Source organism: Mesocricetus auratus, unplaced genomic scaffold, assembly GCF_017639785.1.
Source record: "Mesocricetus auratus isolate SY011 unplaced genomic scaffold, BCM_Maur_2.0 Super-Scaffold_100008, whole genome shotgun sequence".
NCBI lineage: Eukaryota > Metazoa > Chordata > Mammalia > Rodentia > Cricetidae > Mesocricetus > Mesocricetus auratus.
The window spans coordinates 19,717,767-19,861,945 of NW_024429192.1; the positions used below are offsets into that span (position 1 = coordinate 19,717,767).

General features: G+C 37.9%; 2 protein-coding genes across 2 annotated transcripts; one reads left to right on the plus strand and one right to left on the minus strand.

Moving 5' to 3' along the window:
• Positions 1–706: 706 nt before the first annotated feature.
• On the minus strand, positions 707–9,667 carry Rbm11 (RNA binding motif protein 11). The gene is made up of 5 exons (XM_013111936.3): positions 9,517–9,667; positions 6,087–6,249; positions 4,442–4,514; positions 3,825–3,921; positions 707–2,058 (listed from the first exon to the last, which is right to left on the minus strand). The coding sequence occupies exons 1-5, from the start codon at positions 9,610–9,612 to the stop codon at positions 1,771–1,773; spliced, it is 717 nt and encodes a 238-aa protein (XP_012967390.1). The 5' UTR covers positions 9,613–9,667; the 3' UTR covers positions 707–1,770.
• Positions 9,668–14,309: 4,642 nt separating this feature from the next.
• Lipi (lipase I) lies at positions 14,310–68,509 on the plus strand. The gene is made up of 11 exons (XM_040750363.1): positions 14,310–14,355; positions 22,783–22,830; positions 23,991–24,376; positions 26,416–26,524; positions 27,998–28,099; positions 39,184–39,273; positions 40,240–40,407; positions 41,921–42,025; positions 43,958–44,069; positions 52,519–52,695; positions 68,422–68,509. Exons 1-11 carry the CDS (start codon positions 14,310–14,312, stop codon positions 68,507–68,509), a joined length of 1,431 nt encoding a protein of 476 aa, XP_040606297.1.
• Positions 68,510–144,179: the final 75,670 nt, after the last annotated feature.

The following is a 144,179-nucleotide window of genomic DNA, read 5'->3' on the forward strand; positions in this document are numbered from 1 at the left end:
CCATTTGAAGTAGATTTTGAGGTTGGAGTATTAAAATTGAAAAAGAAAGCCCCGTGAAACCAATTATACTAACAATTCTTCATCCACATACATAGCATTTGGAAAATTGACAACTTAAAATTTGGGGGCTTTAGCAAATATTAGCACTTTAAGGGAAGTTTTATAATGTTTAACAAAGAAAAACACCACAGTGAAAGTAACTTCCCTAGAATTCTGATCAGCTGAATGGCTGACTAGCTGAGAATTGACACTGAGTTAATTTTCTGTGTCTGATGGCAGAGTTATGGGGATATGTCCCAGTCAAACTGACTCTCTTACACATGTCAGTCTTAGTTGCTAAGACTTATGCACATCTCTGCTAACATGCCAATCATGCTGACCTAATTTACCTCCATGGTAAATAACACATCTAGAGGAAAATTGAAGACAATATTAATGTGTTTAAAGATGTTACTATCTAATTATAAAGGAATAAATTTTATCTTGGCCATGATTCCAAATTGCCAAATTAGGAATTTAAAAGAAAATAATGCTTTCACATATATATTTAAGAATGTCACATTTATATTTAAGAATGTAAGTACCGGTTAAAGTTCCATGCAGCAGAATTTAGATTTTCATATCGATCAAATGGAAATAGGCTTGAATTTGTTGTAACTGCCTCTATCTTGTATACTAATCACCAAGAGTGAAACTCCGCTATTTGTCTGGTTATAACCGTGTATCTTTATTCTTTTAAATAAATAACACTTATTAAAACATTAACAACATGAGAAAGTAACATCCATGTGTGGTTTTTCCTATTGAACTGAGCAGATAAATCCAACTGGCTTTGCACGATTCTTTCAGTTAGCTTTTACAAATATACGGTTTTCATAATTTTGGTTTATGCTGCGCTATAAAATTGTCATACACCATGAATTTTGCTTATAGTCCATTTATCTTCTACAATAAGTAAATTAAAAATATAGATTTGGAATAGGCATTAAATATATGATGATACAACATCATTCTGTATACTTGCTCATCATGGCAAATCACACATTTGCTACATATGTTCCACCCTTGGTGGCTGAATAGACGGTGGATGCTAACACCATCAACTGACTTTTATCATCATAAACAATAAACGAGATGTCAAGAGATAGTTGTGTCAAACACAATCATAAAAAAGGGGATAATCACACAGGGTTTCCACTGGCCAAATGGTACTGAGCACATGACATTTTTCTTTCCTTTGATAGCACAGTCCTGGTCACGTGACATCAACCTTGCTCATGATGTTCAGAGGTACCATATTTAGACATAAAAACTAAAGTGTTAGTTATACAAGGAACGGAAGCCTCCTCACTGCATGCTTGTTAGAACTCACTGTCTTTAAATATTCCCATCAGTTCTCCCAGGAACCTGCAGATGAACCCCTGAGGCCAGCCCACTTGTGCTTGAAAGACTCCTGTGAGACTCTCAGGAGAGCAGGGTGCTGAACCCTCAAGGGTTTAGTGAGTTTGGTGAGACTTCGTCCTCAACTCTAAAAATAAGATGATGTAAAGTGTATTCTCTTGACAATGGGCCAAAAATAACCTTGCCAATACAAAAGGAGTACATTATAGTATGGTTTAAAGGCTATTATCATTCAGGGTAAAAACTGTAGAGCAGATCACAGAGTCACATTTCATATTTTTTTTAAAAGACAAGGTGGTTAAGAAATGGGTGATTTGGTACAACAGGTCTTTTTAGAGAGAGAATTGAGAGCAGTGCAGATAAGCGTCATTAGAATTTCTTCTTCCTTTTACATTTCTGGCATTTTTGGCTACCTTCATTTCCTCTCTTGTCCTCTGAGCTACTGTCACTGTCACTGGCCTGTCTTTGCCTCTTTCTTTTATTCCTGTGATAAAGGTCAGGGTCACTTGGTTGCTGATGAGTCCATTCATAGGAGCTGGATCCAGCCTCGAGGTCTGGAGCATGGTTTAAGGAGCAAGACCCAGATGCACTGTTGGGAAGTGAAGCTGTCATGTCATAGAATGGAGGCTGCAGCATTGGACTGTACGTGTGCCAGTGCTGTGAAGAGAAGAGACTATGAGTGAACACACACTCAAACTGCAAAAAGAACGTTAACAACTCGCAGGCACTTGCAGACAGTCATAGGTGAGCCAGCCGACCTGGGCATACCACAGTGACTGTGTTGGACAAGGGGTTATGGGCATTGCTTCATCTGGGTAACATGAGGCACAAAGATTGCCAGCGTCACATAATTTATTATCACATTGTTTAGCAGTACTTAGCAGAAAAATTATGCAAAAAACACATAGGTAGTCCATAAACACAATATAAAAGGAAAAACAAACCGATAAAATAGTGTATTTATTTATCCCAACACACATCTAGACTAGTCACTTATCACCTGTTTCCATTTAAGAGAATTTTTTTCAGAGCTGGAATACTGAGCCCAGGACCTTGTTCTTGCAATGCAGGCACTATATCCCCAAGATACATCCCCAGGGAGATAATTTGATTGTATTTTCAGTGGGAATCTTCTCCAATACTCACAGTTTATCCTACTTGGAAGCTAAGTCATCATTGAAGTTATTTGATTTTATGGAGAGTTACATAAAATTTATAAAAGAAAAATTTATAACTACTACCTTCCATTTGCTTGAAGTATATACAGAAACTTCCCTATATTTGATGTGATTCAGGTACTGATTTTAAATGTTAATGAAAACGAAAAGCTTCCCAGGCCCTAATGAAGCTGAGAGCTCCCACCTTCTGAAAAGACACGGTTGTTACTTTTTTAGATAGAGAAACACTTGTTGGGTTTTTTGAAGTTATTTGATTTTGTGGAGAGTTACATAAACTTTATAAAAGAAAAATTTATAACTACCATCTTCCATTTGCTTGAAAAATATACAGAAACTTCCCTATATGTGATGTGATTCAGGTACTGACTTTAAATGTTAATGAAAACGAAAAGCTTGCCAGGCCCAAATGAAGCTGAGAGCTCCCACCTTGTGAAAAGACACGGTTGTTACTTTTTTAGATAGAGAAACACCTGTTGGGTTTTAACAAGTTAGCTGAAATTTCTGGCTGTTCTAATCAGAGGACAGGGTAGCGTGAAACACTTTTCCACTAGAGACCAGCTAGACCAAATACAGAGAAAAGACCCTGGGGGACTTTAGTGTCAGGGGAGGCTTCCTTGCTGATATAGATGTAGCTATAATTTAGTAAAGTTTTCTCTAGAAGTGAAAGCATCATTTTCCTCTGGTGGTGGGAGGGGGAACAACAAAGTTAGTCCTATACCTATTGTCAACAAGCCTATAGTTTTGGATTTGCTAAGTAATTCCTGGGACTCACATTATGTCACTTAGAAAACAAAGAGTTGTGAGGGAAATATTCTAAATCAAATGCCATGATTAGGCTACAGCCAAGCTTAACATGGGAGTTCCTTCTAGTAACTGAGAACTTTCAAGTGGCTTTTTAGAACAAAAATGCTTAAATGTGATTGATGACCACACATACGAAAATTACATACTGAGAGAAAATTGTCCCTGCTAAGAATATCTCTAACAATGGTCACTTTCTAGGGAATGAGGTATTCAATGGTTACCTGGTGACTTCTGTCACCACTATTACCTGCCTGTTGCCACTGAGCACAGGGGAGTCACTGAGGTCTTACACAGAGAATTCCTCAGGACCCTGTCTGAGCATGAACCGTGGCATAGTCTGCATCGATGCCGGGTTCAGATTTCAACGCCACATGTCAAGAAGGGTGTTTTGGTTCTTATGTTTGTAAACAGTATACTAAAACAAATGTATTTCACACGTACCATTTTCTGAAAGAAAAAATATTCTTGAGGTAAAGTAGTATTCGTAACTGGGAAAAATTGCATGGGAAACGAAGATCTGCCCACCATCTCGTCATTCCTTTGCAAAAGAAGAGAAGAAAGGACACCTTAAAGTTCCAAGGAGCAAATGCCATTTTCTCATGAAAAAAATAATGACAACCTTATGTAAGTAGAAGACAAGGGTTCCATGGTAGCTTTTAACATTAAATGCTTTGAACACACACAAATAACATGTCATTTCATTGACTATGTGATGGCATGATATTACATTAATTACTTAGTTATGAAATATGGAAACTGCAATGTGGAGAAACAAATTTGTCTTTCTAGAAGAAACACTTTAGATCATGTTTTATTTTAAAAACAGAAATAACTCTGATATGAGCATAACAAAGCAAACACCTTGCAGTCACTAAGAATACATCACTTTTCTATACATAGAAAAGCAATATGGAATTTGTATCACTTCAGTTTTAAAGATACCTATACAACTTAGCTAGAACTTTACATGCATAGACTGCTGTTTTGATATACTTGCTGATGTCTGACAAGTTAAGATAAGAATGTCCATATTTATTCAAGAGCATGCATTTGATTACCTGAAGCTGTGTGAATTTATCTTCACACAGCTCTCAAAACTGTGGCTAGCTGGTTCAGAAGAGCGGGAACTACCTTTAAAGAGACAGAATTAAAGAGAATAAAACAGAACAGAAACATTATTTCATGACATAATCACTTGGAGTTTGAGCATTATAACATTAAGTGATAAATTTATCCCAAACCACAAATCTGGTAGTTCTGGCCTATAGTTCATCATTTCAGAGACTGAGGCAGGCAGATCTAGAGTTTCAGGTTAGCCTGGGATGTATATAATGAGACCCCATTTAATAAAAACCAAACAAACATAAATATAATACCTTGCCTTTTTTTGCACTAGTTAAGACATACACACATATAACATATCCAGAGTCACATTTACACATTTTTATATAGCATTACAAATGACTGGGTGAAAACTGACCTGTGTCCAAAAGCCATGAATAGCTATGAAGACTGCACAGGCATGGGACTATGTGAGATATACAATGTTATTTCATTGCACACTACTGTAAACTATTCGGTATCATTTGCTTCTAGAATATAAGACATGAACTCCCTAAACATTATGGACAAAAGCCAATTCAACTTTACACAGAATGTGTTGGAACATAACACACCCAGGCTTATTTCATCAATTGGCAGGAAGGGGGTGGGGGCAGAAAGAATGGCAGAGACAACTTTTCCTTTTCAAGAAGATATGATTTTTGTTACTGTTGACCTTAGTAGATCAATAATATTAATACATCAATTACTGAGCACCGACCTGGGGAGGCCCCATGGTACTCAGACGCCTCTATCAGTCCTTTCTCAGCCTGCAAACATTCTCTGTGCTTCTCCTTTATAGATGACTAGTTCATGATGTGTGTAACACATGTCTTGTAAGTTTTAAATTCAGGCCCTCTCAATGTTCATAGAATGGTTTCCCTGGAAAGTCTAATAGAGAAGGACTTTCTTCGAGATAGTAGGTACTTGAGCAATGTCAAAAGGTAAACATAATTGCTATATAAAGTTTAGACTTATTTGTTTTTGATTCATGTAGATTTTCAAGTTGCTAGTAACCTTTATAAGCATTTTCTGGCTGGTTCAGAAATAGAATTTTAAAAGTTTTAATATAAAACATAAAAGTTTGGCTTGGTAATATTGTAGGCAATATCAATTAATTATTTATTCAACATTAGATATGTAAGTCCCCCAAAACAACAACAGTGATGGCAGAGACATTTTCTTGTCCTATACTATAAAGAAAACAAAAGCCCCTGAGAACAGGACCAACAAGAGAGCACATTTTGAAGACTGATGGGTGACAGAACTTACCAGATACTGAAAAAATTAATAGTGATGACAAAACACTTCTTATTGCCCTACATCAGTGATTCTCAACCTGTGGGTCAAGACCCATTGGGAGGTCACCTATCAGATATTCCCACTACAATTCATAGCAGTATCAGAATTATAGTTATGAAGTAGTAATGAAATAATTTTATGCTTGGGGGTCACCACAGCATAAGAAACTGTATTCAAAATTCACAGCATTAGGAAGTTTGAGAACCACTATCTTACACTATATAGAAAACAAAATGCATAAGCCCCTGAGCGCAGGACCAACAAAGCACACTTTGAAGACTGACCAGTGAGAGAACTTACCAAACCGATACTGCACATTAATTGGTCTTCCATACAAACGAATTCCATTCAGCAAAGCTATGGCATAAGACACAGATTCAGGATGCTTGAAACAGACAAAGCCAAAGGACTTCGGCTTTCCATCTCTGTCTTTGCAAAGAGTCACTTTGGTTAGTGGTCCGGCCTGTAAGAAGCTAAAATTATTTTCTCATAAATCCAAAGATTTTGTTTTTACATTGAGATAAATGAAATAGATTCCAGTTAACTAAAATAAAGAACAGTCATAAATAGCTCCACAAATAATGCATCTTCCCAATAAACAATGTAGCTACTCAACCTTTCCAGCTTATCAAGAACATTTATGGAGAAGGAACTTATAGGAAGAAAGATTATCTTTACTTTAGGCTCTAAAAATCAACTTGGAGAATATTTGAATCTCAGATTAAAAATAGTACTACCTCTCAGTACATGTTAGCAGTATTTAACAGAAAAGTAAATTGTAATGAGGAAAATCATGTTGGTTGAGTTGGTTGCTGTCAAACCAACAGCTGCTAAGAAACTGTGAAAGGTCTAGGGAGATGGCTCAGGGTGTGTGTGTGTGTGTGTGTGTGTGTGTGTGTGTGTGTGTGTGTGTAAATGTGCTGCCACATAAGTGTCAGGACTTGAGTTTGAATCAGCAGAATGAAAACTGCCAGAAGCTAGAAGGTACACACAGAAAAGAATGCCTTAAACAAGGGAAAATCAAGGACTAATGTATAAGCGTTCTCTTGCCTCCATAGGTATGCGTTGGTCCTCACTATACACATTCATGAACATGAATGCATGTACACACACACACACACACACACACACACACATGCACAAATGCCTATGTATACTACACAGTGTTTCTAAGAGAAACTAAATCTATTATGCATTTTGATCTAGTAACACTGCTTCATAAATATTCTCAAAGGAAATTTATTTTAATATTTTTAAGATCTGGTAGAATATGTAAACTATTCATAAGAGTGAACAATTTAAAAAGTAATAACTAGAAATATTATTCTGTGGTGAATTATTCAAACAGCATAAAGTACCACGAACTGTAAGTTTCAGACTATGTGACTAGAAAAACCTGTAATGGTAAAACAAAGCAAAGAAACAAAGTCATATAGTAGAGAACACTGTCAATCACATCCGAGGAAAAAAAATTACACCAATTAACTACTTTCATGATTGTGACTGCAGGATATATTCACAAAGACTGGAACTAACTTAGAGCTGTATATTTTAATGATTTTTTTTCTCTGCAGAATTGGATAAGCACATACATATTTGCTTTTCATCCATAGGAAAGTACTGCCATTCTTACAATGGTGCTACACCTTGGATGTCTGTCTTTCTTCTCAGAATATTTTGCCCAGGGACTAGCTTATGTTCCCTTTCTTTGAATAGGAGGAAGTTAGCAAAACCATTTCCCCATTGCTGCCTCTTCTGTGAAAACAGCTTCCTGAGATGCTGTGTTGTGGAACTTCTCACTCAATACATTTGAAACCACAATCACTTTTTTCCCCCTACTCTGAATTTCTACTCTAATATTTCTCGACTAAAAGGACAAAAATATATTTGAATTTAAAAAAGGATATTGAGAAATTTGTAATAGATTATAAAAAGTTCATATGGAAATAAAGGCCTTATTCTGTTTTCTAGTTTTTGTTTTCCTCTACTAACATTACAGTACACAGTAGCATACAAAGACAAGATTTACTCATCAACACAAGCCCAAACTTCTTATTTCCTGAGTGCTGGTGATTGAGCCTAGGATCTTATGAATGTGAGGCAAGTGCTGATCACTGAGCTACACTCCCAGTTCTGCTGTAGCATTTAAAGGTAAAATTCAATCGACTTCTGTAATCAACAGCTACATAACTTTTTTTTAAAATTCAGAATGAGAACTTTTCAGGGCAGCTGAAATGGGATTTTGCTTGTGCTGCTGATGTTAAGTCATTCAAATGATCCTTTGCATTAGCAAATTCTCCTTGGGCAAGATGAAAACATAGACTTACTGCTTGCTCCATTCAACGGGATTTAAATTTTAATTAATCAGGAAAAGGAAATCATAAAAGAAATAAGGAGATGCTATATATATGGCCTTTTCTATGCACACAACTGATGCAGACGTAGTAGTTCTTACCATCTACATAGCTCAGGTGTTTGAGGATTTGCAATCCCAGAAACCATCATTCCTCACTGTCCCCCTTGGAGGTCCTAGAGGGAAGCTTTCTGGAGGAGCCAAAATTACTCCTTTTCTGAACAGTCATTTCAATCCATATTGGGTTACTAAATAGATAATGATGTTTTGAGAGGGAAAATATATAATCTTTGAGTAATAAAAATTTTAGTATTTAGGAGGCGAGCCCTTCTATAGGGTAACAAAGGAGGGCTTCACTTAAGTTTAGAGACAAAGTAAGTCCTTTAAATATTATTAAAAAAATAATCCTTTCACTACTGGTACCTAAACTTGACTCTTGAAACGCACCTCTGTAATTGTGGCCCTGAGAATTTCCCCTTATTCTATTGGTAATAATAGGTATCATTACTAATAACAACTGTCCTATTAGCAGCGGCCAACAGCACTGCCTGTAGCTGTTTTATTGAACTATCTCTGGCAATCGTATTACAATTTAGACGCCCATTACTCGCATTTGACATCATAGGAAACCACATACTAAGAAGACTCAACTACCGACTGATTCTGTCACACTGTAGACCTCAGGGCTCCCACAGTCAACTATTTTTTGCAAACTATTTACTCGTCTGTTGGGCAGATTTGCATAAATCTTGGGAAAACAGTTTTGACCTCCCCTTTCAGGGTCTCTTCTCGGCGGCACTTTCGATTTGCTCCATAATTCTGAGTCAATTAACCAACTAGATGAGGAGATGAAGACACCCTTCTCTGGGCAAGTGAGTTTGCCAGTTCCCAGAAAGGTCCGGAAGGTCCTTCATATGAAACACAGTGGCATGGACCAGGGGACCCCATAGTTAGTCACGGTGCACTGACTGCCCAGCGTTTCAGTAATCGCTAGCATGATTCTAGAACACACTGCTTTCCCCACCAAAAGGCTTGACAGAAAGGGTAATGGCCAGGGACAGGTACCATATTCGGGTGGGACACAAGGGTGCTTACTATCCCAGGGAGACAGAGACGGGGTTGTTTTGTGTTCCCGCAGCAGCAGCAGCACAGCCAGGGCCCGCAGAGGCTCCGGGAGCCCTCCCTAGGGGCTGGCAGGCTGGGGGTGAGGGGTAGGAGGTCGCTGCCCACCCGGGGCTGCAGAGGAAGGGACATTCAAGCCACTCGTCCCCGGCCACGCACTTTGCGTGCCCAAGTGAAGGAGGGGAGACCCGAGCTCCGGCGGGGCGGGGTCCCGGGGCTCCAGAGCCGCCGCCCGGCCTCCCCCGCGGACGGTACCTGAAGGAACAGCTCGTAAAGAATCTCTTCCCGTACTCGGGCCTCTAAATTGCCCACAAACACGGTCCTGTCGGCCTCCTCCTGAGCCGGGAACATCCCTGCGGTCCTCAGCCCGGGGATGGAGATGCCGAGGCCCCGCCCCCTCGCTCTGCTTTCCTGCGCGGCCCCGCGAGGGACCGGTGCGCGCTGTGGGCGGGGCGGGGGGACCACGCCCACACACACCCCTCCCCGGAGGGAACGGCTCACTACCCCGCAGCCCCGCCCCCATCTGGCTGAAGATGCTGTACCTGATCCCCAGGGCTTGGCCAGCAGCTTGTTTGGAATAGTGCCTCTGTCTCTGTCTTCCAGGAAGATTATTGATTTTAGGTTCTTTATAATAATATTTGAAATAAAATGACTAGGTGGATGATTTAAGATTGACTAACTTCACTATGCACAAGCTCAGGGTAATGTAAAAAGTTAATTTGTCTTTAAGGAGTAACACGGTAATGCTGTTATTGTAAAATGTAAATAAATGTCTACATGCTTAGATATTGGTAACAGAGAGAACTAAATATTTACTGCTTACATGATCCCAAGACAGATCACTGAAAATAGTCTGTGGTCTCTGAAAGGCCACTGAACTCGAGAAAACACTGAGTATCAAAAGAGTCATTAGAAAATGTCTACTGAGGACCCTAAAATCTTCCTGGAAAGATCATTCAGTTATGAGAACATGACTTGGTCTTTAGTTAGTGGAGTGGTGGGAATTCATTTTGCATTCAGGAGACATGCTTCGGCTTGGTTGATTGATCAGATAATTCTTTTCTAAAGAGAAGGAAATGGTTGAGAAACTCTTACAAGAAACGTTCAGCGTCCTTAGCCACGAGGGAAATGCAAATTAAAACTGCTTGGAGATTTCATCTTACCACAGTAAAAGGGCCAACGTCAATTAGACAAATGACAGAACACACTGGCAGAGATGTAGGTAAAGAGGTACATTTATTCATTGCTCATGGGAGTCCAAACTGGTTCAGCCACTATGGAAATCGGTGTGGCCTTTCCTTGAGAAGGTCTGCCTCCAGATACAGCTGTAGTACACCTCAGAATACACCCAAAGTATGTGACACATTTGTGAAATGGAATACTCTTTAATTGTTAATATGAAAATCAGGAAATTTCCAGCTAAATAGGACTAGAAGCAATCATCCTGAGTGAGGTCACACACACACTCACACACAAATAAAAACAACAAAAATACCCAAAGCAAATACTTTATATTGTGTGTTTTCTTTTATATGTAGATAACTAGCTTTCAAGATATCAATTGTATGCTACAATCTGAATATTCAGAGTCAGATACCTAGTAAGGGGCCAGAGGCAAAGAGAGGATATCCCAAGGAAAGGGAAATAGAATGTAGAGTTCTCAAGCGATAAAGGAGAAGCCAGAATAGGAGTAGGAAATGGGGCAGAGGGAAAGAGCAGAGTGAAGGAAGGAGCATGGGAGAGGCAACCAATGCTGCAGGTCATTTGAAAAATCATTGACCAAAGGGATCTCTACCTATCATCCATACTCTCGGGCTTTTGCCAAGGCTATTGGCTGCTCTCCATAGCCTGGTGGTAAAATCCTATCGCTGAAGACAGCATGTAGGTTATCAGGCACAGAGAAATTGAACTTGTGCCCAGCTAGAAGCTTCACCCATCCTGAATAGCATTCATGGTGCTAGAGTTTACTCTGTAGAATGTCGTAGGAAAAAGGTAATCATAAATATTATCCAACTACAAACCCTGGGACCCATAACAGTGAACTGCCCCCAAGATATCCTGCTACAACAGTGGCACAAATGTTACAGGAGTAACCAATCACTTTTTGATTGATTGAAGGTCAACCTGATAAAATGGGAGTCATGTCTGACATTGCTAACATGGCCAAGGAATTCAAGATTGGATAGATAGCTCATGGACCTAACGGGAAACATACTACTTTTATTTTGCACCCGATTGATTCTGAATGACATATTGTTATCTGCTACAAGCTGAAAGATCACACAGTAATTATACAGCCATCATCTCATGAGATATCTCAGAAGAATTAAGGATTCTCCTGATTGATGAAACCAGTACAAAAGTTGTATTTCATGTTATAACCTTGTGAATGAAGTGGCTGTTTCTTGTTGTAGATTCATCTGTCCCGTATCTTATTCCTTTCTGCAACAAGCGTGGGATTTACTTCTCACAGTTTAAAGCACTATCTGATCACTTACTGGGAACAAATTTCCCCATGCATTTGGAGTTTACTGATTACTATGTGTAAAACCTGTTCTCAATTAACAGGTCACCTTACTATAATCTCCATTATTGATTACATTCCTTACCTATGTGTGAGACCTGTTTCCTACTACCAGGTTTTTGTTCCCCTCTCCATTGCAATTGCAGAGATCTGCCTTCTTGCAATTATCCTTATTGACAGGCATTTGGTCAGTGTTTCGGGCCCAGGCAAAAGCATCCCATCTAAGACATTCCCAGATATCCAAGGACATAGAATTACTACAGGCACAAAGTTGCTGATTCAGAGCTGCCTAGATGGATAGGAAAAATAAGTATGCCCTAGCTTTTCCTCACTGGCAGGAAGAGAAGTGATAACCTAAATCGCCCCGCACTAAAAGATTCTAAGACTTATTGTTTTATTAACTCGAGATTTTAGCTCGGAGATTTACTGCTCCCTCCTATTTCCCCTGAGAAGATAAAGACAAAGGTAATCAGCTCATTTGCTCACCTTCAGAGAAAAACAGACTTTCTTGAAGGCCTGTGCCACCACTGAGACCAGAGCACTAGAAGGTTCCGGGTTTTGTTTCTTGTGCAAATTAAACTTAGAACCTCTCTTTGACCTACAACCCTAAGCAACTGATGGTAAAAGCTTCTCCTAGACGTTTTAGTTTATTGCTCTGTGTGTAAATCTTATCTGCCTTGTTGACCCTCAGAAACTCAAACCTCACATTGTATTGTACAAAGAATACACATGTATCTTCAAGAACTGGGGAGGAGATAAGGAGAATAAGAGGGAAAGAGAAGAATAAAGGAATGCAGAGGAGCGATTGTGTGTGAGTCTATTCCTTTTTCCCCTCAGATTTTAAGTTCCTTCACTTACTTGTAGTTCCTTTATTTGAGCCCTGAATGAAAATTTTAAAAGCAAAGGACTTTTGAAGTTTCTTATAGATCAGTGCTCCACCCAGTCTCCCAGTTAGCATCAATTGCTGTCAAGTCCTTACTCTCTGGACATTGCTCAGTTGAGGGTCTCTGTGTTAATTCCCATCTATTGCAAGAAAAAGTAAGGACTTGACAGCAGTTAGTTAGTGTTAAATGGAATGTCTTCAAAAGCCCCTCCTCTTGAGGCTCAGTGATCCAGGAGGGAGAAGAGGAAGAATTGGACGAGCCAAAAATGGTGGATGACTAAGGCAAACAACGTTATATGTACACCTTAGGACAGGCAAACATAAGAAATCACTCTGACTGTAGTAGCATGCTAAGGACCTGCACAGGTTTAAGCTAGATGGAATCCCAACCTAACCAGGGAAGCTGACACGATCCCACACCTAACCAGGAGGCAATTTGTGATTAATACCTGCTAGCAGACCATTTTTACCGTATTATTGAAGATTTTCCAATACATGTATGAGGTCGTGATCTGTGTATGTAGACCAGCTATTGTTTATTCTTGCCTCCTCAACATTGTTTCTGGGAAAGAAAATAAGGGGAAAACTGGACAAACATGTGAACAGAAAACCAGTAATAATTTTTACACGTTTGTTTGTCATATTCAAAACAAAAATGTTAGTATTCAGGCATCTGTACTGGCCTGTCTTTGCGGTTCTGATAGGGTATGCCCTCAGCTGTAGCCACTAAGAGCACCACCTGTGCACAGTCACTATGTTCCCTTTTAAAAGAGCCCTGTCCACCTCCCATCCTCCTCTCTCTCTTTTTCTCTCCCTTGCTCTGTCTGTTCCTCTCCCTTTGCCTCCTTCCCTCCCTCTCTCCTTTCCTCTCCACTCTGTCCCTCTCTTTCTCTCTCCCCTCCCCCTCTTCCTCTCTCTCCTTCTTCTCTCCCCTCTCCTCACACACACTCTTTTGTCCCCAGAATCCGGTGTCCCTCTTCCCCATTCCACTAATAATAAACCCTTCTGCTTGAACTCACTGTTGCCTGGAGTCTTTTCTCTCATGCTCTCATGAGCTGCTTTTTTTATTATTACAACACAAAATAGTCTTCCTTTTCAAATTCTAGCTCCAAAAGGCAAGCTAGAATCTAACATTTTAAAATAGCCACTTTGTTTTAGATACATAATGACAGACACATAAAAAGCTGGACAGCTTCATGGGTGTGGATTCCATTACTGGTTTTTAGCTCTGTGAAGAATCAAAATGATGATAAAACACAACTTTCCCTGACTCCATTTCTGGCATTTCTAGTAACAATTTTTTTTATACTTTCCAAAAACATATCATTCCATGCCACTTTTGAAATCCTGAGGTTAAGGAGTAAAGACATCTACAATTAGGTTTCCCATTCCCTTAAATCCTACTTGTGTAGCTAAACATTTGTAAGTTATTACAGAGTCTATGGCTTAAAATGATCTCCTAACACAAACCAGCAGGAGACAGCAGACTCACTCACCTTTTCTAGACTGGGGGAGGAGCAAGAGGCATTTTTACAGGAAAGCTCGCCCAGCAGAGACCATCGGATCGAACAAGAACCTTAATGAATTACAGAGTTTACTTTTGGTGAATCCCAGTGTTTCTTTTACAGTTTCCGATTCCAAATGAGAATATACATTTTTCTGTGTCTGATGTGTTGGATAAGATTTGGTAAGATGTTTATTAATCGCTTATCGTTAATTTATTGTAAAATAATTAATATGGTTCGGATTCTGCTATGCCATTCTAATTGGCTGATTATGGTGTTTATACTTAACTAGACTGCTATCAAGAGGGTATGTGTGTGCACTTATACACATGTGCGTGTGTTTGCTAAACTGGAGCTCTGTGCTCTATTGATCACTCAGATTAGCAGCTAGAGAACTCATACTCAAAGAGGAAATAAGTAGGAACATTCAAGATAAAAAGTGATTAAGCAGTAAGGAATTAGTTCAAGGTTTGAAAATCATGACTTACTATATATCTTGCTTTCATTTCATTTCTTTGAAAATCTTATGTTTGAAGAGAATTGTTGACTAGGTAACTTATCAGGCGCAAAGCAAAATTATTAATACATTCGAACTTTTCTTTTTCTTGTTTCACATAACACAAGTCCCAAACTATCTAATGGTTGTAGTCGAGAACTGTAATTCTTCTGCTGGTTGGTAATGGGAGTAAAGCCCACTGAAGTTTGTAATGTAGCTTTCTACTTTATGGGTGAACATCTTGTTCTAGCATGAAGAAGAATGACTAGTTGGTTATGCTTGAACAAGTCATTCTACTTTCTGCAAATAAAAATAGTAGCAAATTCATAAGTTGAAATGAATATTAACCCTCTGGTGGAATTTTGTGAAAGATTATTTTCTTGATGTCTTAAATATCTTCAATAAACTCGTGATTCTTAACTCTAAAAACCATAATATACCAAGTAGAAATTGATATTTGCTTTTATTTTTCAGTTGAATATTTGAACTATTAATAGTATTTGAGAACTAGGCAATAGTACATAGTTTATTTTTTAAATTTTACGAGGTAGGTTATCTTTTCTAAATACATTTTAAGTTTGTGATACATGTTATCATCATCTTGACATGAAAGCTGGAGAAATTTGAAGTCTATGCTGTCAGACTTAGTTATCCTCTAATATTATAATTTATAGTTATATTGATAACATAGTTTGTACACTTTAGTGTCGACTTTCAGAAATTGTTGTTTTGACTAGAACTAGTCAGTTTTCTATGTTTCCAAAAGGAAAAAATAGCTATAATTGTTAAATATATTTTGTTTTTGTCAAAAGTTTAGCTCATTTATGCTGATTACTAAAATAAAATAGCAGGACTTTTAGATATTAACAGCAAACAGGAAATATCAAAATGGAAAGTTTTTATAATTTGAAAGATGTATTTTTAACAGATGTAGACTTGTTTCTTTCCTTAAAAAATCTCTGATCGATAGGAGATTTTGCTGGATTTTTTAAAATTTTAAATAGCTTGTTTTACATGTCAATCCCAGTTCCCTCTCCCTCCCCTCCTCCTGCACCCCCTCACCGTTCCCCCCCAGCCTCCCACCCTATCACCATATCCTTCCACATAGGGGATATCCAGAGTCTGTCATTTCACTCAGGGTAGGGTCCAGGCACTTCCCTAAGAGTCCAGCCTGAGAGAGCATCCCTCTTTGTGTTATGGACACACGAAGGCCGCTTGTATGCCAGAGATAAACACTGATCTACTGCCCAGGGCCCCAAAGGTTGCCCAGGCCTCCTCACTGACTCTCACATTCAGGGGGTCTGGATCAGTCCCATGATGGCCTCCCAGCTGTTGGTCTGGGGCCCAAGAGCTCTCCCCTGTTCACATCAGCTGTCTCTGCTGGTTTTGCCAGCCCATTCTTTGCCAATTTGCTCACCTCTCCTCTCTTCTGTCACTGGGTTCCTTGGGTTCAGTTCAGTGTTTAACTGTGGGTGTTTGCCTCTGCTTCCATCAGTCACTGGATGAAGGCTTCAGGATGGTTATAGACATCAAGTTCATTATCAGGAATGGGCATTCGAGGTGGTCTCTCCACTATTGCTTTGCTTGCCAATAGGTGTCATCCCTCTAGATCACTAGAGGTCACACTGGTGCCTGATCTGTCTTCTAACCTATGATTCCCTCTTCCCCCTGTCTTACCCCCCACTCAAACTTCCTGTTCCCCCATGACCTACTCTCTCTTCCTCTTCTCCCCCTCTCTTCTTCCCAGCTCCCACTCACCCTCACCTCTCGCCGTGTTCCCCATCTGTTCAGAGGATCTTGCCTCATTCCTCTTCTCTTGGGTACCATGCATATCTCTTAGGTTATTTTCCTGTTTCCCAGACTCTGTCAGTGGAAGTGCAGACTGGCACTATCCTGATCCATGTCTAAAAATCCATATATGAGTGAGTACATAACATGTTTGTCTTTTTGTGACTGGGTTACCTCACTCAGGATGGTTTTGGATTTTTAATAGGCTGTTCCTTTTAGTCATCCTTCATTCTGCTTGTGCACAGTTTGCTTTTCTTCACTGGAGATTCTGTTCTATGTTGTGTATAGTTGGTCTCTCTTGTCAATACTGAACATTATTGATGAGGTCTGCACTCTTCAAAAGTAAAAACATCCTAGGAAACTGAAATGAGTACAACATTTAAAAAGTATTTATAACAAGGCAAAGAGGAAGGTAGATAAAGATGTTTATCTACATATGTATTCAGAATATATGTGCTTATATTCTTATTGCAATTGCTAGCTGCTAAATGCACCTTTTTTGTTGTTTTGGCTGTTGTTGTAGTAAGGACAGGAAAATACTTCTGTAAGGGGCTGGATAATAAATACGGGAAGTTTTTGTGGATCATAGAGTCAGTGTTGTGAGTTTCTGCTCTGCTGTCTGGGTTTGAGGGCAGCTTTAGATTCTTGAAAACAGACCAATGCAGGTCTGATAACAAAACTTTATTCAATTTATGAATTAGTTATAACTTTTAAATATCATACTGTTTATCTTTTTCATTCATGTAAAACTATGAACATTGAGGCTAATAAGATGGTTCATTAGTTAAGAGTCGAGGCTGATCTTCCAGGGGACCTGGGTTCAATTCCCAGCACCTACATGGCCGCTCATACCTTTTGCTCCTATTCTAAGGGATCTGATACCACCACACAGACACACATGCAGGCAAAACACCAATGCCCGTGAAATACAAATAAATAAATTATTTTAAAAATATGAAGGTATTCTTAGATTATTGGCCAGATTTGACTTTCATGACATAGTTTGTGAATTCCTATCTTTTAGTCCTGTGGGAGACATATTGAAGATAGGTTTATTCAACTCTCCTTTTCTGTCATAGCTGAGAAAACTGAAACAGAGATTTGGAGACATTTTTTTATAAACTTATAGACCTTGGCCTATACTGTATCGATTAAATAGGAATTTGGTTAAAATGCAAATGGTTTCTGTGAATTTAAATTTTTTAATATTGCATACATACTATACTTAAATAATTTCTCCTTTTATATCCCCCCTTCTATATCTACTGTCTCACTCATTGAGGACTGCCATTCTGCATATGAATAAAGCACCCATAACATTCTTGCACTCCCAAGAGGCACTGTGTACATTACAGTGAGAATAGTATGGCAGAAGCCCAGAGGCCACAATCTTTCCATGATAAATAACTTAATGTTTACAGTGATCCACAGAAATGTTTAATTCTGCACTTTGGGATGAGCAGAAGTGTCTTCACAGATAACTTGAGGAAGTGTTTCCATCTATAATGTGTCCTCTGTCCAAGCACAGTTCCGTTAAGCAGCCAGTCACTAGAAGCATTATAAATCTCCATTCAGTTGTAGTATATTACTACAATGTATGACTAACTGCCACCCAAACATCATGAAATTGGACAATTATTTAACCATCATGAATATGTTTTCATATATACAACACAGATGTATGTATCTAAATATATATACATATATATGCATATGTATGTGTTTATTCTTTCTTTTTGAGATTTTTTTTTTGGTTTTTACGAGACAGGGTTTCTCTGTATTGTTTTCGAGGCTGTCAGTCCAGCCCAGCCTCGAACTCACAGCGATATGCCTGCCTCTGCCTCCCGAGTGCTGGGATTAAAGGCGAGCGCCACCACCACCCGACATCTTTTTGAGATTTTTATAGATGGGTCCTGTAGCTGCATCATGTCCATCTCTCTCTCTCTCTCTCTGCTCCGTTTCCTCACATATTCCCCTTTGTGCGACCTTTAGACATTTGATCTTGTAAAACCTCACTTTCTTCACTTACTGACTGGAGGGCAAATATTAAATAAGAATAAGGCAAAGCTTACACGCAGTGATTGTTAAGCAGTCATGAGTCTGAGCTGATAAAAGATAGTTTTTTTTTTCTTACAGACTATTTGAGTGGAAGTAGAATTTGAGGGGAGGATCAGGGAAAACTCTTGGCTACTTTTATGGATGTGGGTATTGTTCAATGGCTTTCTATTACACAGTGAAGGGCTCCCCGCATTCTCAGCTCATACAACCCTGAAAGCCGCGAGGCAGATGATCCGTTCTCAGCTGCTGCTAAGTGAAAATGAGTTTGAAATTAAAGATTGCAATAGGAGATGAGGGAGCACTTCTGTCTCCTCCTTCTGTTCTCTGGCAAGAAAAACCATCCACTTAGGGTGAAATAAGCAGGAAAAATTTGTCTCAAAGGGGATGAAAAGGGAGGGATGGTTACGAGGCACTGGGAAATAATGGATGATGGTGGAGGGATCTTCCAACAGATACAACAGTACAGCAAGATGGGAAGAATGAACTGTCACATATCAGGTGGATATCACCTAACAAAAATGTACTGTGCAGTGTAAAATAACAAAGGGATCTTGATTGTAATCACCATAAATAAGTGGTAAATGAGGATACAGATAATAATTCCCGATTTGATCTTTATACTCCACTACTTCTTTTTATTCATCTTAAGTGTTCAGTGTCATGGGTTTGACATTATTACATATAACACAAAAATCACATTTATCAGGCCTCATTATCTGCAGTATGGCATTCATTTGTCTTTTGCATAAATTACCCCTCCTCCTTATAGCGCTAAGTCCATAACTTAGAATTGCACTGCACATGAGAGTTTTAGTAGAATTAATCCTGTATACACTTGGACCATGACTTAGCTTCATGCTTAATCAAATCTTCTCTACTCTTACATAAAATACTTTTGCCCTTCAGTATTTATTTTATGGGAGTATATATTTCTATTTCTTCTCTTTTTCCTGGTGTTTTGCTATTTTGTTTCCAGTGGTCTTCTCCTCTTCCTCTAATTCTTCCCCTGTATCCTCCTTTCTTCTATTTTTAAAAGATTCAGTGCATGTTCCTCACCAGCACCCCTTTTCAACTAGCTTAAAATAATTTATGATCTCTCCTTACTTTAAAGTTTTGTATCAAATGCCACTGAGTCCAAGCACTTTAAAAATTTATTGCTAGATGTGTTCCTTTTCACTTGAGCTGCTGAAAGAACAAAGACACTTAGCATAGAACTCACTCCTAACTGTAGCTGCTTGTGTCACCAGTTCTACCATGAGGCCCAATCCTAGGCCTAGACCAACTGGGTGTTGAGTTTGTCCTAGAGCAGATTTAAAGAACCTTCATGAATAGCCAGTCAAAATGAACAACCACCACAACAAAAAAACCCAAAGCAGCAAACAACAAAGTCTCCTTCGCCCCCCTAAAATTTCAAAACCACATTAAAAGAAAAATATTCGTTAGGGTAGGAAAAAAATTCCAGAAGAAAATAAAGGAAATTTGGAAAATATAAATGTAACTATAAAAATATCAATTGAAATTTCCATTTGTCTGCTTCTGCATATTTTAAAAATGATAGTTCATAATTTTTATTACTTATATAATCTTAACCATTCATTTCCTGTACCACTTATTCTAAATAAACTTACTTTTCAGTTTCTATTACCATATTTTAAAGTTAGAGTTAAATGTGATACAATAAAAAGCAATGGCTTGTACTAGTAATGATTGTTAAAAATAATTCACACCATGGCAGCAGATGCCTTTGTACTTTCTTACTTTTAATAGGATAAGCACTGTTAGGATTTTATCACTTTAATAAGCCATACTTCTATCTGAAGTATGTGTGCATATTAATTAATATGTGAACTAATATTTATTAAATTTGAGTAATATTGATTAAAATTATCCTCTCCTTTCTTGTTTTATGGTATGCATTTTTGGGAGGAGCTTGTTTGGCACTTTTGAATTTATGTTGTTGGCTGAGTGTGTAGCTTATGCGTGTGAATGTTTATATTTGATATTTAGAATGACTTGAAGAAATGGAATATACCTGTAATTCCAGAATTTATGAAGTTGAGGTTGTAAGACCCCTGAGAATAGTTCAAGACCATCCTAGGGCTATAACTGAGACTCTGCTTTAAATGAATAAATAAATAAACAAATAAAAGCTTTATTTTTATATACTTGGAAAATTCGATCATTACTATCTATTCTATATCCTTTTAAAATTTACTTTATCAACCGGGTGGTGGTGGCGCACGCCTTTAATCCCAGCACTCGGGAGGCAGAGGCAGGCGGATCTCTGTGAGTTCGAGGCCGGGCTGGACCGATAGCCTCCAAAACAATACAGAGAAACCCTGTCTCGTAAAAACCAAAAAAAAAAAATTTTACTTTATCAAAGTGTAACTTAAATGTAGCAAAATCTACATATTTAACAGAATGCATGGACACATTTTGAAAAATATATGCACCATAACGTACATGATACATAAAAATCATATCAACTGTGATGTAAAATACTTCCTATACCCCAAACTTCCTAAGCTTTTTGCAATCAATTTCCTCCCTACCTTGTTCCACTTGACCCAAACCTCTCTCTTGATACTCCAGAGTAGCCATCCTTCTTCTAGAATTACATGTAAATGATTACTTTTATTTTCTAGCCTTTTATATCATCTTCTTGACATCATATTTTTATGCTTATAAGACTTGTCTTGGTAGTAGTACTAGTATTATTTGTTGCTTGGGAAGTAATAAATTACACAGACTACAACAACTCAACTCTTCATGTGTTTCTTGAGGTTGGAGTAGCATTAGCTTATAAATATAGATATTTAGAGGCAGCTTGTCAATTATGCAAACAACAGTAGTAAGATTCCGTCTAGGACCCAAGTTCTCCTTGCCTGTGGGTTTTTGGCTGTGTTAACATTACAGGTATGGATTCCTTCTTTTGGACTGGGCCTTAAAGTCACCCAGAGAGACATGTCATTTACCATCATAACAGTCCTGTGAGAGTGTGTATTTCCCGGTGGATTGGTATTGTTGTTCAGAGGGTTCACAATGGGATAAAGATTGTTGATGGTTCTTCTCAAGCAGCTGAGCAGAGCTGCCTGCCACTATGTAATTGAGCCTGCAGGGAGGACATTTCCATAACACTAGCTTATTTTCTCTGTATCTTCCAGCCACTGCCTATGGTATCTTTAACAATAAGATCTTATCAACTAGGTCTGCTGGACATCGAAGAGAAATGGCAAAAGACTATGTTATTCTGGGATCCTTGGGACCTCCTTGACCAATAACTAACAAAGAACTATGCAGTAGCTGGCATTGGGATTTTGGGAGCAGCATTACCTAGACTTACATATTAACTCCTTCTCTCTCTCTCTCTCTCTCTCTCTCTCTCTCTCTCTCTCTCTCTCTCTCTCTCTCTCTCTCTTTCTCTCTGTACATCTCTGCATCTCTCAGTGGTTTTAAGATACTTTTTATTTGGGGAATTAAAAATGGACATTTTATGATACCTTCAATTGAGGATTTGTCTAATTTTCTATACTCCTTCTCACCTACATTCTTTTTATTTGTAAAAGTTGGATGTGCAAGAGTACAAGAATGATTTGTGCTGTTAACTCTCTGTGATTTTCAATGTTCAATCAGTATCTGTTTTCACTATCACTCTTAATATTTTAAATGAATTTCTGTGAATTTCATCTTTATGAATCTAACATTTTTATTTAAGAATGACAACATCAGGCTCGGGGGAAATTGCTCTTACTTTGAAATGACCTGAGTTAGAATAATGAGTACCCATGAACGAAGGTGGGTACACCTGTGACTGTCTGTAATGCCAACATTAATGGCCAGAGACAAGTACATCTTTAAAGTTCCCTTGACAGACACTTTAATTACAATGACAAACTTGTGGGTTAGTGAGCTAGCTTGTCCCAAGTTGAGGGTGACAAAGGGAGATACCTGTTGCTTTGCTGTGGTCTTCTCATACATGCATACAGGAGTATGTGTGCATGCACCACACACACACACACATACACACACACACACACACATACACACACACACACACACACACACACACACCATATCAGTAAGTGTAACAATCATCTGTGAGTAGTACCTTTGAGGAAAGGCCCAAGGCTGCTAGTTGCCAACATTTCCATTTAAAGTCTCAGGTGCTACACTTCAGTCTATCTGACGAACTGTTTCAAAAGGAAAGATTGACGTCATCATTACTCTGTTTGTCAACTGAATTTTCTGTCTTGGTATTTTTTTTTAGGGTATTTACATTTTCTACGGAAAACCACTACAGTGCATAAAGATCCTGGTGAGTCTGATTCAGTGATTTTTTTCTCTACATTTCAATGAGCTTCTTGAGTTTGCAAACCATACCCTGCAACTATGACCTTAGTTAATGAAGCAGAACTCCTCTCTTCTTCCACCAAGTGACTCTCCTCAAGGAACAGCAACACATTTTAATTTGCAGAATTTCCATCCACCCTTTATCTTCATTCTCTTCTTAATTTTAACACCTCCTTCTTTCATGTATTCCCATAGAGGGAGATTTCCATGTTCGATATGATTTTATAATTTGAAGGCATATTATGCAATTGTATTTTTTCTTAATTGGAGTTTTGATTGTCCCGTTCTTTATCTGATGCTCTTTTGTAACCTTTAAAATTTGCCTCAATAGCTCCTTTCTCTTGCTCTTAAAACGACATTCTTTTCTTCTGTTCTAAATAAGAGTGCTGTAAATAAATTAGTTATTAATTCTACACCTTGCAATAGATACAGCATTTTTCTGATGACTACTTACATAAAAGGGATTTTGCTGATAAATTGCTCATTATTTCTGCTAGGACCAGACAAAGTCTAGCAGGGCTTGTAGCCAAGCAGCTGTTTGGATTATCTGTTCATATTTCACACATGTCCAAACTTGGTGATACCCATTGTCAGCCTGCGACTATTGTGCAAGTGTTATAGCTCCTAGATTGGCTCCTTTCCTCTAAATTATTGTGGCAATAAAACATCTGTCCTCTTAAAATTAGAATTATCATAAATATTATATCTGATGTGCAATATTAAAATAATATTTTCTTTTCTTTTGTTTTACTGTGATCAGTTTTTTATTTTAATTGCCTAATGACGCTTACTAATGCTTTAAAAGTATTTCACAAGTAATGAAAATTTTATTTACTATATAGAATTACCAAATTAATGTTCTAGAAGTAGTATAAACCTATGCGCTTATAAAAATCTTCTATACTTAGGCTTATTCAATAATTCGCGATTCTGGAAAACTATGAACAGCTATCTATAAAACAGTCATTATTTAACCATCTTACAATAATCACTGGTATTGAACATTTTTAGTTATTTCATTTTATAGCCTTCATCCATCTAGAATGTGTAGATGAGTAGAAAGAAAGATACCAATAAAACTACAATCTTATCCTAATGCTCAGATTAACTTTTTTTTCTTTACAGAGAATAATAAAACATGTCTTGAATTCTCAAAATTAAATGCAATGAATTCTATAAAAGATTTGTTTTTCCCAAAACTAAGGCTAAATCTGATGATGTATTCAAGGGACAATCTAAACTGTGCAGAACCACTCTTTGTGTCTAATAACTCCGTTAATGAACATTTCAACCTGTCAAAGAAAACTGTCTGGATTATCCATGGATACAGACCACTGGGCTCCACACCAAAATGGCTTTCTAAGTTTATCAAGGTAGTTTTGAAACAAGAAGATGTGAATCTCATTGTTGTAGACTGGAACCAGGGTGCCACAACTCTGATTTACACTAGAGCTGTTAAAAACACCAGAATTGTTGCTGAGATGTTGAGTCAATGCATTCAAATTCTTTTGGTAAGTTTGAGAAATTTAAAGCATACATGCTACACCGTATATGATTTGTTGTTTGCCACCATGAAACTAATGCTTTTCCCATAAGCGTTTGGAAGTTCCACTTAGACATAATGATATCTTTAGTTATGTTCTATTCTAAATAATAATTTTAAATGTTTTTAAAATGTGAAAGCCTTTTATTTAAAACTAATAGAAATTTAAAAGTCTTTGAAACCATGAATTTAGGGTGAATTACTGATCTTATGTGGGGAGTGGACATTACTGTAATGTCATTACATTTTTCAACCATCTTTTCTAAGACCTGGCTAATGTGTTTGCGGTTAGTCAAATGGCAATTGGTAAATATATAAGGAAAACATTTTCCTTTGGAAAGCAGTCTACTTCCAATTCTGAATATAGCTCTCAGTTTATGTCAGGTCTGCTGAGTTTGAGATGCATCAAAATTCAAGGCTGGTTAGAGTTCATCTCTTTTTTTGAATTATTTTTGGTTCCTTTGCCAATGTTTATGGTAGTTCATATCTGTCCTCAGAATTGGTAGTGATAGTAAGTTTTTTCAGAGAAAGAAAGGTCATATTTTATATCTTTGGGTGTTCTTGGCTTAGAAGCCTGAACTTGTTGTGAACTTCCAAACCTATGCTAAGTTGAATGAACATAACATAAAGGACTCCATACCTGGAGTTTCTGAAGTATGGGGAATCTAGGCTGGAGTCTGTCACCTATCGTCCATGTGACTTTGAGCAATCATTTCACCTCTCTACCAAATGTCTTTGTTCATACATTCCAAGTAACAAAATTCTATTGTATGCTGTATGAATATTAAGTTAATATAGAAATACATATATATGCCATTGTGTATAGGCTTCATCAAGACAAGGCATTTACTAATCAGTATGTAAAAAATTTCATTATTAGCCTTGAGTCTACAATTTAAAAAATGTTGTTACCCAAGAGAGAGAGGGAGGAAATAATTGGCATGGAGGAAATAATTGACTTTTTCACAAATTATGACTGTCTCTCGCTGATAAACAGGAACTTTGTAATGTGAAAAGTTTGAGTTAAGTAGAGAATTTAAGAAAAAAATCATAGCATTTTGCTTGCAAAGGATTTATAGGCACTGGGAGACAAGTAGCCATAGCTTTGTGGTTTGTCGAAATAACTCCTTCAGCTTTGGGGACATTGCTTTGAGGAATTTGAAGAACAGGATTGTTCTGTGCTGGGAAAGTCCACCCTCTCGTTCTCTAATAGTGGTGAAAATGTAACGTCATTTTATGAGCCTTCAGACATCACTGTGTAGACTGGACCATCAGCAAGTTCTATTAGCTTCCTGGGAGTCTGTGAGTTTTGCCCTGTGGAAGAGCCAAATGAGCTTCTTTAGGGGTCCTTTATCAGGGCATTAGCCCCATTATTGAATGGCCCAATTATGTACTGTCACCACATTCTCTATGTCCCACTCCCTTCACAGACCATAACATTAAGGGTTAGGACTTTAGCGTATTAATTTTCAAAGGCACAAACACTCAGTCTTTATAACACATCTTTATATGGAGCATTGCACATGCCTTTAACATCTGAGACTTTTTCCTTTAGCATTTAACACATGCCAGGCGAAGTTTAAGTAATAGGATAGATATGAATACAACTTCAAACAGGAATATTAACTATAAAAATTACAAAGCATGTGTTGAGGTACTTAGCACAAAATAAGCAGCCAGTCATGCCCATTATTACTATTTGATCATTAAAAGCTTTGATAATTAAATATTATTTTATACATCTCACTCCACATTATGGATCATTAAAACTTATAATTTGCAGGTAAAGTTTAATGATGTTACTGGAAATGAATAGAGAGAAATCAGATGTTTCAGGATGCAAGCTGAAGAAAGAAAGCTGTATCTTTCAAAGTTGCAAAGTCCCCTTACTTATGTTCCAGAAATATATGAAGTCAAAATCAATAATTAATTTCAGAATGTCAATATATTAGGGATAATTTGTGATTATCCCAAATTAAAATCATTGCATTTTATTTTCAATTATAGAACCATGGGGCATCTCTTGACAATTTTCATCTCATAGGCATGAGCTTAGGCGCTCATGTTAGTGGTTTTGTAGGAAAACTATTTCATGGGAAACTTGGAAGAATTACAGGTAAAACTATTTCTTTTCTTTTGCAAAATTATTATTTTAGTACATTTTCCCCATTATATTTTGTTTTATTTAAAACCTGAAGGCACTGCTTACTCAATATTCAAATATTACGATTTACTAAATTGTTAATTCTTCCACAGTGATTATGATGAACATGAAAGCAAGTGTTGAGTTCTGTAGCTTTATCTAAATGTCAAAGACTACAAGGGGAAAATTTGACCCATTCAGTTAAAAAAATCTTCATTAGCTAAAAATATTAGCTATATAGTTCATTTTTACAAGCACCATTGCATTTGAATTCTTTTAAGCATTCACACTGGAGTACTAGACAGATCAGGGGTTGCTATTCAAGTGTGAGACATGCTCATTCTCATATTCACTCAGATTCACACAGTGAACTTAGCTGTAGTTAAAGGCACCAACCAACTGGTGCTCACATAAATCTCTGTCGTTTGTCTATGTCATGTTTATTAAGAATTTATTTATATCCTTATTACTAGGATGCTTATAATTCCAACTATTTATAAAGGCTAACATTGTATTAATAAAATCTCATTAAAGAAAGAAAGGAAAGGGGAAATTAGTCACATTAATGCATGTAGTTACTTACTTACTTACTTATGACTAAGCTACCATACAACTACAAAAGACTAAAGACAAAAAATATAGATTTCTTACATTAGAAAAAATTACAGGAAGAGAGAGGTGGGGTATTATTTCAAGAAGGCTAAAAAATAGGGACAAGAAGAGTGTGAAGTGAACAATAGTTGAAGTAACGTTAATTTATATAGTAATGTGGGATAAAAGGTGGGATAAAAGACAACTTGTGGAAATGAGTTTTTTCCCCCTCCTGTCACTTGGATGTCTCTTCCTTAATGAACCAAATTTTATTCCCCATCCTTTGCTATCAGAAAGTTGTGATCTTAGAATTTTAGTTTAGAACTCATTCTATAAGACAATATTCACATTGTATGGAATTTATAACATTTTTTCTTAAGGAAACACTTGGGAGAGATGAATGCTAAGAAAATAGTAAATTTGTCCCATTCATTAACCTGAATAGGATTGATATCTAAAATGTATTTTAGACCTATAGACAGATACAGGATGAGGCCAGTAAGGCGAATAATTCAAGAGAGGTTCAGATGGTATTCATCAGTCCTTCTCCTCAAACAGACAGGATCTCTGTTACTATTAAATACAATGCTTACTCAATGTACTCCTTAGATAAAAATATCGTGATATTCTGTTGAGATATTTCTCCTACTTCTTGACCACCTTTGAAGGTTGCCAATAATATTTAAATAATGAAGACATTTGTCATTTGTCAAATTTAATAATTTTAGGTATGCTCAGACAGGTTTAAACCAAAATTGCAAATACTTATATTTATAATTGCCAATACTACAAGTGTAAAATATAACAAAAGTAGTAAAACATAATTAGATGCATAGTTACTCTTTTGCACTTCAGGTCTTGATCCAGCTGGACCAAAATTTTCTGGAAAACCATCAGATAGCAGATTAGATTACACTGACGCAAAGTTTGTGGATGTCATTCATACTGATTCCAAAGGTAAAATAATAAGTGTCTATGAGTTTTGTGCTTAAAAACAAAATGTGGACTGTAGATCCCAAAGAGGGAGACCTGTAGATAAAGTGTTTGGGGTTCAATGAGTTTTGTTTTGTTTTTCTTTTTGCATTGGTTTCTAGTATTGTTTGCATTGTGTTTATTTATTTTTTAGGTGTCTTGTCACTGTAAACATTGAAATTTCATTTTGAAATAATCATCTTCATTTTATTGGCAGTCATTGATTTGATAATATTTCTTGCCATGCTCAACGCTGCTATTTAGGTTATTATTCATTTTTCTTTCGTCGTGTATACCAACTGGAGTTGAACACATTAAAGCTACAGATAATGAGTATTTTTGTATAAGGAGAGGACAATTTCTCTATTGATTTTAATTGTCTTTATAATGCTCTCTAATGGAACGTTGGTACCATTGGTTAGAAAATGTTGGATAAATTCATTATAATAATTATTGAGACTGTTCTGAGGCTTTTTAAAAACTGTATAAATGAGTTTAATAAGTTGGAGGGTGGAGGGCACCTGATTTTGATGCCTTTCTGGAACAGAACCTGGTGATACTAACACTGACTAAATTCATACACAGCAGTGAGTCTCTTGAATACTCATCAAAGACAATTCAATGTTATTTTCTGCGTGCATGTTATATATAGGCATATTTATAGTTGCACTACTTAAAATAATAAGGCATTGAAATAATTTATCCAGGAATGGATAAAATTATATGGAAATGTATAGAACAAAGAAAAATGAAATCATTACATTTGCAGGAAAATTGGTGGAAAAAAGGAAGTCATTATATTAATCAAGATAAGCCAATCTTAAACAAATCTTTCTTTTTGTTTACCCTCTCTAGATTTAAAATTATATATTTGGGGCCTGCAGAGATGGCTCTGTGGTTAAGACCACGCTTTGCTCTTGCAGAGAATCAGGGTTTCATTCCCAGCACTGAAAACAGGTTTTTCACAGCTGCCCCAGAGCTGTAGACCCAGGGGGTATCAAACACTTCTGGCCCCCACAGACACCTGAAATCATGCACAAATGCCCCCACACAGACAAACCCACAGTGCCATGTCTGCCTCAAGGACCATTTGTGAGTTCATAATAAATAACTACTGTTTCTCCCCGATGGCTGAGTAGCCCTCTTGTTTTATCCTATTTCACTGGCAGGTGCTTCTTGTCTTTTGTTGTTCATGTTGAAATTCCTCCAAATAACTGACTTTCTTCTAAGGCAGTAGTTTTCAACCTTCCTAATGCTCTTAACCTTCTTCGGTGATAGGTTGTTTAGGTCTCTTTCCTGAAGATAAGAATGCAAAGCTATTTACAGTCATAGAAGCTGGTGACACACACCTTTAATTTCAGGAGTTAAGAGACAGAGGCAGATGACGGATCTCTGTGAGTTCAAGGCCACCCTGGGATACATAAGAGTGCATCAGTTTAAAAGAGAAACCAACTTTATTCCGAGCACTAGAGAGAGTATAAGGAGTTTAGTGCAGTCTCAGGAGCAGTCTGAGATTTGGTGAGGAGCAGTGCAGTCTGGAGATGCAATCTGAGATTCAGTGGATTGCCCTTTCGGTCTGAGCATTGGTAGAGGTAAGAAATCTCAAGAGGCTTTCCATTTTACTTTTCTAATCTTCAACTTGAACCCCAATATCTGTCTCTGGATTTTCATTATTCATGTTGTACCTTCAATACAATTCTTCATGTTGTGGCAACCCCCAGCTGTAAAATTATTTTTGTCGACACTTCATAACTATAACTTTGCTACCTTTGCAAATCGTAATGTAAATATCTGATACGCAGGGAAATATCAGATGATGGGTGACCACCAAATGGATCATGACCCATAGGTCGAAACCACTGTTCTAGGGTCATATTTAGAATACTTGCATTCTTTACTTAAATTCAACAAGTGAGTGAGTAGGTCATGGGCTGAAAGAGGGATTCTCCATTGCTCCACTGCTACAGTGAAGTCACACGTGTTTCTATGGAGTATGAGGATTTCTAGTAGAATAATATAAGATGGCCTCTCTCTTATACATTGAACACCCTTCCATCTGCTTCTGACACTGCATGCTGTGCGGTTTCACAGCTCTGCTATATCATGACATATTACGGGATTCTGTTGTATGTGCTACTAAAATTGAGTTGCTGTTATCTCAAGCCATACTCAGATACTAATATTTATCTGAATAATGCACTAACAGGAAATTGCTTGTACCCTAAGCTAAAGTGTTTCCATATTACTTGGTAGCAAGATTTTGTATATAAGTATAGTCCCAAGTTTTCTGCGATTGAACTCCCCTGGGTTATAGACTGAAATATTGGTGATGAATTCAGAATATGAACTTTCTCCAGTGCTCTGGAAACCTGCAGGTTTAGAGAAGCCTATAAATAATAGCCATATGACCTCATGCTACCCTAGTTCAAATTGTCCCTATGAAGCCAGCAGGCTTTGTAGGTTTTGCCCCTGAGTAAATCTAACATCAGCAATCCCAGGGCATCATCAGCCAAAGTGGGAATAAAAAAATATCACTGGCCTGAGATGCTGCGTGTGACCTGATGTCTTTTCCTCCCCTGGTGATCATTACCTAGTATATCTTAGCCAGTTTCTTTGTGGACCTCAATATGCTCCCAGATATCCTTCTGACTCACTGTCTCCTATCCTTTGCATATCCATATATCCATTTCAGTTGTCAAACTTCTAAACTTCTCAGTGAGAATTTCTCTAGCAAAACTGCATTAAATATGCTTCCATTTTTAATTTCTACTTTAAAAAGTGTGCAAGATCGCTCCTTGCCAGGCGTTTCTTTCTTTCCATTGCATTTATTGCTCTCTGATCAATAGTTCTTTTATTTCTCCTGTGTTGTTCTCTACTAAACATGATTTATTTTTTCTACTTTTTAGTTTATTTATATTTTTATTTAAATTACAAGCAAGCTTGCTTGTCATGTCAATTCCAGCTCCCTCTCCATCCCCTCCTCCCCTGCAACCCCACCAATCCCTCAAGTCCCCCCACTAAGTCCCACTCTGCTCTCCAGGCAGGGTGAGGCTCTCCATGAGGCATACCCTGAGTCTATCATTTCATCCAGAGCAGGGTATAGTGATAGGAGATGTCATTCTGTAAACCTGTCTCTTATTGGTTGTTGAATAAAGTACTGTTAGCTAATAGGGAAGCAAGATAGGTGGGACTAGGAGTCAAGGAGGATTCTGGGAAAGAGAGGCAGAGAGAGGCATGATGTAGACCACTAGAGGAGTAAGAGGTCTGGACCCGTTTCTCCAATCATGGGTTAAATACTTAAGTCAAAGCTAGCCAGCAAGAAACAAACATACAGTCAACAGCTTCATAATTAATATAATGTCCTGTGTGTCATTTGGGGGCTACCACTGGAACAAGGCCCAAGCAACTGGCAGAGGAAGACTACACTCTACAGCATAGACCCTCCCTCAGGTGTCCAGACTGAGAAAGCATCTCTCAATGAGGGATGGACACCCAAAGTCCATTTTTATGCCAGGATAATGCTGATCTACTACCCAAGGACCCATAAATTGCCTATGCCTCCTCACTGTCACTCACATTTAGGGGGTCTGGATCAGTCCCATGCTGGCCTCCCAGACATCAGTCTGGAGTCCAAGAGTTACCTCTTGTTCAGGTCAGCTGTCTCCGTAGGTCTCACCAGCTCAATCTTGAGTCCTTTGTTCATCACATTTCACTCTCAGTCACTAGGTTTCAGGAGTTCAGTTCAGTGTTTAGCTGTGGGTATCTGTCTCTGCTTCCATCAGCCACTAGACGCAGGTTCTAGGATGGCATATAAGGTAGGCACCAATCTCGTCAAGGAAGGGCATTTAAGGTAACCTCTCCACTATTGCTTAGATTGCCAGTTGGTGTCATCCTTGTAGATATTCAGAAATCTCACTGGTGTCAGATATCTTCTCAAACCTATAATGACTCCGTCTATTATGGTATCTCTCATCCTGTTCTCTGTTCTTCCCGCAACTCAAGCTTCCTGCTCCCCCATGTCCTTCTCTCCCTTCCTCTTTCCCCCTCCCTTTTCCCAGCCCCCTCTGCCCTCTCACCATGCTCCCAATCCACTCAGGAGATCTTGCCCCATTCCCCTTCTCTGGGATACCATGCAAATCTCTCTTAGGGTCCTCCCTGCTTCCCAGACTCTCTGTTGGTGGGATTGTAGGCTGGTAATCCCCAGCTCCAAGTCTAAAATCCATAAATGAGTGCGTACATATCATGTTTGTCATCTTGTGACTGGGCTACCTCACTCAGGATGGTTTCTTCAAGTGCTATCCATTTTCCTGCAAATTGCAAGATTCCATTTTTTTTCCTAAGTAGTACTCCATTATGTGAATGTAACACATTTTCTCTATCTACTCTTCAGTTGAGGGACATCTAGGTTGCTTCAAGGTTCTGGCTATTATGAATAATGCTGCTATGAACATAGTTGAGCAGATGTCCTTATTGTATGAGTGTACATCTTTTGCGTATATACCTAAGAATGGAATTGCTGCATCTTGTGGTAGACTGATTTCCATTTTCCTCAGAAATCTCCATACCAATCTCCAAAGTGGATGCAGAAGTTTGTACTCCAATTAGCAATGGATGAGTGTTCCCCTTTCTCCACATCCTCTCCAGCATAAACTGTCATTAGTGTTTTTGATTTTAGCCATTCTGATGGGAGTAAGATGGTATTTCAGAGTTATTTTGATTTGTATTTCCCTGACGGCTAAGAATGTTGAGCACTTTCTCAAGTGTCTCTTGGCCATTTTAGACTCCTCTATTGAGAATTCTGTATTCAGTTCTGTACCCCATTTTTTAATTGGATCCTTTAGTGTTTTGGAGACTTGCTTCTTGAGTTTTTTTGTAAATTTTGGAGATAAGTCCTATGTCAGATGTGGGGTTTGTGAATATCTTTCCCATTCTGTGGGCTGTCGTTTTTGTCTTGTTGACTGTGTCCTTTGCCTTGCAGAAGCTTCTCAGTTTCAGGAGATCCAATTTATTAATTTTCGATCTCAGTGTCTGTGCTATTGGTGTTATGTTCAGGAAGCAGTCTCCTGTACCAATTTGTTCAAGGGTACCTCCCACTTTCTCTTCTAAGTGGTTCAGTGTGGCTGGATTTTTGTTTAGGTCTTTGATCTATTTGTGCCCTGGCCAGCAGGGCACAACAAAGGTCAAGCCCACAGAAACCTGGAATGAAAGAGACAAGAGACACAAAGAATGGACAGCAAGACAGGCTTTCTGATCAACCTACAATTTTTTATTCTCTCACAAGGATTCTTATAGTGGTTGAAGCAGAAAGCTTGGCAGAGCAGGGGGAGAGGGGTTCTGTGGGAGAAGCTATTGCTTTGAAGCAGGGAGCTTGGTTTTGGCAGGATAAGTTTCAAGGACACAAGTATGTGGCAGGGGATGTCTGGACTGCAGGCCTTGAAAGTATGCTGTACAAGAAGATAAACAGTCACAGAGACATAGAAGCTTAACTGTGTTAGTCTCTAAGAATACACTAGGAATATGAAGATGCTATCCTTATTTAGGACCTTCCACAGCTGGCAATATTTACAAGAGGTCCTATATTCCAATGATCGCTCCCAGTACATTTGGAGTTAAGTATTGTGCATGTGGATACACATGGATCTATCTGCTGTCTTCTACATGCCAGCATCAAGTTATGCCAGCACCATTTGTTGAAGATTTTCTTTTTTCCATTGTATAATTTTAGCTTCTTTGTTAAAGATCAGGTGTTCGTATGTGTATGGGTTAATATCGGGTGTTCAATTTAATTCCATTGATCTGCCTGTCTATTTTTGTGCCAATACCAAGCTGTTTTCAGGGCTATAGCTCTATAATAGAGCTTTAAGTCAGGGATGGTGATGCCTCTGGACATTGCTTTGTTGAACAGGGTCGTTTTGGTTATCCTGGGTCTTTGTTTTTCCATATAAAGTTGAGAATTGTTCTTTCAATGTCTGTGAAGAATTATGCTGGGATTTTAATGCGGATTGCATTGAATCTGTAGATTGCTTTTGGCAAGATTACCATTTTTACTCTTTTGATCCTACCTATCGAAGAGCATGAGAGATCTTTCCATTTTCTGGTGTCTTCTTTAATTTCTTTCTTTAAATAATCAAAGTTGTTGTGATACAGGTCTTTCACTTGTTTGGTTAGTGTTACCCCAAGGTATTTTATGTTGTTTATGGCTATTGTAAAGGGTGATGTTTCTCTGATTTCCTTCTCAGCCCTTTTGTCATCTGTATGTAGTAGGGCTACTGATTTTCTGAGTTGTCTTGTATCCTACCACTATGCTGAAGGTGTTCATCAGCTGTAGGAATTGCCTGGTGGTATTTTTGGGTCACTTATGTAAACTCTTATATCATCTGCAAATAGTGAAAGTTTGACCTCTTCCTTTTCAATTTGTATCTTCTTGATCTCCTTTTGTTGTCTTATTGCTCTAGCTGGAACTTCAAGTACAATATTGAAGAGGTATGGAGAGAGGGCACAGCCTTGTCTTGTTCCTGATTTTAGAGGAAAAACATTGAGTTTCTCTCCACCTAGTTTTATGTTGGCTGTTGGTTTACTATATATAGCTTTTATGTTTAGGTATTTTCCTGTTATCTCTGATCTCTCCAAGACCTTTATTATGAAGGGGTGCTGGATTTTGTCAAAGGCTTTTTCATCATCTAGTGAGATGATCATGTGATTTTTGTTTCTCAGCTTGTTTATAAAATGGATTACATTGATAGAGGAAACCTACTCGATCATGGTGGATGAGTTTTCTGATGAGTTCTTGGGTCTGATTTGCCAGTATTTTCTTGAGTATTTTTGTATCAATGTTCATGAGGAATATTCGTGTAAAGTTTTGTTTCTTAGTTGTGTCTTTGTATGGCTTGGGTATCAAGGTTATTGAAGCCTCATGAAAAGAGTTTGGCAATGACCTTCTGCTTCTATTTTGTGGAATACTTTGAGGAGAATTGGTACAAACTGTTCTTTAAATTTCTGGTATAATTATGCACCGAGGCCATCTGGCCCTGGGCTTTTTTTGGTTGGGAGACTTTTGATGACTGTTTCTATTTCATTCGAGATTATAGGTCTATTTTAATTGCTAATCTGTTCTTAATTTAATTTTGGTAAGTGATATCTATTCAGAAAATTGTCCATTTCCTTTAAGTTATCAAATATTGTGGAGTACAGGTTTTCAAAGTATGACCTGATGATTCCCTGGATTTCCTCAGTGTCTATTTTTATGTCTCCCTTTTCATTTCTGATTTTGTTAATTTACATGTTCACACTATGCCCACTATGGTGTTTGGTAAGGTAGGATAAAGGTTTGTCTGTCTTATTGATTTTCTCAAAGAACCAACTCTTCCTTACAGTGATTCTTTGTATTGTTTTTCCTAGTTTCTACTATATTGATTTCAGCCCTCAATTTGATTATTTCCTAGTGTTTAATCCTCTGGAGTGAGTGTAGGCATTTCAGGCTGGATGGAGATGGGACAGGAATTCTGGCACTCAAGAGTCACAGAATACTGAGTGTTTGTTACACAGCTCAGTTGGAAAAGGTATCCTGGAGCTCATGGAGCCAAGGTCCACCACAGGTTGCAGTAAGCTTAGCTGCTTACAGCCTTGCCTCAGAGAAAGGCTTCCCCGTGTATTGGCTCTGCTCTGGCAAGCCAAGGCCTTCCAGCTAGGGATGTTTGCCTAATGTAGCAGTTTTGCTCCCCAGGAGGTTTCTCAGGGAAGTGGCTACAGTTCAACTCTGCTCTGGGAGAGGGGAGTGGAGTGTAATAACTATGCTCTGCCAAGGGAAGGTTTCCCTGGCAAAAGTGTTACAGCCCTGCTGGCTCTGCTCTGCCTGCTTGTTCTGCTCTGCCCAGGGTCGCCTCTGCTCTACCGCCACTGCAAAAGATCTTCACCCAAAGCTCACTGAAGGGGTTTATTGGGAGGGAAGAATCCAGGACAGCGGCTGCCCTCTGCCAGAGTGGCACAAACAGACAAGCTGAACAGACACAGGGTTTATATAGGGCTTCCAGGGTGAGGATTTGTCAGATTTTAGTGCTGAGCTCAGATTGGCTAGAGCTCTGCTCAAAGATTGGTTCATTTTCTGCACAGGATTAGGGTCAGATTTGGCTCTGGTTTCAGAGTGTGTTTCTTTCTCTGGTCCTTTTGGCTCCAATTTTAGGGCCAGGGCGCATTTCTTTCACTGACTCTAATTCCAGGGACAAAGTATGTTCTTTTGGCACTGATTTCAGGGTCAGGGTGTATTTCTTTAGTTCTGGTGGCAGGGCCAAAGTGTGTTTCTTTGGCTCTGCTCAGGGTGTGTTTCTTTGACTGATCCCTTTTTCCTACAGTGAGTTTCCTTCTTTTTGTTCTAAAGCTTTTCTTTCATTTGTGCTGTTAGTTCTCTAATGTTACTATTCTCCAGTTTCTTCATGTGGGCACTTAGTGCTATGAACTTTCCTCTTAGCACTGCTTTCAAAGTGTCCCATAAGTATAGGTATGTTGTGTCTTCCTTCTCATTGAATTCTAAGAAGTCTTTAGTTTTTTTTTCTTTTCTTCTTTGACCCAGGAATGGTGCAATGTACATTATTCAATTTCCATGAGTTTGTAGGATTTTTGCAATTTGTGTTGTTGTTGAATTCTAATTTTAATGCATGGTGGTATGATAAGGTGCTTGGAGTTATTCCAATTTTTTTGTACCTGTTGATGTTTGCTTTGTTGCCACATATGTGGTCTATTTTTGAAAAGGTTCCATGTGGCACTGAGAAGGTATATTCTTTTGTGTTTGGATGGACTGTTCTATGAATGTCTCTTAAACCCAATAGGGTCATAACTTCTGTTAATACCTTTGTTTCTTTGTTAATTTTCTGTCTGGTAGTCCTGTCTTGTGGTGAGAGTGGGGTGTTGGAGTCTCCTACTATAAGTGTGTGAAGTTTTATATGTAATTTAAGTTTTAGTAATGCTTTTTATGAATGCCAATGCCCTTGTATTTGGGGCATAGATGTTCAGAATCGACACTTAATCTAGGTGGATTTCTCCTGTGATGAGTATGAAATAACCTATTTCATCTCTTTTGATTTATTTTACTTTAAAGTCTAATTTGTTCGATAGTAGGATTGCTAAGTACGCTTGTTTCTTGGGTCTATTTGGAAGATCATTTCTCAACCCTTAACTCTAAAGTAACGTCTGTCTTTGAATCTGAGTTGTGTTTCTTGTATGCAGCAGAAGGATGGATTCTGTGTTCAAATACATTCTGTTAGCCTGTGTCTTTTTATGGGTGAGTTAAGACCATTAATATTGAGGGATGTTAATGACCATTGATTGCTCATTCTTGTTTGTTTTGGAATGGTTGTTATTGGTGGAATTATATGTGAATTTCCACCCCCCTTTTTTTCAGCTGTTGGTAAAATAGGATCATCTCTTTCTTTTGTTTTTCTGGTTGTAGTTAACTTCTTTGGCTTGGAGTTTTCCTTCTAGAACTTTCTGTAGGGCTGGGGTAGTGGATATGAATTGTTTAAATCTGATGTGGTGAGGGGACTATTTTTGTTGTCCACTCTATTTGTTTTTCTGTAAGCTTCTTGCACATTCATTGGCATGTCGTTCTTTAGGTTGGGAAAGTTTTCTTCTATGTATTTGTTGAATATGTTTTCTGCCTCTTTGAGTTGGTTTTCTTCACCTTCTATACCTATTATTCCTAAGTTTGGCCTTTTCATGGTGTCACATATTTCCTGGATATTTTGTGTTAGAGATTTGTTGGACTTAAGGTTTTTTTGTTCAATGAACCTATTTCTCCTAGTGTATCTTTAACACCAGAGATTCTCTCTTCCATCTCTTGTATTCTGTTGGCTATGCTTGCACCTGTAGTTCCTGACCATTTGCCCAGCTTTTCTATTTCCTTCAGACTGTGTTTTCTTATTGTCTCTATTTTCACCTTTCAACCCTTGCACTGTTTGAATTGTTTGTTGCAATTTTTGCTTTGTCTTTTCCTCCATTTCTTCCTTTTTTTTAGCATTTTTTGGTTTGTTTTTTCTTATATCTCTTTAAGGGGTTTTCTCATATCCTCTTTGAGGGTCTCTGTCATTTTCATGAAGTTGTTTTTAAGGTCATTCTCTTCTGCTTCATTTGCATTGGAATATTTGAGTATTATTGGTGTAGAGTTTCTAGTCTCTGGCAGTGTCATATTTGTTTTTTCTGTTGCTGAGTGTGTTTTTATATTTTCTCCTTCCCTTCCCTTCTTCCAGTTGGTGTAGAAAAGGCCTTTTCCTCTCCTGGTGTGTATGCAAGCAAGTACAATACTCTGGTAGCTCTCCTCTTCCTGGTTCCGTGGGCAGAGAAATGGACTAGGATGCTGGGATGGGGGTTGCCTCCGGCCAGGAGGGGAACCCCAGTGGAAGTCCCCAGGTACAGGAAGGAAGCCCAGAAACATTCCCCAGTTTACCTAGTCCCGTGTGTAGGGGAGACTAGGATGCTGCTGTGCGTGGCTCCCACCAGGATGGGAGCTGCAGTGGTGGTCCCCAGGCACAGCCCCATGATTTCTACTACAAAGATTTTTCTCCTCTCTTTCCCCAGAAGTGTAATGATTGGCCCACATAAACATGTAAATAATAGATGTGTGAAATTATTAACATGTGATTTTCATGAGAATTAATTTGAAAAGGTAGTACCTGAAAACTGCTATTTAAAGAATTGCATCTATGTACTGTGGCTCATATCTATAATGTTAGAATTTAAAAGGCTGATGAAAGAAGATAAGATTGTTCTACATTTGAGGCTAGGCTTAGGTTACATAGTGAGTTCCAAGGTAATTTGAGATATTGCTTATATCCATATCTCAAAAGTAAGGAAAAAGAGGAGTTTGATGAGGGTAAGAAGAAGGGATGGGGAAGGAGAGAGGAGAGAGACAGAGGCAAGAGTTTCTGGAAACACAAGAAACTAATAAAGATAAAACTTAGCATTTATCATTGATTCAGACTTCTGAAAAGCAAGTTTATTGGATGTTTGCAGATATTGTGATATACAATTGCTCAAACAACTTTATATGCTTATAATTTTGTGGCTGCTTTTTCTCCTAGGCTTAGGCATTCTAGAGCCATTGGGACATATAGATTTTTACCCAAATGGAGGAAAACAACAGCCAGGTTGTCCTACGAACATTTTTTCAGGTATATTAAGCTTATTTTCATTCCTTTTTCTTTTACTGAAAAAAGATCTTTTTCATACAATATATTCTGATTATAGTTATATGTGATTCAAAATGATATGGGAAAATAGTTTACCATTTTGATTTCTTAAAACCTGTGGGTAATATTTTGATATCATATTTTTTGCCAATAACCTAGGGGAGTTGGCAAGAAATAATTTAAATTGATACCATTCAATATACATAGGTTACTAGCAAATACAACATTTGGTCTAGGATAAGGTCTTTTTTGTGTGGTTTCAATAATTTTAGTTCATTACTTTAAACACAAGGAGAAATTTTAAAAGTCAACTAGGAAAACACATATAGCTAACATATCCTAGAATTTGAGTTTTATCCCACACTTTAGCACTTATCAACACATTACCACACATAGGCAGATTTTCAACCTTGGCTAGTTGGTTGTCCCACACATGGAGTGATGCATGACCCCTGAGTGTGGGATGGGGCTTACTTCAGCACCATGGCAATTTAGCACATGGTCAAATGTCACTGCAACTAGACAAGTTTGAACTAAAGAAAAAAGAAGACTGGAAAGCAGAAGTGAGGTTAGCGAGCTGCAACACCGCTTGCCTCCAGAGACGTGTTTAACATTGGATCAAAAGTTTAGGGGTATAAAAGTAGAAGAGAAAGACACTATCATAGTAAACATTGAAGTAGTGTGGTTGTGCACCGTGTTAAATTTAAACAGCCATGCTATATGGCTTATTACTTTATGCAAATGTCTTGTTTATTTCCATGAAAATGTCATGTCAAATTTAAGATTATAATGGGGCTTCTTAATAGGTTGAGATGAAAGTGTATTGTGGTCAATATTTTGTAAATATGAAAGGAACACAACATTTAATATAGCATAATTGTCAGTTTTCTATAGTTTACTTGAATCAATTGAATGTTTTTGCAGTTTTTTTTTGTTCTCACCCTCAAGGAATGAATTACTTAAAATGTGACCATCAGAGAGCAGTTTACTTGTTCCTTGGAGCTTTTGAAACAAACTGCAATTTTGTATCAATTCCCTGTGGCTCCTACAAAGATTACCAAAATGGTTTATGTGTGGACTGTGGAAACCTTTACAAAGACTCCTGTCCTAGGCTTGGTAAGGAAACTTGCATTTATTACAATTCTTTTGGAAGCAAGTAACATCATTTTGACAGTATATTAGGCTGGAGGCTAAGACATGCTTCATATTAATTGGCTAATATTATGGTTTTGGGGGAAGTTATCAATGGGAATAATGGTAGACTCAGATTTTATATTTCCTACCATTTTTCCTATAGAATTTTCCCACTCCTCTTGCTATATGTACAGGCAGAAACTTCTACATTCTATATTCTTTTCCATTAAATAGGAAATCTTAGGTATAACTGAAGATATGTGCATCATAGCTAGCTTTTCAGTTGATCCCAGCAGGTAGTCTTACATGTGATTTATGCTTTCCATATCAGTTACATTGGCAGCTTTTGAAAATGAAAGTCTGCCAATGGAATATATAGAAAAAGTAAATGAAAAATACACAAGAAGACAGGATTAAATATGCAGAGGTAAAGAGAATATGGAGGCTATAATCAAAGTATATTATGCATATTATATGTATAGATAAAAGTGAATTAATAAATAAAAGTACATAAAATGGTTCAAGTAAAAGGAAAAAATAGAATTTAAAAGAATTCCAGACATAGTTAAGTATTTTCAAGAGAAAATGCCAGGTCTCAAAATGGTATAAACATATCCATATCTGGTTTGTATCATGGAAGGGTTTACCAGAAATGTTTGCAAGGTCAAGGGTTCTCTAGAAATGGGAGATGATTAAGAGGACTGAAATGAGCCCAGTACAACAAGCTTTTCTCAACCTTATTGTCTGTACATGGAGCATCGCCATATAAAGTATGATCTATCCAGGATTTGTCAAATCTATATTTTCATAGATTTCTTCTGTCCACAAGATATAATTTGGGAATTCACTTATCTTACATCTCTATATGGGATTGTTTTTCTGGTGGCATTGCTTATCCAAGGTTGAGCTAGCGTTAAAAATTCTGAAATTTAAATTAAGTATTATGGCTACTACATTAAAATTTAAAAGCCTTGAGGTAGAAATAAAGAGTCATTTGGATATATTTAATATATCCAAATTAATATTCTGTATGTACATATATAAGAAATATATCCAATACATAGGATGTATATATCTATTTATGTTATGTATATTATGGCATAATACAATAATGTATATGTAGGATAATTTGGGGGCTTTATTCACAGAGCTAAACTGCATGTTCAAATTTTATGTAATTCACTTATTCTGATAAATTTACTGAGAAGAGTTATACATAAACTTATGAATGTAAAATATGGTATAAAAACTGATACAAGTGATCATTCAGATTATGTCAAGTTCTAATAGGACTTTCAGAGAGTGGAGTGCTTTTTGTGAATCTAGAATATGAGTACTTCAAAAATTAATGTAAATTATCCTACATATTTTCAAGGTACCTTTTAATCTATATTTGATGCTGTACATTGATATTTAAGGACTTTAGTTATTTGAAGAGTTTGTGTGTGTGCTACTTGATGTAATTTAATTCCTGTATCTGTTTCTCAAATCTTAGGTAATCAAGCTAAGCTATGGAAAGAAGGTTTGAAGAAAAAAATGGAAGGGTGGCCTCTCAGGACCACTGCATTTTTGGATACTAGCAGTGAATATCCATTCTGTAGTAAGTTGTTAGAATTTAAATAAGTGAGCCATTATATGCAAACACATGTATGTTATTTTAGAATAACTGAAACCATGGTTATAATTTATTTTTAAGGATGAATTTGTCTTGGTTTATAAACCTGTAAATTGAAGAATCAAGTAACTTGCTCCCAAGTACAACAGTTAGCTAAGTATAAGAAGCAAGGCAATCTCAACCATTGGAGAAAAGAAAAGAAAGACATAGGAGTCAACATTTTCAAGCAATTTTACAGTCAACCCAGACTAGCTCCACTTAGTTTCGAGCCCTAGTTGGCCATGATTTCTGCACTCAAGTCTCCATGTTTTTTGTTATTCTCCTCCCCATCTTCTTTTCTCCAACGGCTTACCTCACCCTTTCTCCTCCAACTACTCCTTGCATCAAATATTCATTTATATTTCATAATTTCAGCTTTCTATAATATATCTGAACTTCCTCATGTCTAATTTCTTCTTTTCATTGTTAATTTCTTTATTGCTAAAATAAAGCCTACTGATGACTTTTCAGCAGTCACTTTGACCAATTACTTTTAAAGCTTTAGTTTTTAAAAGGTGTGTGTGTGTGTGTGTGTGTGTGTGTGTGCGCGTGCGCACGCACGCTCATGAATTCAGGTGCTCACAGAGACCAGAGGTATTTTGTGGATGGACATTTCTATCCTGCCTGGTCCCACAGCCTTTCAGTCCCAAATAAACACATAGAGGCTTATATTAATTATAAACTGTTTGGTCAATGGTTGAGGATTCTTATTGGCTACTTCTCTTTTAACTAATAGTTCATTTCTATTAATCCCCTGACATCCTACCTTCCTGGTAGCTACATGGTGTGTCACTGGCTACTCTCTGTGTGTTCGCCTTCCAAGCCTCCTACTAGTCTGGTAGCCCTGACTATACTTCCTGCCTGGCTACATCCTGTCTGTCCATTTGCGGAAACAGCTTTATTAATCAACCAATAAAAGAACCATATATTCACAGCATGCAGAAGGACATCCCCCATCAGTCCATCAGTACTTGATCCCCTGGAGCTAGAATCACAGGCTTTGGTCAACCACCTGACATGTCAGCTGGGGTTCAAACCTGCTCAACAGTATGACTTCTAGTCTGTGAACAAAATTTCTCCCGTTCACTGTGAGTTCTTTTTGTTTGGATTAGCACATCCCTACATGTAACTATTTGAGTTGTAACAGCTCCAATGAGGTGTGTACAGTTCTTTAATTTGATTGCCATTCCTCAGTAGGCAATGAAACTGATGATTAAAATTGTTAAGCACATTTAGCTGTATATATTAATCAGGTGATCAAGAGACTTATAATATTTACAAATGTTCCTGAAAAGGAAAATGTTGTTTCATATTATTGTTCCATTTGATTTTATGTTTTCAGGCAAGTTAGAACATAGTACCTATTTAACCAAATTATCACCATACTCAAATTGATGATTGACTGGCAGTTTCTAATTCTTCAAAACCTGACATTTTGTTTTTGTCTTTGTTTCCCATAATGACATGATCTCTAGTATGTATACTACACTTCAGGGCAGATCCCACTCCCATGAATAGTTGGGCAACATAATCTGTACTCAATGGGGAGAAGAAATTAGAAAACTCACAAAGTTGGGTGTTAGGGTAGTAAGGGTTTATATGATGGGTGTGGGAAGAGCTGGGGGGAGGTGATCATGAATATGGTCAGAATAAAGTCTTTGAAATTCCCAAAGAATTATGGAAAACATTTTGGGAATAAACCACAAGAAGCAGAACGCATAATCTACTGATAAATTACTCTATCTGATTTTTTTGCATATAAAATGCAGGGCTCTACTACATATACCATACATGCTTGTGTGTGTTTTTGCATATGTGGCAAAACAAAACAAAGTTTGAAATATAATATGAATAACATTCTGTATTTTTATTTTGTAGCATATTATTTTACTCTCAGTTTAGTTGCTTCAAACAAAACTATGAGAGATGGATCAATTTCATTCCTTTTACTAAACAGTTTTAAGAGATTTGAATTCCCCAGGCTCTATGTGTAAGTACCAGTTCTTACTTACTCCTTTGAGAAATTAAATGCTTGTTTATTTGCATATCAACAAATGATTCAGTAGATAATTCAGAGAGAATTTTCTAAATGAATAGACTTAAACATTAGCATATTTTACATATCATGTTCTACTCTTTCATGCTATGGGAACATATTGAATATGTAACAGACCACAAATATTGAATGGCCACAAATATGAGAGGAATGTGAGACATCATTTTTGTCATGTTTTTGACTCTTAATTTCAGTATTCCTCCTAACCATCTTGCTTGCTTACTTTCTCCAGTTTTAATAGAATGTCATGTTCACGGTGTTGTAAATAGAAATGTAATACCATCAGTTAATGATAGCAGCACAACTTTAGCATTTAGAGAACTCTGAATCACAAAGTTCCCAAGTATATGTTGAGAAATCATTTTTCTCAATTCCAAATGACGTTTCACATATGTATCATTGAATATGCACATTTTAAAAGTTACTTAATCTTCAAGTCCATTCTCAGCTGTTTTGCTAAATATCTGTATATCTCTTAGATTAATTCTTAAAATAAAACATTCTCTTCGGCAAAATAATGATGTAAAGCTGTATGTTTTATTGAAATTTTACAGTTTCCAATGCACTTGTTTAACTACATAGAAAGTGAAATATTTTTATGTCTGGTGATTAAATAAATAATAAAATTTATTTAGCTATCAATAGGCCATAAATGGGCTTCAACTTTAACCTGTTGTTGGTGACTTTTGAGTTGCAGGAGCCACAGTTGTTATCTCCAACATTTACTGGTGTTGTAGCTTAAGTAATTATCATACATGAACTGGCCAATAGACTAAATATAATGTGTGGTGAGTCTTGGATTTGAACATATTGTGACATACAGATTTAGTATGTACGGCATACAGCTGTCAACTATGAAAGAGGAAAGCCTCCCTGACTGGAAGCAAGTTTAGTTGTCAATCAATGGTGACAACCTCTTTAATGTTAAAATGCTATTAACATTTAACTAAAAATCTGCAGTGGCATGCAAATATAACACGTTACCACACCACATAGTAAATGTGATATGTAGCATAGAAAAATATATTTCAAAACTTGGAATCCATGAAGGAGATCAAAGGAAAAAAGTTCATGTTGGCAAAATACTGAAAACATTTATAGTGAATTAAAACTAAGAATTTCCATCATGGATGCTATAGTCATTCTCAGAAATGAAATACTGGGTCAATATTAGGCAAGTAAAACATGAGATAAATATCTTAATATTTCATTCTGTAAATAAGAATCATTGCAGATGAATTAGTGGTGATATGAAAATGGCAGTGTAAAACAATTTTTCTTCATTTTTCATCTCCTTCCAGTCACTCAAAGAAGATATAGAACATATATTAGAAATTTGATCTAAATTCTTTACTTCTGTCAAGTCTATTTTATTAAGAGAACTTATCAATTCCTTTTCACCCAAGCTTGGACATTCATTATATATTGTATGTTGTAATACTAAGTGCTTTTCAGTAAATAGTTCACTAACATAGATCTCTTATATTGTAAAAGGTTTTGTATATATTACATGCACATATATAGTCTATTGTTTGTCATTATTAGAAATATACTGTTAACTTTTAAATTAATTCATTTATTCAGCACATTACTTATAACTAAACATATTCAGATGTTTTAAGGATTTCTGGGCACTCAAACTGAAATAGTGTTATTGTTCAGAAGGAAGTCAAAAAACGCTGGTGGAGGTTACTGCATAATTGAATCTGAGTAGAGAGTTTCATGATAGATTACCACTTAATATGCTGTCAGAAGTCAGAAAAGGAGTAATCACATTTGAAAGTAATGTAATCCCATGAGCAAACTGGGAGAAGTTACTGTCAAAGGCCTAGAGGAAACAGTGACTAACCTCATAAATAGCACAGAAACCAACCTCTTAAAGCAGTTACTTCAATTTTTCCAGTCAGTAAAGAAATTCGTTGTGATTTACTTTGAAAACAGCTACACATTGTGAAATAGTGATGGATTTTACTCATAAAGGATTCAGTATAAAAACGATGACTTTATTAGTACATGTATACTTATTATAATATGTTCACCCAAGTTTGGCTATTGTTTTCTGTTAGTTATTTGGCATTTGAACTTTTGTTTGAATGCTAGAAGAATCAAAGAATCTTAAAAGACAAAGCATTTCTCTTTCAAGACCTGAAAGAGGAATATTTTCTCTTTATACAAAATGGCACAATATTTTATAAAGAAAAATTAGGGTCACCTATGACTATGAAATGTATGAATGCTGAACTTGCCAGTTACTCTGTAATCACTCTACTAATTCCTCCGCCTGACCCTCGTTTTCCCTCTCCTCCTCCTCTTCCTTCACTTCTCATCCTACTTCTTACCTCCTCACCCCTTCTTCTTCTACAGGATCTGTGATACTGTATGTTTTTATTTCATTTTTTTAGTAAATTAGGACTTGTGCTGGCCTCTGATTTTCATACATACTGTTGTAGTGTGGTCATTCTTTCAATTTCATTAAAAAGCACTTGGTTATTAATTGCAGTATGATTTTAAGTATAATGTTTTATAAATTGAGGATTCTATTTTTCTATGTTGATCATGCACATTTGTGTGTGTGTGTGTGTGTGTGTGTGTGTGTGTGTGTGTGTGTGGTGGGAGGGAGGGTGCACATGCTACAGCCTGTATGTGGAGTTCAGAGGACATATCTTGGGTATTGAGTCTCTGCTCTCATCACGGGGCTTCCAAGAATGAAACGCAGACTGTCAGGTTTGGTAGCCTTTACTCACTAAGCTATATCACATGCCCTCATGGTATGCTTTTAAATAAGAAATACGACTATTAACTATTCAAATTAGAGCAGTCCCTCAGATGAGTTATAGTGAGATTAAAGGAAATTCTAGAGTCTTCCTAAATAATTATTGTTACATTTGAGTGATGGATGATGGGAACTAGACAAGTTCAGTGGAATAAAAATAAATACTGAGAGAGATTCTAGAGGTTCTAAGGTTTCCAAATGTATATACGATATGCTTTTATAATATATCTGAAGTGTGAAATTAACAAAAGTAAACCTGTATAGAAAAACATCAAAATATTTAAAATCCCTCTTCCATAACAAACCATTATATACGAAGTAGAGGATTCTATGGAAAGCATCCAATTTAGCTATTCAATAAATGTTTGTGTTACTCTCTGTTCTAGACAGATCCTTGTCTTTGCTCCAGCACAGTTTCCTGCAAAAACACTTTCTTCTCTGGAAGGTTTCCATGTTCTTTACTTTTTTCATCCTTCCTTTTCTCCTCCCCATTTCCTTCTTTCTTTTGACTTAAGTTTTGTGGTTTTTCTGGTCCAACTGACTTATGCAATTAGTTTTAGCTAAGAGATGACAATACAGAGGGCTCTATTTCGTTTGGATTTGGACAATACTATAATGATGGCAATATTTATTTAATTATTTTTTTGTCATTTTACATAGCAACCACAGCTCCCCTTCCCTCCCTTTTTCCCACCCCACTCACCTCAACCACCATCACACACCCTGGGGATTATTTTAATGAACTCATATTTCTGGCACAGACAGATGAAGAATTGGAGGAGTAATAAACATAATTTACAAATATGGTTTTACATAGCACATGACTAACTAATAGCTGTGTGAATTCTAGAAAGCAACTTGTGTGGCTTGAACCTCAGCTTCCTTACCTTAAAATGACCATTCTGTTTTTTTAAATTTTTTTATTTTAATTTTAAATAGCTTGTTTTACATGTCAATCCCAGTTCCCTCTTCCTCCCCTCCTCCCGCACTCCCCATCCCTCCCAGCCTCCCATCCTATTGCCAATTCCTTCCACATAGGGGATATCTTGAGTCTGTCATTTCACTCAGGGTAGGGTCCAGGGATTCCCCTAAGAGTCCAGGCTGAGAGAGCATCCCTATTTGTGCTATGGGCACATGATGACTGTTTGTATTCCAGGGATAGACACTGATCCACTGCTCAGGGCCCCATAGGTTGCCCAGGCCTCCTCACTGACTCTCACATTCAGGGGGTCTGGATCAGTCCCATGCTGGCCTCCCAGCTGTCAGTCTAGAGTCCAAGAGCTCTCCCCTGTTCAGATCAGCTGTCTCTGCTGGTTTTGCCAGCCCATTCTTTGCCAATTTGCTCATCACTCCTCTCTCTCTGTTACTGGGTTCCTAGGGTTCAGTTCAATACTTAATTGTGTGAGTTTGCCTCTGCTTCTATCAGGCACTGGATGAAGGGTCCAGGATGGTTATAGACATCAAGTTCATTATCAGGAATGGGCATTCGAGGTGGTCTCTCCACTATTGCTTAGCTTGGTGTCATCCCTTTAGATCACTAGAGGTCACTCTAGTGCCTGATCTGTCTTTTAACCTATGATTCCCTCTTCCCCCTATTCCAACCCTCCCACTCAAACTTCCTGTTCCCCCATGACCTCCTCTCTCTTCCTCTCCTCCCCCTCTCTTCTTCCCAGCTCCCACTCCCCCCCCACCTCTCGCTGTGTTCCCCATCCATTCAGAGGATCTTGTCTCAATCCTCTTCTCTTGGGTACTATGAATATCAGTGTCTAAATATCCATATATGAATATCCATGTCTAAAATCCATATATGAGTGAATACATACCATGTTTGTCTTTTTGAGACTGGGTTACCTCACTCAGAAGGGTTTATTCCAGTGCTATCCATTTACCTGCAAATTTCAAGATTCCACTGCTGAGTAATACTCCATTGTGTAAATGCACCAGATTTTCTCTATCCACTCTTCAGTTGAGGGGCATCTAGGTTGCTTCCAGGTTCTGGCTATTACATATAATGCTGCTATGAATATAGTGGAGCAGATGTCCTTGTTGTATGAATTTGCCTCATTTGGATATATGCCTAAGAGTGGAATTGCTGGGTCTTGTGGTAGATTAATTCCCATTTGCCTGAGGAATCTCCACACTGATTTCCAAAGTGGCTGTACGAGTTGGCACTCCCACCAGCAGTGGAGGAGTGTTCCCCTCTCTCCATATCCTCTCCAGCATAAATTGTCTTCGGTGTTTTTGATTTTAGCCATTCTGACAGGAATAACATGGTATCTCAGAGTTGTTTTGATTTGCATTTCCCTGATGGCTAAGGATGTTGAGCACTTTCTTAAGTGTCTCTTGGCCATTTTAGCCTCCTCTATTGAGAATTCTCTATTTAGTTTTGTACCCTACCTTTTAATTAGATCCTTTGGTGTTTTGGAGACTTGCTTCTTGAGTTCTTTGTATATTTTGGAGATTAGCCCTCTGTCAGATGTGGGGTTAGTGAATATCTTTTCCCATTCTGTGGACTGCCTTGTTGTCTTGTTGACTGTGTCCTTTGATTTACGGAAGCTTGTTAGTTTCAGGAGGTCCCATTTGTTAATTGTCGATCTCAGTGTTTGTGCCACGGGTGTTATGTTTAGGAAGTGTTTTCCTGTACCAACTCATTGAAGAGTATCTCCCACTTTCTCTTCTAAAAGTTTCAGTGTGACTGGATTTATGTTGAGATCTTTGATCCATTTGGACTTAAGTTTTGTACAAGGTGATAAACATGGATCTATCTGCAGTCTTCTGCATACCAGTACCCAGTTATGCCAGCACCATTTGTTGAAGATGCTTTCTTTTTTCCATTGTATAGTTTTATCTGCAAATAGTGAAAGTTTGACTTCTTCTTTTCCTATTTGTATACCCTTTATCTCCTTTTGTTGTCTTATTGCTGTAGCTAGAACTTCAAGTACAATAATGAAGAGATATGGAGAGAGTGGACAGTCTTGTCCTGTTCCTGATTTTAGATGAATTGCTCTGAGTTTCTCCGCATTTAGTTTGATGTTAGCTGTTGGTTTACTGTATATTGCTTTTCTTATATTCAGATATGTTCCTGTTATCCCTGATCTCTCTAGGACCTTTATCATGAAGGGGTGCTGGATTTTGTCAAAGGCTTTTTCAGCATCTAGTGAGATGATCATGTGGTTTTTCTTTCCCAGTTTGTTTATGTGGTGGATTACATTGATAGATTTTCTAATGTTGAACCATACCTGTATTCCTGGGATGAAGCCTACTTGATCATGATGGATGATTTTTCTGATGTGTTCTTGAATCCGGTTTGCAAGTATTTTATTGAGTATTTTTGCATCGATGTTCATGAGGGAAATTGGTCTATAGTTCTCTTTCTTAGTTGTGTCTTTGTGTGGCTTGGGTATCAAGGTAATTGTAGCCTCGAAAAAAAGAGTTTGGCAGTGAGCCTCTTGCTTCTATTGTGTGGAATACTTTGAGGAGTATTGGAATTAGCTCTTCTTTGAATTTCTGGTAGAATTCTGCACTGAAGGCATCTGGGCCTGGGCTTTTTTTGTTTGGGAGACTTTTGATGACTGCTTCTGTTTCATTAGGGGTTATAGGTCTGTTTAGATTGTTTATCTGTTCTTGATTTAGATTTGGCAAGTGATATCTATCCAGGAAATTGTCCATTTCCTTTAAATTTTTGAATTTTGTGGAGTACAGATTTTCAAAGTATGCCCTGATGATTCTCTGGATTTCCTCAGAGTCCGTTGTTGTGTCCCCTTTTTCATTGCTGATTTTGTTAATTAGCATGCTCTCTCTCTGTCTTTTGGTTAGTTTGGACAGAGGTTTGTCTATTTTGTTGATTTTCTCAAAGAACCAACTCTTTGTTTCACTGATTCTTCTCAGTGTTTTCCTGGTTTCTACTTGATTGATTTCAGCCCTCAATTTGATTATTTCTTGGCATCTGCTCATCCTGGGTGAGTTTGCTTCTTTTTTTTCTAGAACATTCAGCTTTGCTATTATTTCTCTAGTATGACTATTCTCCAGTTTCTTCATGTGGGCATTTACTGCTATAAACTTTCCTCTCAGCACTTATTTCAAAGTGTCCCATAAGTTTGTGTATGTTGTGTCTTCATTCTCATTGAATTCGAGGAAGTGTTTAATTTCTTTTTCTATTTCTTCCTTTACCCAGGGATGGTGCAATTGTACATTGTTCAATTTCCATGAGTTTGTAGGGTTTCTGTGATTTGTGTTATTGTTGAATTCTAATTTTAATGCATGTTGGTCTGATAAGATACAGGGGGTTATTCCAATTTTTTCATATCTGTGGAGATTTGCTATGTTTCCTATTATGTGGTCAATTTTAGAGAAGGTTCCATGTGGTGCCGAGAAGAAGGTATATCCCTTTGTGTTTGGGTGGAATGTTCTATAGATGTCTGTTAAACCCAGTTGGGTCATAACTTCTATTAGTTCTTTTGTGTCTTTGTTAAGTTTCTGTCTGGAGGTCCTGTCTAGCAGTGAGAGCGGAGTGTTGAAGTCTCCTACTATTAGTGTGTGAGATTTTATGTGCATTTTGAGCTTTAGTAATGTTTCTTTCACGAATGTAGGTGCCTTTGTATTTGGGGCATAGATGTTTACAATTGAGACTTCATCTTGATGTACTTTTCCTTTGATGAATATGAAGTGTCCTTCTTCATCTCTTTTGATTGATTTTAATTTGAAGTCTAGTTTGTTAGATATTAGGATTGCCACACCCGCTTGTTTCTTGGGACCATTTGATTGGAAGATCTTTTCCCAACCCTTTACTCTGAGATAACATCTGTCTTTGATGTTGAGATGTGTTTCTTGTATGCAGCAGAAGGAAGGGTTCTGTTTTCGTATCCATTCTGCTAGTCTGTGTCTTTTTATAGGTAAGTTGAGGCCGTTGACATTGAGGGATATTAATGACCACTGATTGATGATTCTTGTTTGTGCTTGATTTATTGTTAGTGGAGTTATTTTGTGTAGTTTCTCCTCCCTTTTTCTTTTGGTGTTTTGTAAAGTGGGATTTTATATTGCCTGTGTCTTTGTGAGTGTAGTTATCTTCCTTGGATCTAGGTTTTCCTTCTAGCACTTCCTATAGAGCTAGATTCATGGATATATATTGTTTAAATCTGGCTTTGTCGTGGCATATTTTGTTTTCTCCATCTATCGTGATTGAAAGCTTTGCTGGATATAGTAGTTTGGGCTGGCATCCTTGTTTCTTTAGCGTTTGTAGGACATCTATCCAGGATCTTCTGGCTTTCATCGTTTCCATTGAGAAGTCAGGTGTAATTCGGATAGGTCTGCCTTTGTATGTTATTTGGCCTTTGTGCTGGAGAATGACAGTTTTCAGTTGAACTCCTAGTCAACTGAAGGAATTGTGATGTCTAAAGAATGATCTATGAATTCAAATACAGGATAAACGGTCTTGGACAAAATATGTCATCACATGCTTATATGGGAATGCATATATCCCCACTGTTAGTCTGTCCTGTCTGAACTCCTCCCTATAAAATTGTCCCCCATGTTTCATTAGTATTACATTAATTTTAGAAAACCATGTTTAATTTTATTGATATGCTGAGAATATCACGCTTTTCTGCTTAGGAAAAGCCAACCATCTGATAATATTCAAGAAGTCAAGATCCTTGCTCAGTTCATAAGTGATGTTGTGGACATTTCATGCATTTATATGACATACTTGCAGTCTTCAGATTCCTACTGCTCCACCTGCCAACACAGATTCCAGAGTCTCGTGTTAAAGTCACTTACATACCCAGAAAGGTAGGAAATCTAAATTTTGATTAAACTATTTTGTCTTAATATGTAAAATGCTCTTTAAGTTTTGGTTAAGAATTTATGTGTGCAAATGCTCATTAATTTTATTATAAAAAGATCTAAAAATGTTTTTAAAATGACATAAAATGTATTTTTGTCCTGAATGATACTTACAATAATTTAGAGTTACATTTTCTGAGCAACAGAAGAAACACACATAATTATTTCATAAGGTATTGCTAAGTTAGGGAATTGACACAATTTACCCCTTAAACATTTATAAATATTTTCTTTTCTTTTTTGTTTGCTTGACTTTTTAGCTCAAACACAGTTCTATTAGAGTTTAAGAGAAAAAGAACAGGAGAAGCCATCTATAAATCTCAGCAGCTGCAGTAAGGATCGAGACAGAGAAGTAGAAAAGGAGAGAAATCATGTTAGGGTAGGACACAAAGTCCTAAGTGGGATTCTTAACACCTCTAAAAAAATCAAGCATTTTCCTATGCAACTGTGACTCCAGTGTTAGATGAAGAGACACATGGGACTTGCTGACCAGCCAGGCTAGTCAAATCAGTAATCTTCAGTTTCTGTAAGACATCATATCTCAAGGAAATAAAGTAGAAAATGGTAGGGGAAGATACAAACATCATCATCTGGCCTTTGCATGTGCATGCACAGGTAAATGCACTACACATGTACACATGCATACATGTATATCCCATGCATAGATACATGCATCATGCAAAACACATGCATGCATGCATATCCCATATTTATCCCACCCACATACACCTAATAAAAGAAGTGGTTTGTGAATTGATTATAATCTCTTTAGTTGGTTTTAATATTTATACTTGCATTCCACACACACACACACATATATACATATATGAATTACTAATTATCTTTTATAAAAGTGCAATACAGAGGACAAGTGTTTGTACAAAGTAATAACAAAAATAATATGTGACTGTACATATGTGCGTCTTTGTGTGTGTATAGGGATATATAATGCCTGTGTATGAATACATAGTACACACACATATGTATGTATGTTGAGGCAAGACACCAAACTTAGATATCATTCTTTAAGCGCCATTCACTTCAAGTTCTCTCACTGGCATCATTATAGTGTTTCCTAGAGATCTGCCTCTCTCCACCTCTCCAACATTGAAATTATAAGATAGTGCCATTGTGCTAGTCTTTTTATGTGAGTGCCAGGAATCAATTCAAGACCCCCCGTACTTGTGTGACTGACTGACTGAGCTGTTTGCCAACCTGAGAACATGCATTTAGATGAGTTCTCCATCCACAAAGGAGTGGTGGAAATTAATCTAAATGTAAACCATCTAACAAATTTCCATTGATAATATACATACATTCAAAAATCAGTAAAAGGCTATTATACTGACAAAAGGCAGTTCTCATTGTCCCTGTGGTTATATATATATATATGCAAAAGAAATGAAACCCAATACAAATCCAAGAAAGAACATTTACTACCATCATTCCTTACAAATGTGTGGTTGGAGCAGAATTTCCAGTAAAAATAAATATATTCATTGAGGAGCACTTGGAAAATCTGTTTCATATGTAATGTTTCAACTGAAACAGAAATATTAATTATTTCTGCTTTTGCAGAAATCATCATTTTCTTATCTCACTTTTATGTTGATTACAGGCTGCATAAAACTCATTCATAAGTAAGAAATAGGGAATAATCATTCCTATATGCTCCAGTACATAAAACACACAGGTATGGGATTTTATTTTCCAAAACATTAACTGTGGCTGGATTATTATTATTTACTAGATTTACAAAATTTGTATGCAATTCTTTTGACAAAGAAAATAAAATTTTAAAACACATCTTCTGTTGTTGCACAATAAATAAAAGACCCAGAGACAGATATTGGGCTTCAAGCTTCAAGTTGAAGATCAGAGAAGCAAAGCAGACAATGTAGTAGATCTTACCTCTACCCAGCTGAAATGGCCATCCTGTGTCCATGAATCCTCAGAGACAAAAGCTCTCAGTTCCTGCGTCCTCCTACCTTATTCCTTTCCTCTGCCCAGCCATATCGTCCTGTCTCCACCTCCCTAGTTATGGGATTAAAAGTTTGTGATTACCTTTGTGAGAGCTGTTTCTTTAGGACTAGATCAACTTGAACTAACAGAGATATGTCTACCTCTTAATCCGAAGTCCTGGGATTAAAGGCTGTACTACTACCGCCTAGCTCTATAATCAATCAACTGAATAAAAAGTTTTTATCACCACTGCCTGATCTATATAGTTTGAGGCTGGCTTTGCTTTCTTAATACTTAGGCAAGCTTTAATAAATCATAAATTATATATCACCAGAAGGCATCTTATTCAAATCACCACAACGAGGTTGGTTTTTGGTCTTGTTACAGTTTTGCTGCTTGATTGTTTTCTTTGTTTTCACTTCTAGTATTTAATAGGTATGCAAATATAGATTGTTATTAATCTCTGTTTCTCAAATGACAATGATGAGGTCATCTCTGCTCGTTAATTTGGGCATTTACACATTTAACTAATTAAGATTAATGTTGGAGGTGAGTGTGGGTTCCACTAGGGCCCAACTCTCCCCATCTCCTCCTTGGAACTTCCTGTGTCTGCTTCACACAGTCTTGGCCACCCCTATTCCCTCTGTCCTTTGCCCTCCCCTTGAGTGAGAAGAACATCAGGAGAGGTCAGACCTTGAAGTCTTGACCCACCCGTGCCCAGCAGGAGATAAGAGGAGATGGAGACCCCAGCTGCACCCACTCAAAGAAGGGATGTGAAGAAGACAGTATAAGAACACACTCAACAATAGAAAGACCAATATGACACCACCAGAATCTAGAGACACCAGCAAGACCTGAACATCCCAACACAGATGAAGCAGAAGAGAGGGACCTCAAAAAACAACTTTACAAAGATGATAGAAACCCTCAAAGAGGAAATGAGAAAATCCTTTAAAGAAATGGTGGAAAAGACAAACCAAAAATTTCAAGAAATAAAAAAATCTCTTAAATAATGCAAAGAAAGCCAAGAAAACAAAAGCAAACTAGTGAAGGAAACGATTCAAACAGTTCAAGGCTTTAAAGATGAAATAGAAACAAGAAAACCCAGAATGAGGGAGTGTTAGAAACAGAAAAGCTGGATAAATGATTGGGAACTACAGATGTAAGTATAACCAAGAAAATGCAAGAGATGGCAGAGAGAATCTCAGGTGTTGAAGACTCACTAGAGGAAATACAGTAATTGACCAAAGAAAATCTCAAGTCCAAAAATCCCTAACACAAAATATGCAGGAAACATGGGAAACAGTGAAAAGGCCAAACCTAAGAATAATAGGTATAGAAGAGGCTGAAGATATACAGCTCAAGAGCACAGAAGACATATTCAACAAAATCATAGAAAAAAACTTCCCCAACCTAAAGAATGATATACCAATGAAAGTACAAGAAGCTTATAGAACACCAAATAGACTGGACCACAAAAAGAAGATACCTCACCATATAATAACCAAAATGCCAAACTTACAGAATAAAGAAAAAATATTAAGAGCAGCAAAGGAAAAAGCCCAAGTAACATGTAAAGCCATACTTATCCAAATTACAACCAGCTTCTCAATGGAAACTGAAAGCCAGAAGATCTTGGAAAGATGTTTAACAAACGCTAAGGGAACATGGATGCCAGTCCAGAGTACTATAACTATGAAAGTGTTTAATCATTGTAGATGGAGAAAACAAGATATTCCATGACTAAACCAGGTTTAACAATAAATATCCATTAATCCAGACCTACAGAAAGTACTGGAAGGAAAACTCCAACCCAAGGAAGATAACTATATTCATAAAAACATAGGCAATATATAATCCTACTTTGTCAAACACCAAAATAAAAAAGGGGGAAGGGAATCCACACACAATACTACCACCACCACCAAATCAAAAACAAAAAAGAATTAAGAACCAATGGTCATTAATATCTTGCAATGTCAATGGTCTTAACTCACCTATAAAAAGACAAAGGATAACAGAATGGATATGAATGCATAATCCATCCTTCTGCTGCATACAAGAAACATCTCAATATCCAAGACAAATGTTTTCTCAGAGTAAAGGGTTGGGATAAGATTTTCCAATCAAATGGAAACAAGAAATAAGCTGGTGTAGCAACCTTACTATCTAACAAATTAGACTTCAAACTAAAATCAATCAAAAGAGATGAAGGTCATTTCATATTCATCACAGGAAAAGTCTGTCAAGATGAAGTCTCAATTCTGAACATGTATGCCCCAAATGCAAAGGTACCCACATTCATAAAAGTAGCATTACTAAAACTCAAATCACACACAAAACCTCACACACTTAGAGTGGGAGACTTCAACACCCCATTCTCACCACTAGACAGGACCGCCAGACAGAAATTTAACAAAGAAACAAAGGAACTAACAGAAGTTTTGACCTAATTAGGATTAACAGGCATCTAATAGAACATTCCATCCAAACACAAAAGAATATACATTCTTCTCAGTACCCCATTAAACCTTCTCTGAAATCAACCACATACTCAACAGCATAAAAATCTCAGCAGATACAAAGAAATTGTAATGACCCCCTGTATCCCATCAGATCATCATGGTTTAAAGTTAGGATTCAACAACAACTCAGATCACATAAACCCTACAAACTCATGGAAATTGAACAATGCACAATTGCACCATTCCTGGGCCAAGGGAGAAATATAAAATAAAAGAAATGAAAGAATTCCTAGAATTCAATGAGAATGAAGACACAACATACCCAAACTTATGGGACACTTTGAAAGCAGTGCTAAGAGGAAAGTTCAAAACACTAAGTGCCCATATGAAAAAAGTGGAGAATAGTAACACTAGAAATTAACAGCACTAGACAAAAAGAAGCAAACTCACACCAGATGAGCAGACCACAGGAAATAATCAAATTGAGGGTTGAAATCAATAAATTGAAACAAAGAAAACAATAAAAAGAATCAATGTAACAAACAGCTGTTTCTTTGAGAAAATCAGCAGGATAAACAAACCTTTATCCAAACTAAACAAAAGGCAGAGAGAGAATGCTAATTAACAAAATCAGAAATGAAAAGGCAAACATAACAATGGACACTGAGGAAATCCAAAGAATCAGCAGGTCATACTTTAAAAATCTGTACTTCACAAAATTCAAAAATTTAAAGGAAATGGATAATTTTCTGGATAGACATCACCTACCAAAATTAAATCAAGAACAGATAAGAAATATAAACAGACCCATAATGAAATAGAAGCAGTCATCTAAAGTCTCCCAAACAAAACAAGCACAGGGCATATGGTTGCAATGCAGAATTCTACCAGAAATTCAAAGAAGAGCCAATACCAGTACTCCTCAAACTGTCCCACACAATTGAAGCAGAAGGGACATTGCCAAACTCTTTTTTACAATGGTACAATTACTTTGGTAGCCAAGCCACACAAAGACACAACTAATAAAGAGAACTACAGACCAATATCCCTCAGGAACATTGATGCAAAAATATTCAACAATATACTGGCAAATATGGCACTAGGCAAATGTTCAGAGATCCACAAAGATGACCCCAACTAAGAATCTAGGCAGTAGTAGAAAGACTGCCTTTTATGCTGTTCCCCTATAATGTGATTGATGACTACCTTAATTGCCATCCTAGAGCCTTCATCCAGTAGCTGATGGAAGCAGAAGCAGGTCAACAGTTAAGCACTGAGCCATACTCCTGGAATCCAGTTATAGAGAGGGAGGAGGGATGAGCAAAGGAGCTTAGACCATGCTGCAGAAACCCAAAGAAACAGTTGACTTGACCTAGTGAGAGCACAGGGCCCACAGTCCTAAAGTTAGGAAACCAGCATTGGACTGAACCAAGTCCACTGAATGTGGGTGCCATCCAGGAGGAGGCCTGGGCAGTCTATGGGACCTCTAACAGGGGAGCCAGTGTTTGTCCTTAGTGCACAAATGGAGTTTGGGGCCCATTCCCTGTATAGAGATACTGTTGCAGCCCAGATACATGGAAGTGGGTCTAGGCCCTCCCTCAAATGATGTGACAGACTTTGATGATCCCCATGGAAGGTCTCACTATCCTTGGGGAGTAGGCAGGGGGGTGGGTTGGGTGTTTGGTGACATTTATGGGAGGATGGGAGGGCAAGGGAATGGGGGAATTGATATGTAAAATAAGATGGTTTCTAAAATAAAAAAAGATTAATATAAGTGCATGTTAATTCAAGGTATGCCTTTTTGTTTTCTATATGTCCTACTGATTCCGTGCTCTTTTTTTCCACCATCTTTCTTTTGAATAAATTGAAGAGTTATATAATTTCATTGCTTTATGTGAATTTTTACATGGATTCTTTGGAGTTTATATTATAATATTTAGTATATAGAAATCTACTTTTTTCTTTTTTTTAATTTAAAACTTGCTTCACATGTCAATACCAGCTCCCTCTCCCTCCCCTCCTTCCTAGTCCCTCACCAATCCCCCAACCCTCCCGCCCTTTCTCCCTCCAGGCCCAAGGGAGGGTGAGTCCCTCCATGGGGGATCTCCAAAGTCTGTCATATCATCAGGGCCAGGGCCTAGGCCCTCCCTCATGTGTCCAGGATAAGAGAGCATCCCTCCACATGGAATGAACTCCCAAAGTTCATTCATATGTCAGGGATAAATATTACTCTACTACCTGAGGCCTCATAGATTTCTGAGGCCTCCTCAGTGACACCTACATTCAGGTGGTCAGGATCAGTCCCATGCTGGCCTCTCAGTCATCAGTCTGGGGCCCATGAGCTCTGCCTTGTTCAGGTCAGCTGTCTCTGTGGGTTTCCCCAGCCAAGTCTTGATACCTTCTACATCTTTAGGAAAATCCCTTAAAGAATAGAAGAAAAGACAAACCAAAAAGCCAGAGAGTCTGGGAAACAGGGAGGATCCTAAGAGTGATATACATGGTACCCCAGAGAAGGGGAATGGGACAGGATCTCCTGAGCAGATTGGGAGCATGGGGGAGGGGAAAGGAAGTAGGGAGAAAGAGAGGGGGACAAGAGGATGGGAGGACATGGGGGAGCAGGAAGGTTGAGTGAGGGCAAGAGTAGAGGAGAGCAGGATGAGAGATACCATAATAGAGGGAGCCATTATAGGTTTGAGGAGAGATCTGGCACTAAGGAGATTTCCAGATATCTACAAGGATGACACCAAATGGCAATCTAAACAATAGTGGAGATGCTACCTTAAATGCCCTTCTCTGATAATAGATTGAAGACTACCTTATATGTCATCCTAGAACTTTCATCCAGTGGTTGATAGAATCAGAGGCAGACACCCACATCTAAACACTGAACTCAATTCCTGGAACCCAGTTGCAGAGACGGAGGAGTGATGAGCAAAGGGGACAACACTAGAAATCTACTTTCAAGTGATTTTTTAAAACTTCACATAGGAGAATATTATAGTACTCTGCTTTTATATTTAAGTGAATTTTGTGCTGTTGTTGGCAAAACTTTTCCTTTCAAATGTTCTAAAAAATTCATAATATACTCAATTATTTCTTTTTAAAACATTAATCTATGAAAGAGATAATTAGAGACATGATATACATATGTGTGTCAGTGGTTGTAGTATATGTGTGTACATATATCTTCAAGTGTAAATGCATGTGTTTGTTCTTGTCATGTCCACATATGTGTGGATGTGTTTTATAAAGGGTAGGGATAAAGCCAGAAGTTTTCCATAGCCACTTCTGATTTTTTTGAGACCTACTCTTTCATTGGACCTAGAGCTCATGGATTCTGTTATAGGATCTAACAGCAATTTCTAGGAAATGGCCATATATCTGTGCACCCCAATCCTTGGGTTACAGATTTGTAGTTCAGCATGTGGTTCTTGCATTCATGTGGGCCTTCAAACTTGGGTTCTCGTGCTCGCATGCAAAGAACTTTTCCAAGCGGCACTTCTCAGTCCCCTTTTAGATGTTTTTGCTGACAGGAGAATCTTTTCATCCTCTTTAACTTACTTTCTAGCTTTGTTTCTATAACGCCTTTTCCCCCCTAGTGTGTCTACATTATTTATGAAAATTCCTTATGTTTTCTTCATCATGAAAGATAATATTTCTGGAAATATGGTTCTAGTGTGACAAATTTTACTTTAAGTACCGCTGGTGGCCATGTCAGAGGATAGCAAGTTGCACTTGAGCTTCAGGGGTTCAGTCCACCAGAATGCAAGGCACTGGTGGGTGAATCTCAGATAGGCAAAGCCCTGAGGGCTTTTCATCCAGATTGCCTCTGCTATGTCTACACTTTCGCCACTGCCATTTTTCTCTGGTATCTGCCATGGTGTGAATGGGTGTGGGAAATCCCCATTGTCTTTAATGTGGTGTGATTATCTCAAGGGAATATCCACTTCTACTGGCCATTTTAACCTGTGGATTATTATAGAGATGATTTTCTCTTAAGCTGTATTGTTTAATTGGAATAGTGATTTTATACAATAATAGTGTTAATTAATATAGAATTTTGGTGATTAAGGATTTCTAATAGATAAAGTAAGGGATTGTGATAGTGGTTAGCTTAGTGTGAAAATTAATATAGCTAAAATAAGCTGCAGTTTTTCTCCTCACCCTTGGTAGAGCAGGCGCTCCAGAGGATAGAAAATAGGAACAAGAAAGTGTCATTTAGCTGGGACTTATGAGTTTCTCTTGAGAAGCCATATAAACTATGGTTTAGGGTAATGATTAAGGAAAACAACTGATTCCCAGAAGCTAGGCTAGCTCAAGTACTTTTAATGTTAATGTTGGGAGATGTGTTCAGGGGTTTCAGTGTACATCACAGCTGACAAAAAGCTTTAAATAATGACTTAAGGTTAGGTTAAGATGTTTTTGTTAATGGCTTTGAGGTAGAAAATCATGGGAAACAATTTAAAGTTTAGAGAGACACACTTTTAATAGTCGAGAGAGGGACTAATTGAGGTCAAGGAACAAAACAATGGCAACCTGGCTAATGCGGGCTGACATACCTTTCTTGCTAGAATGGGTTGGTGATCAAAGGTGATGATTAATTCCTTGTACCCATTTCTACCCTCAGGTTCCATATATATATATATATATATATATATATGTATATATATATATCCTTTTTATGAGTGGATATGCACCCTGAAGATTTAAAGTAGAGTTGACTCTTCTTCATGTATCTAAGTTTAGATTGTGATTCTAAGGTTTTTTTTTATAAGACTACTTTTTGAGATAAGTGATAAAGTGACTGGTCCTTTCTTTGTAACTGCAAAATGCAACCTTCCAGAAAAGGAACTGGCTGAGAAAACTACTTTGCTTGCTTACATTCTGTTAATATGTAACAAATTGCCTGGACATGAATGTATCTGAGTTCTTGGGGGATAATTTGTTTTTCAACTGTGAAAATACAACGTTTAATCATGTAAGGGAAATGGGAAGCATGTTTTTTTTTTTTTACTTTTACTCACGGTAATTATTCACTTAAAATAGAATGTAACCACACTGTAATTTTTATATTTCTTGAAATATTTTGTTGGGGTAAACGAGCTATAAGAGAAAAACAGTAAGGAAGTGAAAAGGAAGATATGAAGGAGCAGTGGAGAAGGGGGCATCAGGAAAGACGCAAGGAAGGGAAACATCTGGGGAGAAGAACAGAGCAATGACAAAAGAATAGAGTAGAGCAAGCGACAAAAACAATGATAAAATGAAGAATTAAGCCTTGACCCCGAGAAAAGCCCTCATGTGTCTGTCTGTCCAGTAGTTTGCCTGCTCTGCATCTCCCCTTCAGTTTCTCTGACCTGCTGAAGGCTTGCCTTCATCAGCACCCTAGGTGAATTCTGACATGTCAGAGGTGTGTGTGTGTGTGTGTGTGTGTGTGTGTGTGTGTGTGTTCCTTTTTCGCTGGCCCCAGAGAATTAAGTTTTACTCCCTCAGATAAAAAAGTCATTTGAGTTATTAGTCCACTGACTCCATGGCTCCCCTTCAGTTCCTAAGCTGATAAAGACCTGTCCTTCCAGGAACTCAGTACTTTCTATACCGGCTGCTACATTTTTTTTGCTGCATTGATTATATTAAGAAGTCTATTGCTCTCTTTTCTTTGTTTCTCTAAAAATGACAACTTACTTTCTTTGGATAATCAGTATTTTTTTTTACTGAATTGGGATAGTTAGGTTACACAATATGCCTAATAATTTTATTCACATTTCTTATATTATTATTATGAATGGTTAATGATAACATCATAGAGCAATATCTTTAAAGAGTAAAAGGTAAAAAGAAATTATTCTATGAAAGAATCTCATAAATGAATTGTCTTTGAAGTCCATTGCCCATGGACCTGCACTCCAATAGTTTGTTCTTTCTCATTATTAATAAGTTTCCATATAAAGTTTCATCTAGGCCTTGTATTTGTTTTGGCTCCTGTATCACTTTTCTGTCTTCTTTGGGAATCCCTATTTTAGTGTTTAATGTTGTCTTACAACTCACAAATGCTCTCTTAATTTTCCTGACTACACTTACCCTCTACATACAATTTTGGAGAGTTTGTGTTGCTATGGTTTGCTGTTTACTGGTCTTTGCTTGTATAACGTCAATCTGTTGGTGCAGTCTTCAATTCATACACTGTCTTCACATCTGGAGGTGATTTGTATTTTATAGTTTATGTCTGTGTTTAATTTTTGAGAACATGAAATTAAGGTATACTAACAAATAGAGTACATTTGTGTTGTTTACTAATGTTGTGCTAATATTGCGGATTGTTTTAATAGGTTAAATCTCTTCCTCTTTTGCTTGCCAGCAAATTACTTCTAAAGCCAGAAAGAGAATAACCAGGGCTGCACACGCCTCATTATTTATTTGTTTGCTTCCTGTATTTGGTGCTGATCTTTGATCCAAGGGTCCTGTCTGCTAATTCTCTCCCACTGAACCTTATCTGTATCCCTACCTTTTTGGATTAAATGCTAGACATTGTGTGTTTTATCATAGTGGATGCTCTGTAAATATATTTTATAAATGCAAAATTTCTGTAAATAAATTTGAGTCTGGTTTTGAAGAAGCTATTAATTTATGTTTGGGCAGATGTTCTTTAGAAAACCTGGTTTCAGGGTGTACTAGGCAGACCTGGAGAAATATTAAACCTAGATTTGTTTACTTCCACCTTGCAAGCATAACTTACCTAGCCAGTGACATGTAAGTCATGAATTTATCCCTGTCTGGCAGTTAGCATCAGGTATATTTCCGTCTCTGTGTTAATGCTTAAAAATAATTCTTTAAGTCACTTTACAAAAGAACGTTAGAGAAGTTGATTTGATAGATAATGCAAAAGTCTCAGAAAGATGTTTAAATTAAGCAAAATGTATTTCTTATTTTTTATGTTTTTATGCTTATGGATTACAGCTAAAACTAGATTAGATTTAACTCTAGATGTTATCTTTGAATCACTTCCATTGTTAATAAAGTTTGCTTTTATCAATGTAATATTTTCCTTTGTGTTAATCTGTAATAAGCAAAGTATTAGAAATATGCTATTCAATGTGCATGCTAAAATTAAAAATATATAAAAACTTTCCTTCTTTAAGTTGTTTTAGCAAATATACATTGACTTTGAAATAGCATTTTCATAAGAAAGAAGGACCATTAATTACATGAAATAAAAGACTTCAAAATTAGAGTCATGACAAACTTTTATATATATATTGGCAAGGTTGAAGGTTGGCAGGCCTCATACATCTGTTTAAACTGTTCTTATAATGTTGTACAAACTTTATAAAGGGAAGGTTATGTAATAAGACAAATATTGTATATGTTAAAATATAAATTCTACGTGTCAGCACTGATCCAGAGTGATTAGCTTGTGAAACTCTGTTCTATTTTAAAAGAAAATAAATGACAAGTAGCTGAGGCAACTTTTTCAATTGTAGATCTGACACATTTTCAATATAAATATAGTGTAAAACTAGGCAGAAGAAATTCAAGTGTTGAACACATATCCATGCAAAAGTACAGCTGAATATAGTGAGAATTTGTGTTTTTGAGGATCTCCAAACATTTCCTCAACTTCTCTCTAGTTCTTAAAAAGTTTTATTTTTTTCATTTTTTTATTATTTTAATTTTAAATAGCATATTTTACATGTCAATCCCAGTTCCCTCTCCCTCCCCTCCTCCCGCACCCTCCCCACCATTCCCCCCACAAACCTCCCACCCTATTGCCACTTCCTTCCACATAGGGGATATCCAGAGTCTGTCATTTCACTCTGGGCAGGGTCCAGGCACTCCCCTAAGAGTCCAGACAGAGAGCATCCTCTTTGTGTTATGGACACAGGAAGTGACTTTGTATGCCAGGGATAAACACTGATCCACTGCCCAGGGCCCCATAGGTTGCTGAGGCCTCCTCACTGACTCTCACACTCAGGGCATCTGGATCAGTCCCATGCTGGCCTCTCAGCTATCAGTCTGTGGTCCAAGATCTCTCCCCTGTTCAGGTCAGCTGTCTCTGCTGGTTTTGCCAGCCCATTCTTTGGCAATTTGCTCATTGATCGTCTCTCTCTCTGTCACTGGGTTCCATGGGTTCAGTTCAGTGTTTAACTGTGGGTGTCTGCCTCTGCTTCCATCAGTCACTGGATGAAGGTTCTAGGATGGTTATAGACATCAAGTTCATTATCAGGAATGGGCATTCGAGGTGGTCTCTCCACTATTGCTTAGCTTGCCAATTGGTGTCATCCTTTTAGATCACTAGAGGTCTCACTGGTGCCAGATCTGTCTTCTAACCTATGATTCCCTCTTCCTCCTATTCTACCCCCCCACTCAACCTTCCTGTTCCCCCATGACCTACTCTCTCTTCCTCTTCTCCCCCTCTCTTCTTCCCAGCTCCCACTCCCCCCACCCCTCGCTGTGTTCCCAATCTGTTCAGAAGATCTTGCCTCATGCCTCTTCTCTGGGGTACCATGGAGATCTCTCTTAGGTTACTTCCTGTTTCCCAGACTCTCTGTCAGTGGAGGTGCAGACTGGCACTATCCTGATCCATGTCTAAAATCCATATATGAGTGAGTACATACCATGTTTGTCTTTTTGTGACTGGGTTACCTCACTCAGGAGGGTTTCTTCTAGTGCCATCCATTTACGTACAAATTTCAAGATTCCATTGTTTTTTTTTCTGTGGAGTAATATTCCATTGTGTAAATGTACCACATTTTCTCTATCCACTCTTCAGTTGAGGGGCATCTAGGTTGCTTCCAAGTTCTGGCTATTACAGATAATGCTGCTATGAACATAGTGGAGCAGATGCCCTTGTACGAATTTGCATCTTTTGGATATATGCCTAAGAGTGGAATTACTGGGTCTTGTGGTAGATTGATTCCCTTTTTCCTGAGGAATCTCCATACTGATTTCCAAAGTGGCTGTACGAGTTGGCACTCCCACCAGCAGTGGAGTGTTCCCCTCTCTCCACAGCCTCTACAGCATAATTTGTCTTCGATGTTTTTGATTTTAGCCATTCTGACAGGAGTAAGATGGTATTTCAAAATTATTTTGATTTGCATCTCCCTGATGGCTAAGGATTTTGAGTACTTTCTTAAGTGTATCTTGGCCATTTTCACCTCCTCTATTGAGGATTCTCTATTTAGTTCTGTACCCCACCTTTTAATTGGATCCTTTGGTGTTTTGGAGACTTGCTTCTTGAGTTCTTTGTAAATTTTGGAGATCAGCCCTCTATCAAATGCGGTGTTTGTGAATATCTTTTCCCATTCTGTGGACTGCCTTTTTGTCTTGTTGACTGTATCCTTTGCCTTACAGAAGCTTCTTAGTTTCAGGAGGTCCCATTTGTTAATTGTCAATCTCAGTGTCTGTGCTACTGGTCTCCTGTACCAACTCATTGAGGAGTATCTCCCATTTTCTCTTCTAAGAGTTTCAGTGTGGTTGGATTTATGTTGAGGTCTTTGATCCATTTGGACTTAAGTTTTGTGCTAGGTGATAGACATGGATCCATCTGCAGTCTTCTGAATCCCAATATCCAGTTATGCCAACACTGTTTTTTGAAGATGCTTTCTTTTTTCCATTGTATAGTTTTAGCTTCTTTGTCAAAAAGCAAGTGTTCATAAGTGTGTGGGTTAAAATCAGGGTTTTCAATTTGGTTCCATTGGTCTAGCTGTCTATTGTTGTGCCAATACCAAGCAACCCCAGCCTCAGGAAAGATATCAGTCCTTCCAAAAAGTTTTATTTTTGATTTATTTCATGTGTATATATTTTGTCTATAAGGGTATCCCTCCATTACTTGCATGTAGTACCTACAGTTGCCAGAAGAGGGCATTTGATGCTCTGGAACTGTCTACAATTCTTAAATTGTTTCTGGGAATCAAACCCCAGAGTCCTTGAGACAGCAAGTGCCTTTACTGATGAGCCATCACCAGTCTCTAGAGGCATAGATTGTGATCTGCTATGACATAATCAAAGCTTCCTCTGCCAGCATCTGAAAATGTTTATACTATCTGAGTAGTATCAGTTCACAATTATAGGGCCACAATGTGAAAATGAAAGTTAAAAGCAGCCTTTAGTATTTCAAATGAAAGCACTGTTCCCTATTCATTTCCATAATGATTGGTGCTTATATTTTATATGCAAACATAAAATTTATGCCTTATAAAAATTAAGAAATTCAAATGCAATCTGCTGTTAAGTATTTTGATAGCTGTAGTAGTTCATGCCTATGGTCCCTCAATACAGAGGACATAGCAGAAGGTTTAAAGTGAATTCAAGGCTAACCTAAGCTATGTAACAAGACATGGTTAAAACAAAACAAAACAAAAAAAAAAACAGCACCCAGTAGCATTTCCACCAGGCTAGGGAGTAGGAACACATGTAACTCTGGAGCTTGTCACATAAAAGTAAGATAATCTGTGTGGTTGATTTGACTTCTCTTCACTTAGTAGCCATGGATGATTAATATATATATATATATATATATATATATATATATATTCCTGCCATGTTTCATTTTCCCCTTTCTTTTTTATTTTCAAACCTTAAATGAGCAACCAGACAAGATACTTAATTAACCACAGTGGTTTAATCTATTAGCAGTCTCAGCCACTGTATACATGCTCTCGTTAAAATGTACAGCATGTTACATGTTGTTGTTTCAGTTCTTTTTTTTTTTTTTTTGGTTTTTACGAGACAGGGTTTCTCTGTATTGTTTTGGAGGCTGTCGGTCCAGCCTGGCCTCGAACTCACAGAGATCTGCCTGCGTCTGCCTCCTGAGTGCTGGGATTAAAGGTATGCGCCACCACCGCCCGGCATGTTGTTTCAGTTCTAATGAACAGCAAACTAGGGTTGAAGAAAAGAATTTAGGTAAAATACATCTTATATGTCACTGTATATCTTTGGCAGTAGTCATTATGGAAGAAATAAATTCAGGAGGGGACTGATTTCAGCAGCACTGTTTGTCCTATGCCATGTGGGCAGCACACGATGTGACAGAGACAGAAGTGGAAAGCATTGTTTTCTCTCATAAGCATTGTCTCTATGTCATCGCAACACAGATGAGACAAGTCCATTCAGGTCTACGCTATTGTTCCAACGCCCTCCTTTTGGAAAATTAGCTAGTTACCAATTTAGACTATTCTAATATTTACATGAAAAGGAAATAAAGATTGTCACTTTAATAATAATTGTTTCTCTCTTTTCTTCTCTCTCAAAGACCACCACTTTGTAAGTATAATTTTGTACTTAAGGAAAGAACAATGACAGAACTTCGACCAGATGCATGCAAGACACCGATGGTGTGAATGCCTTCTTTCATCCAGTTTCAAATTGTGGACTAAAGGATTTTTCAGCTGCAACAATGTAACAGGTCATTGTTTTAGAATGAAATGGTCAATCTGTAATTCAGGTGTATCTATTTTAACACACTATGGAGAATCCAAAATAAGAAAAAACCATGTCTATGATAAAAAGCATTCTGAATATATTCTAAAGCTGTTTGTTTCTCTTTGTGAGTGCTTATATCTGCTACTTATTCTAATAAGTGAATGAGTTAAAACATATTTTTAAAGGGAAATGACAAGTTTAGTGCTTTAGAGTGGGAGAAAAACAATATCATGATACCTCTCTATTGTAAAAAAGAAATGACTTACTTTAATTTGAAAATTTATTGTTTAGTGAAATAAGTTGGGTTAATGGGAATCTTGTGAATATGAATAATTGTTATGTACTGCAAATAAGAACATTGTGCTATTGTACCCAATAAGTTAATATTTATGAACCCATTGACACTTAAAATGAAACCCCAAATCCTTAACTTAATGATGTGACTTTGAGTAGACTAATTTAATTCATTCTGTTTCTAAGTTATCTAAGAAATATTTGTGAGATTTACCCAACAAAACTATGCATAGTGTCTATTCACCATAATGCTAAAAATAAACATGAGTATAACTAAGAGTTATATGGATCATTGTGCTGTTGGAACGTATTAACTCTCACATTTGGTTAGAGATGTCTGGATATATGTCAGTTATATTGCTAATCTCTTCCATCAAACTGTATTAGTAATGTGAGGAGTTACATTAATTACCATCATAATTTGGAATACAATCTAAGTTTCCTTGACATTTTCCATCTCAACTCTTTAGTCAAGGCACTTCTATGCCACAGAGCTTTCTTACTTGTCTATGTACCTCCATAGTTTGTAATTTACTGCTGCAGCAGAATACAAAGTAGCATCCATACTCTTGCTCTTCATTGTTTTTTCTTTCTTTTTTTGTATTTGTGTTTTAGTGGTTGCAAATGACTGTCTTCTTGCTTTATATTCACAGGGTCTTCTATGGATAGGAATACAACTGTCCCTTTCTGTTTCAAAATGTCTACTTAGTACAGTGTAACTTTACCAGCCAGACTGTAATGTGACCCACCCAAAGTGTCTTGTTTTACAACACAACCACATCTCTGAAGTTGAATGTAATTAAATTCATTTTAAAATTAAAACTTTATATGCTTGTGCACGCATGTGCATGTGTGTGAGTGTCTGTATGTATATTCTTGGGTCTGTTGGATCATGTGCCCATGCCAGTACACATACAAAAATGTGCATGTGTGTGTTAAAGCTGGAGAATCAACTTAAGTGTCACTTTCATGAGGGTTGGCTACCTTTTTTGAAATAGGAATTCTCCTTGGTCTGGATCTTACAAGTTAGTTTAGGCTGGTTGGTCAGGGACCCCCTGTAATCCTTTCTTTGCCTCTCCAGAACTGAGATTATTAGAATGCAACACTACATCTGGCACTTTGTTTGAAAGATTATCTATTTAGTTAGTTTAGTTATGTGTATGCATGTGTGTCTGTGTGCAGACTTGTGCCTGCACAGTCAAAAATAGGATGTCAGATCACCAGGAACTGGTGGTTTTGAGCTTCTCAGACATTGGTACTATGACCTGATCTCAGGTCCTCTGCAAGATCAGTAACTATTCTTAATGGACATATCTTCCTTCTATTACTTCCCATTTCCTAAAGATTCTGCAACCTCCCAATACCAGCATCAGCTGGGACCTTCAATATATAATCCTCCATATAGCTGACATGTAAGATAAAATTGTAGCACTATTTTTCCTCAATATGTTTTTCTTTAAAATAGAAACATGAATGCTTCACATGTCAATCCCAGCTCCCTCTCCCACCCCTCCTCCCTTGTCCTTCCACCAGTCCCCCAGCCCCCCCACCCAATCCCCACATCATCATTCCCCAGGGAGGGTGAGGCACTATAAAGCCAATCTGTGCATCAAAATTTTCACTTGAAATATCTCATGTACCTTTATAAATTCTGTATTAGAATGTATTTTTAATATCTTCAGCGACTGAGATAAGAATTAAAGAAATAATTGAATAATGGACAATATCAGAAAGACTTTTTGGTATGATTTGATTTTTGTTTAATGAGTAATCAGTGAGCATTGTGTAAATCTGTGAATGAATAAATGGATGAATGCATGAATGAGGATTTATCACAGGCCAATAGGGGGAGCTTGGCTCCCTAACACTATGATGTGGCTGGTGATTATTGAGCCAAAATGACACAGAATTTGCTGAATGTGACCATCCTGACAAACTCACAGAAACACATGCTGTTCCTCTGCGCTGTGCTTTCAGATTTTTTTCAGATGAAGACACTACTAGACATTCCTAAATAGCCCCAAGACAAATAAATACAATTTGTTTCTCAGGTGGCATAAGCAACATCAATGGGGGGGATAGTTTTGAGATAGAGGACCTGAGAACACATGAGGAGCACTCTCCTTAATATTTTATTGGCTTATGAACATGGGGTACTTGAGATATGAAAGAAAGCCTGAAAGGTGAACAGCTGGTAATACAGATGGTGTTGATGAATTGAATTTGGATTTCTGTACCATGGCTTACATTTCTGGAATGCTAGACTCTTGGCTTAGAGTAGAATTTTGTCTCATAGGGGCATCAAAGATTGTTTTTGCATGCAGGCTAAAAGTGTCTTAAATGGAACACAAGATTACAGAAAGTGTTTGAGGACTGAAATCAGAGGCACCATTCACCCGGATCCATTGCCCTGCACTGCGTACACTTCCAGTTAGCTTCCCGTCATCTTTATCAATAACAATCATCATTTAGCTCAGGCTCACCCACAGACCACTTATCCTTGGGCCTTTGTTTGCTCATTCCCATGGTTAATTTATTTGTCCCAAGCACACTCCCACCTTTGCCTTTGTCTCCACTGTTAACCAGAAATAGAGTCCCTCGTCTGTGTGATAGCATGGCTTTTGTAAACAGCATGCACACTTGTCTTCCATCATGAGAATGTAATTGGGAATGCAAATATCTTTATTTCAGGGTGTCAGTGAACATTTGGACTATTGCAGTTGTTCAGCAACCTATGCCAAATTAAATCAATGAAGCAGTAACATTTTCACGTTTTGATCTTTTAGGTGGGGGAAGAGTGGGCAGCAATCATTATTGTTCAGACTGTCTGGAACAAAATGTTACAGGTAGTTCTGCTTGAAGATCAGAGAGGTCTCAGAGATAATTTGAGAGTCTCCAAAGTTTTAAACTCTTCTAAATCAAGACTTCAGTATTACAAAATTTTAGCCAAGACAAATAGAGAATTTAATAAGTGCAATTCAAATAATTTAAAAATATTCTCCTAACTATATGAGAATTAAAACATTAACATCTGTACAGATAAAATAGTGATCATTTTTATGCCTTTCTTTAATAACATTTTAGGAAAATTAAACATTGGCTGGCAAGCCGACAGCATCCACAGCGATGGAAATTCTAGTTTGCTTACACTTTACCAAACAAATGTGCCATTAGCTTGAAGAGTGTTTTGTCATAGAGATTTTTAAAAAAATGTATAAAAGTCATTTCACTTCAAACTTTATTTCACAAAACTTTCATCAAAATTAGCACTTGATATTTGTTGGCTTAAACATATATTCAGTTTTTACATGAACTAAAGAAAACTTATTTGGAAGCTGTATCAAGGTTGGGATGGTACAGAGCTGTATTTACCTTAACATTCCTTTTCATTGAACCAGTCAAGAATACCCACAGAGGACTGGTTTTAAAGTGATGTCATAATATAAGGAAAGGTGATCATAGTATTCTAAGCTCTATATAGAAATATTCATAATCTAAAACAATTCCTTACTTGTACTTTCTACTTTGTAACTAATTATATGACAGTTGTCAAGTTCTATTTTTTTTTCAAACCTGTAGATGGCTTCTTCACAACAAAGATGGTGTCCACTCCTCTGTAGAAGCTTTTCCAGTTCATGAGGTCCTATTACTCAGTGGTTCCTCTAAATGGTAGGGCTATCTGGATTCTGTTTAGAAAGTTCTTTCTTGTTCCTATTAATTTAAATGTATCCTCCAATATCTCCTCTAATGGATTCGGGACATCAGATTTTGTGTTGCATTCCATAATCCAGCTTCAGGGTAGGTTTTGTGCAGAGAGAGAGATATGGATGTTTATTTCTTCTACATGTAGCTATTCATTTTAACCAGCACCATTTGGTAAAGATTCTGTCTTTTTCTAGGTGTGTTATTTTGGACTCTGTCAGAAATTAGGTGGCTGTAGGAGCATGACTATTATCTATGTCCTTGTTTCTGTCCTATTGATAACTGCTCATTTTAATGAGAATATTGTGCTGCTTTTATTATTTTGCATAACATTTTAAATTTCAGTGAAGAATTGCATTGGAATTTTGACAGTGGTTGCACTGAATCTGTAGACTGACTTTGGTGGTGTCTTAGTTAGGGTTTCTATTGTTGTTCAGAGACACCATGACTAGGACAACTCTCAGTCCATTATCCTCATGACAGGGAGCATGGCAACTTGTATGTAGACAAGATACTGGATACATTTTTGCTTGAAAGTGAAAGGGAGCTGACACAGGTGGTATCCTGAGCACAGGGACACATTTCCTCCAACAAAGCCATACCCACTCCAACAAAGCCACACCTCCTCATAGTGTCACTTTCTATGAGATTATAGGGGCCAATTACAATCAAGTCACCACGGTAGGTTGGCTATTTTCAGAATATTGAGTCTTCTAATATATGCACCTTAGAAGTCTTTCTGTCACTAGCATATTCTTCTATTTCTAAATTCAGTGCTTGGGTGGTAGCTGAGTTGGAGAACCCTGGCCACTGGGCCCACCCCTCTTGGTTGAGTGGTGGATCCAGCTCTTCCACATCCATGGTGAGGGGTGAGGCCAGCTCTCCTTAGCTGGGGTCATCAAGGTCTCTATCCAAGGGATGGTGATGTAAGCTTAGAGGTCAACTCAGCGTGAACATTATCCTTCAACATATGGTCAGCACATGGTTTTTATGGGCCCCTGTGGTAATACAGACAACAGACATCAACAGAGACTCTGATGGCAGTAGCGTCATGGACCCCTTGACAGTAGCCCAGATCTGAATGACACCAATGCAGGCCATTCAGATCAGCATGGCCATGGAAGCAGCATCTCCCTTGGACCTCAACATGGCCACAGGTGGTGGCCCAGAACCCAGACATTCTTGTGACCTTGGTGGTAATAGGAGCCAAGTACATTAATAAAGACCTTAGCTGTGACAGGGCCATAGACCCAGACATGGCCCTTGGCAGCAGTTCAGGCTGGGTGTCATCATAGCCTCAGGGGGCAAGCAGACCAACCACATCTGCCTCTCTACACAGGACATGAACCATTCTGCCTCTGTCTCTCCCCATACCCTACCATGTATTTCCTCACCAAGGCTTCTGGTGGGTCCATGGCTTCTTCTACCTGCCTAGGTCAAGTGTTTAGGTGTGACACATACACTTGTGGCATAGTACATGCATTTTTGCTTTGGTTACATTTGTGACCTCAGTCTTGGACCAAAAATTTAGTAACGCTAGAGGCTGTGCACTATCTGCCATTTGACGAGTGAGGCTGACTGATTAGCGTGTGTTTCTGTCCTACAGTGACATTTCTGTCTATAGTCACATAAGTCACGGCCTCCTATGAAGTGTGCCATTGACATTTCAACATGAAGCTATCCTCAATGTCTCCAAAGATGGAGATGAGTTATAGATTCTACAATATCTAAAAATCAAACTAGCCAAACAATGAGATTTAACCATTAAGTTCCCTGAGATATCGATGGAAAGCGAGCTACTCATCAAAAAAGGCATCACGAAAAAGGGACCAGGTATAAAGCAATCATACAAACGAAAACACCATACTAGGGTTTTACTTGTTAAGCTATTTTGAGTTGGATTCTGAAGGGAAACACAGCTTTTCACTAGTAAACTATAACACATCGTCACAAGAGGGCAGCCTTGTAACAGAAATTTCTTCACAACAACATGGTTTGAACAGGTCCTTGTTGCTGCTGTTTATTTTGTGTTTGCAACCTCCAAGCAGTTAATCTAAAACTAAATACTGATGTGATAATCTAAGGTTGTTGAGCAAGTCCTATGAGTGTGTAAGTTGAATGTTTATATCACCACCAATCTAAATGACTGATACATAAACTAAAACAGGGATTGAAGTTCTCATTCCGTTCTTTAGGTTGCATTTTTAAATGGCAAGGGAGAAAGTCATACACATGCTCAAGTGATTGCACCCACATGTGACTGTATCTCTGGTCTATCTCAGATTCTATCTAACCAAGCAAAAACTACATGGCAATATATGAATTACAGTTTTCATTCCCAGCTTTTCAGATTACACAGGACACACTGACATATTTTTAGGGAGTGAACAAAAGAAGCTTGTCCTGGTCTTGATCTCTGAGATTTGCAGGGCACTCTCAGAAGTTTCTGATTACTTCCTCACCGGTGATTGTTCTTAGCTAGGCAGAGACAGCAAGACAGAGGTCAGCCTCATGACCAGGGGCAGCTTGAACCTTGCCTTGTCCAGATGTGAATTCTGTTGCTTTCTGAAGTGGAAACTGCACAACTAAATGGTCTGAACTTCCCACATTTTATGACTGGGTCTGAGTTTCAGTTTCCTAAAAGGACAATAAGAGACAGCTCATACGAGGCATGAGCCTGCCACCACAGAACCTCAAGGCAGTGACCAAAAAGGTCCCTAAGACATACCTTTCTTTGCCCATGTATGCCCCTAAATAGTAACACCATAACCACAGTCAATTAAAAATGTACTAATAGCTATAACCTGTTTAACCAATTGTGTTTGAGAAAACCTAACTGTTCCTAGAATTCTCCTAGTTGAGCATGCTCATTTCAGAGTCACTATTTTGTACAAATGGTAGACCCCTGCATGTGTGAATAAACACTCTTTTACATGTTATTCGTGTATGGGGTCTTTTTCAGCAATTTTCAGATCCTTGAAAAGCTAGTACTCAACATTTCACAGCACCAGGGGCCTCCAGGTATTTCTACTTGAAGTTAGTAATCATTGGCAGAGCTTGAGTATGGCCCAGATGCTTCTCAGGATCCACAGGCTTGTTGCATTGTCTAATTTGGTGGCTAGATTTGTGGGAAAGCTGTTGTTCAGTTTATTCTTAACCAGAGGCAGACAAATCAGCAGTGTTTTTGTTTTGTTTTGTGTTTCAACAGGATCTTAAAATGTAGTGCAGATTAATTTCATGGCAGCCATGTTGACTCAAACTTCCACTGTTGCGGTTAGAGCTATGGGCTGCCATGCAAGGCTAGGCAGAAGGCTTTTAAGAGGGAATCCTTAGTTGGTTGCTTTTTGGCTATTTTGGGGATCCTGCCATGTAGCTCCCAAATAAATAACACATTGAGGCTTATTATTACTTAAAAATGCTCGGCTTTAGCTTGGCTTATTTCTAGTCAGCTTTCTTTAACTTAGATTATCCCATCTAACTTTCGCCTCTGGGCTTTTTTCTTTTCTTATTTCTGTATATCTTACTTTCACTCTTACTCCATGGCTGGCTGTGTGTCTGTCCCCTAGCATCATCTTCTTTTTGTTCTCTTATTCCCTTTCTCTCTCTTTTTCTCTTTCTGTTTATTCTCTGTGCCTCCCAACCCTGCCTATCCATTCTACTGCCTTGATATTGATATGCAGCTTTTTATTGGACCAATCGGTATTTTAGACAGGCAAAGTAACACAGCTTCACAGAGTTAGACAAATGCAGCATAAAAGAATGTAAAACATCTTTGCATCATTAAACAAATGTTTCAGAGAACAAACAAATGTGGCACATCCTAAAATAATATTCCACAACAGGGCTCTCTGGTTTCTGGCATTTATTCTAGGTATAACCCCGGTGCTAGCCCCCTTGTTTCTAGGTATGTGATCCATTTTTCCACAACTTTCAACTTTGAAATTATGTCAGTATTCTGGTAAGTAAGCATCTTCCTTCAGCTATTTCCACATTTCTGAGGTGGTATTCTGGTAAGTTACTTAGAATTTCAGCTCTACTCACTGCTCATTGCCTAAGATGCATTCTTCTGTCTTGGTTTATCCGAGTTTCAAATGATAAACCCACTATCTTTCCAGGTAGTAGAGTTGTAAAGCTTACATTAAAATTAAGACACTTTAGGAATCTGCGTGAAGTTGTCCCATTCTTTGATTCTCTCAGTTAGGTAGAAGAAGAGTGAAATAATACAATAGAGCAGAAAAGAAGATAACATGGAAATTGATGGTTGATGCCTGTCCTTACTTCCCAGTGACCCCAGGGGATGCAGATGCTTTTTTCTTGGTTTTTGCCTCCTGAGTGCTGGGATTAAAGGCATGGGCCACCAACCCCCGGCTGGGATGCAGAGGTTTGGGGAACAGTGAATATCTTTCAGCTGATGATTTGAAGAATGTGTGTGAAAATCAAGGTCTAATTATAAACAGCTTTCCATACCAGCTTGTGAAGAAGGAATGAATGACATGATGTAAGTATCTCAGTGAAAAGTAAAGTCTTTGTTGTCCCAGATTGAGAGATGCTTATCAATTATAGCCCTGTGGACCTGAAGCCATCAAGATGTATATTGTTATGTCTGGCATAACTGAAGAAACCTTGTGATTGTAGGTCCAGGATTGATCTTTGTATTTACTAATAGCCAAAGACAATAAGAGAAACTCTGTGTCTGTCTTGTTTGTTAAGACTTCTTCTTGCATCCCACTTGTTATAAATATCAATGCTATATAATGCATCTTTAGCTCCTGGAATTTAGATCAATGCAGGGGGAAAAAGGACAAAAGGCACCGAGTTGACAATTTCTTTCTAGTACCCAATGGCTATTGCACATGGCTTGCAAACAATTGGCCTCATGCAGTTTTATATATTGATTTATTTGCAACTCGATACAAAGTTGGGTCATCTGGGAAGAAGAAACTCGACTGAGGAAACAGGATCATCAGATTGGCCTGTGGGCAAAATCTGTGCAGGTACTTTCTTCATTGATGATTGATGTGGGTGGGACTAGCCCACCGTGGGGTGTTTGATCTCTGGGCAGGGGGTCCTGGACAGTGTAAGAAACACAGCTGAATGTGAGTCTGGAGAGAAAGCCAGTAAGTTGCATTCCTCCACTGCCTTTGTTTCAATTCCTGCCTCAAGTTCCCTTCATGATGGGCCATGAGGTGTATGGTGTAATAGAACCTTTCCTCAGGAAGCTTCTTTGGTCATGGAGTTTACAGCAGCAGTGAAAAGCAAATTCGACATCAATTGGTATCTAATTGCTGGCACCTCAGTCCAGTACTCAATCTTGTACCTGGAGAGGAAAATAAGCCTTGTCTTTATCAGCTGATTTGCTGATGGAAAACACCAGAGCCACTGACAAAGAAGTAAATATTTAGAACATTGTGTTCTTTGCTGCTAAGACAGTTAATTTCCATGTCAGATAGTTTTGAATTTATTAAACTATTGAGAGTGAAAAACACATTTTACCTCCTGATGATAAAAATCATAGTAGTGATCATTTCTATGCTAAAATATAAACACTGGCATGCATTCTTTGGGCTTCATTAAGTTGATTTTATGGCAGGGGAGAATCCCATTAAGTTCCTCCTCACTGCAAGATCTGAAAGAAGATTAAAGCACAAATTGGCAGTTGACTTGGATAGTATGTCAGCATGGTAGCACAATGTGGTCCTGAAAGAAATAATTAAAGACTGGTCATCGTAGGCAATTCTGAATTCAAAATAGAAAAACGAATTGATTAAAGCTCTAAGAGCATAGTAATAGCTGTTCATATATATATACTAGCACACACACATATACATATATATGTAAAGCATGTATCACTAACTACAAATTCAGGATTGAAAATAATTGCATAGAATTTTCAGTTTATGGCTGAAGAATTTTTAAAAAGCAGACTTTAAAAGAAATATTTCTCTTTTTTTTTTTGGTTTTACAAGACAGGGTTTCTCTGTATTGTTTTGGAGGCTGTCGGTCCAGCCCGGCCTTGAACTCACAGAGATCTGCCTGCCTCTGCCTCCCAAGTGCTGGGATTAAAGGCATGTGCCACCACCGCCCGGCTTAAAAGAAATATTTCTGAACTGAATAGTTTTGAAAGGTATTCATAGTTTCTAGTAATTGAGTAATGTTCATCAAAAATTGAACCATTTCTCTGTGACTAGGTATTCTTATCCCTGTGTTGTAGTTACACAATTTGGTCTTAGGCTGTGGAAGTATCTGGGAGTCTGTAGAGTAATATATCCAAAGTGTTGGGGCTACATTTCTTTTTCATACCTGGTGACTAAACCTCACCTTTTGGTTTTTTAAAAGGGGAAAACAGCTGGAGATGTTATTCAGTTGGCAGAATGCTGGCCATAGCTGGTTACAGCCTGTCACAGAAAAGCACAATCATTGGTTGGCCAGTCAAACTGGCATCTGTGTACACACGAATTGAATCTGTAGTCAAGATTGGTTTTCATATAGAAAAAATTAAGTATGAAGAAATGAATATGGGGTGAAATACTGAGAATGGTTAAACCTTAAAATCCCAACTCATACTCCTGTGAGTTTGCAATAAAATGTCAGAAGCTTGAGCATGGCTGGGCATATGAGTGACATGTAAGTGTGTATTTCAATTACCAAGAAATCTGTGGTTTAGAAATCATTAGATTGAATATTGAAACAGCCAAATGATAAATGATAAATATCTTAGTTGCTTAATACTTTTCAGCTCACAATTCTAACTCAACATGTCAGAATGGTGTACAGTCACATCAGGAAGAAAGAACTTGAAGCTACTGTCCATATGATAGCCAGTTCGTCAAAGAAAACAATAGATTCATTCCTGCTAGTGCTTAACTCACTTTCTCCAATGCTATACAGTTCAAACTCTAAACCTAGGAAACATTGTTCCTTATAGTAGGTAAGCCTTCCCACATTAATTAACTTAAAATAATGTCTGGATTATTAGTAGTTTTTTGTCACCTTGATACAAGCTAGTTTCACCTGGAAAGAGGGAACCTTGGTTGAGAAAATAACCCTGTAGGCAAATTGGGGGGAACTCTGAGATTCTATAAGAAAGAAGGTTGAACAAGCCATGGAGAGCAAGTCAGTAAGCATCACTCCTCCATAGCATCTACTCCAGTTCCTGCCTCCAATTCCTTGCCTTGAGGCCCTGCCCTAATTTCTCCTCCTGATACCCTACCATTGGGACATGCAAGACAAATATTAACCCTTTATCCCGCAAGTTGCTTTAGGCTAGAATGTTTTATATTAGCAATAGAGAATAAACCAAGACAATCCTTCAGGGGAATTCTCAGAGATTGTTTTTATGTGTCATCTTCAACGAACAGTTCTGGGAAAACTAAGTTGCTATACATAGAAGAATAAAACTCAAGACATATTTCTCACCCTACACAAAATTGTATCCAAATTGGATCAAGGACCTAACATAACACTTGACACTCTGAATATGATAGAGGAGAAAGTAGGGAGTATGTTTGAATTTTTTGGCACAGGAAAGGACTTTCTGGGAAGGAAACTAATAACAGGCATTAAGAACAGCAATTAGGGGCTGGAAAGCTGTCTCAGGAGAGCACTTGTTATTCTTGCAGAGGACTCTGGTTTGATTCCCACTACTAACATGGTGGCTCCAAACTTTCCTTGGCTCCGGTCTCCGGGGATCTGAAGCTGAATCCAGTGGTCATCAGGCAAGCCTGTGGTATACATGAATACACACAGTCAACCCTAATGAACATAAAATAGTAAAATAAATGAACATAAAAATAAAAAGAACAAATTAGTAGTTAACAAGTGGCATCTCATAAAACTAAAAGTTTTGTAAAGCAAAAGGCATCAAGATTGAATGAAATTTTTTTTACCAGATATACACGAAAGTACATTTATAAATACAAGAGGCTGAGTCTAGTTTCCCGATGGGTTTCTATGGCTGACCACATGATATTGGATAATCTATTAGGGAAATTATCCCTGAGGAAGAGTGGGTTTCCCTCTCTCAGGAATCAATTATTGACTGATGATATTTCTTCACATAGGTGTAGGGCTTTGTAAGATTTCCATCATCTACTTCAGCATGCCCAATACCATTGCCATTATTCATGTCATGTTCAAGCAACAATTGTGGAGATTTTATAGTTTAGTTCTCCATATAATATTGGAGATTATGTTGCAGCAGACATCTTGGTATTCTAGCTCATACCAACTTCTGCCCCCTCATTTTCAATGTTCCTTGAGTCTTATGTGTAGGAGTTATATTATAAATGTATCATTTGGGGTTCAGCAGCCTGCAGTCAGTTGTATGCATTTTGAACAGCTATGGCTTTCCAAAATCTCTATCTGCTGTAAAATGAAGTCTCTGTGGTGAGGAATGAGGACTACATTTGCCTGTGGGGTTAGGGAAAAGTATTAAGAATGCAGTTAAAGATTTTAATAGTTTTGGAAAATGACAATGGTGGGTTCTCCTCTAGGTTTTATGTCCTCATCTATCATGGGTAGTTGGCTATGTTTAGAGGATCAGGTGTGAATTAATTACCTCACATTCAATGGGCCTTAAGTACAATTAGGCAGTTATTGTTTACTGTAAAGATGTAATGGTCATTGTTACACCTTTGAGGATAGCTTGCTGCAATTGTAATTGTTGTGCTTTGTAGACATCACAACTGGTTAAGATTATTAATTGCTTCTTTCCTAGGGTAACTTTCATAGCAACTTCCAATCCTATGAGAGTTGGTTCTCAGGGAGGAGGCTTTTAGGTCATGTCCAAACAGAATCCTCCAACTCCCATGTCGAAGTGTGTGGTGTCTTCTAAAATAAGGACTTACCTTAAAATTATGCATGGCAACCAAAGGCAACACCAAAGCCTATATTGTTTTGGAAGTTACCTGGACTCTCTTGACCATGTTTATTCTTAAATCAACTAAGCACATGCATTCATAGCCTTTCTTCCATCATGTCTGTGTTTGATAGACTAATTATATCTATATTTTGGCTATTTTAATCATCACTCATATTTAAGAGACCTTATAACATCACAGAAGTTATTCTTTTTCATGTCAAGTACAGTGATGTGTTCAATAGGACCCTTAGCTCATTGTGTCTTCAGAAACTGGTGATATTTGCTTTGAGGCTCTAGGACAGACATGTTATCATTAGCATTTAGAGATTACATTCCTCTCTTGATGAAACTTGACTCTTGAGTTTGCAGCTGATACAATATAAGCTACAGAACTAAAAGCACTCCCCAAAACCTTGGCTCCAACTGGTCTCGAGTGTGTGCCTCTGCTCGCCATTAACCTAATTCATCTGACAGGAATATGTTTCAGCAGTGAAGTAAGAGGTGTGGTTTAGGGGAATGCTGAATGAGAAGGAAAATCCCCTCTCAAAACTCTTCCCTCAGAGCTCCTAGTGATTTATTTCAAAAACTTTTTAAAGAAAATGTAAACATGAGAATAAGTGAAAGTGATAGTCCCTGGGAATGAAGGATGCCATACAGCAAGGGTGAGGAGTCTGGAGAGGGTCTTATCATCTTTGGCTTGTCAAACCCAGTATTAACACATAGCTATGATTATAATCATATATGAGAGTATTTTGAAAATGTATTTATGTGTGTGCACGTGAATGTGTGTGTGTGCGTGTGTGTAATTGTATGGGTTAGATGATAACTTGTGGGAGTTGGTTTACTCTTCCATCATGTGGGTCTTGAGGATTGAATTCAGGTCATCGTATTTAGCAGCAGGTGCCCTTACCCACTGAGGCAACTTGCTTGCCCTAAAGTAAGATTTTTAAAGTTAGTGTATGTTCATAGTCCATGAAAGTTTTCTAGATATTAAAAGCAGCTCAACCTTAAATTAAAAGTAAAGAGTATACATTTAAAGTTACTAATTGAATGTGAAATAGAAGGCAATTTCAAATGTTGGCCATGTTCTCACAGAAGCAAATGATCTGACTTCTACTTAGGTAGGTGGACTCTCTTATATGGCTGCATTTTAGAGACCTTACATATTTCCTGATGAAGTTTACCTTCAGAGCCTTGCTCTTTACTCTGAATCATTCCCCCATGATATTCACTCATGGTGGAGTCCCTACTATTTCTCAGGTCACTACCTCTGTCTACTGTCTACTCTGATACTTTTAGCTTGTAAAGTGTTCTGTCAGGTCTTATGACTTCTCATTTTACTCACATTGGAGTGTCATCAGGTGCATAGCACCCCCCCCAAGTGAACTGTAGCTAATTTAAGAAGTTTCCTTCAGAGAAGTAAATATTCCATCACACCTTAGACACTGACTTTCCTGCATTTTCACTGGTAAAGGCATTACTAAACGTGGGTTCTCTTTGCATTTGAAATAAATGATTGGGTAGTGAACCCGTCCCAGCAGCCCAGACTATCTGGAGTCTGACCACATAGCAGTCTTGGCCCACCTATGCCCTCTGCTTAAGGTTAGATAGGTTCCAACTAGACCAACTGCCCCTATCCCCTTCCTGGAACTTCCTGGGAATGTTCATCATGTAGTAAACAGACACCAGCATCCTGGACTCTCAAGAATCTGCCCTCATCATACTCTTGGAATCGCTAAGCCCTCTGCTTAAGCTTAAGTCTTGCCCCCCATAAGCCCTCTGCATAATGAGAATACCAGGAGAGGCTGAACCATCCAGAGATGTGGATATCGAAGTCTTGACCAACCAAAACTCACCGGGAGACTAGACGGAGAGACCCTACCTGCACCCAGTGAAAGAAAGGATAGGCATATGACTGTATAAGAACACATTCAACAAAAGAAAGATCAATATGACACGACCAGAATCTAGAAACTCTACACCAGGAAGGCCAGAACATCCCAAAGCAGATGAGCAGAAGAGAAGGACCTTAAAAACAACTTTATGAAGATATTAGAGACCCTTAAAGAGGAAACAAGAAAATCCCCTAAAGAAATGGAAGAACAAACAAAAGAAAATACAGGAAAAGGAGGAAAAGATAAACCAAACAATTCAAGAAACAAATCTCTTAAAGAAAGTAAGGAAAACCAAGAAAAAGCAATCAAAAAATTGAAGGAAACAATTCAAACAGTTCAAAGCTTAAAAGCTGAATTGGAAACAATAAAGAAAACACAAAATGCTGGAAATAGAAAGCTGGGTAAATGAATAGGATGTAAGTATAACCAATAGAATACGAGAGGTAGAAAAAAGAATCTCAGGTGCTGAAAACTCAATAGAAGAAATAGAGCCACGAGCAAAGAAAATCTTCTGAACATCTACGACCCAAATACAAAGGCAGACACATTTGTAAAAGAAACATTATTAAATCTTAAATCAGAAATAAAACCCCACACACTTATAGTGGGAGACTTCAACACCCAACTCTCACCACTAGACAGGACCACCAGACAGAAATTTAACAAAGAAATAAAGAAACTAACAGAAGTTATGACCCCATTGGATTCAACAGACATTTATAGAACATTCCATGCAAACACAAACAAATATACCTTTTCTCAGCACCACATGGAACCTTCTGTAAAATTGAAAATATAATTGGCAACATAGCAAATCTCAGCAGATATTAAAAAAATAGGAACAACCACCTGTATATTATCACACCACCATGGCTTAAAATTAGAATTCAGCAACGACACAAATTGCAGAAATCAAACAAACTCATGGAAATTGAACAATGCACAATTGCACCATCCTGGATCAAGGAAGAAATAAAAAAGGAATTAAATGCTTCCTAGAATTCAATGAGAATAAAGACACAACATACCCAAACTTATGGGACAGTTTGGAAGCAGTGCTAAGAGGAAAGTTCAAAGCACTAATTGCCCATATGAAGAAACTGGCGAATACTCACACTAGAGAATTAACAGCACAACTGAAAACTCTAGAACAAAAAGAAGCAAACTCACCCTGGATGAGTAGACCACAGGAAATAACCAAACTGAGGACTGAAATCAATAAATTGAAACAAATAAAACAACATAAAAATCAATGTAACAAACAGTTGGTTCTTTGAGAAAATAAAGATAAACAAACCTTTATCCAAACTAATCAAAAGGCAGAGAGAAAACATGCAAATTAACAAAATGAGAAATGAAAAGGGGAACATAACAATAGACACTGAGGAAATCCAGAGCATCTTCAGATTGTATTTTGAAAACCTGTATTCGAGAAAATTAGAAAATTTAAAGGAAATGGACAATTTTCTGGATGGATATCACTTACTAAAATTAAGTCAAGAACAGATAAGCAATTTAAACATATCTGTAGCCCTTAAAGAAACAGAAGCAGTCATAAAAAGTTTCCCAACCAAAAAGAAGCCCAGGACCAGATGGTTTCAGTGCAGAATTCCACCAGAAATTCAAAGAAGAGCTAATACCAATACTCCTCAAGTAGTCCATACAATAAATGCAGAAGGGTCATTGCCAAACTCTTTTTACAAGACTTCAATTACCTTGGTACCCACGTCACACAAAGACACAATTAAGAATGAAACTACACACCAATCACTCCTCAAGAACACTGATGCAAAATTATTCAACATAATCATGGTAAACATAATCCAAGAATATATCAGAAAAATCATCCACCATGATTAAGTAGGCTTGATGCCCTTCCCCTATAATGAGATTGATAAGTACCTTAATTGCCATCCTAGAGTCTTCATCCAGTAGCAGATGGAAGCAGAAGCAGGTACCTACATCCAAGCACTGAGCCATACTCCTAGAATCCAATTGTAGAGAGGGAAGAGTAAAGAGCAAAGGAGTTAAAACCATGCTGGAAAACTCTACAGAACCAGCTAACTTGACCAAGTAAAGGTGCTATTGTGCATTATTCAGCTTCCATGAATTTGTTGGGTTTCTGCAATTTGTGTTGTTGTTGAATTCTAATTTTAATGCATGGTGGTCTGATAAGGTGCATGGAATTACTCCATTTTTTTGTACCTGTTGAGGTTTTATATGTTGCCAAGAATGTGGTCGATTTTTGAGAAGGTTCCATGTGGCGCTGAGAAGAAGGTATATTCTTTTTTATTTGGGTGGAATGTTATATAGATGTCTTTTAATCACATTTGGGTCATAACTTCTATTAGTTCCTTTGCTTCTTTGTTAAGTTTCTGTCTGTTAGTCCTGTCTAGAGGTGAGAGTGGGGTGTTGAAGTCTGCCACTATAAGTGTGTGGGGCTTTATATGTGATTTGAGTTTTAGTAATGTTTCTTTTATGACCATGGGTGCCTTTGTATTTGGGGCATAGATGTTCAAAATTGAAACTTTATCTTGGTGGATTTCTCATATGATGAGTATGAAGTGCCCTCCTTCATCTCTTTTGATTGATTTTATTTTAAAATCTAATTTGTTAGATATTAGGATTGCTACCCCGCTTGTTTCTTGGGTCCATTTGATTGGAAAAATCTTTTCTCAACCCTTAACTCTGAGGTACTGTCTGTCTTTCAGGCTGAGGTGTGTTTCTTGTATGCAGCAGAAGGATGGGTTCTGTCTTCAAATCCATTCTGTTAGTCTGTGTCTCTTCATGGGCCAGTTAAGACCATTAATATTAAGGGATATTAATGACCATTGATTGCTCATTCTTGTTTGTTTTGGAATAGTTGACGGTGGGGGAATTATATGTGGATTTCCACCTCGTTTCTTTTGACTGTTGGTAAGGTGGGATTATCTATTGCCTATGTATTTCTGGTTGTAGTTAACTACCTTAGGTTGGGGTTTTCCTTCCAGAATTTTTTGTAGGGCTGGATTAGTGTGTACATATTGTTTAAATATGGTTTTGTCATGGAATATCTTTTTTTGACAATGAAGCTAAAACTATACAATGGAAAATGAAAGCATCTTCAGTAAATTGTGCTTGCATAACTGGATGCTGATGTGTAAAGACTTCAGACAGATCTGTAGCTATCACCATGTACAAAACTTAAGTTCAAATGGATCAAAGATCTCAACATAAATGCAGCCTCTTAGATAAGAAAGTGGAAGGTACCCTTGAATGAATTGGTATAGAACATGACTTCATGAACATAACACCAGTAGCATAAACTCAGAGTTAGACAATAAATGGGAACTCCTAAAACTGTGAAGCTTCTGTAAGGCAATGGACATAGTCAACAAGACAAAAGAGCAGAATGGAAAAAGATCTTCACCAATCCTGTATCTGACAGAGGGCTGATTTCCAAAATATACAATAAACTCAAGAAGCTAGTCACTAAAACACCAAACAATTCAATTAAAAATTGGGGCCCAGAATTAAATAGAGAATTCTTAATAGAGGAATGTAAAATGACTGAAACACACTTAAGAAAATTTTCAAAATCCTTAGCCATCAGGGAAATACAAATCAAAACAACTCTGAGATACAATCTTACACTGGCAAGAATGGCTTAAATCAAAAACATCAGTAACATTCTGGAGAGGATGTGGAGAAAGGGAAACACTCCTCCATTGCTGGTGGGAATGCTAATATGTATGGATAGTTTGGAAAACAGTATTGTGGTTTCTCCTGTAAATGGGAATCAGTCTACCTCATGATCCAACAATTCCACTCTTAGGCATATATCCAACGGATGCACATTCATACAACAAGGACATATGTTCAACTATGTTCATAGCAGTCTTGTTTGTAATAGCCAGAACCTGGAAGCAACCTAGATGCCCCTCAACTGAAGAGTGGATAGAGAAAATGTGGTACATTTACACAGTGGGGTATTACTTAACGGAAAAAAAACAATGAAATCTTGAAATTTGCTGGCAAATGGATGGAACTGGAAGAAACCATCCTGAGTGAGGTACCCCAGTCACAGAAAGACAAGCATGATATGTATGTACTCACTCCTATATGGATATTAGACATAGATCAAAAGACTACCAGCCTAAAGTCCATATCACCAGAGAAACTAGGAAGCAAGGAGGGCCCTAAGAGAAAAATACATGGTCTCCAGAAGAAGGGGAAAGGGACAAGAACTCCTGAGCAAATTGGGAACATGGGGTCCGAGGGGAAGTAGGAAAAAGAGAATGGAAGAAAAGGATGGGGGAGGAAAACAAGAAGAATCAGGAAGACTGAGACACTGGAGGGATAGAAGAGAGCAACAAAAGAGATACCTTAATTGAAGGAGCCTGTATAGGTTTAAAGAGATATCTGGCACTAGGGAAATGTACAGAGATCCACAAAGATTGCTCTGACTAAGAATATAGGAAGTAGTGGAGAGGCTGCCTTTGATGCCCTTCCCCATAATGAGATTGATGAGTACCTTAATTGCCATCCTAGAGTCTTCATCCAGTAGGTGATGGAAGCAGGAGCAGGCACCCACATCCAAGCACTGAGCCATACTCCTGGAATCCAATTGTAGAAAGGGAAGAGGGATGAGCAAAGGAGTTAAGACCATGCTGGAGAAACCTACAGAACCAGCTAACCTGACCTAATGTGAGCAGACGACCCCAGTCACAAAGCTGGGGAATCAACATTGGACTGAACCAAGACCTCTGAATGTGGGTGCCAGTTAGGAGACCTGGACAGTCTATGGGACCTCTAACAGTGGAACCGATATTTAACCCTTGTGCTCAAATGGACTTTAGGAGCCTATTCTATATGAAGGGATACTATTTCAGCTCAGATAGGAGGAGGTCCTAGGCCTTCCCCCAAATGATGTGACAGACTTTGATAATCCCACATGAAAGGCCTCACCATCCTTGTGGAACAGATGGGGGTGGTTTGGGGGTTGATATGGGACATGGGAGGATGGAAGGGAGAGGGAATGGGGGATTGATATGTAAATGATTGTTTCTAAATAAAAAATAAAATAAATAAATGATTATAAACTACTATCCCAATTCACAATAGAAACTCTATAAACTTTAGAAAAGTTTCTTTACATTTGGAGACTTTACAAATTCTGAATCTGCCTGCAAAATCTAGGATCAAGGAATGCATTCTTAATTGTCCTCAGAGTCAATTATGCATGTGAAACCTAGGATCGGCTTGAAAGACCCTGGCCCAGTCTAAACAGGCAGCTGAGGCTTATGGAAAATTCCGTTCCCCCACAGCTGCATAGTCATTGCCTATCAGAAGGGAGCTCAGCCCAAGGACACAGGCTGGGTGTCAAACAAGATATCGGCGGGCGGCTGGATGGCCAGCTCAGCAAGGTTAAACAAACACAGAGATATCTGCGGGCGACCAGATGGCCAGCTCAGCAAGGTTGAGCAAACACAGAGACCTATTGTTCCTCAGATAGGGCCAAGACTTGAGTTCCAAGAAAAACCTCAATTGCCCGCGCTCTGAGCCCTAGCCTCATTTAAATTGCCCAATCAGGGTCCTGTTACTAGGCTTCTCGCTTCTGTATCTGCTCTCCCGGCCTCAATTAAACAATATCCCATGTCCCGGGAGGCCCGCGATGGGATCAAACCTCACATTAGGAGGCTACTGGAGCAGGGCATTCTAACCCCCTGCCGGTCCCCCTGGAACACTCCCCTGTTGCCAGTCAAGAAGCCCAGAACCAATGACTATAGGCCGGTCCAGGACCTCCGGGAAGTCAATAAGCGGGTTGAGGACATACACCCCACGGTCCCCAATCCCTATAACCTCCTGAGTGGACTGCCACCTGACTATGTTTGGTACTCAGTCCTGGATTTAAAGGATGCCTTCTTCTGCCTACGATTACACAAAGACAGTCAGCCACTGTTTGCCTTTGAATGGCAGGATGCAGACCTGGGAGTCTCGGGACAACTTACATGGACTAGGTTGCCCCAAGGGTTCAAAAATAGCCCCACCCTCTTTGATGAGGCCTTACATCAGGACTTGGCTGGATTTAGAGTCCACCACCCTGAGGTCATCCTCTTACAATATGTGGATGACATCCTGATAGCCACCAAAACAGAGGAGGAATGCCTTAGGGGGACAGAAGCTCTCTTAAAGACTTTAGGAGACTTGGGGTATAGGGCCTCTGCCAAGAAGGCCCAAATCTGCCGGACCCAGGTCACCTACTTGGGGTACAGAATCCAGGATGGAAAACGTTGGCTAACAGAAGCCCGCAAACAGGCCATCCTTGACATCCCTCCTCCCAAGACCCCCCCGAAAACTGTGGGAATTCTTGGGAACGGCAGGTTTCTGTAGGCTATGGATCCCCGGGTTCGCGGAAATGGCAGCACCCCTGTACCCCCTCACCAAGACGGGGGCTGCCTTTGACTGGGGGGAGAGCCAGGAGAAAGCCTTCATGGACATCAAGAAGGCTCTGCTCAGCTCCCCAGCTCTGGGGTTACCTGATCTGACTAAACCCTTTGACCTATTCGTGGCTGAGCAAGAGGGTTATGCGAAAGGGGTCCTAACCCAAAAACTTGGACCCTGGAGACGACCGGTCGCCTACCTATCTAAGAAATTAGACCCCGTAGTGTCAGGATGGCCCCCATGTCTCCGCATGATCGCCGCCACCACAGTTCTCATAAAGGACTCTCACAAATTGACTTTGGGGCAGCCTTTGACTATCTATGCCCCCCCATGCTATGGAGGCGGTCATCAGGCAGCCACCGGGCCGCTGGCTCACCAATGCCAGGATGACCCATTACCAGACTCTGTTGCTGGACAAGGACCGAATTCACTTCGGGGCTCCGGTGACCCTAAACCCCGCCTCGCTACTTCCCCTTCCTGGGGAAGCAGAGACTCATGACTGCTTGCAGGTCCTGGCCGAGGTCCATGGGACGAGAACTGACCTCACGGATCAACCCCTTCCCAACCCCGACCATGTCTGGTTCATGGACGGAAGCAGCTTTGTACATCAAGGGGAGCGGAAAGCCGGCGCTGCGGTGACGACTGAGTCAGAAATAATTTGGGCCGAGGCCCTGCCGCCGGGAACATCGGCCCAACGAGCAGAGCTGATCGCCTTAACACAGGCCCTGAGACTGGCAGAAGCTCACCTGCAGGCACTCCAGCTGGTCCAGCAGGAAGTCTGGAAGCCCCTGGCCCAAGCCTACCGAGACCAAAGGAGACACCCTATTGTCCCCCACTCCTATCACGTGGGAGACAGCGTTTGGGTCCGACGCCACCAGGCTAAGAACCTTGAACCCCGCTGGAAGGGACCATACACGGTCCTGTTGACTACCCCTACTGCTCTCAAGGTGGACGGGATTGCTGCTTGGATACACGCCTCGCATGTAAAAGCTGCCTCCCCTGAGGATCCGGACCCAGGATGGAAGGCTCAGCGCACTCAAAATCCTCTAAAGATAAGACTTACCCATTCCTCTCCCTCCTGCTGATAGCCCTCCTCATAAAATCAAACACTGGTTTGGCCTCCAATCCCCATACCGTTTATAAATTAACCTGGGAGTTTCTCTCCCAAACGGGGGAGGTCATTTATGCCGTCACGGAACCACATGCACTTGGGACATGGTGGCCCACTCTGTGGCCTGAATTTTGTGATTTAGTAGCAGGATTGGACACTTGGGACATTCCCCATTGCCACCCGAAGGCATGCGCCAGTGGTTCCCACTTTTACAGACGTCGATGTGCACTCATGGACTCCAGAGAAACCACTCCCGGGTGTGTTGATCAACGAGCCAGAGAGCAGCTAAGTTCAAAGGACTTCTATGTCTGCCCCTGAGATGGGCGTGCCTGGCAACAGGCCCAGAAATGTGGGGGATACGACTACTTTTTCTGTGCATCTTGGGGGTGCGAGACCACAGGGGATGCATATTGGAGGCCATCCTCATCCTGGGATAAAATACAAGTACGCAGAGGCTGGGACAAAGAAAAATCTGGAATGATAGGTATGCCCCTTGCCATCTCCTTCACTGCGCAGGGGAAGCAAGCCTCGGACTGGCAGACTGGGTATACCTGGGGTTTGCGCTGGTATCTAGACGGGCCAGACAGGGGGGGTAATCTTCAAAATCAGATGTAAGATGGCTCCTGTCAATTCACAGGCCATAGGCCCTAACCAGGTCCTTGCTGATCAAAAGCGGCCTAGCCTACTCATACCCATGGCTGATACCAGGCCCATGACCCTGCCTAGAACCACAGCCGCTCCCGCGCACAACTTCTCCCCAGGAAGCACTCCCAAACCCTCCTCGGTTCCCCCTATCGGGATGGTTCCCCCTCCTAAAGGCACGGGAAATAGAATATTAGCCCTGATCCAAGGGACATATGCCACTCTGAATTTAACTCGCCCAGATAAGACTAAGGAATGCTGGCTTTGTCTGACTCCGCAACCTCCCTATTATGAAGGCTTAGCGGTTGTGGGCAAATATACAAATCAGGCCACAGCCGAGGCTCTTTGTGGGACAGCCATGCAACATAAATTGACCATCTCAGAAGTGTCCGGAAAGGGGCTATGTATAGGTAAGGTCCCCGCCACGCATCAAGGACTATGCAATGCTACTGATACTGAGCCTTTGCCCCAAAGTAGCCGCTACTTGATAGCCCCCAATGGGACATATTGGGCATGCAGCACTGGATTAACCCCTTGTGTCTCCACCACGGTACTTAATACCACCGTTGACTATTGTGTTCTGATGGAACTATGGCCTAAGGTAATTTACCACCCCTCTGAATATGACTTAATAAGGACTGGCCGCAGTAAGAGGGAACCTATCTCCATCACTACTGCCATCCTACTAGGGGGATTAACCATGGGAGGCCTAGCGGCAGGAATAGGAACCGGTACTGTCGCACTGCAGGAAACTAGACAGTTCCAACTCCTACAACAAGTAATGCGTGCAGATATTCGGTCTTTAGAAGAATCTGTCGCTGCCCTGGAGAAGTCCCTGTCCTCCCTGGCAGAAGTAGCCCTCCAAAATAGAAGGGGACTAGACCTCTTATTTTTATAGCAGGGGGGAATTTGTGCGGCCCTTAAAGAAGAATGCTGCTTTTACGCAGACCATACCGGAGTGGTAAGAGACAACCTGGCCAAGATAAAAGAAAGACGCCAAAAGTACCAACAACTAATTGAGTCCCAACAGGGATGGTTTCAGAACTGGTATAACAGGTCCCCTTGTTATTCGACCCTCATATCCACCATTATGGGACCCCTGATCATTATACTTTTGGTTCTGATGTTTGGGCCATGCATCTTAAACAGACTGACCCAGTTCATAAAAGAAAGGTTATCGGTTGTACAATCCCTGGTCTTAACCCAACAGTACCAGCAGCTAAAACAAAGGGATCTCGAGATGGCAGAAACTCCTGAATGAAAGATTCCATTCAGTTACAAGAGCAATGGGGGAATGAAAGACCCTGGCCCAGTCTAAACAGGCAGCTGAGGCTTATGGAAAATTCCGTTCCCCCACAGCTGCATAGTCATTGCCTATCAGAAGGGAGCTCAGCCCAAGGACACAGGCTGGGTGTCAAACAAGATATCGGCGGGCGGCTGGATGGCCAGCTCAGCAAGGTTAAACAAACACAGAGATATCTGCGGGCGACCAGATGGCCAGCTCAGCAAGGTTGAGCAAACACAGAGACCTATTGTTCCTCAGATAGGGCCAAGACTTGAGTTCCAAGAAAAACCTCAATTGCCCGCGCTCTGAGCCCTAGCCTCATTTAAATTGCCCAATCAGGGTCCTGTTACTAGGCTTCTCGCTTCTGTACCGCGCTTTTTGCTATAAAAGAATCCCCGAGTCCCCAGCTCGGCGCGCTCAGTTCCCGAGACTGAGACGCCCGGGTACCCGTGTGTTACCAATAAAAGCCTCTTGCTGTTGCATCCAAGCTCGTGGTCTCGTTGTTCCTTGGGTTCGGGTCTCCCTTCCGTGAAAGTATCCCTTTTGGGGTCTTTCAGGCTAATCACTCATCTACATATTTGAAACAATGAAAGTGATCATAGACACTATAGGCAGATACCACTTTAGTTGATGGCAGTTGGAGAGATTATCCAAGTCTTTCTGGTGTTTTCTGTTGTTTTGTATTTTTCCTTAGTTCATATTAGAAATTATAGCTATCCTGGTATTATCTTTCTTTTAAAAACTGTGAACTGCAGTCATGTTTTACTTGTCTTCCTATCTATACTATGTATACTCCTTCATACATGATGTTGCTGTTTTTAAAAATCCACCTTCAATTGGAATTCAATGATCAAAATTCTCACTTTTCTATGAAAAAATGTTTGGATAGAAAACAATAACAAAGAAAGTCAAGGAAATATGTCTGTCATCTTGTAACAAAATGTATATTAAAATTTGCAAAACAAAATAACTGCCTTTTCCAAAAACTAGACTGCTCCAAGACTGTTTCTCAATGCTATTAGACCATAGGGCTAGTTGGCACTTCTCCCTGTAAAGGGTTTTCAGATATCTATCTATCTATCTATCTATCTATCTATCTATCTATCTATCTATCTACTACTTTATAACATACAGGCCATTGCTCAAACAGTGGACAAAAGACTGAATGACATAAGTGCTATGTGACAATCTGTATGGGACACAGCAGCAATGGAGCCCTGTGCTGTACACCCAGCATTTATAAAATGAAGACTGGAGTCCTGGGAACATGCTAATTAATATGGCTTTCATTGGCATTTCATTAACCTAAATGGCTTAGGTGTCCTGTAGATAGACTGCATGTGTTCTTATCTTTAACCTTTCCATAATGTTCCCTAATTACAGATTTCATTCGTTTTTAATAGCCAAAAGAGGGATAGTTTATAAAGTTATCTTCAAATTTGTTTTTCCACTCACTGCTAAAGTGATTTTGTTTTCTATTTCACCTCTTGAGCTACTATGTTTTCTGGGTTAACAGAAATTCCTAATCAAGATGCCATTGGCTTAAACTTTATAGTGACCTTTTTATTGCCACTTATGATTAGCTATATTGTGGCCCCACACATATCCCTGGGAGGTCAGAGTCCCTCTGGCAAATACTAAGGCTTATTTGTTTATTTGTAGCTTCAATCAAATGTTTCATTTTAACATCAAAGAAACACTCAGGAAATTAAGGAGTAAGAATGACCTACGTGGCGAAGGAAATTGCAGTACTTAACTATATTATTAAAGTTTCCCACTTACACTGTAGAATGTGATTCTATTGTTTAACAGTAACAGGCTAAATTTCACTTGAATCAGAGGACTGGGGACCTCAGTTTAGTTGCTGGTTGGCTTTTGAAGAGCTTTATTTTTAGCATAGTCTCTGAACAGTAAGTCGGATGTGTATCAAGAATATGCTTTTTAACAACAGCCTTTTTGAAATTTTAGTCTTAGTTTGCTTAACCACAGGCCATGTTCTCAGAAACAGCTTTTGACTATTTTGCCATTATGCAAACATCACAGAGTCTGCACCCCGAACTCCCATGACCTAGTGCACTACACATCTTAGCCCAGCACTGATGTCTTCTGCATTAGAAACCCCTGTAGCACCCCTTCTGAAAATTGTAGCTTCAGACTCAACAAAGAATAAGCGTATATGTGCCTGATCATATTACAATGTAGAAATGCTGCAGAAAAATCCGTTCAAAATGGGAATGGCTTATGTTTGAGGATATGTTTCATACCAAGAACAGACATGTTAGATGGAAGGTTTCCCTGGGAGAGTCAGACAGGGTACAGAATGGGGACTTTACTGTCCCTGAATAGACTTTATAAATATCATGTACAGGTGACATTTATAGCTCTGACTATATACCTCCTAAATATTAGTTCCTTAGGTGCTATTACATTTGTAACTTATGTTTTCCCTCAATGATATATTGATCTTGGATTACTATGCTGTATTTATATATAACATTCTAAAATATATGAATTATTGTTTTAAAATGTGTAAAATGTAATATCAGCAAGAAGAAAATAAAAACCCAACAAAGTTTAAAACCCAATTTAGGTTTAGAATACTACTGATTTGGATTGTTTTTCTGTAACAACTTAATATTTTGATAATTAAGACAATACAGACTTGTAACAACTTACATTGTAGTTACCAAAATGCAATCATGCCACTTGACATGGATAATTAATCCTTTTCCTTATGACTGTTGCAAGTGCTTTTCTCCAGTCCAGTTAATAGAAGAGTGTCAAGATGTCATGTGGGAAGTTGCTGAAACACATGAACTCTAACACAGCATGGCCTCAGTACCCACTGTGACTTAATTATGCAACCTTGTTTTTTCTTTCTCCAATTTCCAAATGGCAAAATAACATTTTTATGTAAAGTGTATTTTAAAGCTATTTATGCTAAGAACCCAACCATAGCATATGATAGTAGACAAACTCATAACTTTTGACTCCTGCAATAACATTTAACCTAAGATACGAAGGCTTTGAAGAATACTAGAGGAGATTTTCTTTGTGTCTAATTTTAATAGCTTTTATTATGTTTTTAAAGATGAAGCCATAACAGGTATCCACCTAGTCTCACACAGAGTCACAAATAACAATGAGGAGTTCTACCTTCTGTCTCCACTTCTTCCAGAGTGGAAAACCTGTAGTAGTACAACACTAACAAAGACACCATCCCCTACAGCAGCAACAATGCTGTTGGACGCTGAGAGAGTGGTCTGGGGCTGTTTTGCAGGGACCTTTAGAACATACATGTAAGTGGAGTGAGCTCATGTACAGAGTAAAGTTTGCTATACTAAATGCATAAACTAGGAAACTATATTCATTCATTTGCATTATCATGTAATTACACTATTCAAAATTGTGTGCACTGCATCTCATCCCGCACATCTTGTTACTCTTGTTTGCACAAAAACCACAGTCACGTCACAACTTTAGTAGAATATTATGATGGCTGTGATGTCATTAGGCAAAAAGAAAATTAGCTCTTTCGTCACTTCACAGCCAATTATCATGGAGGGAGTCCCTTGCTAACTAAAGTATAGCTGTAGGGTACATGTATCTTATCAGTCCTGTGTAACTGGATTAAATGTGTTGTAATGTGTGAAGTATTAATGGAAATATTACATGGTCTCAATAGCATCATTAAGTTTAAAATAGCTTTTAAGGAGATGACTTTAAATTAGTAACATATAGAACCAATAAATATTGTCTAGTAGATGAGTTGGCAGAAATATCTGAAGGAAGTGAATCTGGCAGAAACTTATTCTTTGTACATTGAATATCTTCATAGTGAAGGGTTTTCAAAAATATGCAGTGCTCCAGGACATGATATATGATACCCAGGCAGGAAATGAGATGGGGATTGAAGATGAAAATAAAGAACAGAACCGGCATCTTAAGCCAAAATGCTGTGTCAGAAAATTCTCTAATGCTAATTACAAAAGGACTTTTCAAGGCAGCATTTTCTGCCTAGCAAAAATGAAGAACTGACACTGCATTAATAATTTGTATTTGTAGTAAAGCAATATACTTGATGTTCAGTGACTTCCTAAAAATAATATTAAGATTTTTTTAGGGTGTGAAATTGTTCAAAACCTAGCACCAAACTGATATTGCTAGTTATTGATGTCTACATGCTTTTATTTTCAGTGTATTACATTATATTGTTTTTGCAAATTTGAAAAATTGGTGCATATTGTATAAAAATCGGGGTGTAGAATGAATTTGATTGTACAAGTGAAAATGCAGGTCAGATAACTCATCACTATTGATGAATGAATTTTTTTATATTTCCTCATCCATGCTATTCTTCATAAAGTAGCATTGTGGGGACCTTTTTTGTAAGACTCCCACATATCAATATAACTGTGTTATCTAATTAATTAGGTCCCTCGCAGGGTAGATGGTGAAATTAGAACTAATATCCTAGCATCATGCCCTAGAAAAAGAAAACTTCTTAATTACAGCTTTTTTCAAAGAGAGTGTATTATTTAAAATAAAATAGCTTTTTCAATTTTATGAAGCATGAACAATTAACCTCACAGTAATTTAAGTTCCTGGTCATGAAATTGTATAAATTGTGTATGGCACAGTATTGTGTAAGCTGTATGGCAAGTATACTGAAAAATAGAAGCTTATTTTTTGTATATAAATTTGATATAGGGCCTACTGACATATGCATACTATAATATTGCAACTCTGAGGGATCCATAAAAGATTTGAATAAATGAAAATTTGATCAATTGAGAAAAAAGTGGCGTGAGATTTACTTATAGTTGAAAAACATGGGAAGCAGAGCTGACAGAGGATGTGGAATTCTGGGGAATGCAGCTGTTGGGTAACATGTGGATCTTATCCATGGTTGAATATGAAGGAGCTCTGAATTAAATCAAGATATGACATTGAGAATACAGTGGGTGACAGGGACCAGTAGCCAAGGTCAATGAAGTGAAGGTGATGAAGAGAATATGCGATTAAATGGAATACTGGAAAAGCGTCTGCTGACCTAAGAAGATGGACTCCAACAGACAAGGCTAGATGTCTCACTCTTCCAAAAAAAAAAAAAAAGATTTTTGCACTAATACCTGTGGAGTGCTACGAAGTGGAAATAAGCAGGTACATCAAAGAGTTGTCTGAGAATTCAAAACAGGCATGCGTATTAATACGAACATGCTTACCCTGCTCATGATAATGAGAGAACTTAATGTCTTCAACGTTACATTTAACACTGTATAATTCCACTGTATAAGATGCTTAGTCATGAGCCGGGCGTTGGTGGCGCATGCCTTTAATCCCAGCACTTGGGAGGCAGAGGCAGGAGAATCTCTGTGAGTTCGAGGCCAGCCTGGTCTACAAGAGCTAGTTCCAGGACAGCCTCAAAGCCATAGAGAAACCCTGTCTCGAAAAACCAAAAAAAAAAAAAAAAAGATGCTTAGTCATGAGGACAGGAGGTATGGAAGAGAGAGACTGACTGAAGGTCATTGTTTAGGGGATATGGGTCAGCTTTTTAAGGCAAAAATAACTATGGAGATGAATGTCAGAGATGGTTGTAAAATCAAGAATATTTAATAATATTGGATAATAAATGATTAAGACAGAACATTTTGTGTTTGTTGTAGTTTGCTGCGAAAATTAAACAAGCAAACAATTGTGTCTAAATAGATAGGCAACATCTTCAAAGAACAGCAGATCCCTGCTCAGCTGGGGATAGACATTTCTGATACCTCTGACCAAAATTTAATGGTATTCAGTGGCTGGGAAACATGACCTCAATGGCCAATTCATATTGATGTACACCAGTCAGGCAATAGTGATGCTATAGTCATCATGGTGATTTACATTTTACACACCTTGCATTTATAACCCCCATGGAACCACTTAAAGACATTATTACTTAATACCTTATTCCCTTACCACATTTGTCTCCCTTGTCTCTGCTGACTTCAGTAAATGTCTCTCCCATAGCAGTCTTCAATCACCTTCATCCCACTGTCAAAACTTTTCTTAAGTCTCAGAGTCTCCAAGATAATATTCCAGACAAGCCTCATCAGTTTCCAGTCACTGATTCACCATGCCCTTAGAGACCTTCTTTCCCCTTCTCAATTTAACATAGCTTTCAAATACCTTTCCAGTAAAATGAAGCTGTTTATATGGTTTTATATTTCCTCCTGTTGCCTTGTGAGCATTTATCCATATTGACATTGATTTCCATCTGGTCATGGGCTTGTCAAGATGAAGAAAATGGTACATGATGGGTACTTTCCAGCAAGAGTCAGGTATTTGTTTCCTACAAGTAGAAGTTAGTAGAATTCTCCCTAGTCCAAGAGAGGCAAAACTTTATCAAACTAAGACAGATAGATGCAATTGACCTTTCCATTCTCAGGTGGTGATTATAAGCTGTTTGAACTTGGCACTTAAAACTAGGGCATTACCCAAGAGACAAGCTTTGCAAATAACATTTTAGTGCTTCTCTAGATAATGATGATGAGGATGCTGGTGATTTATAAGACTACAACATCAAATATCAACTCTAACCCTACTTATATTGCTAATAGTGTCCCTCACTATCTATTTAACCCAGTTTCTTTTCTGTACAGCAGTAAAACTCATATATGTTAAAAATTTGTTGTAATATTATAAAATAACTGGTATGAAAGCTTACAACATGAAATTGTTATTCAAATCATTTATTAAGCTTTTATTAATAGTTTTTCAGTGTTGTACATGATTGATGTTAAATGAATTTGACTCAAAAATTAGAGTATATGATTTGTTATTAATACAATGTTAATTAACATAGCCATTTAATTATTTTCTAATATTCATGTTCTCTTATCTTTTATTTTCTTTACAACTTTCTTCACCAAGGACATTTAAGCTTCTTCAATCACATATGCTATGTTAAATTTTGAAGGAGGGTTCTAACATACAACTGCATCATCTTCCCTTAATAAGCATTAATTCTGTCAATAAGAGAAGGAAGGCTTTACTGTTATTGGTGCAGTGATTTAACAATCTCTATTATTCCCTATGTGGTAATTCTGACTTTATTGGGTAGAATCACAGTGACTATCTACCCCATACTGTAATAATTGCAAACATTTTATTTTAATGGATTTCACACACATAGTGTTCTTTTATTTCCATTTTTTACTGCTTTGTAATCATGGCATTTGAATCTTAGAAAATGTTCTATGAGGGCTTCTTGGAATGCAACCTATATACAAATTTCTCAAGTTTATAGCATTTTAAAGCCTAATAGGAGATGGAATTCATAGCTGAGCAATCCACACCAAGGATTTATATTCTTTGCTGCTATGGCTTTGCTTCCAGTAGGCAGTTAGTGATACAACATTATGACTCTATGTACAATAAACTCGTCTTAAATGTAATGAGTAAATATTTTAGCAAAAAAATCTGTGAGTCTTTTAATCAAAGGAGTTTTAAAGGTTGTATCAATAGTAATTCCTAACTACATTCTAAATATCTATCCTCACACCCACAGATAACTGTAGTTTTCACCCCCAATCAAAAAAACTTCTCTTTGTAAAAGATAAAGATCATTGCAGAAAACCATAGCTGATAAAATACAGGGAACAAGTTATTATGTGGTGCCCAGTTCCAACTAATATACCTACAGCATAATTCCTTCACTGAAGTTTTAGAGATTATTGAATAAGAGAGGCAGAAAGATTTTAAGAGCCAGGCAATAGGAAATTTGCCTTGAGATTGTGTTTCCTAGAAATTACAGAGAAGCTACACCCAAGAAGTCTCATCAGCATTGCTGCCTAATCAAGACCTGAATTGTTGGGGAAGTCCTGTGTATATGTCAATAAAGCACTGTCTGGCCAATAGGAATCTAGATAGGTGGGGCTAGGATTCCAGGAGGATTCTGGGAAGGAGAAACACAGAGAGTCAACATGTAATGCCATGGGGTAGGAGCCCGGAACTATTCTCCGGTAAGAGACATACTTAGATTAACAATTATGGGGTAATTACTTAAAGCAGAGCTAGCCAGTAAGAGACAAGCAAGGCCAACAGCTTCATAATTAATACAGTGTCTTGTGTGTTTATTTGGGGACTACAGCGCAGCAGAGCCCAGGTGGCTGGCGGGGGATAAACCAAAGCAGCTAGCAAAGTAAAAGCTTCTCTTAACAAAATGGTGATCAGGAGTGGGATCATGAATTTCCACGCAAAATAACAAAAGCTTTAAAGGAATTTTAGAAACAGAAGAACGGAGAGAAGCACAGATTTTTGGTAGCAGCATTTTTCTCAGGTATGCTCTGTTTTGCTATCGACAAGCCGAGATTCACGTGGCTCGCTTACCGGAGTCTTCCTGACTCGGCATAAAAAGAAAAAAGAAAAAAAAAAAACAAGGTTGTTTTAAGAGACTCTGCTAACAATTGAAAAGTTGTATGTACAGCTGGAAGTGGCAGCTTTTGCTGGAGGTCAGCATGGACTGAGGCGGTAAGCTGGAATCACGCTTACGCCCGCCATCTTGAAACGGCAGTTTAAAACAGCCGCGGTTTTACAGATAAGACACGTGGCCAGAAAAACAAAGATTTACAGTAAAGTCAGACTTGGATGAACAAAACCTCTAAAGGTTTACAGTGTGTTTAAAAATATAGGATTGAGAGAGAAAAAGAATCAGGCATAGTGGTAAATAAATAGAAAAGCCGGGTGTTGGTGGCAGCACGCCTTTAATCCCAGCACTCGGGAGGCAGAGTAAGATTTGCTGCAAAGGCAGAAGCAGGTGGATTTCCAAAGAGAAACCCTGTCTCAGAGAAAAATAAATAGAAGTGAAAGAAATAAAGTAATAATAGATAAATAAATAAGCCACGTAAAGATGGAAAATACACAGAGAGTCTGGATACTGTACACTATTGTGTTTTTCAGTTTTTTAATTGCTAAGAAAGGAACAGCTACTAAAGTACACTTGATTATAAATGCTGCTGAATTAATAATCCAACTTCTATCTTTTAAAAATGCCTTAACTTCAAAATTTAAGTATAAGAATATGTTACTTGGGAAAGGAGATTTTGCTTATGTTTCTACAGAAAATGAAAAGCTGAGGATTCCTTCCAGGCTTTTGTGGTTTGACGAACCAAGACCCCCGGAAACAGTGGGCAAGGTTTCAACAATTGAGACAGCTAAGATGATGGAGCTTTACAGACCATGAAATAAGGACTTTTACAGATTTCTGAGTTTTGTCATGATCCCCATGGTATGAACAGCGCCCCCTTCCAGCACGAAGCAGTTTGGAATGAGTGACGTCCTAATTCCCATCTGTTTGTGACACATCTTTAGAACAGACTAAGGTCTATCCAACATTATGCCGACAACCCTGCTGGGCGATGACTCTGAGAGGGAAAGTGGGACGCATTTTTATAACATGTAATCTGAAAAGGAGGTTGCCAAAGATATGCTATAAGTCAGAGAATTAAAGAACTATTGTGTTCATCAAGGTGTGGTAACAGAAGCCTACAACCCTGTAGGCAGGATTGTGAAATCTGCTGACAGCAAGGCTGTGATTCCTCTTCCAATCAGGAATAACAGGACCAGTAAGATGGCTAAGTGGGTAATGACAAATCTAATGTTTTGCATTCGATCCACAGGACATTTTTGGTAGATGTAGAGAACCAACTTCCACACAACAAATGATCTTTTCCAAATCTCGACATTTCAGATAGCTTTGCATATAAAATTAAAATTTTGATGTTGAGCTTCAAATTTGTTAGAATTATCTATCAAACAAACCTTGGCTGTGTCTATGGATATTTATGTAGATATGGTCAACTGAGGTGGGAAAATCCACTTTAATTACTGACAACACCATTCCATGGGCTGGAGTCCTGGAATGAATGCATACAGGAAAGTGAGGTTACAATTTGGGCATCATGAGTCCTGGAATGAATATATACAGGAAAGTGAGGTCACCATTTGGGCATTATTGCCTTGTGCTTCCTGACTGATTACAATGCAACCAGCTGCTTCAAACTCCTGGTGTCATGATTTCCTGGATACAATGGACAATTTACACTTGAACTGTGAGCCACAACAAAGGTTGTCTCTACCAGATAGTATGTTATGGAAATAAGAAAATTACTGGATAACTGTGTTAGCATTCTGTGAGAGTCTTCATTATGTACACCAAAGAAAATTTTTTAAGTCCGATCACGAAGACACCCATTTTCCTTCAGATATCATAGAAGCAATGCTGGAGTCATGATCAATTTATATTCCTCTAAAATGCTAAATGCCTATAGGTAGTATAATTTACATACTTGAAGTACACAGATAAATGTACTTCTTAAGTTCCAAGCATATTAAAAATCTCAGGAGTGATCAAGACCCCCCTGAATCTGGGTGTCAGTGAGGAGGCCTAGTTAATCTATTGAGCCTTGGGCAGCAGATCAGTACCCATCCCAAGTATATACACGGACTTTGGACTCCCATAGAACAATGTGAGGTGCACTCTCACCCTGAACTCTTGGGGAAGGGTCTAGGCCCTGCCCTATATGAAATGACAGACTATGGACACCCCCATTGAGGGCCTCACCCTCCCTGGGGGAATGAGGGGATAAGGGGGGGGTTGGTGGGAGGGCACGGGAGGAGGGGAGGGAATGGGAGAGGGACCTGGAACTGACTTGTGAAGCAACCTCGTTTCTTATCTAAATTTAAACTGGAAAATAAAATATAAAAAAAAATCTCATAGTCTAATTCCTAAATAAGTATGTCAATTCCCATCTTCCTGATAAAAAACACAATTTTGAAAAGTTAGGTGTCTTAGTTGGGGTTTTTATTACTGTGATGGAACACCATGAACAAAGGTAATTTGGGAAGGAAAGGGTTTATTTAGCTTACACTTCCATGTAAGTGTTCATCGGTGAACAAGTTAGGATAGGATCTCAAATATGGAAGGAACATGGAGGCAGGAGCTGATGCAGAGGCAAGAAGGTGTGCTGCTTAGTGACTTGCTCCTGAGGTTTAATCAACCTGCTTTCTTATAAAACCCAAGACCAACACCCCAGGTGTGGTCACACCCACAGGAGCTGGGCTATCTCACATCAGTCAATAATTAAGAAAATGCCTTATAGTTTTGACTATAGCCTGACCTTATAACCTTTTAAAGGTATTTTCTTAATTGAGGTTCCCTCCTCTCCAATGCCTCCAGCCTGTGTTAAGTTGACGTAAAAATAGCCCCCACACAAGGCAAAGAAAAGCTACATTCTATGTTTCAAGTTAAGACAATGAGAAATTTCGACAGATAGTAACCTGCAACATATTATGAAATCTGCTGAATAAGTATAAAAAGTAAAAAAGTAATTAATATACATTGTTTTTTATTTACATTAATAAGCTATGTAGAACAGTTAGTTCTCTGATATTAAGAATAAAGCCTCAAAGGTGACTTCAGATACATAATTTCAATTTAATTGTGGGCTAATAGTGGTAGGTTTTAAATGTGTGAATAAGTCCATGTGTCAGATTAACATATTCCACTGGAAATTCTTCTCGGAATGTTGCCAGAAGTATGTTTCTGATTTTGAGAGTTATGGAGAGCTGTGGAGACGAAAGTGAGAAGTTGGGCGACCATCCTAGGTTTAATGAAGCAGTAAATGGCATATCCCAAAATATCCTAACAATGAGCCTTGCATTGATCCTGAGCATGTTAGGAAGATGTATTAAATGAGTGTTCCAAGAGGATTTAGGATGAGAAGATGAAAGCAGACATCCACAACGTTTGGCCAAATTTAGCTCTTTGACCAGTTCTTTGGAGAAAAGCAGGATTCAGATCTGACAATGACAAACGTTTTTAAGTAAATTTTTGGGGAATTTCAGGTAAATTTTATTGGTGATCTACAGATTTCCTGGTTTCTTCCACAGTCTCTCTTTTCTTAGAGAGACTGTCTGGCCTTGAATCCAAGTTTATAGTGTTAGCTAAACAAACAAATATATAAATGTCTCTTGAGGCTGCTGTCTTCATAGTTGCTAGGTAATATGAATGTCTCCTTAATAGAAAGGATGTTGGAGACAATGTGGGAGGGGAAAACTGTACAAATTTTTGTATCCTGTGTTTTGTATCACTCTACACCAGGATGGTTTTCTGATTTTAACACTTGGACTGCTTGTCACCATTGCTGTCTTATAATGCAAAATGCATTGAATTCTACTTCAAAAGTTCCCAGTTTAATAATTTCAATAATTTTCAAAATGAAAATATAAATTTCTTAACTACAAGTTCCTATAATGTGAAAAACAGGCATATACTTCTACATACAGTTTTCTTCAACATAAAGGAAGCATTCATATTATAATGTTGAGAAGGAAGATATTCTGGATAGTGTTTTCTTGTTTTTGCTTTCTCACTTTGTTTTTGTCAACATGGCACAACTAGAGTGATTTGTAAAGAGGGAACCTTAAATAATTCATGAGACTGGCCTTTAGGCAAGTCTATGGGACATTTTCTTGATTCATGATTGATTGGAAGTGGGAAGATTCCACTCCCTTGTGGGTGGGCTCTGGATTGTGTAAGAACACAGACCTGGAGAAAGCAAGCCAGTAAGTAGCCTTCTTCTATGACCCCTCCTTAAATTTCTACCTTAAGAGTTTATACCTTCTCCTCCTTGATGATAAGATTGATGACTACACTATATGCCATCCGAGAACCTTGATCCAGGGACTGATGGAAGCAGAGACAGATACCCACAGCTAAACACTAAACTGAACTCCTGGCACCTAGTGACAGAGATGGAGGAGTGATGAGCAAAGGGGTCAAGACCATGATGGTGAAACCCACAAAGACAGCTGACCAGATAAGGTGGAGCTCTTGAATCCCAGACTGATAGCTGAGAGACCAACAGGTGATTGATCCAGACTCCATGAATATAGTGCTAGTGAGGAGGCCACAGCAATCACTGGGGCCTTGGGTAGTAGATCAGTGTTTACCATGGTTTATGAATGATCTTTGGGAGCCCATTCCAAATAAAGGGATGCTCTCTCAGCCTGGACATATGGGGAAGGGCCTAGGTCCTGCCCTGGATGAAATGATAGACTCGGGATATTCCCCCAAGGAGGGCCTCACCCTCCCTGGGGAATGATGTGTGGACTGGGTGGGGGGCTGGGGAGAAGCTGGTGGAGGGACAAAGGAGCAGAGGCATGATGCAATTATATTTTAATTAAAAATAAAAACATTCCTAGAGTGTCTTGTAAAAATGGCTCTAATATTATTTATTTTTATTATGTGTTTATGTTTTTCTACATGGTGGTATGTGTGTAGGTACCTGAGGGGAACAGTAGAGGGCATCAAATATCCTAGAGCTCATGTTACTGGTGCTTATGAGTCACCAATATGGGTACTAGGAGCTAAACTCGGGTCCTCTGCAAGAGATGTTAGCTCTCAACTGCTAAACCATCTCTCCAGTCCCATGGAATATAGATTTTAATGATAGAGTGCACAAGTATTGTCACATTTAGAGTAAAATGAATGTGTATAAATTTGAGCAGAAACTACCACATTCGTGTCAACTTTAATCATAATTATAGAAAATGACATTCCACAAATAGAAATATTCTAAATGTGCTATTAGTTAGATTCACTAAATATTTCTAGTATTGATTAAAAACATCAAGCATTTTGATATACTTATTAAGATAAATATGCTCCACAGACGTGAATACAGCTTCATCTTCTAGGTATGATCTGCTTTTATCTACAACTTGCCGTGCTTGCTTATGTGAGTTTGCACAGAAACAACCCGCTGCAACTACATGGCAATGTATGTAAAGGTCAGAATACATCCATAAAAGGTCTGTGTTGAACATCAGATCCATTCAGCATTATAGTATAATACTTCTGCAATGTAAACAACCTCTAATTATGATGCTGTTTTGTGTAGGTCTTGACTCAGAAGACAGAATTCAGGATTGCCCCTGTGGAAAGACACATTTTTACCTCCTGAGTTTTAATCTTCAGTGTAATTCTTATCCAATTTCAAGAAGGTGATGAATGTCTCTTTCTATCCCTAGAACCATGCTTTCATCTTCTGTTCTTTAATATATATGAATGTCCCTTCATATTGCTCAAGTGCATAATTTGGTACTCAATGTTGATGGGCATCATAGAGGTTCTGTACCATTGCTTTCCCTAATTATTAGACTCACTACCATAGAAAGTTTCAGCCCTTCATTCTTCATCCTATTATTACCTGCCTGCTAAAAGACAGGCATGGTGGCACACACCTATAATCCTAGCGTCAGAAATTTAAATCACCCCTCACACATACATATATGCATATATATGAGCAAATAATACATATATACATGTGTATATGTATAGGCAAATGGTATCTATATGTATCATTGATCAATCATCTATCTATGCATCATCTATCTATGCATCATTTATCTATCTATCTATCTACCTATCTATCTATCTATCTATCTATCTATCTATCTATCTATCATTTATCCTCTCAGTGTATGTGTGTGTGTGTGTGTGTGTGTGTGTGTGTGTGTTTGCGTGCTAGAGAAGAAGCAGAATCTAATTAACTAGTTCACAAGCTCCTGCTTCTTTTAAGGTTTATTCAAATAAAGATTTTCTTTTTTATTTATTTTAAGCTGTATTTCTTCTTTCCCCTTTCAATACTAGATTTTCCTCTATTTGTTTTCTCTGCCCTTTTGAAGAGACACCTACAATAAAGAAAAATATGTAACTATGTAACGTTCAATGCAGCTGTAAGTTCTGCGTTGCTTCAGAAAAAGTTTTGCCTGTTTTAAAGAAAAAGAAAACAATAAAAATATGAACCAAGAAAGCACAGAAGGTGGTAACCACATTTAGATGTTTATCATGGAATCATCTTTATAATCCATCTGTTACAGTTACACAGAGGAAAAGAAGAGTAATTGGAGCATTTTATTCATTTATATATCTGAGCTTCTAAGGGATATAGTACAATTTTAGTAGTGTTGCATTGCTTGTGTTTTATATTTGCACTATGGCTTAACTTGGTTACGTGGCCACCAAGTTGATAGTGGGTTCTCTTGGAACACACAGACTTCTTCCTACAGTTTTGGTGATGTATCTCCAATAGTGTATTTACCATCTACTATTTTAGAAGCACATTTCATTACAAGCATTACATCAACAAATCATAAAATTTGAAGGAAAAATTTAAACATCATTCATTAAATTTCTTATGTAAAAATAGAAATGACTTTTACTGGTCCTTACACACTATTTTCGTCTTGAAACATAAGCCCAATCGTGTCCCAGGTATGTAGCCAAGATGATACTATAAGCTTGAAAATGATCTCTATTGGGCGTTCTCTGCACATTAGCTTCTGTAGATGCCAATGCCTTGTTTCAATCACCAGGATGTCAGTGCTTTGGGGATGGTACAGCTGGGGCTCTGGTGTGGTCTTAGCCCTGATTATAGTTGCCCTGAAAATCATGCGGTTTAACTGCATGTGTGGGTGGCTGGGTTCTGTTCAATGTTTGTTCTGAAGCCTACGTAGAAAAAGACAATGATTACTAGCAAATGTATTAACAATTTTGAACTATGGATTGTTTTGAACAGTGTCTTTTGACACCATCAGTCATTGAGGGATGGTGAATGGAACTTTGGTTAGGGAAGTGTTTGAGGAAACAGTTATTCACCTCAAGACAAGTCTGGGACATGAGATTGATGACAAAGGGTGTCTAGGTTAATTAGAAGTAGCCATCCTGGACACAGGAAGCATGACTCTAGCCAAGTAACAGTTCTTTCCCATTTGAAAATTAGCCTCATTTTTTTCTATCTGAATAGAAATTGTGAATTATTCTGGCAGAGGACAAGTTGGCCACATATGAGAATGTATAAAGAATTCTAGCAGAAGTGCTAAATGAATTGAAAATTACAAATAGTTCCTCTGTGGATCAAGGCAGAGGACCAGGGAAAATAAGAAAGAAAAAGCTCAGAGGACAAATAACCTCATGACTTCTTCACCTGTGTGAAAGCAAAGTTGTGAGCAGCACATATCAATAATTAATCAGAGGCTTTTTGGAGAGCAAGACTGCTAATAGATCCCTGCTGATAGCCAAAATCCTGCTTCAGTATTGTTCATCGTCTGATCAGAGTTTCGTTGTACTTAATTATTCATTTATCCAACAAATTGATACTAAATTCCAAGCATAGCCCTAAATTATGCAGGTGGTTACAATAAAGAAAAGGTATGCTGCCTCCTGGATTGTGAAATGCTGCTGCTGGCTCTCGGAGACAGGAGATGCCTTTCATATTCCTGAACCCCAGTTACAGGCTAGTCTCTGCTGTTGCTGTGCCCACCTTGTTTATGTTAATGTCAGTCTAATACTTGGTTCAACCTCTATCCCTGCTGTGATTTGTTTATGTGACTGGACTTCTCATGCCCCAGTGCTTGTCTCTAGGGGTCTTGACTACTGCTGAAAATAGTATGTTAATCTCTTTGCAAATTTTGTTTTATGTAGTTTGTTTTTGTTTAGTTTGCACATCAATGAATTATTAAAAGATGCTATGCTAGTAAGTAGTCTGTAATGCTCTATTAGTAACTAGTGCATTAGTTAAATTTGGTGTAAATATAAACTAATATGGTGTAGGAAAAGTATCTTTTATTCAGAGTTAACCTTTTATTGATTCCTGTGGATTTCCCATCATGAATCTCAATCCCACTCATCTCCTATTCCTTCCCATCTACCCTCTACCCTTTCAACACCTCCCCATAACCCCAGGATAAACAAAGTAAAATTTAAGAGAAAAGAAAAGAAAATCTCATTGTGGAAGCTGTAGTGTTATAGTGAGTCACACAGCCCTTTAGTCCATCTATTGTTATTTGCAAATGTTCATTGCACTGAGTGGTTGCTCTCCTTCAAGGTCTCTGGTTACATCATTAATACTGGGCTCTCACTGCTGCACCCCTTGGATATCTTGTTGATTTCCTGTGTCGTGGAGATCCTGTAACTACGTCTGCAGGACCACCTTCTTCATATGCTTCAAGAGATCATAGATGGGGTGGATGATGGGATGGGCCAACTCCTAGTTCTGGTTTTGGGTATGGGAGGTTGCTGGCTTGGTCAGCTCACGAGTTCTCCTTGATCTTCAACTCCAGGGTGAGCTCTCCAGCACTGTCCTGATGGGTTAGGGTAAGCAGCGTGGCAGGGCCGATTCTCCTGCTCTCACACCCTCGGTGGCAGCTCTCCCACAACTACAACACCAGAGCCAGCTCTGCTATGCTGCCCAGTCTATGTGTAAGGGTCACGCTGCCTAGTGCTGCAGCTGGTGAAAGTCAGAGCCAGCTCTCTCATTCTAGCGATCCCAGCAATGGCTCTCCCATCTACTACAGGCCTCTAAGGGCACCAGGGAGGGCTTCTCTCCCTTGCTCACACCACCACGTCATAGATGAGGGGTGGGGCTTAGTCTCTCTCACATTCTCAGGACCAGCTCACCGAGGACACCATCAAAGAGGTCAGCTCTACTGTGTTTCCAAGGAAATGTACAGGATCCATTCTCCCTAGTTCCGCATCTGGCAAGAGGCAGGATCAGCTCTCTCATCTACTGCAGAGGGCAAGGGTGGGAGGAGAGCATCTTCCCCTCTCCCTCACCATCACGTGGCAGAGCAGGGGTGCAGGGCCAGTTCTCCCATTCTTATGATCTCAGGCCAGGCTTACCCGTGACCCCCCACCAGATAAGTCAGCACAACTATGGTGCCCAGATGAGGTGTAATGCCTGCTCCCCTGAGTGCTGTGGGCAGCAATGGGTAGGGGGCATCCCTCTCCTGCCCATCCTGCAAGAGAGATGAGGAGCAGTGCTAGATCTCCCACATTACTCCCTCCAGGTCGGCCACCGGCACCATCAGCAGCAGGGTCAGAGCTACTGAGTTGCACAGGGGAGGTGCAGGGCCTGCTTTCTCCAGTGCTGCGGCTGGTGAGATACTGGGCCAGCTCACTGCTTCTGACTTCAGGACCAGTCCTCACTCCTGCCACAGGTGGTGAGGGAGGATATCTATTGTGAATACAACTTTAAAGTCCTGGAGATATAAGAATAGCGTAGTTTGATCTTATGGTAGACCTTCCTTCCTTCCTCCCTCTCTCCCTCTCTCCCTGGCTCCCTTCTTTCCTTTTCTTGAGGAATTTCCACACTGCTTTCAACAGCGCTTCACCAATTCACATTCATGAATTCATCAGGGTTACATTTTACACACATCCTAGCCAGCATTTGTTTTCGTCTGTCCTCTTTCTGATAGCCATGCTCACTTGCCTGAGATGGAATATCAACGTATTTTAATTTGAACTTATCAGATGGCTAACAGTGTTGAGTACCTTTCTTAGTGTTTATTAACTATATTTCTTTAAAATATTATTTTTTTGAGAATTTCAAACATTGTATTTTAATCTACCTTCCCTGTCTCCCACAGATCCACCCTCCGCACGCAATACCCAACAATGGTGTGTGCTTTGGGGGCATTTAGGGGTTGTTGGGGGTTGGGGGAGGAAGGGAGGGAGAGGGAGCTGGGATTGACATGTGAAGCAAGCTTGTTTTTAATTAAATTAAAAAAGAGACAAGACCCCCATTATGCCTTATTATTGTTGTTGTCTATATATTTCCAGGTGTGTGGCCATGCACTGGAGCAAGTTAGTCCTAAGAGGGGCCACCCCTCTAAAGGAAGCTACCTCTCCATCGCCTGCCGTTTCTCAATTACCAATACTACAAGGTTATTAGAATAGCCTATTCACCCATTAAAAACTTCTATTTTTGACCTATAATTCTAAACTTAGAAAATTTATATCTTAGTAAACAAATGTGTCAAGATTATTAATATTACAAATTTGCATTTTCTTTCACAGATTGATAACTAAACAATGAATGCATTTTTCAATTATCGAAAAATGGATCAAGAAATGCCTAATGTATATTTTTGTGTTCCTTGAAAATTCTCTTATTTGACATGTTGCATGTATCCCTGGGTCACTGCAAATAGCTTCAATGATGATTCCTATTAGCTCAAAACATTTTGGTGATAAGCACATAAAAATGACAATGTAAATGAAAGTAAACTTCAGCAGTAATGGGTTTTTGCAAAATATTTTTTCTAATTAGAATTGGTGATTTTTCTAAGTATTGAAGGTCCCTAAATCTGCCTTTCTCTTTCAATTTTGCTTCACAGAATTATCTCATTATGAAAAGTCAAAGGCCTATTTGATCATTAATGAGGTCACTTTCACACTTTCAAATAATTGCACGTGACACAGCTGATTTTTAATAAGATTTGAGGTGCAAATTACATACTTCTGTTTAAGTCATTAGAGTAAAATATGGACACTATCAATTCACACTCCACAAAACCAGCTAACTCCATTTGTCCCTGTAATGAAGGCTTGGTTTTTCACGGCTCGTGTACAAAATGAGGTGTTAATAGGCTGCATATTTATTTTCTCTTTTAAGTGCTTTCCTTTCCATTGTAGTACAGTGCCACTCCACTTTGTGTGAGAATGAAACTATGCCTCACATAGAGAAAGTGTACCTCAAGGAGATTATTATAACTTCACTCATATTTAAGGTATTCGTGCTTTCAAAGAAGGGACAGAAATTTGTAATCAGCTATTAAATCATGTTGGCTTCCTTGTAGAAGTCTTGATACAGCATGCCCCTTGTCACATAGCAGTTTTCATTCATTTATTGTAAAAATAAAACGAAACTTATTGTAAGTTTGTAATTATTGACAAAACACAGAATACAATGTTGAAAATATAAATTGTCTACTTTTGGAGGAATGTGCTCAGTGAGCTATCATGGTGATTTTATTGGTTCCCAGATTTACCATCGAAGAAATAAAGTATCATTATGTGAACTTTCCAGAACTAAGTCCATTTGAGATTCATTTCACATGCCATATGTTTTTCAAATGTGAACACCAGTAATAAGAGAGTACTTGATAGCAAAGCTGTTCTCTACTCATTTTCTTCAATCTTCTGTGTGCCTTGAGTACCACCTCCTGCCCTGTTCAAACACTCAGTTCCGAGAAACACTGTCTGGTGTGGATAGAGAAGATATTTATTTTTATTTTATTTTTGTCTGTAATGCAAGGTCCCACTAATTTAAATAGACTCAACACACTTTTCATTCATCAGTTCTTTCTTTCTTTCTTTTTTCTCTCATTCTGTTTCATTCTTTTTCCTCCTTCCTCTCTCCCTCCTTGCCTTCCTCTTTGCCTTCCTCCAATGCTCTCTCTCTGTCTCTCTCTGTCTCTTTTGGATGGGGTGAGGATGGGGCAGCAGAGTCCCAGAGTCTCTCTTTGTAGCCTAAGCTAGTCTGGAACTGACTATGTAGTCCAAGCTATAGTGCAGCTTACATTGATCGTTCTGACTGAGATTTTCAACAGTTGAGCTTTCAGGCCTGAGCTAATATACCCGGCTCCTTTTCATTTACCTTGATGCCATTGTCGTATGATTGCAAGTTCATGTATATGCAGATTTGATATATTATAGCTAGAGAGCCTTATATGCTAGCTGTGACTTTGCTATAATTATAGATTGTTATCATGTCTTTTACCTATGAAGACTTGGTTTTTCATGTGTTATTTTTCATATTTTGAAAGATCATGTCCTGGCACTAGCTGGCTGTAGATTTCCTAGTTTCCAAGAGGAAGAAACTACAGTGGAACTAAGATTGGGCTGATTCCATACTCAGTGCTTCCAGCTCTCTGTGTTGAATAGAAAGGAGTGGAATTGGGTGAAACCCAGTTTTCCATAGAACCTGAATTATCTGTGAATTTGATAAAGTACCTAGAAAACTTTCAAGATCATACTTTTAAGTAGTAGCATGTGTATGAAGGATTTATGTCTAGCAGGATGGCAAAACAGAATGGCTCTGGAAATTTGACCAAAAACCACAGATAAGACACAGATCAGATATGCAGCCAAATTTAACAATGGCACTATGAATTACCAATGACAGCCTCTGACAGCACAGTTTTCAGAGTATGTTTAAGATATTTAACAAGGGGTTTTAACATCTATCGATAGCAAGATCATAGTATTAAACACAAGATGCCATTCCCCAGGCAGTCTGGGTAACAGCTCAGCCTGTTCAGTATTATAAAACAGGACAAGCAAAATTATACAGAAGATCTTTTAATTTTATGCTTAATATTGTTGACCATTCTTCCCTTTAGAAATAAAAGGGGAGATTTCTGGTCAAAACATTTTTTCTACTACGTTCTAATTTCCAGTTTTAGAGAGATCTGCAGTATGTATGCCTTAGGTTAACAAAAACAATATTTCAGTTTAAAATTTCAAATTATATAGAGATGTTGTAATTTCTTAAGATGATTTTGAAACATCCCTTACTAAACTCCTGACTCCCTTGTAGAGGTAGTGGGACCTGGGAGAATGGAGCCCATAAATGAGAACTATAGTCTCATGCCATAGCCTATTTTTGTCAGACCAACAGAGGGATAGGAAGAGTCGCCTGAGTAAAATATCTAATCACAAGGACATGATGCACGGGTCAGAAACATGTTTTTCCATAGGGGTATATCAGCAAGTAACAATAGCCAGTTGTACTGAACAATCTGAAGTAAACTCACGCCTATTGGCTGTACTTATGAGAAGCACAAAAACACATTCCAAGTACAATTTCATATTCTGAAGAAACTGAGGTCACAAGACTCTTGTTGGTTTGAAGTTTTCTCGCAAGCACTTGGAATTCTCTTTACAGACTCCATTCTTGGACTGTGTTCTGACAAGCTCCAATGAATTTACTGAATTGTGATTTTACTTAAGCATAATATAACTTTCTCCATTATAGTTCTGTTTCAATTCTAGTTTATATGAGTATGATGTAAGCATAGATGATATGGAGTCAGGTTTGTTCTTCTTTGAGCTAAACACTGGTATTGTCACCTGAACTGTTCCTCTCCGGAGGCTTTTGTTTTAGTTCTCTATATTAGAAGGGGATTTATCAGAGTGGCTTTACATGCTGTGGCCCAGGGGATCTATCAGTCATCGTTTTTCTACAGAAAGGCTGAGTGATTCCCACTGATTTTCTAACAGGGGAGGAATGCCTCAGCAACAGGATAGGTGACCTTGCCAACAAGAGTCAGGCAAGCAGATGAGAAGCAAAAACTTCCTTCTTCCATGTCCTTTTATGTGTGTTGTCACCTGAAGGTGTGGCTCAGATTTAGGTTGGGCCTTCTGACCCCAAATGATATAATCAGGAAGTCCTCCAGAGGTGTGTTTACCTGCTTGGGTTGTAGTGATTGCAGATGTAGTCAAATTGACAACTAAGATTAGTCATCACAGTTCCAGCCCTCTCCCCTAGACACAGCTGTTTCTCTGCAAATCATGCTTAGTTTCCAAATGAAAAACAATGAGGTCATCATTATACCTGACATGATAAAAGCATCCCATGTACAATCACAAATTCAACTTCATATACAACTACAAACATTTTATATCTTAAAATATGTGACATTGCCTCTTGAGGGACACTCTTTTAGTGTCTCATAGCTTAGATATGATATTATGATATTAAATATGATATTATCTCAAGTGAAGTCAATTTGCATAAGAAAGAAATAGAGGGTAAACTTCAAATATTTGCCTAATATATGTGTGTATGTATGACACTCATTCCTGCAACTGGTCACATGACCTAAACTGGTGTTTATAACCCTTTTATTCTATTAAACATTACTTATTTCTTCAATCCTCAGATCTTTGTCCTTTTTCTTTAGGATTGGCCGATATCTTTACTGCTGAATGGTCTGGGCCTTTGTCATACTCCCTGGAAGTTCTTGCAGTTTCCTAGTGACTTCAGTAACAGGACATGATAGCACCAAAAGACACTGTGAACGATCTCCTACACTCTAGTCAATCTTCCTAACTCCATTGTGGAAAAGCAATCCCATTTACCCCTGGTAGCCTGGATGGTTCAATCTGCCCACCTAACACTTATTCCTTTCTTAGACTGTTGGCTTTAGGGCATGGGAAACTCAAAGTGGCCAAGGAGGGGCGGGTCTGAGCTTCTAGTTCAATGGAGTATTTGTTATGTCTCCTAGCAGGAGTACTTTTCCAGTTGCAACCCTTACAGATCAGAAGAACTTAAGGTTGTGGGAACAGGAAGCAAAGACATCCTAGTTTGTCATAGGCTGGGAGTGGGGCAGTATAGGTAACTAGAATTATTTGCCATCCCCCTTTGCTTCCTGGATCTCTAACTCCTGACTATGGGAGAAACTCTTTATTCATACATTGGACACTAAATCAAAGATATAGTTCTTTCTGGAGAACCTTGACGCAGCCCCCAAGGCTACCGCCATCTACTTGGTGGTGTGACTGTGTCTTCAAAGGACCATTTCACTATTCTATCAAGTCAGCTGCCCGAGGATACTGGGGAAAATAGTAAGACGAGTGACTTCTATGATGATGGGCCTCCTTACTGTCACACGTCTCTGGCTATGAAGTGAGGTCAGAAACAATACTGTGTGCAATACAATGACAATGGATAGAATAGCCTGTGATTCCACAGATGGTAGTTTTTGTAGAAGCCTGACAAGAAGCAGAAAAGAAAAATCCATAACCAGAATAAATATATACTCAAGTAAGGACAACATTTTTCTCTTCCCATGTAGCAAATGATCCAGTGTAGTCAACCTGCCAATAGACTGGTCACCTCTGGGGAATGGTGAATGTCAGGAGCTCAGGGTTGGTTGCTGCTGCTCCTTCAGAAACCAAAATAATGTAATTTTCTCATCACAGTGTATTCTCCAGCTAATCAGGTTTGGTTTCACATCTTTTAAGTTAATTCATTTCTGATACAATCTTCTTGCAGCTAACATCAAGTCTCACAAGTTAAGGTTCTGCCTCATAAGACAGCTTCCTATTCCTAGCCTTCTGTTTCCCTAAACACAGGCTATAAAACAGTAGTTCCAGCTCCCCTTCTGCAGGTTCCATGAGATGCTAATTGAATCTCAGAGCTAGAGAAGAACTTTTATTTGGATTTATTGGTTTATTATCAAAGATAGCACTCAGGAATAGAGGTACATATGACAGTGTCTGGGAATATTTGCATATGATTTCTATCCTCTTGAAGCAGTCAACTTTCCCAGGAGCTGGGTTTAAAGTCAATGCATTCTAAATGGAACAGCTAAATGGAGCAAGGAAGGGGAAATCCTAGACTAAATGGATTGAACTAAATGGATATTTTTATTAGTGAATTAGTGTCAGTTCATTCCCTGTAGTGAGTGAACTGGTATTAGGATTTTAAAAACCCATAAATAAGTAGCTCCATTCAGCAACTAGAAGTAAATGTTTCACATGTGCATTGCAAAGAATGTTAACTTACTGTTTATTTTCTGTCATTTTATACTGAATGCACAGAATTAGGATGAGTGGAGAAAACTCGGAACTTTCCTTGACGTACATTCCATCCATGCCTCTTGTGTAACTACTACAAAACATTTGATCAAAAGGAATTGTTGTTAAATGTAGAAATTGAACTGAAGCCATCAAATATCACATTGTCAACTCTTGCAAAAGTATATTGTACCGCAGACTCTTTATCTTTGGTCTTCTGCTGCTTTAGATACAACCAGCCCAGAGGAGGAAGGCACTTGAAGAAATAATTGTGATGACATGTAAAATAATCCTTAGTGGCAGTAATCTTTTGGAAGGAAAAAAGAGTCAAAGGAGTCAAGTCAGTGAAAGAAAAAATTATTGCATATAAAGAATTTTGGCATTCATATCTGCCAAAACATGCAGCATTTGATTAATGTTCACAGACTTCTGACACAATATCTAACAAAGAGAATGAATCAAAATAACTAAAAGTTTTCAAATGTTAAAATTATCAAACCACATAATTGCACAAATAGATAAATTAGTGCCAGTGTGTAAGCTCTACATCAAGAGTGACACTGCACTACACTACTTACACACACACACACATATGCATGCACACACACACTCATGTGCACACACACATACACTAGCATTTCGGTTTATTTCATTCCATGATAAATATGATTAAAGAGTCTGAACTTAGTCTTAGAATAAGTATTTCAATGACACCATACATGAAAACTAATCTTTGAAAATAGAGCTTATTGGTTACAGAACACGCACATAGGATCTACTTTGTTTATGCTCTGAAATGTGTCTAGATATCTGCTTATCCTTAATAAGACAAAGCCTCAGAACGTACACTCTCATCTTAAAGGCATTTTGTGTAATTACCACAAAATATTTGATTAAAAAGAATTGTTAAATATAGACATTAAACTGTATTCATCCAATATTACATTGCTTGTCTTACGTTGCTTGACAAGTCTTGTAAAAGTGCATTATGTAACTAGAGCGTTCCCTTGTGATTTTAGTTATATTACTCACTTTAGTTGAACAGTGTCAGCCCCACCCCTGATAATTCACAAATCTGTTTCCCCAGTGTATGCTTTTCTTACTCCAGCTTTGTCTTTGGTTTTAAATTTTCCTTCTCATTTTCCTTGACTGCCATCCAATTTCTTTTGGACTTATCAGTGATTCTCACTTTATTGTTTGTCATTTCCTTTTTTTTCTCTGCGTTTTGTAATTTACTACCGTTATGTCTGCCTAGACTTAGAGTCTTTACAGATTTGTTTTTAAGACTTCAAACCTTTTCATTTTATTTTTAGCTCATGATACTTGCAAAAGTCTGTACCCTTTTGATTTGCACTTACTTCATATTCACATTCATATGTTTTGTTTTTATCTCAAAATACCAGAAACTAAATGTCTCTGTCATTTGGAGAATGGAATAGTTTATTTATAATTCAAAAATTTTACTTACTGAAAGCTAACTACTCACAAGTTAAACTTTCATGTATAAATTCCTGGAATCTTTTAAATTTCAGGGGAATTGGCCCATATTCTTTATTCTGTGGAACTACTGATGTAATTTTGTAGTCATCTGCATACTAAAAATATTAACAAATATGTATTAGTAATAGCACTTAATAACTAATGTATTTTCTGACTCATTATATATATTACACATATATGTCACAATACTTTTTTTATTTAATGTGGACAGGCATAGATGTTTTTAAAATATGTTGTTTTCCATTATTCATGGTAGACATTTTTTGATGAAATAAACATTAATTTAAATATACAGAGAAACTGATTAAAGGAGAGGGTGTGTATAGGGTAAAAATGTCACGATGTGTAAAGTCTATATAGATTAAATTATTCCTTGACATTCAATTTTGAGAGTCTCTAAGTTTGATTGTCACCATATAAGTTTCGAAAATGTGGCTGTCAATTAGCTCTCACAAGCTGGTATGGGCCACTTCAAGCCAATTCATCACAAAACTGAAAGTAGTTATTACTTCTTACTAGGTTCAGAACTCTTTGAACATATATTGAAATCAAATACAAATAATAGTTATGTGCAGAATTTTATTTTACAAGCAAATACAACTCTCCAGACTCACTAACAGATTTCCTTCATATGTTCAATTGTAATTGCAAGAGTTCATACTAGGATTCAGCTCGTGGTTTAATTTCAACACTGTGACTTATAACTTGAGAGCTGCCAGAAGTTTCACTGAAGTGAGGGGGCATAGCTCAGTTGATAGAGTGCGTACCTAACAAGATTTTGGTTCTAGCAGTAGAACCACACCAACCAGATGTTAGCACAGGCCCCTGTGACCCTAGCAGTTAGAAGCTAGAACAGCAAGGGCTGAAAATCAAGTTTCATAGAGAGCTCAAGGAAAAAAAAAACAAACTAAAGCTTAATGAAAACAAAAGCTTAATCAACCAGATGTTAGCTGGGGCACTAACTGCAGTATCTCATGGGTCTTATGAGGGGCTACCCTAGGAAAACTGCCTTGATGCCCAGTGTGCAGTTTCATCCCAAACTGCTATAGTGTTGGTCGTTTCTGTTTCAAGGATTATCTGCGACTTTATAGTTAACGTTATTAGCTGTTTTCCTTTGGAACTATAGGGAAGGAATACTTTCTTTCTAATTCTTGAGAGTCTCAGGACCCAGCTAATATGAAAAACTGACAGGAGGAACATCACAGGGAAGAAAAGAGCCACAAGCCTAAGTGGGAATGAGCAGCTTGTATGCTTCCTTCACAGGGCCAAGGGCAGAGGATGCAGGCAACTTATGGGGCAGTAAATAATTTCAGAGCAAGATGAGCATACGCTTTCAGGGACATATGATGGTGACAAGCACTGTTGGCATCTAGACTTTCCTATGAAGTAAACTTCCCTGGATGATAAAGGCCCTGGGTAAAGACTAATAACCATGTGGAAATATGCTTCAGGCAGATAAGGGGGATCCAAGAAAGTGTCTGCCCGAATGGCTCATTTTTAAAATATCTTCAGTTGGAAGTAATTTGTGTACCATAAAACCATATTTTGGGGTGACACTTCTGTAGCTCCTTCAGAGCTCTTTATGACCTTCTTATTTCTATGTGACAATTTGAGTTAAGAAGAACTTACTGTTCCCTGGTATTTTGAAAAGTCAAGAATTTTTGCATGATTTGCTAATTTTTTCCAGAGTATGAATATAAAAGCTAAACTAAATGTATATCTGAAATTGTATGCTCTGTTTTTATTTTAATAAATTCAATATATTTTAGCAATTCTGAGAAGAGAAAATAAATCATGGATGTTAATTCAATAATCCTTTACACATAATCCATATAATTAACAATCCAATTTTACTATTTCAATTTTAAATGCACCAGTTGCCTGATAAGGTTAATTCTCCAGATCATGTAATAATGTGTTAATACACTTGTAAAATTATCCTAATTTTACTGCTCCTGTGTTTGTGAATCTAAATCCCTACATACTGTGATGACTTTATCCACTTTGTGCTGACAAGACAGTATCTTATTGCTTTGTATTCCAACTCCATTCTAAATCTGTGGACTATCAAAATCTAGCCATTATGTTTTGGGTGTTATAGTTGATAAATGCTATCTTCACAAAGATACATTCGTTTGTTATTGAAAATGCCTACTTAACATTCAGAAGGAACAGTTTTATTGAAAAATATGTAGACAAGCCATTAATTATACACAATAACTTGGAACAAATTCTTAGAAGAAGCATAGCAAGCCTTCCATTAAATGTATACATTTTATACTAAGTTGCTGAAAGTCTTCCTGAGGTTAAGCCATAAATCTTAGAAATGTAACTGCTATGCCCCACAGAGGTAATTATTTTTCCTATGACACACACACAAGCCATACCATGATCTTAGCACGTTTTTAGAAACTAGGGAGTATTTTGAATGCATTGTGTGCAAAAATCTGGTGGCTGAGAATAAGTTGCTCAATTATCTTGTTCAATTTCATTTTGTAATTATTACTTCATTTTTGTTTCTTCTTTAGAATTACCAAATAACTTGAATCATAGAAGAAAGGGAATACATAAAGAAAGAATTAATAAAGCTCTGGATATTGTTTTGTTAAAGATTATAGTTGGATTTGAATCGTGATTTTATTCAAAGCATACAAAGCAGTTCCTAGCTCATTTATTTTACAGCACTGCAGGATTTATTTTCCTTTTGTCTGAAAGGAGATGCAGCAGATGAATGATAAACAGTTTTGCAGCTTGACCTTGATTTGTTTTTAACCTGGAAGTCATTTTATTGAAAATAAATTCTGTTCTCATACAATACATCCCAACCCCAGTTTCCCCTCCCTCCACTCCTGCCAGCTCCTCCACCTCCTCTCTCCAGTAGATCTACTCCTCCTCCATTTCCCTTCTGAAAGGAACAGCCATCCAAAGGACAACAACCAAAGATGCCAAAACAAGATACAATAAGACAAGGTGAAAGGTCTCATCTGGAGGATGGACAAGGCAACCCAATAGGAGGTGAGGGGTCCCAGGTGCAGACAAAAGAGTCAGAGACACAGCCACACAGCCACTCCCACTGCTAAGAGTCCCACAAAGCACTAAGTCAACAGCCATACCATTTAAAAAAATGTTACTTTACATGAATGAAGATCACTTGTATGTAAAATTCAAAATCTTTAAATTTACTACATGAGCACAAACAAATAGCAGTGTCAAAACCAAGATAGATGAAAAGAACTAAAAACTATAGTGAATTGGAAAATAAACTTATCAAAGAATGGATTTAAAATCTTAATGTTTGAACATTACTTATTGAAACAAGCATCTCTGATGGGAAATATCTTTAAAAATACTCCCAAAATATATGTAAACAAATTTCTAGTTTTGCTAAGGTATACAACAAGCTTGGCTTTTCAATAAGCGCCACACATTTTTTTCTAAAAACAAAATTATTTGGGTGATAGAAATTTGGATGGTAGAGTTCCTTTTACAAACATTGTTTTTCTTTTGACTGGTATCAGAGAATTATCTTTTTTCACTACTAGTGGTTTCAAAGGAAAACCTAAGGCTGTGCTAAATTTCTTCTCAGAACTAGCATCCATATTAAAAATATGAACTATAGTTAAGATTAAAAGTTTCATTAGAAATTTTTCCTTATTTCATCCACTTGACAAATAAACCTTGTCATATCAGACATCTAAGACCAAGAATATAACATTATTTTATCACCAATAGAATTCTTCTATGAATTCATAGAGGTAGATGATGGTTATCTGGGGCAGGGTTCAAAAGATGATACAGAGAAATGCAGATAAAATGTCATACAATGACAGATACTTGACAAAAAGTCTACAAATTGAATGCACAACATGGATATTATAGCAAGTAACATTGTATTCAGCATCTGGGTGGAAGTATAGTTTTTATATAATCTTGCCACAAAAGTGGATGACTCTATGAGATGATGAATGTTAATTTGCTTCCCTAGATTTACCATTTTGTGTGTTATATATGTGATGGTCATTGTTCATCATTAACATGTCTGAACCTAGAATTATCTGCAAAATGGGTTGTGAGGGACCATCATGATTATATTGAGGTGGGAATGATTTGCCTACTGTCCATGCTGCCATTTCCTGGATGGGACCCTGGGTTTTGTTAAGTGACTAAAAGATCTGAGCAGTTACATTCAGTAGTAGCTTATTAGCTCATGATTATACATGCATGCTTATGACCAGATACTTGAAGTTCCTACAGCTTTGATTTCCATGCCATAATGGACTGTGTGTCCGAATAAATCCTTCTTACAGTATCCTGATTTTATCTCAGTGACAAAAAAGAAACTAAAACAATGTCTTAAAAGTGTACAAAAAGAAGAATTGCATTAATTTTCTTTGAGCTGGCACATTGAATCTGTTTGGCAATTTTATTCTGCAACACACTGAAAGGAGTAGAGATGTATTCATATCATTACACTCAAGATACTGTGACATACACTGGAAGAGTTGCTGTGAAAAAACCTAGTCATTAACCTTGGGTTGCATTAATTGATCTTATGAATATTTGAAACTCTTTGTCATCCAGTGACTGGTTCCAACTGGCTTAGGTGCTATTTCTCCCAAAATGCAAAGGTCATGAAATTTTGTTTTAATTCTGTTTCCTTTTAAAATTAATCTTAAAACTCAAATTTCTGCTGGTGGGAGTGCCAACTCATACAACCAATTTGGAAATCAGTATGGAGATTCTTCCGGAAAATGGGAATTAGTCTACCACAAGATCCAGCAATTCCACTCTTAGGCTTATACCCAAAATATGTACACTCATACAATAACGACATCTGCTTAACTATGTTCATAACAGCATTATTTGTAATAGCCAGAACCTGGAAGCCACCTAGATGCCCCTTAACTGAAGAGTGGATAGAGAAAATGTGGTACATTTACACAATGGATTACTAATCAGTGAAAACAAAACCAATTGCTGGCAAATGGATGGCACTAGAAGAAACCATCCTGAGTGAGGTAACCCAATCACAAAAAGACAAACATGGTATTTACTCATACATAGATTTTAGACATGAAGAAAGGGGAGTGCCAGCCTACAATCCCACTGCCAGGGAGTCTGGGAAACAGGAAGGGCCCTAAGAGAGATATGCATGGTACCACTGAGAAGGGGAATGAGGCAGGATCTCCTGATCCAGACCCCCTGAACATGGGTGTCAGTGAGGAAGCCTCAGTAATCTTTGGGACCTCTGGTAGTAGATCTGTATTTATCCCTGGCATATGAGAGCCCATTCCACATGGAGGGATGCTCTCTCAGCCTGGACACATGGGGGGAGAGCCTAGGCCCTCCCTAGGATGATATGACATACTTTGGAGATCCCCCATGAAGGTCCTCAGCCTCCCTGGAGAGTGGAGTGGGGATTGGGTGGGGGTTTGGGGGAACTGGTAGGGGATGGGGAAGGACGGGGGGGAAAGAAGCTGGGATTGACATGTGAAGTAAGCTTGTTTTTAATTTAAACAAAAAATTAAAAAAACCTCAAATTTCTGTTTTGTTCTTGAAGGGAATCTATTTATTAATCCCTCAGTGTTTTAACTCTGCTCTGTTTTGAACTCTTGGGGCACTGTGACTGCTTGTCTTCTTTTCGGTTTACACCATGACTTGTAGATGGATCCTCGTTCAGCCACTCTTGAGTTCCAGTGCTTCTGAGAGGCTGGATATCACTCTCTATTCGTTTATAGTTTCAGTAATTTTATATCTTTGGGTATGAATTATGATTCCTTCATTTGTTTTTAGGTTTTCTGTGTGTTTTTCAGCCTGAGATCTATGTGTGACTCTTTCCAAAGTCGCTGGGAATGTCACAGTGTTCACACACTCAGCTGTTTATTTAGAATATTTTTATTTCCATGTGTTCTACTTCCCCCTTTTTCTTCCTTCATTTTGCTTGTCAAGTCATCACCTATTTGAGCACCATAACCTCATACTGTAGCTTCATTTTTAGTTCCTGTCCATTCAGCTCACCCCTTCCGTGTTTACGCCATCATTACCAAACCTTTCTTATTTTTATCTGTAATCAATTCCCCGTCTGTCCTCATGTTTCAATGTATATTGTAGTTATGAACTACAGTTTTAAAATTGTTCATGTTCTCATTTCCATTTTTGATTCCTGTAACAATCCATCTTTTAAACTTTTTATATCTTTAAATATTGGTGCTCTTATTCTGAAATAAGGACTCTAAGATTTAGATACATCAATTACTACCCTTTGTTTCTCTAAAGGGCTTGGAAAGCTTTTTGGAAAAGCAGATGTTTCCATATCACTCCTTCCACATCACTGACTTAAATGGGGTAAAATCTATGTATTAGTTTCTGAAATAATTCTTGTAGAGTTGGGCAAGATTTTGGCATTGTTGTATCACATTGTCACCTACAAAGGTGTCATTTCCCACTTATAGCTATTCTGGCAACCCACCTATTCAGGTGGGCAATCAAGAGCAAAGGCAACCGCCTGTGTTGATTTTAAAGCCTCTGGGACCTCACTGACACTGTCTCACGGGGTAGCTCAGATTTGCCTGCACTAATTAGGTAGCCAGACTGTTCCTAGCCTCCTGCTAAGCTCCTACCTAAGCCTTCTGAATGTAGGCACAGTCACCATGCCTGTCCTGAGCATGCTTATTTTATATGCTTACTTCAATAAACACTGTTCTTTTACATGATGGTTCATAGTAAAAAACCTTCACCGTTGTACAGGAAGCCTCTGTTTGATACGTGCCACCAGACGATTGCTCTTGTTCACTAAACTGTAAGCAGAATGGTCTCTATTTTTCTTTGCACATGCCATGAACACTATGATTCCTTATTCTTTTCAATGTGCTACACTAGTCTCTCTCCTCCAACCTGCTAGTTACGCCTTGTGATGTTACAACTGGACTCTTTTGCTTGTGGTTTTCTCTTGAATTCAGCAACTATAAGCAGTGAATCAGAAGAATACAGGGTTATTTATGGTTTCACAATTCTTCAGTGTAATTCTGGCACATACTATTTCTATATAACCAAAGTTCTTGCATATATTCCTTAAAAGACTTAGCACAACCCAGGCCCCTTTGACACTGTTTATGTTTCTGTTATTTTTGACTTGGAAAGTGTCCAGTGTTTCTTTCTGCTTCCAGTTTCCCATCATCCTCCGGGAATACTTGTTCATTCCTTGAGCATTGCTCACATTTTTGTTTTCCTAGAGCAGTATTTTCATAAGAGCTCCTTAAGTTAAGCCTTTTCTGTATGCTCCTTGCTTAGTGACAGCCCTTTGCTCTGCCCACAAAGCATCTATGTACATATGCTCATGGTCATTTCAAAGGTTATATTTTAAAATATTTGAATAATTTCTTCAATATGACTGTGTGCCTCTATTCAAGGGAAACCCCCTCAGAAAAGACTTTTCTCACTTCATTAATTTCTCAACCATAATCTGTCCCATTCTGTCTGTATCGTTGTTTTGTTTTGTCCATAAAGTGTCTCACTATATTAAGTTATCTGATTTCATTTGCTTTTCCACTCATTTACTCAATAATTTACTTATTGGACTCCACTTGAAAAATTAAGTTCACTGAGACTAATCTTAATGTCAAAGTAGTTTTTAAGTAATTGTTCCAATAATTACTTCTGTCATTGAAATTTCAGGAGCTGAAGGCTCTGGAAAATCTAGTAAAATGTGTTAATTATATTAGAAAATTCTTTTTTCTGTTTTGTGGGTTATCGTTGTCAGAACTTATTCGACTCATTTTGAAGAGTTCTACGATAAATCTTTGATTTTGAGCAAATGACTAATGTTTATGTAAATATCAATTATACAGACCTCTATTTGTATAATACCCCCAAGTATTAAAATGCACTAAATGAGACTCCACAGTGGTTTCAATACCTTTAGCTTTCAAAACATGTCCTTGGGAAGAGGGCAGCAGTGCTTTACCACAGTAGAAAAAAATAGACAGGTTAAAAATGATTTATATCATTTGCTTCATATATCTAGCCTTTTCTAGAAATCCTCAACTTCTTCCTTAGCGTTACCTTTTCTTTGTCCCTATATGTATGAAATTGTCACAACCAAACACTCAAATAGCTTGCCTTTTTTCTCTGACAACTTAGCTCATTTATACTACCACCAACTCCTAAGATTCTGCTCTCAATTTTGGAATAACTTCCATGCTAGTCACTCTTGGACACTTTAAGCAATATTTAGTGTGTAACTGACTTTTTGAAATATGCTTTATTCTGGCTATCTTGCCCATTTCTTAGACCTTGCCAGTCTCCTGGAGCCCAGAACCCCTACCACTTACCACTGAGTAAGTCAGTCACACCTATCCTTTATCAATTTGTCTAGAAACTTCATGTCAATGTTGCTATTTGGTTCTTTGGATTGTGTGTGTTTATATTAATTTATTGGTAGATTTCTAAAAGAATTTCATACTTGAGCACAACATCTTGGTCACTTTCACTACCCAACCCCTTTTACTCTACTTTCCTCCTCCCAAATTCATTATTTAAAAAATATGTACACAGGCCAGGTGGTGCACGCTTTTAATCCCAGCACTCAGGGGCAGAAGCAGGCGGATCTCTGTGAGTTCAAGACCAGCCTGATCCACAAGAGCTAGTTCCAGGACAGCCTCCAAAACCACAGAGAAATCCTGTCGAAAACAAAAGAAATATGTATACATGCACGTAAAGACCCACACATACACACACACACACACACACACACCATACTCATACTCATGAATTTATAGGATGGAGGGAGTGGGGAATATGAGTAACAGGGAGTGTTATGACCAAGACTATTGAATAATACATAAATATATTTTAAAAAGGTAATCACTGTGAAAAAAATCAGACATAAAACTTAAGGTCAATTATTTTTATAACCTCATTTGAGATCTAATTGTCTTTTACTTCAGTTAGAATAGGTTTTCTTATACACACATGACCTCTCCCTCTCTGAAAATGTAGCATAGCTCTATATTTAAAATATCCAGTCAGGGCAGATAAGCTAGCTATTTCTTAATTTCTTACTTTCCCACTCCCTTCAAATCAATCCTGGTCATGCATTTAGTAAGATAGTTTTATCACTTACTATTTTAGAAGCATGGCATTTTAAAATCTTTATTTGCTATTATTTCAAGTAAAATATATTTTCATATGTTAAATACATCTTCAGTGGGTAATCAAATATATACATATATATCATACTCTCTATATAAATATATGACTATGTATTACCTTCAAAAGGATTGTGGAGAATGTATTTAACACATATGTTTTTCAATACTGGGTGTGTGAACTTAGAACCTTCATCATGACAGGCAAGCTATCCATGCTGAGCTATATCCCCACACCACACACACACACACACACACACACACACACACACACACACACACACGACTAAACTTCCTAGACATATATATATATATAACTCATGGCCCTTCTGATTCAGTCTCCAGAACAGAAGAAATTATAGGTTTGTGTTTTAAGGGACTAAAATTGTATATGTTTATGAATTATAAAATAGTATTCTGAGATATCTATACCTTGAGGAATGACTGAAACACAATTGACAGTGTATTAGTTCACATGCATAATTCAATGAGGACACTAAAAATCTGCTCTGTGAGCAAGTCAAGTATATTATATTCAATTATTGACCACAATCCCTGTATTGCACAATAGGGCACTTGAAATTTCTCTTTCAGTCAAGGAATTTTTAATGTTAACCTGGGAACTGATTTTATTCTAATTTCTAGGTCTCAAATCACTATTCAGTAAACACATGATATGATTATTGCTTATGATTTTCCATTCCTAAAGAAACTCTACCAGAAAAGATTGTATTTTATGTTTTTAATATGTATTATGAATACCTATTATGAATGAGGTACATTCATATGAATGAATGTGGTACAGTCTGATCTTAAGAGACTTGTAGGCAACACGGACTATTCAAGTGAGTATAACCACTATTTCATGTCATTGTTTCTTTATGCTTAGAGCCTTTGGATTCTGATCTTCTAGATCTTTTTAACCTTATTCTATTACTATTCCCATTCTGACTATTTATTATGTCTTCATCTCACAGCATTTACATGCCACAATTAGCCAGAGGCTATTGAGAAAATTCATTAGGATTTTCTGTAATTATCCAGACATAAAATCATACAAACTTTTGAATATGGAATTTGGAGGCTCTGGGAGATGCTTCAGCATAAGCCATGAATCTCTTTTTGTCCTTTCTGAAAGGCTGCCTACTTAATGCTGGCCTTGGAGAGGACACAGGCTTGTCAGTAGCAGAGGTAGTCGGGCACTCATAACCTTCTTTGTGAAGTAAGCGTCCTGAAGAAAGCACACAGCTTTGAATCTCTGAATGCACAGCTTTTACATATGTAAGGAATAATTTCTTATTTACATTGTTGAATTGAATATGGATATGCTGAAATTAAAGTATTCATATACTTTAATAATTTAAAATATATATTTTGGTGTATATTATGATGCTACATTTTTCTTGAAGTTATAAACCTGAAAATTGTTATACTATCCAGTCTATGGTCTGTCAATATGTTAATTTAAAAATCATATAAAGTAATATTTTATCTATTTTACAGTTGTAGCTTATTTAAATACTATAAACAGAAACTTAAATTCACTATAAAATGACTGACTGACCTCAATATAATCGTTTTGCATATATATGTATATAATCCAAATATAGAATATATACATACATATGGAATATATATTTATACATAAATATTCTTTAGTCAATTGACCAATTTAATATTTACCAATGAACAAATTCTACATAATAAGAACTATTACACCTGTTAAAGATTGTGAGAAAATAAAAAATGATTTTACTAACGGATAGAAAGAAAATAAGTCAAATTATGTAACACTGTGGCCTCCACTTTGAACCTCAATTTGTTGTATTTCTACAAAATTTGATTCTTGCATATTTAAGCATATCATTTTAAATTTAGTATTAAATAAGCCAACATATTTACACTCCACATACTTACACATGGTATTAATAAAAATATTGCATGAGTGTTTCTAAAAATAGTGGTTTCCTGAGAAGACTATTAGAAACTTCCACAAGAAGAAAAAGTGGTGAGACCATCCAAGATGCATATCCTCAACAAGGCAGATATCACCAGCGAAAGATTAACAAGTTCTCTTCTACTGAACTGAGAGTGTACAAACAAAATCAAAATACCCTCTTAGCTAAATACATTATCAAAGTTTCCTTTATTCTTCTACTTTGACAAAATGGTGTCACCTGTCTCTGATTTGACTGCTCTCCAAAACTTACAGGGACTGCGAATGTTAATTCAAGTCGGACTCTGCACAGACAGAAAATGTCCTGTGATGTTTAAAATTAACAAAGGCTGGGACATAGTTCAGTCGGTTGAGTGCTTCCCTGGAATGCCCTGCTTTCCTATCCACGGGACCACATATGGGCACATGACTGCAGTTCAGTTCTTGGGAAATGGGGTAAGTAAGGACAGAATTTCAAGGTCTTCCTTGGGTGCATACTGATTTTAAGGTGATCCTGTTCCAAATAAATAAACAAACTATGGGCTGGAGAGGGCAGAGATTCAGATCCCACCACCCTCATGGCAGCTCACAACCTTCTGTAACTCCGGTTACAGGAGAATCTGATATCTTTTTCCAGCTTCTGCAGGCACTGCAGGCAGGTGCACTGATATACATAAAGACATACTCATATACAGAAAATACAAATCAATAGACTCTTTAAAATGAGTAAGCAAAGTAAAACCTCTGGCAATGATTCAGGCTTTTGATGCCGCACAGTAATACTGGTACCTGTCTCTTGGGGCATGTTGAGCTCAAAAAGAACATACAAAATCAAAACATTTAGTATTTAATCATGAACAGATAACAGTGGCTAATATTATTGTTTTGATTATGGTTACACATTTTAAAACTGTTTATCAAGAGAAAGAGAAGCTAAATTGACACGCAGAAAGAAAAGACAGGAATAGTGTTGAAATTGTGTCTGGTGAAGCACAGAACAGGTTTGTAGAGATTTCTTTGAGAAGTAAGATTGTGAAGCTGAGGCTATATTCTCACGTTTCACTTCCAAATCCAGAATGATGAACCCTGGAAATGACATGAAACTGCCTGGATTGTAAATTGTGTTGAGTCTACAGCTTGTGAACAGAGAATGAAAAAAGATGATTTCTTTGTAAGGGTACCTGTATTTGAGTTTAAGCCATTCTGGGTCCCCATACATTCCATTGAGTTTTGAGATGTGCACCATTAAGTTTAGTCTTTTTTAATTTATCAGAGTTTGATGAGGGGGCTATGCCATTTCAGACTTTGATATGGATTTCAACTATGGAAGCAATATAATTACTGTGTTTCTAGAGGAGAGAAGTTCACTTCAAAAGGCAAGTATTGTTACCAAAACGTAAAGGTTTATGCACCCACCAGAATCAGAGGCATACCGTGTAAAGCCACGTCAGCAAAAAGCTGCCTATAGTTTTAGTCTACTCTGTCTTCTTCCCCAGCCAACTCTATGGATAACTAGGGCGTCCTTGAAACAGAGTTCTTCATAGTCGCCACCCTTAACCACGGTGCAATCTGTTGCAATTAGATGTATTAGAAAAACTAATGCATGCTTAAGGTTTGGAACACTTGGTAACAGAGAGAGCAACAGTGCCTTATAGTTGCTCTTCAGGTAGGTACTTCATGGGAATGGTCCAAAGCTGTGGAGACTAGCTTTGCTGTTTGTCCTAGACTCCCATTTGCCTGTCTCCAGTTATCTTGACAATGTCATACCCAGTTTCAAGCCTTCTTATTTATCTTATCCACTGTTCCTGTCCTCAGTGTTTTAACTCTAATATACCATTTAACTCCAACATTTGTTTAAACTGTAACACTATTAAAAGCAATGTCCGGAAATGCAATTAATTTTATAATTGCTCAAAAATTAATCCTCATTTATAAAGGATCAGTAATTGCATTTTGGTCCTCTGTTTGCTCTTCTTTCCCTTTTACTATCGACACTATAATTCAAATTGGATCATACATAATCAATCAGATAGACTCAAAAGCATTTAAAGTAATTTCTGTCACTAAGTTGCCTTTGGGGAACCGTGTAATTGGTCTCCTTCACTAGACAGTCAAATGCATGCAAATGTGTTTAGGGCTTGCGACTTTCTCCAAGGGAGACCCCAGAGCTCACACTGCAAATTCAGTGCACTGTCACAGGTAGATGACTTTACATATTTAAAGCCTTAATTGTATAATAAAAATGACAAGAAAAATAAATGCTCACCAATGTGTTAAAAAGTAACTGATAGTCATTTTAAATGATAGCATCTTCCGGTGCCCTACTGCTTGGGGACACAGAAAATGTTGTAAATATTCTCTTTTCATCTAAAAAGGGGTACAAAGTACATTTTTTCCTCTTAAGTATCAGTTAAAATATATTTTTGCATTCTCTTTGATCTTAGGGTTTTGATGTTATGTGCAATGAACTGAAACATTGCATTACAAAGGAAATCTTTATACACTTGACAGCTTGTAGGTCTCTGAGGAATCTATTCAATTAGTGCCGTGCCTTGGCTCCTCATAGTATCTAAACTCACATAGAACTACAGATGTTTTAGAGATTGCATCTAATGAACTAGAAAAAATTTACAAAATCCTGTCCTTACAACAGATGACAAAGCAAAAACTGTTTCTTGTAATGCAAAAGCAGTTGTCTTTAGAACTTAATATTTAGCTGATCCTCATTTAAAGTATGTTATCAGGATCCACATTTATGACTGCAATTTTAATCAGATTTACCAAAGGCTACCATGACTGTGACTTCAACCTCCTGATTTTACAAGGGGAGCTAGGTAAATACTATCTCTTGTGGAAGAGATGGGTCATGAGTTGTATATCAATAGTGTAAACCCAGTATTGAACTTATATAGAATGAAGTAGATCCCCCATAGATAGCAGTATTCCAGGTGAGTGTGACAGGTTAGTTTCATAGAAAACAGAAGATCAGAGAAATTATATCTGTTATAGAGAACACATAAAAAACCAAGTGCTATGAGATTAAAATATAACCAAGAAAAGAAGGTATGTAATTGAATACAGACATTTAAAATGGTAGAGAAATAAACAAAATCAGTTGTAGAAAATTATGTCTCAAGAACTTTGATTTACCCATCCCTGTATCCTTGCACTCTTGCAAGCCTACCTAACTAACTTCATTCACCCCACTGCCTTGGCTTCCACTTGTAGTATAAGCTTGATTCCAGGTTAACTATATTGATCTCTACTCTGACAGCTGGTCCTGACTGCAGCATTCAAAGGGCCAGTTCGTCTAAATCGCTAATAGGCTTATGTGTCCATATATGACCCACACCAGGATATAGACTCATTTTATGGTCCTAATGTGCTCTGAATTTTGTTCTTTATACATTATGTGACAGCTTATATAACTTGGAGACCTATGGTACATCTCAACATGGTGAAAAAGTGTCTAGAGAGTTGTTTCAGTGATCTTAGATCTTTCTCTGTTTGTCTTATTCTCCTGGTTAGCTGTATCATTGAAATTATTGTAGGGATGGCTCAGTTGACAAGATGTTGTTTGTACCACAACATGAGGACTCAAAATTGTATCTCTAGCACACACACATGGAAAATTAGGCAAGGTGGTATGTATCTGTAATTCCCAAAAACAAGGAGTTACAGGGGTAGGAGGAAGCCTGGGACTTGCTAGCCAGCCAGTGTAGTAAACAAAACGAAACGAAACAAACAAAAATGAGATCCATGTTCATTTAAAGGTTCTATTAATGAAATATAGTGTATAGTGATTGAGATTCCGGATGTTAACATGTAGGTTTCACACGTGTGTGTACACAACTACCCCACATATGAACATGCAAATACATACACACAAATAAAATATAAATAAAACTTGAAAGTGTTTAAAAGATAAGTCTTTTGTTCCTATCAGAATGAATATCCAATCAATATCCTTTTGCTTTCCCTTTAGTGTTATTCCACTTAAGAATTTTGGCCTTCACTTTGGAAATCAGTATGGAGATTCCTCAGGAAAATGGGAATCAGTCTACCACAAGATCCAGCAATTCCACTCTTTTTTTTTTTTTAATCATTTTTTATTTTAATTTTAAATAGCTTGTTTCACATGTCAATCCCAGTTCCCTCTCCCTCCCCTCCTCCCGCACTCCCCTTCCACCCTCCCTCCCACCCTATTGCCAAATCCCTCCACATAGGGGATGTCTAGAGTCTATCATTTCACTCTTGGTAGGGTCAAGGCACTCCCCTAAGAGTCCAGGCTGAGAGAGCATCTCTCTTTGTGCCATAGGCACATGAAGACAGATTGTATACCAGGGATAGACACTGATCCACAGCTCAGAGCCCCATAGGTTGCCCAGGCCTTCTCACTGACACTCACATTTGGGGGGTCCAGATCAGTCCCATTCTGGCCTCCCCACTGTCGGTCTGGGGTCCAAGAGCACTCCCCTGTTCAGATCAGCCGTCTCTGCTGGTTTTGCCAGCCCATTCCTTGCCAATTTGCTCATCACTCCTCTCTCTCTGTCACTGGGTTCCTTGGGTTCAGTTCAGTGCTTAGTTGTGTGTTTGCCTCTGCTTCCATCAGTCCCAGGATGAAGGCTCCCGGATAGTTATAGACATCAAGTTCATTATCAGGAATGGGCATTCGAGGTGGTCTCTCCACTATTGCTTAGCTTGGTGTCATCCCTTTAGATCACTAGAGGTCACTCTAGTGCCTGATCTGTCTTTTAACCTATGATTCCCTCTTCCCCCTATTCCAACCCTCCCACTCAAACTTCCTGTTCCCCCATGACCTCTTCTCTCTTCCTCTCCTCCCCCTCTCTTCTTCCCAGCTCCCACTCCCCCCCCCCACCTCTCGCTGTGTTCCCCATCCATTCAGAGGATCTTGTCTCAATCCTCTTCTCTTGGGTACTATGAATATCAGTGTCTAAATATCCATATATGAATATCCATGTCTAAAATCCATATATGAGTGAATACATACCATGTTTGTCTTTTTGAGACTGGGTTACCACACTCAGAAGGGTTTATTCCAGTGCTATCCATTTACCTATTAGCCTACAAGGATAACACTAACTGGTAATCTAAACAATAGTGGAGAGGCTACCTTAAATGCCCTTCACTATAACTGATTGACGACTTCCTTGTGTGCTATCCTAGAGCCTTCATCCAGTGGCTAAAGGAAACAGAGGCAGACACCCACAGCTAAGCACTGAACTGAACATCCAGAACCCAGCTGCAGAGAGGGAGGAGTGATGAGCAAAGGGGTTATCACTTGGTGGGTGAAACCCACAGAATCAGCTGACCTTAACAAGGGAGAGCTCATAGACCCCAGACTGATAGCTAAGAGGCCAGCATGGGACTGACCCAGACCCCCTGAACGTGGATGTCAGTGAGGAGGCCGCAGCATCCTTTGGTGCCTCAGGTAATAAATCAGCATTTAGCCCTGTCATCCAGATGGACTTTGGGAGCCCATTCCATGTGGAGGGATGCTGTCTCCACCTGAACACATTGGGGGAGGGACTTAGGTCCTGCCCCAGATCACATGACAGACTTTCGAGATCCCCCAACAAGGGTCTAACCCTCCTTGGAGAGTGAAGTGGGGATTGGGGAAGGTTGGAAGGGAGGCTGGAGAAGATGGGAGGCAGAGGGAGCTAGAATTGATATGTGAAGCAAACTTGTTTCTAATTTAAATTAAACTAAAAAAATAAATTTAAAAAATTTGGCTTTCATTCACATGTTTACTATTCCAGGAATTAGGGCTTTCAACCTATCAAGGAATGAAATGTTTTCATTAGAAATTTCTGTCATGAGAGAACATATCACTATGGATATGCGAAGGGGGGTATTATTTGAAGGGAATAGTTCTTATTTTAAATTCTCTGTTTTTAACATGTAACTTCTGTTCTTCATCAATATTCATTCAGAAAGATGTTAATGTACTTTCTAAAAATGTCTTTATTGTAGAAAATTGGAAAATTGTTTTGATTTAAAGTTTTATTTAATGTAATTGTATGATATAATCTATGACACACATCTAAATATTTTTATGTGTGATTTATGTGTATATGCTTGTGTGTGTGGATATCTGCTTGTAGGTGCTTTGAATGTGGAAGTTATGGTTATTAGTAAGTATCGTCATCAATTGATTTCCACCCTAATATTTGAGCAAGGTATGTCACTGGATCTGGAGCTCACTTGGTTAGAGTAGGTGGCCAGCTGGCTCCAGGGATCTACCTGACACTGTGTCTGCCAGGACTGGTTGACGCTTTCTGTGGGTGCTAGAGATCTGAACCTGTATTCGACATTTGAACAGGAAATACTTTATTGACTAAATCATCTACCAGGCCCCTTGATATTTTTAGCCTAAAGAAAAGTAAATTTGTTGTTACTAATAATTGTTAAATACATATCCTTTGTTTGGTGTTAACAATTAATGCACACAACTGTTAAAATAGCCATCATTACTTGTTGATGGATGAATTCAGGGAAAACTCAGTAGCATTTTTACACTATATTTCATAAATGAGGAAGGCAAAATTCAAGATAAAAACTTTCTAATGTAACTCCCATGATCCTTTTTTTAAAAATAAAATAGAGCAATTACAAATATGTACCATATTCATATTTTCATTCAGTTTCCTTGGGGATGTCTTGTTTAAAATGTTTTGAAACTATCATATACTTTGTAATGATTTATGATAACTACTTTTTCTAATTCTAGTTAAGAGAGGAAACAATTGTGTTTTACCCTTAGTGTTTTAAGTATCAATCAATATATGCTTCTATTTACTAAAATATTAAGTTAGTTTTAACATGCTTATTATATATTAAAATTATGCTATTAATTTAACTGTTCTTGCTGTTTGTGGTTATATATACTTCAAAGAATTTAAAATTCATTTGTTTATATTTTTATTTTTAATGAGAAAGAAATGAATTTGATTAAGTTACATGAATTATAAGGATTTCATTTAACAGAGTTTTAGGTTTAGACTAGAAAAAATAATTTTGTTAACATTCTTCATTTTTATAAAGGATGACACGTGATAAAATGTCATGAAACACTTCAGTTCCCTGTATTCTGTGATAAAGCCTAGGAGATTATACACTGAGGGACAGGATGTGCGGGCATTTCATTGTTACGTTGATTTGATGGCAATGCAGCTAAAGATCTTAGCCATATGTTACCTTCCTCAAAATTTCGAAATTACTTGTTAATTAGAATTTCTTATAGCCTGACTAGTTCTGGGTCCTCAGTCGAAAATGAAGTTCAACTAATGAGAGTTCAACAATTAATATGATTGTTACTGGGCCTCTTTCCAATTCCCCTTGATTTATCTAGAAAACATAAGCTGTATTCTTTGGATGAAAAATTGAGACACAATAATTGCCTTCTCAGGATGAGTGCAGAGAGTAGAAGGGAAAATGACAAATGGAAGAGGCAAGAAGGAAAGAAACGAGGATAATAAGTAGATTATTTCTTCTTTCTTACTTCTGTTTTTCATTTAGTCTTCTCTCACACAGTTTCCACTCTGTCCTTTACTCCTAGTCATTCCTACCTCCCATCTCTCTCAGATCGACTTCTCTGTTTCACTTCAGAACAGAGCAAGCCTCAGGTAGATATCATCAGAACATGGTGTAACAAGTTATAGCATGGGTAGTCACGAACCCTCATATCAAGGCTGGACCAGGCAACTCAGTAGGAGGAAAAGGGTACCAAGAGCAGGCAAAAGTGTCACAGACAGACCCACTCCCATTATTAGGAGTCCTACAAGAATACCAAGCTAAACAACCACAATTTATATGCAGAGGACTTACCTTAGACCTGCGCAGGCTCAGTGAGGCCCTATGAACCCTCCTTAATTGATGTCTGTGGGTCATGTTAGAAGAATATTTTTTTTTAAAACTTGGAGATAAGAGTGAAAACTAACAACTGGGATTCATTTTTCTTTTCATTTTTAAAGTTAGCATGAAAATTAATGGGTTTTATCCTAATACATTCACATCCACATGTGCAAACACACTCTTAAGGAGACACAAATAAAGGCACATTGTAAGTTAACAGTTTGTATATGAGAAAAATATACAACAACGAGATTTTGTCTTTCTGAATCTGCCTGACTTGTTCAATGTGATATCCACTTGCATGAATATGCTAAAATTGCATTGATTGCAGCTTTTCTTCATAGTTGAATAAAGCTTCACTACATTTCTTCATCCAGTCACCCACTGATGGGCATCTAAGCCAGTAAAATTTCTTAACCACTTTAAATAAGCACCAACAAAAACAGAAGTGCAAGAATCCATAGAATAGCTGAGTTTAAGGTAGCCCTATTTTAATTTACTTTTATTATATGAAACATACTGACTTCCATATTGGCAACACCAATTTGCTTTCCTGCCGAGCTTTGTAGAACAGTTTCTTTTTCTACATCCTTAATAGTAGTGTTTTCTTGATGATAACTGTTTTGTTTATGGTAAGGCAGAATCTCAATACAGTTGTAAATCAACCTTTAAAAAATGCTGAAAATTTAAAATATATTTATTGACTATCTTTTTAGTATGGGAGCTATCTATTCAGTTAATTGATCTATTTATTGATCATATGACTTTGTGATTTTTGATGTTTAAGTTTTGAAGTTCTTACTCTATTATATGTGGGAACATCCTAGCATGAGTGTATCTCACAATGGTTTATTATTATAGGCAAACTCTTCTCTAGGGATGATTTTCTTTGTTATGTAGAAGCTTTTAAGTTCATGTCATTGCATTTAACTTTTTTGGGGGATATTTCTTATATTGTTGGGCTCCTACAGAAAGTTCTTACTTACATCTATGTTATAAGGTGTTTTCTTCTAGATTTAAACTAAGTTCCATGATCCATTTTGTATTGATATCTGTGCAAGGTGAAAGATACAGCTCGAGTTTCATCCTGCTACTTAGTTTGCCCAACCATTTGTTGAAGATGTTATCTTTGTTTTTTACAGTATGTCTTAACAGCTGTGAAAACAGTACGTGTCCACAAAGGTTAAATTCTGGAGCGTCTATTATGGGATCAGGTACTATAATATTGCTAGTACCTTTCTACTTAGGGCTGCTTTGGCTATTCAGAATCTTTTCTTTCTCCCTGTGAATTTTAAGATTAGTTTTCTAGCTCTGTGGAGAATGCTTTGACATTTTTATGGTCATCATATTAAGGTTGCAGATTATTTTCAGTAACTGACTTTTCTACGATATTAATTTTTCTAATTAGTGAGCATGGGAAGTCTTTCCATCATCCAGTGTGTAACTCAATTTTTGAAGGTCTCATTTTTTCATTTTGAAGCTATTCCTTCTCCTTTATTAAGTTTATGTCTGTGCATTTTATTTTTCCTAAATTTGTTGTGAATGGGAATATTTCTGCCTTTTTAATTTTTTGGAAAATCCATTGATATGGAAAAAAGCTTCTAGTTTTCATATAATTATTTTTATATCCTGCTACAATAGTGAAACTCCTTTTTATATGGGAAATTTTTGGTAGAACCATTAGGTATCTCTTAAGTTCAGGTTTATGTCATTTTTGAGTGACGTACTTTGATGTCTTCTGTTCTTTTCTGTACTTACTGTGGAACCCATTATTTGTTGGTAGACTATTCCTTAACATGAGATCTGCCTTGGAGTGGTTGTGGTGGTCAGTGTAATTCATTGAAGAAGCTGATGTCTCTTTTCTTTTTCTATTGTTATGTAAACCTACTGGCTTGATTTACATTTATTCATCCATTAGTTTGCTCATTTGTTAAACATAACAACATAAAATACATATATGAAGATGATCTAAATGAACTTACCAAATAATAATGGGGGAGTCAGAGACCCAACTGGCTATCTGTTGTCACAAAACAAAGCATTCAGTACCAGATTTGGGCTATATCTAATTGTCTTGTTGACTGAAGGGGTCCTGTGGGAGTCAACAAAAGAACTCAGGCTGTTGCCAAGAGTGTGAGTTGCTCTCCACAAATTGACAGCAATGCCTCATTATTGAAGAAAACACCTCTACAACTCACTGAACATGAAGATGTAAAACTTATGCCTACATAGGCTCTTCAGCCTATGTTTTAGCATCTTTGTTACAGAAAGATACTCCATATGCTATCAAAAGAGAAGCATAAATGCAAATCCAGTCACAAAGGTTTTATCTATAATTCTGTACTACGTGCAAGGTATACTAGGAACATGATGTCACAATGCTTGTAGGGGTAACCAACCATGACTGAACTGACTTAAGGCTCACTTCACAAGTGAGAACCCATACCAGATACTGCTTGATGACCAAGAACATGAGACTAGATATGCCAGGAATCTAAGAAAAAAACAAATAATACTGGACTAAAGAAGAAACAAATATTGTAGTGATACAATGACTCCTGATTATATTCTGCTATACTCACAGAGCAGTGCCTTGTTCAACCACCATCACTGAAGTTTCCTCCTGCAGTACATGGGAATCTATACAGTAACCTGAATCCAGACATTACACAGAGAAGGGGAGATAGTGTAACATTCAGCCTAACCTGTACAAACAATACTAATGAAATACATGCATATCTACCATCCATCCATCTATCATTTATATACATATATGCATATATACTTTTTGGAATACAAATATAATTATATATATATATCACAGTTATTGTGCCTTCTTGAATAAATGTTCATTTTTTAAAAATATGGAGTTACCTGACTTATCTCTTCTAATTAATTTTGTTTAATGTCTACCTATCAGATATCACAATAGCTAAGTCTCCTTGTTTTCATACTATAATATGTGGAATTCTATCTTTTGGCTCCGATTTGGGTGTCTTTACCTGTAAACATTTTTATTCATTTATTTGTTTTAGATAACAGGTAGTTGCAACTAATTTTTCAGTCCAGTTAGCCAGTGTTATCCATTATCATTAATTATTATTATAGGATGTTTATTGATTCTGGTGATATTCTTGCTAGAAATGTGTTCCTAACTCAATGGCTTTTAACAATAAGTGTGAGTCCTAGTCAAAATAGGTACTTATATTCAATATTTCTTTTAATTAAAGTTTGGTTCACCAAGCATTTTTTTTCTAGCAGAATGGATTAACTGCAACCACATTTAATTTCTATTAGATGGTTTAATGGAAATCATCTGAGTTCTGTTAATAAGTGGCTTGGTAATAATATCTTTAAATTCCTACATTTTTATTTTATGTGATGTCATGATTGTTTAAAGCTGTAAGAACCAGAAATTATACCATTTTCATTCATGAAGACAAGGAAGCATCAAAATATTATTTAAATTGAGTGTGATAAAGAGACAAAGCCTAGTCTTGGAAGTCTGAAATAAAGTGCATATTTCCTTAATCTCTATATTGGAAGCTGAGACCACATCAATGACCCTTGCCAGTCCATAGTTTGACCACTTTAGAAATATCATTAGCAAACATATTTATGGTATAATTTAAGACATGGAATCAGTAATGGTTGCTCTTAAGGAACATTGATTGTCTGATGCCTGTCACAAGCCAACTCTTATTCAGCAACTAAAGGTTGCCCATGATGCCAAGGATTGAAAAGAGTGCATGCAAGCTAGTGACCTATTTATAGTACTATGATAAGGGCTTACATGAATATTTTATCATCTATTACAGAATATTTCTAGGTAGTAAGATATTTTATCTTCTGCTATATTCTAAATTAAAGAAATGCATTTTGTAAGTTGGACTAGTTATTAAAATTTATACATTTAGATTAAAAATACAGTAGTATCCATAGTTTTATGAGTAAAAATGGAGATCATTTAAATTTAAACAGATTAATTGGCAACAATTGTCATCAGTAGCAATATCATCAATAATATCATGAATAATCCTTAGTATTATCTTTTGATATGGTTGGAGTTGTCAGCATTTTTAATATTGACATGGCCAATATCCATGTTGTTATTAAATATTGTCTATGTATTTAATGTAGGTTATGTGGAGATATTGTGGGAAAATAAAAATGCTTTATTGCCTAAACTTTTCTTCACAAATAATTTTTGTCAAGTTAAAAATAGCTTCTATATTCATTAATTAGTATGAAAGGACATCATTTAAATTGGTGATACTTGGAACATTCATATCAAATTTTTTCTCATTATTTATGATACACACAAGGACATATGCTTTCGATACTTGTCTATTTTCATGAGGGAGTCACCAGTGTAATTTGTTTCCTCTTAAATATCTACCATGTTGTGGGTAGCCAGATGTGTGTCGTCAATGAATAACAAGAGATAAGTTCACACACTCCTACTGCTGACATTATGGTGGTATAGCAAGAAGGGAACTGATAAGATTCAAACTGTATTTCAGTTTCTTGCGAAACCCGAGTGCCAGTGAAAATATCAATGAGACTTAACAACCTCCATGATTTACTGCGTTCCCAGAAGCAAGGACATTTAATTTCACTGTCAGCTTGTGTCATCACACTTATGTTTTCCCCACACCAATAGCTGGTGAATGTTTCCTCCTGTGAGTCAACTCAGCTGTTCTGTCTGCAGCCAGCTATTTTCATGTAAGATGTTTGGTTGATAAAAATCACTTTACTGATGTTAAAACAGATTCTGTTCCACATTCTGTTAAATAAGCTAATATGTGAAAAGCTTTTCAACAAGTGCCTGGAAGTTAGGCACGTAGAATATAATGTTATCTATTTTTTCCTGAATCTAAGGGTTGGTTCTATTGGAAAATTCTAAGTAGATATCATGAAGTTGCCTGTCTAGATTTAAAATGTCTATTCAGTAGCACACATTATTTAAACTCCACCCATCAAAGTCATCACCTAAATAGCATGTTCCTAAAAAATAAGTAAAATATAAAAGAAATTGAAATTCCATCAATGAACATCTACTCTCTCAGGGGATAAAAATACAATTTAGTAAGAGATACTAGCGAGCAGTGCTGATGCCAGCAGAATCAATAAAATCCAGAGGGGTCTAGACTGCACCATTCTAGGTTTGTGATATTGATCATGTTCTAAAATTTTTCAGGTTTTCAGTATATTGTGTCATATGTATACTGGAGCTAATAAAATCCACAGTTTGTTGGTATAAAGAATAAAATGCTAAAAGAAGGCATTAGTAGAATTTTACAAAATAAATTACTGTTGTAACCATGACTGCCATTATGTTATAGAGCTAGACATCATCTTCATTATAACCTTTGAAATACTCACCTGTCCCTGAAAAGGATATGGGTATAATAATTTAAGAGGTCAGATTTACATTTTGTCTTTAAAGATTAGATGATTCTTACATTTTCTCCTTTAAACTTGCAATAACACTGTCAAAACATCTAAATCTCCTTGCATCCTGTTTAGCATCCATCAAATCTGTTCACATCTATGAGAGATGACTGTTCAAAAATGTTTCACGGTTTTACATCACTCAACTGTGCTTACACAGGGACAAAATACCAGTGTCTTGGCCTGTGTAGTCTTTCTGGTGAACTCTTTAGAATGTTCTTCTCTATGTGTCTTTTTTCTTCACCCCTAAGAAATACCAGAGATGCCTTGATGCTTTTTGTGAACATCCTTTTTGATAGATGTCTTTCAAAACTATATATTTTATACAAAATATTTCTTAGTTAGGCATACTGGTTTGTACCTATAATTCTCACATTTGGGAGACAAGGTAAGAATGATTATCAGGATTTTAGGGCTAGCTTGGGCTACCAAGTAATACCTTGTCTTAGAATTTAAACTAATAAAATAAAGACAATTATTTATTTTATCATGATATAATGGACATGGGAGAAGAGATGTTTTTAAAATGTCTTTTCTATTATATGAATTCCAAGCTTCATCTGTTGAAACTGACCCTTTCCATTTTACTTTTGGAAAATTCTGTTTCTCTTAAGGCTTTGCATTACAGTCACCTTATACAACCATACTCCACTACCAACAATGGCTTTAGCAATTGCTGTTTTATGTTTCTTCTTCATTTTCATGTACCTGACTATTCTCTGGTATAATGTTCAATGACAGGTATAATATAGGGATCACTTCAAACATTCTTTGTAAGTATCAAGTTCCCATTAGGGAACATCACCCAATATTATCAGAATAATCTCTCTAACTTGGATACGTTCTCTTTATTCCCTTTAAAAACACTTTTTTTTGAGAAAAGCAAACTTATACAATCCTGCCATTTCAGACTTTGTTTGAACTAGATAGCTCTGGGCATTTTGCCATCATCTCTCAATGAGTGGACCAAGGCAAAGGACGCTGTCTTTCTCACCTTTGAATATGTCTATCTAGTATAAGCCACTGATGATCATTTAGGCTCTAACCAAGTGA

Excerpts from the sequence above, each read along its gene's own strand:
- Rbm11 (XM_013111936.3), bottom strand. The coding sequence starts at position 9,612 with ATGTTCCCGGCTCAGGAGGAGGCCGACAGGACCGTGTTTGTGGGCAAT. Across the intron at positions 6,250-9,516 it reads TTTACGAGCTGTTCCTTCAG|GCCGGACCACTAACCAAAGT; the intron begins GTACCGTCCGCG and ends AGCTTCTTACAG. Across the intron at positions 2,059-3,824 it reads ATTTTTTCTTTCAGAAAATG|CACTGGCACACGTACAGTCC; the intron begins GTACGTGTGAAA and ends TTCTCTTCACAG.
- Lipi (XM_040750363.1), top strand. The coding sequence starts at position 14,310 with ATGAGAATATACATTTTTCTGTGTCTGATGTGTTGGATAAGATTTG. Across the intron at positions 26,525-27,997 it reads GAAACTTGGAAGAATTACAG|GTCTTGATCCAGCTGGACCA; the intron begins GTAAAACTATTT and ends TTTGCACTTCAG. Across the intron at positions 42,026-43,957 it reads CAGTGAATATCCATTCTGTA|CATATTATTTTACTCTCAGT; the intron begins GTAAGTTGTTAG and ends TTTATTTTGTAG.